General features: G+C 35.8%; 25 protein-coding genes and 2 long non-coding RNA genes across 42 annotated transcripts in view; 13 read left to right on the forward strand and 14 right to left on the reverse strand.

The window, feature by feature from the left end:
* Positions 1–407: 407 nt before the first annotated feature.
* Positions 408–1842, reverse strand: LOC111800668 (E3 ubiquitin-protein ligase PUB22-like). The gene has a single exon (XM_023684471.1). The coding sequence runs from the start codon at positions 1774–1776 to the stop codon at positions 550–552; it is 1227 nt and encodes a 408-aa protein (XP_023540239.1). The 5' UTR covers positions 1777–1842; the 3' UTR covers positions 408–549.
* A 4071-nt stretch (positions 1843–5913) lies between these two features.
* On the reverse strand, positions 5914–9592 carry LOC111800065 (BEL1-like homeodomain protein 1). 2 transcript variants are annotated; one of them, XM_023683645.1, is made up of 6 exons: positions 9410–9592; positions 9228–9278; positions 7760–8659; positions 7259–7632; positions 7122–7182; positions 5914–7032 (listed from the first exon to the last, which is right to left on the reverse strand). In XM_023683645.1, exons 3-6 carry the CDS (start codon positions 8597–8599, stop codon positions 6196–6198), a joined length of 2112 nt encoding a protein of 703 aa, XP_023539413.1. In that variant the 5' UTR covers positions 8600–8659; positions 9228–9278; positions 9410–9592; the 3' UTR covers positions 5914–6195. The 2 variants fall into 2 exon arrangements, with proteins under 2 accessions (XP_023539413.1, XP_023539415.1); XM_023683647.1 differs by having other exon boundaries at positions 9228–9420.
* A 12706-nt stretch (positions 9593–22298) lies between these two features.
* Positions 22299–24791, forward strand: LOC111800606 (aluminum-activated malate transporter 8-like). The gene is made up of 5 exons (XM_023684378.1): positions 22299–22546; positions 22635–22775; positions 22873–23145; positions 23231–23355; positions 23929–24791. Exons 1-5 carry the CDS (start codon positions 22333–22335, stop codon positions 24592–24594), a joined length of 1419 nt encoding a protein of 472 aa, XP_023540146.1. The 5' UTR covers positions 22299–22332; the 3' UTR covers positions 24595–24791.
* Positions 24792–27546: 2755 nt separating this feature from the next.
* Positions 27547–31377, forward strand: LOC111800272 (receptor-like kinase TMK3). Its single transcript, XM_023683887.1, has 2 exons — positions 27547–30334; positions 30432–31377. The coding sequence occupies exons 1-2, from the start codon at positions 27835–27837 to the stop codon at positions 30941–30943; spliced, it is 3012 nt and encodes a 1003-aa protein (XP_023539655.1). The 5' UTR covers positions 27547–27834; the 3' UTR covers positions 30944–31377.
* A 42-nt stretch (positions 31378–31419) lies between these two features.
* Positions 31420–35538, reverse strand: LOC111800273 (mediator of RNA polymerase II transcription subunit 27). 2 transcript variants are annotated; one of them, XR_002815974.1, is made up of 8 exons: positions 35147–35538; positions 34740–34905; positions 33500–33959; positions 32989–33048; positions 32830–32898; positions 32695–32738; positions 32337–32609; positions 31420–31916 (listed from the first exon to the last, which is right to left on the reverse strand). XR_002815974.1 is itself a non-coding variant. In XM_023683888.1 (8 exons), exons 1-7 carry the CDS (start codon positions 35436–35438, stop codon positions 32429–32431), a joined length of 1272 nt encoding a protein of 423 aa, XP_023539656.1. In that variant the 5' UTR covers positions 35439–35538; the 3' UTR covers positions 31420–31916; positions 32411–32428. The 2 variants fall into 2 exon arrangements, 1 of the variants encoding a protein (XP_023539656.1); XM_023683888.1 differs by having other exon boundaries at positions 32411–32609.
* Positions 35539–40459: 4921 nt separating this feature from the next.
* On the forward strand, positions 40460–41871 carry LOC111800503. Of its 2 annotated transcripts, none has more exons than XM_023684222.1 (2): positions 40460–41557; positions 41690–41871. In XM_023684222.1, exon 1 carries the CDS (start codon positions 40690–40692, stop codon positions 41530–41532), a length of 843 nt encoding a protein of 280 aa, XP_023539990.1. In that variant the 5' UTR covers positions 40460–40689; the 3' UTR covers positions 41533–41557; positions 41690–41871. The 2 variants fall into 2 exon arrangements, with proteins under 2 accessions (XP_023539990.1, XP_023539989.1); XM_023684221.1 differs by having other exon boundaries at positions 40460–41553; positions 41686–41871.
* Positions 41872–44629: 2758 nt separating this feature from the next.
* On the forward strand, positions 44630–45644 carry LOC111801013 (NDR1/HIN1-like protein 1). Its single transcript, XM_023684967.1, has 2 exons — positions 44630–45379; positions 45488–45644. The coding sequence occupies exon 1, from the start codon at positions 44742–44744 to the stop codon at positions 45375–45377; it is 636 nt and encodes a 211-aa protein (XP_023540735.1). The 5' UTR covers positions 44630–44741; the 3' UTR covers positions 45378–45379; positions 45488–45644.
* Positions 45645–47559: 1915 nt separating this feature from the next.
* On the reverse strand, positions 47560–48418 carry LOC111800684 (NDR1/HIN1-like protein 10). The gene has a single exon (XM_023684491.1). The coding sequence runs from the start codon at positions 48368–48370 to the stop codon at positions 47702–47704; it is 669 nt and encodes a 222-aa protein (XP_023540259.1). The 5' UTR covers positions 48371–48418; the 3' UTR covers positions 47560–47701.
* Positions 48419–50114: 1696 nt separating this feature from the next.
* Positions 50115–50929, forward strand: LOC111800666 (NDR1/HIN1-like protein 10). Its single transcript, XM_023684470.1, has one exon. It carries the CDS (start codon positions 50169–50171, stop codon positions 50835–50837), a length of 669 nt encoding a protein of 222 aa, XP_023540238.1. The 5' UTR covers positions 50115–50168; the 3' UTR covers positions 50838–50929.
* Positions 50930–54047: 3118 nt separating this feature from the next.
* Positions 54048–54743, forward strand: LOC111800164 (NDR1/HIN1-like protein 10). The gene has a single exon (XM_023683756.1). The coding sequence runs from the start codon at positions 54048–54050 to the stop codon at positions 54741–54743; it is 696 nt and encodes a 231-aa protein (XP_023539524.1).
* A 1448-nt stretch (positions 54744–56191) lies between these two features.
* On the forward strand, positions 56192–56852 carry LOC111800165 (NDR1/HIN1-like protein 3). Its single transcript, XM_023683757.1, has one exon. The coding sequence runs from the start codon at positions 56192–56194 to the stop codon at positions 56846–56848; it is 657 nt and encodes a 218-aa protein (XP_023539525.1). The 3' UTR covers positions 56849–56852.
* Positions 56853–69122: 12270 nt separating this feature from the next.
* On the reverse strand, positions 69123–73048 carry LOC111800318 (protein SMAX1-LIKE 3-like). Of its 3 annotated transcripts, none has more exons than XM_023683955.1 (5): positions 72527–73048; positions 71391–72135; positions 70907–71084; positions 70024–70510; positions 69123–69816 (listed from the first exon to the last, which is right to left on the reverse strand). In XM_023683955.1, exons 1-5 carry the CDS (start codon positions 72984–72986, stop codon positions 69215–69217), a joined length of 2472 nt encoding a protein of 823 aa, XP_023539723.1. In that variant the 5' UTR covers positions 72987–73048; the 3' UTR covers positions 69123–69214. The 3 variants fall into 3 exon arrangements, with proteins under 3 accessions (XP_023539723.1, XP_023539724.1, XP_023539722.1); XM_023683956.1 differs by having other exon boundaries at positions 71391–72048; positions 72422–73048; XM_023683954.1 differs by having other exon boundaries at positions 71391–71935; positions 72327–73048.
* Positions 73049–78511: 5463 nt separating this feature from the next.
* Positions 78512–80403, reverse strand: LOC111800923 (probable aspartyl protease At4g16563). The gene has a single exon (XM_023684843.1). It carries the CDS (start codon positions 80248–80250, stop codon positions 78877–78879), a length of 1374 nt encoding a protein of 457 aa, XP_023540611.1. The 5' UTR covers positions 80251–80403; the 3' UTR covers positions 78512–78876.
* Positions 80404–84350: 3947 nt separating this feature from the next.
* On the forward strand, positions 84351–87003 carry LOC111801117 (cytokinin riboside 5'-monophosphate phosphoribohydrolase LOG7-like). The gene is made up of 7 exons (XM_023685101.1): positions 84351–84506; positions 85025–85122; positions 85343–85373; positions 85469–85568; positions 85651–85721; positions 86447–86590; positions 86804–87003. The coding sequence occupies exons 1-7, from the start codon at positions 84399–84401 to the stop codon at positions 86897–86899; spliced, it is 648 nt and encodes a 215-aa protein (XP_023540869.1). The 5' UTR covers positions 84351–84398; the 3' UTR covers positions 86900–87003.
* Positions 87004–87489: 486 nt separating this feature from the next.
* On the reverse strand, positions 87490–90366 carry LOC111801115 (2-Cys peroxiredoxin BAS1, chloroplastic). Its single transcript, XM_023685099.1, has 7 exons — positions 90028–90366; positions 89379–89453; positions 89138–89219; positions 88966–89045; positions 88462–88587; positions 87953–88066; positions 87490–87869 (listed from the first exon to the last, which is right to left on the reverse strand). Exons 1-7 carry the CDS (start codon positions 90247–90249, stop codon positions 87750–87752), a joined length of 819 nt encoding a protein of 272 aa, XP_023540867.1. The 5' UTR covers positions 90250–90366; the 3' UTR covers positions 87490–87749.
* Positions 90367–91750: 1384 nt separating this feature from the next.
* Positions 91751–92248, forward strand: LOC111800166. The gene has a single exon (XM_023683758.1). The coding sequence runs from the start codon at positions 91751–91753 to the stop codon at positions 92246–92248; it is 498 nt and encodes a 165-aa protein (XP_023539526.1).
* Positions 92249–92304: 56 nt separating this feature from the next.
* On the reverse strand, positions 92305–94914 carry LOC111801116 (putative HVA22-like protein g). Its single transcript, XM_023685100.1, has 7 exons — positions 94642–94914; positions 94438–94514; positions 94241–94339; positions 93833–93889; positions 93663–93726; positions 92987–93193; positions 92305–92814 (listed from the first exon to the last, which is right to left on the reverse strand). The coding sequence occupies exons 2-7, from the start codon at positions 94467–94469 to the stop codon at positions 92515–92517; spliced, it is 759 nt and encodes a 252-aa protein (XP_023540868.1). The 5' UTR covers positions 94470–94514; positions 94642–94914; the 3' UTR covers positions 92305–92514.
* On the forward strand, positions 92735–93277 carry LOC111801119. The gene is made up of 2 exons (XR_002816084.1): positions 92735–92823; positions 92913–93277. It is a non-coding gene; the product is annotated as an uncharacterized LOC111801119 (long non-coding RNA).
* Positions 94915–98209: 3295 nt separating the features above from the next.
* LOC111801118 (transcription repressor OFP6-like) lies at positions 98210–99051 on the forward strand. The gene has a single exon (XM_023685104.1). The coding sequence runs from the start codon at positions 98333–98335 to the stop codon at positions 98855–98857; it is 525 nt and encodes a 174-aa protein (XP_023540872.1). The 5' UTR covers positions 98210–98332; the 3' UTR covers positions 98858–99051.
* A 3806-nt stretch (positions 99052–102857) lies between these two features.
* Positions 102858–103789, reverse strand: LOC111801120 (transcription repressor OFP15-like). The gene has a single exon (XM_023685105.1). It carries the CDS (start codon positions 103642–103644, stop codon positions 102889–102891), a length of 756 nt encoding a protein of 251 aa, XP_023540873.1. The 5' UTR covers positions 103645–103789; the 3' UTR covers positions 102858–102888.
* Positions 103790–105983: 2194 nt separating this feature from the next.
* LOC111801121 (ubiquitin-conjugating enzyme E2 variant 1D) lies at positions 105984–111806 on the reverse strand. The gene is made up of 4 exons (XM_023685106.1): positions 111622–111806; positions 107160–107299; positions 106647–106772; positions 105984–106381 (listed from the first exon to the last, which is right to left on the reverse strand). Exons 1-4 carry the CDS (start codon positions 111653–111655, stop codon positions 106241–106243), a joined length of 441 nt encoding a protein of 146 aa, XP_023540874.1. The 5' UTR covers positions 111656–111806; the 3' UTR covers positions 105984–106240.
* A 2849-nt stretch (positions 111807–114655) lies between these two features.
* Positions 114656–115342, reverse strand: LOC111799770. Its single transcript, XM_023683243.1, has 2 exons — positions 115266–115342; positions 114656–115182 (listed from the first exon to the last, which is right to left on the reverse strand). The coding sequence occupies exon 2, from the start codon at positions 115166–115168 to the stop codon at positions 114806–114808; it is 363 nt and encodes a 120-aa protein (XP_023539011.1). The 5' UTR covers positions 115169–115182; positions 115266–115342; the 3' UTR covers positions 114656–114805.
* A 3181-nt stretch (positions 115343–118523) lies between these two features.
* On the reverse strand, positions 118524–121756 carry LOC111799771. Of its 6 annotated transcripts, none has more exons than XM_023683247.1 (4): positions 121647–121756; positions 121428–121524; positions 120783–120971; positions 118524–118976 (listed from the first exon to the last, which is right to left on the reverse strand). In XM_023683247.1, the coding sequence occupies exons 3-4, from the start codon at positions 120939–120941 to the stop codon at positions 118809–118811; spliced, it is 327 nt and encodes a 108-aa protein (XP_023539015.1). In that variant the 5' UTR covers positions 120942–120971; positions 121428–121524; positions 121647–121756; the 3' UTR covers positions 118524–118808. The 6 variants fall into 6 exon arrangements, with proteins under 6 accessions (XP_023539015.1, XP_023539013.1, XP_023539017.1 ...); XM_023683245.1 differs by having other exon boundaries at positions 121424–121524; XM_023683249.1 differs by having other exon boundaries at positions 118524–118771; positions 118869–118976; positions 121424–121748.
* Positions 121757–121907: 151 nt separating this feature from the next.
* On the forward strand, positions 121908–126494 carry LOC111799773 (TLD domain-containing protein 1). 2 transcript variants are annotated; one of them, XM_023683252.1, is made up of 8 exons: positions 121908–122092; positions 122173–122275; positions 122364–122468; positions 123888–123973; positions 124122–124348; positions 125464–125653; positions 125801–125996; positions 126072–126494. In XM_023683252.1, exons 1-8 carry the CDS (start codon positions 122040–122042, stop codon positions 126381–126383), a joined length of 1272 nt encoding a protein of 423 aa, XP_023539020.1. In that variant the 5' UTR covers positions 121908–122039; the 3' UTR covers positions 126384–126494. The 2 variants fall into 2 exon arrangements, with proteins under 2 accessions (XP_023539020.1, XP_023539021.1); XM_023683253.1 differs by having other exon boundaries at positions 125813–125996.
* A 719-nt stretch (positions 126495–127213) lies between these two features.
* LOC111799775 (40S ribosomal protein S17-like) lies at positions 127214–127955 on the reverse strand. The gene has a single exon (XM_023683255.1). It carries the CDS (start codon positions 127791–127793, stop codon positions 127374–127376), a length of 420 nt encoding a protein of 139 aa, XP_023539023.1. The 5' UTR covers positions 127794–127955; the 3' UTR covers positions 127214–127373.
* A 69-nt stretch (positions 127956–128024) lies between these two features.
* LOC111799777 overlaps positions 128025–136719 on the forward strand; it is a 13228-nt gene continuing 4533 nt past the window's right edge. Inside the window, exons 1-7 of one of the 5 annotated variants that reach the window (XR_002815895.1) lie at positions 128029–128337; positions 130624–131412; positions 131729–131869; positions 132150–132303; positions 133120–133156; positions 133222–133351; positions 134329–134556. This is a non-coding gene — a long non-coding RNA (uncharacterized LOC111799777). Of the gene's footprint in view, positions 128338–130623; positions 131413–131728; positions 131870–132149; positions 132304–133119; positions 133157–133221; positions 134254–134328; positions 134557–136719 lie in introns of those variants that run through there. The other 4 variants (XR_002815892.1, XR_002815893.1, XR_002815891.1 and 1 more) reach the window with 4 other exon arrangements.
* Positions 134463–136266, reverse strand: LOC111799774 (B3 domain-containing protein At2g36080-like). The gene is made up of 2 exons (XM_023683254.1): positions 135545–136266; positions 134463–134754 (listed from the first exon to the last, which is right to left on the reverse strand). Exons 1-2 carry the CDS (start codon positions 136098–136100, stop codon positions 134579–134581), a joined length of 732 nt encoding a protein of 243 aa, XP_023539022.1. The 5' UTR covers positions 136101–136266; the 3' UTR covers positions 134463–134578.

Raw genomic sequence — 136719 nt, forward strand, 5'->3', positions numbered from 1 at the left:
AAGCACCTAGAAGGATCATCAAGACCTTAGTAACCATCCCAATCTCCCGAATTCAGACTAACCCCTCTTCTCACACGCTCCCAACCTCATAAATCTGTCGATAGAATCCTCAAATATCGAATAAAGAATTGTGAGCCCTCAAAGGTAAAGTAAAAAATGACTAAAGTATCAAATAAATGGTGTAATTTGTTCTAGGGCTCCAGAGAATGGAGTCGAGTCTCGATTAAGGGGATGCTATTCGAGAGCTCTATAAGCCTCAGGGGAGGCTTACAGTGTACTTTGTTCGAGCGGAGAATTGTTAAGGATTATTGAAAGTGAGTCCCATATTGATTAATTTAGTGGAAGTGAGTCCCAAACTAAAGTCATAAGAGCTTGTGGACAATACCACACCATTGTGGAGAGTCGTGTTCATCTAACAACCGTATGTATTGTATTGACGTCGAAGAACAATTTGTGGAACCCTTTTAAATTTTGTTCTAAATATCCATAGCTTACAATTTGGAGTGAATTATATACACAAAAAAAATGGGGTTTAAATTGATGTCCGTTTTAATTTGCAGGATAAGAAGAAGCCAATTTGGAAGGAATACAAGCCGAATTCCTCCAAACTCGAGCATGCATCTTCAAAATTTCTTTGGCCTTCTCCTTCGTCTTGCTCCCACTTTCAACTTGCAGAACCAGGCAAAGCTTCGCCACGATCCCCAACTGCGCCATTTCCGTCAACACCGCCGGACTCCCTGAATATTTCGCCACCCAAAACAGAATCCTAACCGCCCTCTCACTCCCCACTTGCGACACTCTCAAGATCTTCTTCGAAACCACTGCCATCCCTCCGCCGTGACCCAGAAGCGCCGCTCGCCCTTCTGCACACCCACATAGCAAATCCATCGCCGTCAACACCATCTCGGACACCCTCCTCTCCGGTCCCGAGAGTAATATCTCGACTAAAGCCACAACCCCACCTGCCTCAACTGCCTTCACTTTGTTCCTCCCCCATGTGCAGGCCGTAATCAAAATCCCCAATGCCGCTTTCAAACTCTGCTGCGATGTCTGATCCTTCAAGATCCCAACAATTTCCACAAACAGTTCGGATTTTAGGAATGTCAGCTCCATTGGGTCCGCCACTTCCAGTAGTGATTTCAAAAGCAACGCCGCGTACGCTCGCGACTCGTACGTCCCCTGTTCCATGACCTTCGTCAACGAATCAAAAAGCTCGGCGTTTACGGTCAAGCTCTTCAACTTGGAATCGGAGAGGCGGAGATTATGGAGAGTAGAAAGCGCTTCATGGCAGGAAATCGAGGCGGTTTCGTTGTCGTTGTCGGAGATGGAATTGATGATAACAGAGGCTAGAAACTCAGGGGCGCCGGCGGATTCGATGCATCGGCGGTTGGATTCGGATTCGGCGGCGAGGGAACGGAGGCGGCGAATGCAGGAGAGAAGGGAGGAGGGAGTAGAGGAAGAGGAGGAGATGAGTTTGTGGATTTGTGGCTTGTTGATGGGGGGCTTGGGAGTGGGGAAGCGTTCGATGCCATGATCGGAGTGGAGAGTGCACCAGGCTTGGATTAAGCGGCGGAGGGTGTGGTTGGGGGTGAGGGAATCGGAGTCGGCGGGGATGGGGAGCTTGGTGATGGGGCATGAGGCGTTTTTGGTGGAGAAGAGCCAGGTTTCGATGGAGGGGCGGTCGTAGGTGATGCCGGAGGGAACGGTGACTGGGTCTTTCATGATTTGGAGGGAGATTGGGCAGAGGAAGTAGTTGGGGACTTCGATTTCTTCCATTTTTGGAGGTTGAAATTGCAGGATTTGCTGAAGAAGAACAGAGGAGTTCGTCGATTTGGACTTGGATTTGGGGGCTGTGGGGAGACGATATATATATATATATATATAGAAGGGGCGCGTTGAAGGGAGAAGGAAGTCAAAAAACGCGAGTTTAATTTGATGAAGAGAGGATTGGGAGTTGAATTTTCAACAAAAACTGGGATGGATTGACCATGTGTTAATAATGTTGGACGGCCTTCAACACGCCCGCCATACGCTTATGATGCTTCCTCTCGGATGCTACACTTACCACTGTTCAATCATCAAATTTTAAGATTTTATAATATTTTCTTTACACACATCTATTTAATCTCATAACTAAATTTGCTTTGTGTATGTGTTTCTCGGGAACATATACTACTCTATTTCATTGCAAAAATCGGGCATAATCAACTAGACCCAGTATTCTTTCGAATCTCGAACATGATACTACCAACAAAATCAATCAGTACTAGTTGAACAAATGAAAATTTCGTTTTTTTTATGAAATGAAGAGATGAATTGATGTATTTTTTTTATTGGATTTGGATCCATCCAGACTCATGAGGCTCAAACACGCACCTTTCACCATGCTAAAGTATTAAACATTATATTACATTTGCACAGACGGACAAAATATGATTAGATTTATTATAATTTTTTTTTTATTAATGTTATTTATTTGAATGAAATATATATTAAAATATGAGAATTTATTCCTATCTCCACACAATATAAGGAATTTTACGGATATGAAAATTAAAATACTAGGGTAGAGACAGACGTTGACAAAAAAAACTTCTCACCATCGTCCTCATCCCATTTGTGGACATCTCTAATCTCGAGAAGTTTACTCTAATAGCTCAATTATAAAGAATTTTACGGATAAAAAAATAATATGAATCATTTTGTCAGCTACAACTAACAAATCAGTGTGACACTTGTATGAACTCAATAGTTCTTTTAATATGTGTGTAAGTTTAAGTAGTTTACAAAAAAATATATATATATATATATATATATATATATTGTTTGGATCTGCCAAGAAAAACGTTTATAAATTTTAAATATAAGACAAAATTGTAATGCATTGATGAATCCATCCATAAACACATGCCATATCAGATAATAAAACAATTGACTTTTATGTTGACTTTCTCTCTCTGGAATCTTCCTCCCTCTCTCCTATTTTCACAATTAACAACTTTGAATCCAAAATTGAAATAAATAAATAAAAACATTACTCATCATTTTTTAATTTTATGTTTGGCTGCTTACCAATTAGGGCGTTATTATTATCACGATTTTATTCTATGAATTGTTCATACAGTATGGGTGTTGAAATATTCACCATATATGCTTACCTGACTTATTCCAAAACTAAACTTTACTTTTATACGTATAAATATATATATTTTAATTTCTTTTACTTGTAACTCTCTAAATAAAATGTTTTTTAAATTTTATTTTTAAATTTCGATTTTTTTTTTTTAAGGAATGAGCTAGATCTAAAATTCAATCAAAGTTTACATATATTATTTATTATATTTAATTAAATTTTGAAACCATTTTTTATAAATTCGAAATAAAGATTTTTTATTTATTTACCTAGTACAATATATATATATATGTGTGTTACAAATTAAGTAAAAATGTAATTAGATATAATATTAAATGTTTTGAAGAATTAGTAGTGGAATTTGAAAATAATAAAATAAAATTCAAGGAATTTTTTTTTTCACTAAAATAATGAAGCATTAAAGTTTTAATTGTTTTAAAAAAAACTTAGGTTTTAGAAAAGTGGATGCATGGGATGAAGAGGGAATTAAAAAAATTATTTGTTAATTAAATATAGGTATTTGCGCACATTATGCATAAACCCATATTATTTTAAGTTTTTTTAGACCAAGTCCATTTATTTAATATAACCTTTCTTGGAAATGGTATGAACCAACAAATTGTATTTAATTATGCTTAATTTTTCCTCGACATACCTAATTAATATTTTATAATATTTGTAACATAACTGTCTTTTAAAGTTACCTAATTCAAATTTAATTACAGATCAGTATGGAATCAATCCAGGTGAAGAAAATGCTGTTCAAATTATCAAACCATATTTTAATTACATTTACATAATGGTCAATTATGACCATAAAGTATGAATGTTACAATTCTTGAAATGTCTTACATAGTTTCATTTTGAGACTATATAAAGCTATGTATATTGTATTTGTAAGTAGACTTGGAAAATACAGTAAAAGAAGTATTTGTTTCATTTTGAGACTATATAAAGCCATGTATATTGTATTTGTAAGCAGACTTGGAAAATATAGTAAAAGAAGTATTTGTGCTTTACTTTAGCCAATGACTAAGTTTCTTTGCAATTTTATGTAGTTTAGGTTGCATGTAGAATCATTCAAGCTCGACATGATCAATCTTACTTGTGGAGTGATTCGAATCCTCAAACAAGTGTTCTTGCCTTGAGATATTTGATCAACAAGAATTATTTAAGCTAGACATTATCGATCTTACTTGTAGAGTGATTTGAATCTCAAACAAGTGTTCTTACATTGAGATATTTAATCAACAACGTAATCCAAATCTTACTCTCCTTGTAGTGATGTCCGTATCAACTTGTTTTAGATATATCTTCGTGACAACATCGATGAAAGAATGGATTTGGTCGAAGTCGGTGTCGGTGTCGGCGTCGGTGATGAATATGGAATCAACTATGATGGTCCGTGCAACTAGTTGGCCCAATTGCCAATTTCGCTATCTCTTGAACTATCATGACTTGTTGAGTATTTTTGTCTTTTTTAGTTTACTCTAAAATTTATTAAAAACTCATTCCAAATCTTCAAAATCAACCCTATTTGACTTTAAAATAATGAGAATTAAATTCAAATTTCAAAAAAATCGAATGGAAAGTATATTCTAAATTATATTTTACGCTAAATATTCTAAATAAGTGTTTGAAACTTTTAATTTTGTGTTTAATGAACCGTTTTTATTAATATTATCAGCTTACTCATACTGTTATTCTCTTTAAACAACATAATTATTATGTCAATAGAGGTTTCATTGTTTCTTTTGCGTCGATTATGAAATTATCTATAGATATTTTGAAGAATTTTAAAAACGTTGAGACGAATTACGTACAACTTTGATGTCTCATACCCATAATAGAATTTAAAATTTGGATTCGGTATTTGATGACCTCAACATTCATTCATGTTATCTACTTGTCTCAAATTGCTACTAAGAGCGAAAATTAATCACACAAATGAACACGAGTCTTTTAGCACATTTGACACTTACATATTTTTTAAAATATTCAAGAGCTCAGGACTTCACCGATCCAAACACACTTAATTTTAGAGTTCTAGTGATTGAGCTACGGACGAAAAAAATCATTAAAAACATTTTTAAAATATTACATATATATCTTTTAAATCTATAATCTATAAATATATGGGCTTTCTGATATTTATAATCTTTAGCCCATGGGCTTTAGATTCTTGGATTTTATCATTTGGGCCTCCAACTTTAGGCTAATTGCCAGACACTATTTTCTAATAATTGAATATATTGCATATAATTTCAATCAAATTACTCCAAACAAAACAAAATACTTCTGATTGATTGGCTGTACCTTTGATAAAAAAAAAATATATATATATATTTATAATAATTTTTTAATAAAAAAGAAAAGAAAAGAAAAATGTTTCAAAATACATATTATTATTTAAATAAAATTGATGGAGATTAAGAGTTCATTAAATAATCTAATTTTGATAATCAGAGTATAAAAAATTATTTTTCTTACTTGATTTTAATGATATTTTGGAAAGAATCATTAAAATGATGTGGCTTAGATTTAGATAAATTACCATTTTAACCCTTAAATATTTCATTAGACCTTTTTAGAATAATTAATCGGGACGTCTCGAGAACCTTATCCTATATGTATATAAATTTGAATGACTTAGACAATTATAGTACGTGAGATTCAGTAAAACTCAGTAGGTTACATTAATTTATCCGAATAATTTATCCGAAAGAATCAAAGAAGAGAGGGAGGAACAATGGAATAAAAAAGATTATGACATAAATAAATGAGAGACCCTTATTCAATCCATTTACATATATTTGAAATCAATGTTCATATAAAAATATTTATATAATGGGTATAATAATAATAACACATACTAATTAGAACAATCCATCTAAACAATATACAGTCCCCAAGATTTATAATTCTATGCCAAGTGTGGAAAAAGAAAATCTATAGTGTTCAAATTTCTTCTTTTTTTTTGTTGTGTTTTTTTGGTGTCTTCTTTACTACTGTACCTTGCACCAAGCTCCACCAATGGCTCTGTGTTTCTGAAATTTTGGTTTTCAGGCCACGAAGTCCGGCAGTAACTGAGCTGCAAACCTTTTGCCATTTTGGATGTTGATGGTTTCAAAAGCAGTGGAGGAGTGAGGTGTTGAGGCGTTAATGGCGGAAAAATCAGTGGGTTTTCCCATTTCTGTTCTTCTTCCTAAATGGATGCTTTGATTTGGGAGAAAGGCTTGGTGGGTGGCTGCGTTTACGGAGAGATTTTCGCCATGGGGAAGGCCTAGACTCAATGAGACGCCATTGTTGCCGGAGAATCTTGGAGTGAACTGATCGGCGTCGAATCGGCCGATTTCTCCGATTGGGTATTGACCGAATCCGGCCATGTTGAAATGGGGTTGGCCTAGAAATGAATACCCATCTCTGTTTTGTCGTTCCTCGTCGAATTTCATTGGAAGATGATGGAGATTTTGATTTTGATTTTGTTGTTCTTCTTCTCGGAGTTTGATGTCCATGTTTATGAACTGGACGTTGTTGTTGTTGTTGTTGTTGTTTGAGGAATAGAGGATTTCGGTGCCTCTCTGTTTCTTGGGGCTTCGTTGAGTGATTCCGTCGAGCTCCGATGAGGTTCCGATGAGGGTAAACCCAGATGGGTTTCGAACATTTCCATCGGAGGACGTTGAGATTGAGACTGAAGGATGAACGTTTTGGTTTGGAGAGTTTTCTTGTTTTGAATTTGGGCTTTTTGAATCTGAATCGTCGTTGCTTTTTTCCGCAGCCGTCGACGGTGCCAATCCGCCACCGCCGTTCTGTTCTTGTTCCTTGACTTCCTCCAAATACATCTCTTCCACCATGGGCTTCCACAGTCGAACTCTCGCATTTATGAACCAATTCGAAACCTGCATTTCGTTGAATCCAAGATGATTACACCACAAGATTGAATTGAGTTTTGGTTTTTGAGTTCATTTGAATTGAATTTCAAACTGACCTGGCCTCTGGTGAGCCCTGTTTGCTTAGCGAGCATGTGTTTGTCTGAATCTTTAGGGTAACTGAAACGAATTTGAATGATTTTCAGGAAAATTTCAAATGGGTTTGTGAGAATTCAAGAGAGAAATGGAAACTTACGGATGGAGAAAGTGTTCGAACAGCCAAGCGCGAAGAATCGAAACGGATCGCTCTGGTAAGCCTCGTTGGGGTCTCCACGCATTGTGTTGGATCATACCCAATTGTTGCAGAGCTCGCTGTTGCCGGAGATGGTTATCGACGAATTTCAACCGGGAACCTTCCATTTTTCTTCCGTTGTATTCTTCTTCTCCTAAACTCTTGTTCGCCGCTTTGATTTGGCCGGTGATTGCGTCTTTTAAGCACCGGAATTGCTTCGAAATTGTCTGAAGTGCCAGCGCGGTGTAGGTTCTTGCCGACCCAGCTCCGGCCGCCTTTTCAAATGTGGATATCACTATCTTCATTTGGTGGTGGTAGTGTCTGTACCTCTGCTCTACCTGAAATTGAGAAGAAGAACAAAACCCAGAAGTGAAATTAAGAACAGAGGAGAAGAAAATTAAGAACAGAACAGAAAAAAAACAATTCAGAACAGAGTAGAAAACAGAGGATTTCAGGGCCGTGTACCTCATCGAGCATACTGATAAGCTTTTCTTTCTTCATCTGAATTTCTTGTCTCTCGGCGGTCGTTAAATCGGCGGCGCGTTTTCGGTCGGCATCCCCTTCGAAAGAACCATCGGCAGTTGTGGCGGCGGCGGATGCATCTCCATTCATCTTGTTTTGATTTCCGGCGGCCTTTTTAGGAGACGATTCGTTCTTAATCCCGTTTTGGGTTACATTAACAACCTCATCTAGAAGTTCTACAGCAGCCTTGAGATACTTAGAACTAATTAAAACGCCCTGAATTCCAGCCGCGCCATTGGTGATACCGGAAGCAGAGGAAGACGATCCACCGGAGATCCGAACGTTCTCCTCGCCGGAAACCGCCTGATGGGTTTGCGATTGAATCTCTCTCGACCCAAAACCCTGCTGTGAAGACAGACTCAAAGACAAACCCTGTTGAGCGCGTGAACTCTCACGCGCCGTCGTGGATGGGTTAATTGGTTTCCAAATATCATACTGAACACGAGGAACAAAGCCATGTAAGGAGGAGATATCATGGTGGGTATTGAAGGAATACAAATTATGGTCTTGAGACGTCGGAGAAGCGGTTGTCGTCGACGGTAGTGGGATGCCGACAAACTGTTGAGCATGAGAAGGCGGGTGAGGCAGAGTCTGTGCAGAGTAGGCATTAGCAGGCGAAGCAGAATTGAAGAAAACAAGATTAGGGTGTGAGGGAGGCGGCGATGAAGGCGGCGGTGGAGTGTCGGAGAATTGAACATAGCCGGGATTCATTAAGACAAGGGTTTGAAGGCCAGCATCAGCAGCAGATTGAAACTCAGAATTGGCATGAAGGTACGTCGCCATCGCCGACCGGGAAGCGTTCGGAGAAAAATATGTTATCCTTTTTGTTGGGAATTCGTTTCACTGAAAAAGAGAGTACGTTAATCAGTTAAGCTTCACATCCACACATCCAAACATCCAAACATCCAATCCCCCATTCATATTTTACTCAAATCTTGCAGCTTTTTCCACTGTCATTTATCAAAAACAAGTGACAGCTTCAACTCTCTCTCTCTCTCTCTTTCACTTTCTCTCTCCTTTTCTCTATGCCGACAGATTATATATATATATATATAATATAAAACTTTAAAAGGGTAGGAGAGAGTGAATCTTAAATACTGTTTGGTGGATGGGAAAACGAGGGAAAAGAAAAGAAAAACAGAGAGAAACAGAGAGAAACAGAGAGAAAAACAGAGGCAATCGGAGAAAGAGGCATGAAAGAGATGGGTTTGAAAAGAAACCTTCAAAACCCATTAAAAAGAAGAGCTTTTTACGAAACCCTTTTGGTTGTTCAAACCGCCATAGATAAGATATCATTTGGTTTGAAGAACACAGAAAGAAAGCAGAAACAGAGGGTTCTTCCCAAATATATATATACAAGTAAGAGAGAGAAGAGAGAAGAGAGAGAATTTATGATAGTATTAGTTAATACCTGAAAGTATAATGGGAAATCTGAGAAAGCACGTGTGATTGGGGGATGAATCTGCAAAATATCAAAGAAAAAGGCGTAATTTTTCGAAAACCCAGAACACAAAAAACCTCTGTTTTTACAGAGAATAGAAAGATATGTTCAAATATAGAGAGAAAATGAGAGTGTCAGATAGAGATACTAACAGCTCGAAAACGAGGAAACGTCTCCTTCCACCAAGCTTTCTTTCTTTCTTTTTTTATTTTATTTTATTTTAAAAATAAAAATTAGAGAGAGAAAAAGAAGAAGAAGAAGAAGATGATGATGATGATGATGATGAAGAGGAAGAAGAAGAAGTTTAGGGCCTTTTGTGTAAAAAGGAAAAAATTGGAGGGCCCTTTTGCTTTCATTTCATTTTTAATATCTTCTTTGTCTTTTTTCGTAATTTCGATTTTTTTTTATTTTTTTTTATTTTTTTAAAAATTTTGTGGTTTTGGGAAATGGTTGAGATTGGAGATAAAAAGCAAATTAAATTTGTAGACAAACAAATGGAGCAACCACCGCAACACCCACTTTTAATGCTCAGTGGACCAACCATGTTTCTAATACTAATACTTACGGGTTCCTATGGGTTCGGTTGGACTTGTGTTACGATCTAATTCGTTTAGGGTTTTGGGTTTAGATACAAAAAATAATCGGTTCAATTTGGATTGAGTCGGTCTCACACACACAATGGAATCACCATCGTTTCTTCCCTTCTCCCACTCGACACTCATCCACTTATCGTACTACTCATAATGTCATGTTTCTTTTTTCCCTCTTTCCCTTTTCTCTTCTTTACGCTCATCATTAAACCAATCACAACCTCACTTCTATTTTTTCGTAGGTGAACTATTTCATGTTCATTGAACCAAATAGTTGTCATCCACCACTAGAATCGTCATTGTTGGATCCAAGGGTTATGTTATAACCCTATTCGATTCATTGTTTAAGTTCAAACGTTTATAGACTCATAGGTAGTCCCAATTTCCGTCATCTATAAAGGTAACAATAATGGACTATTTGACACTACGTGTTGTTTATGCACATTTTTTTGAAAGTGGTAGGTGTTCTTTGACCTTAAGCGAGTAGAATTTCTTCCCCCAAGATATAATTACTTTATCCATTTCTAAGCTCATCCCATCACCTTTAATAAAGTAAACCCTACTAACTCATAATTATAAACATTAAAAACCATATCAAATACCCCTAATGAATGAAATACAACAACAAGATTTGATTAACCATGTAATTAAGTGTGTTAATGATAATGATTCAACTTAATCTTAAACTCTATTGTTCATGGGCTCCTTAATGGTATATACATTATAGTTGAATATTTTAAGTATATAAAAGAAAGCATTACATCAATCTCTCCCCATCTTCAATATGTGGTGTATAAATGAACCCTAGGGTTTGTTTCGATGCTTGTTTGGTAATATTTTCGGTTCTTGTTTTTCTTTGTTGAAAACGAAACGATGGGTATAGCTTCATTTTTAGTCTAAAACATAAAATGCCATGTATTTGGTAATTGCTCGTACTTCTGTTTTGAGAATTTTAGCCAACTTTGCAATCGGTATTGCATTACTCCCATCATTGCAACCATGTTTGGCATTCTTATAGTATTTGGGTTTGCACCCTGATACCTCGGTGGTGAAACTCTTATCACCACAATCAAATTTGCATTGACTGACTACTCGTGTCAAATATGTTCTTAAACTTTCAATTTTATGTTTATTACGTCTTTGAATTTTTAATTATTTTTTTTAATCGTTGAAGCATGAACCATGTTCAATGTCATGAATTGTGTGTCTAGATTCAACACAATCATATGTATGAATTCATATATGAATGTGAACAATATGTTGCTATTTGCATATCATAGCCTAATTATGATGAAAAATAGATGGAATTTTAAATGAAATACACATTTTTGTTCATATAATAACAATAATATATCTAGAATTATAATTTAGAATAGGGGACCTGAATCAAAATTAGTAATAATTTAATGCAAGTTTGGCAATAGTACAGATTCTTATCCATTCAGCTAACACATAGTGCATCCCTTAAATCATGAACATTAGTTTAGGTCAAGATTTGATTATACCTTAATTATTGTCTCCAAATTGTCCCCTATTTACCTACTAATTTCTTTAAATTTATTTCCAAAAACAAAAATAAAAATTCACAAACAAATAAATTATAATTCATAATATTCCCTAAAACTTGTCTATATCCCATTGTTCGTACTTTATATCATATTCTTACACGCTACACAAATAGATGGAAACACATATGATTCTTTAAGAACTTATTCTAATTTTTTTTTATTACTTTAGTTTGTATAATATCGAGTGGCATCGCTATCGTCCACGTCGATATCGAACATTAAGTCTTTAGCAATAGCGACAAAAGGAAGAGAGGAAAGAAAAATGGAAAGGAGTAATAGTGATAGTTTTTTTCTTCACTTAGCATTTAGGAAAAGCTTGAAATTCATAGAAGCAAGTTAAAGACTTGAGAGGGTAAGGGTTGAGTTGCTTTCATAAATTGGACCCCATGCCTTTGATTGCCAACCAAAGTGAGCCTTATCTACTTTTCTCCTCTACTAACTCGTTCTTTTCCCCCTCGAATGCCCGCTCCGATACGCAACTCTTTTAAACCCTAATTCGTTAAATTATAAATTTTGTGAGATCCCATATCGGAGAGGGGAGTGAAATATTCTTTATGAGGGTGTGAGAAATTAACTCTAATAGACGTGTTTTAAAATTATGAGATTGACGGTGATATGTAACGGGACAATGTAGACAATATCTACTAGCGATGAGCTTGAGCTATTATAGTTGGTATCTATAACGACCCAGGCCCACCGCTGGCAGATATTGTCCTCTTTGGGCTTTCCATTTCGGGCTTCCCCTCAAGGCTTTAAAACGCGTCTGATAGGGGAAGGTTTCCACACCCTTATAAATGGTGGTTTGTTCTCTATTGTGATGTCCACATTGGTTGGGGAGGAGAACAAACCACCATTTATAAGGGTGTGGAAACCTTCCCCTAGCAGACGCGTTTTAAAGCCTTGAGGGGAAGCCCGAAATNGGGAAGGTTTCCACACCCTTATAAATGGTGGTTTGTTCTCTATTGTGATGTCCACATTGGTTGGGGAGGAGAACAAACCACCATTTATAAGGGTGTGGAAACCTTCCCCTAGCAGACGCGTTTTAAAGCCTTGAGGGGAAGCTCGAAAGGGAAAGCACAAAGAGGACAATATCTGCTAGCGGTGGATCTGGACCGTTACAGTATCAAAGCCAGACATTGGGTGGTGTGCTAGCAAGGACGTTGGCCCACAAGGAGGGTGAATTGTGAGATCCAACATCGATTGGAAAAGAGAACGAAATATTCCTTATAAGAGCTTGAAAAACTCTCCTTAATAGACGCGTTTTACAATCTTGAGCTGATGGCGATAAGTAATGGGCTAAAGTAGTAATATCTGCTGGAAGTGGGTTTGGGCTATTACAGAGTTGGTCAAGTTTGTATAAAAAAGGTCCGTAAATTTTAAAAACCTTAAGAAAATGTTGAATACATCAATGACCTATACTATTAGATACAAACTTGAATAATTTAGGATTTGCTCAGCCTAATTGAAAGTTTAAAAGCTTATTAGATACTGTTTAAAGTTCAGAAACTTATCTTATAATGTAACCTTCTTTAAAATATTAGGTAATGAATCTCGCATGTGATGAACTTTTGGATGCTAATTTTTGTTTGAAATAGTTGAAGTGACATAACAGCGCGCAACAAGCGTTGAAGAATTAGTCTAAAAAGATTATACCTACCTACCATAGCTAGTTTAGGGTTTAGAGCCTTGTAACGATTGAATGTGATATCGAATATAAGAGGTTAAAACGTTTAAAAATAGATATCTGAATACTCCAACAACTGTTTTACCCTAGTTTAGACAATAATTTAAGTTTTTGAATTAAATATTGATTTTGAAGACACGATACCGTGAATTATTTTGTTCGATAGGTAGGGTTCTTTTGTTCATTGAACTTGTCGAATTATAAAACAATTCAATCATTAAAATTTGCATATGTTGCTTTCTCTATAACTTTATTATTAGAGAATGACAGTTAGTTTAAGGGTTACCTAGCTGCTTTCTTAATACAACATTGTCTCTTCTTTCCCACAAATTCTTTTTTTATTATTTATTTTTTTTAAAAAAAACCTTTAGATCATATTCTACATTCTTAGTTTTTTTTTTTAATGGAAATTACGTATATTTTAAGAATGACGTGGAAGTGTGTGTATAGATTAGTGATGTGGACATGAGTGTCAAAATGAATCATATGATTAATTAATTAACTACTCTAATTAAACTATAATTAATGTCTAATAAACCAAAAAATATTAATGTTTAGCGTAGAACCAATGAAGTTAGGTATATAAAGTAAGTGTACCATACTAAAAATATTAGGCTATTTTCATTAATTTAATATGATTTATAATTTTGTATTATTAAACATTAATGGTTATTTAAAAAGTTCTTTTATAGTCACGACTTCAAATTTTTACGAACAAAAAGGTTATTTAATCTCGAATTTCATTATTATTTTAATTGTTTGTCCGTCATAATTTTAGTTAACTAATTAATGCGTTAAAAAATTAAAATGAAAATGAAATTCGAGATTAAATTAAGAACATAATAACCTAAGAACTAAAAGAATCACGAGCCCGCCACGTCACGCAAACGCCAGAAGAAAAAAATTAGGCAGAGGGAGGGGGGTAGGGGTGGGACCCACGTGGGTTGATCCTACGTGCCAGGTCGAATTGCGTTAAAGGTCCGTCGGGGGCGGGGGGAGGGGGTTTGGACTTTTGCAAGTAATGGACCCCACAGGAACCCAATCACTGTACACGCGTCAACCATACGGGTGGGTTTTAAATGTGCCCCCGAAATTTTTTGCTTTTTACGAAGATTCGTCAAGAGGTGGGGCCCAGAAGGAGTCCAATCAGAAACGGGGCTCATTTTTTTTTTAAAAATTAATTTGTGCTTTGATTGAGGCGTGTAATTCCACGAATAGAAGGGGCCCACGTGTTTTATCTTAAGTGGAAAAGTCAAGAAAGCAACCAATAAGAGAAGAGAGATGGGTGTGTGGGCAACTGAAACTGGCTTTTGTTTAATGCGGGATAATGTCCCTCTTGTCATTGTCGGGTCCCATGATTTGACACGTGTCGCACTCTTGTACCACGTGACCAACTGCCCCGCTCTACCTCCTTTACTTCCTTTTGACCCTTTTCCCCCACTTTTCCCTCTCCAAATTAATTATTACAGAAATGGTGAAATATACCCTAAACTTATATCCAAATAGTTATTATAGTTCGTGTATTAAACCAAACATTCGATTAAATTGTGAAATCTCGTATTGATTGGAGGGAGAAACAAGTGCTAGTATATATTGTCTTTTTTGGACTTCTCCTCAAGATTGTTAAAATGCGCATGCTATAAGAGAGATTCTCATACCCTTAATAAAGAATGTTTCGTTAACATCTTCGATGACACAGTATCTAGTCTCCTCCAACTTTTTTTCTGGTAGTTGAGTGAGACACGAAAATATTCAAATCCACATCCTTATTAAAAACAATCTTTCTCATGGAATAATTCTTCTTTTGCACAACCGATCATGATATAACGTACTGTTTGTTTATTGTTTAAAATCTCACATCGGAAAAATAAAGAGATACATGAATTACAACTCTCGTTATCAATTAACTTTGGAATGGAACCTCATATTTACATAATACACATGCTCTTTTACACTTTAAATCTCTTGACTACATTTATAATGCATCAGCTTTCAAATCCCTAGCTCGATGGCTACAACATCAATAAATCATTTTCGACTTTAGCACATCTACATCGGCCTCTTCGTATGGGACGGGCTGATGGAAATCGAACCCACAGGAACTTTTGGGATCCCTAAATAAGGCTCACGGCAAAGCCTACAAGTTTGTTTGTATATTCACTCGATTGGACTGTAAATAATTGCTTGGGCGGATCTACGTGCATGGCAGCATGGGTACTATGACTTGATGCTGACGTCAGCTAAGGGCAGTTATGTTATAAATTTTTAACCTTTTTGTTAGAATTTAATTCCCGCAGTAAATGTCGGGGAAAATAATAATATTATTATTTTTATTTGGTCAAATTTGTAATAATTATAATTAAAAATAAACAAAAATGGAAAAATAATATCTATATTTAATTAAATATTTGTTTTATTTAATGACGCATTCATAAACATGTGTGGTGTTCAAGGATTCAGATTTGTTCGTTTAATATTTGTATTGTAATTAATGTAAATATATGTGGGCTCATTATTTCTAGATTCTCTATCACTTGTGTACCAAATTCATGTGTTTCAACCTATGGAATTTGTTTTATTAAAGAAATTTAATGATTCCAACCATATATTTTAAATATCGTGATTGGTAGCTATAATAGCCAAACGCTACCGTCGGTAGACATTGTCCATTACGTATTGCTGTCAGCCTCACCATTTTAAAACGCGTCTATTAAGGAGAAATTTCCACACCTTTATAAAGAATATTTTGTTCCTATTTCCACACCGTTGGAGAATTTTTTTATAGAATAATTAAAAGTTAGGTAAAATAAAAACACGATTAGGTTAATTTAATTTCTATAAAATTTGTATCCAATCATATATTAAATAAGATTGACTAATATAAATAATTGGTGATGCATTTAAATAGGGTGTTATTAATTCCAACCATTGGTTATAATTATTTTATTAGGTCAACACTTTTGGATTTTATAGAAGGGTACCGAATTTTGATTTTTTTTTAATTTATAAAATCAAGAAAAATAAATTATCTATCTTATTTAGATTAATAATTAAATTTAAGTTGAGCACGTTAGAATATTTTGAGGAATATTTATATATTTCTAGAAAAACCTTTCGAATTATTCAATTATTTTCGTCATTTCCCTCATTTATTTTTCTAACCATTTTTATTTTAATTTTAGGCTAAACCTGAAAAATATAATACCTTTTTTTTATATAAGAAAAAAAAAAACATAATATTTAAGCGTCAAAACTGGCATTTTTCTCTCTCTAATTAATTAAAATTAGTTAGATTTTGCGCAGAGTCAAGAAGGATTATCTAATTAAGGTAACACGTGTCGGAACATGATTGATTTATTAATTAATATCAAATGCTTGAGTAAGTCGTTGAAATTTGAACCGTTCAATTCAATTTCTCTCTCATTTTAAATTCCAGCTGTCTTGAAAAAAAAAATAATAATATTAATAATTTTATAGTAAAAAAAAAATTTACTCTCAAAATTGAGAGTAAATTAAAAATTTATTAGACACAAAATTGAAAGTTTAAGAGAGGTACGTGAGACAGAAATTTGTTTGAAATAACGGGAGGAGGAAAAGAAGAGGATGAAGGAGTTTGGTAAAAGAAAAAGGGTATTAATTGAGGAAAGGTGGTGTCCCTAAGTTCCACAAATTTGGAATAAAGGGAAAAGGTAGGAATATGAAGAATTGTAGATAGGCATAGTAGAAGATACCAACCCATACAAAACCCATAATTTGGGGATGACTTTATAAAGTCAATAAATGAAAATGAAAATGAAATGTTTAATTATATGTTATGAAAGATTGAAGAAAATAAATATGGTGGGGGTAACTCCAAACGCCAAATCATACCAAACTAGATTATTAATGTTTCAATTAGGGTTGCCTAAATGATTACCAACAAAAAGGAAAGGCATCGCCATCCACAAACTTACAATTTTCTAATACAAAAAAGGTCGGTTTGTATTGGGTTTTGGGTTTTGGGTTTCATTTCATGGCCTTTCGTAATAGATTTGGTACCAACAAATGGATCAAAATCGGAATAGGGTCAGAGTTATAAAGTGTAACAGTTTTACCATGTTAGATGAATACAACTCTCTACAATGGTATGATATTGTCCACTTTGAGCATAAGCTCTCGTGACTTTACTTTGGGCTTCCCTAAATGCCTCATACCAATGGAGAGAGTATTCTTTGATTATAAACCCATTATCATTCCCTAAATTAGTCGATGTGAGATGTGAGACTTTCATCACTCAACAGGGTTATTATTATTATTATTATTATTATTATTATTATTATTATTATTATTATGATATAAAATGTGAAAAAATAAAATAAAATAAAAGTATATAGAATTGGATTTGATATTGGGCCACATTTAACCGAGTGGAGCTAGATTGGGTAAGGCCCAACTATTTTCTAGGATGGCTTCTACTTCCACGGCCCAATGGATAATTGCATGTTCGTAACTTTATCCACTATTTTTATTTTTATTAAATCACCAATTTAATTCCTTCTGGATTTCATGTCTTTTTTAGTCATCAAATTCTCATAATCGGCTCTCATTTAAATGAAATTATGGTTCATTTATCTGAGTGTCACAATTTTCTTGAGACCAGAAGTCCAAATTCTCGATCTCTCGTATTTGTTGTACTAAATAAATAACCAAGAATGTAAATTCTAATTTTAAAATATAGTTTGAATGAGGATTTTAATAAATCATATTATATATATATATGATAATATGCTTAGGGTTTAGGGTTTAATGTGACACATGGAAGGCACATTTGGAAATATGGAATTAAAGCATTTGATAAAAGTAAAAGTTATAAGAATAGAGTGTAGTTATCACTTTATTTCCCTTTTTTTTAAAGTTTGTGGAATATAACTTCCCATTCATATCTCCATTGTGTACTTATCACTTATTTATAATGCATTTTCTATTTATTACATTAATTTTCTTTTAAAACAATGGTGACCAAATCTCATTCACTCAATTCTTTATATAAATATGTATTCTTTTTTAATTTAATATTCCTTTTCCCCCTTTTCCTTTAATATAATATTCATATAAAAAAAATTATATTTCAAAGAAAAATGCAAACTAGTGGCTATCCTATTAATCAATGGAGATCATGCAAAGTGGAGAAAAAAAAAACATGTTTTAAAAGAAAAAAAAAAAAAACATGTCTTCCACTAAAAGAACCCACTATGAAACATAATTAATTTTGTGGGTAACACAAATTTAGAAACTTAAAGTAAAAGGAGTTATGAGCAAATTTGTTTTTTTAGGTATTTCGTACTAAAGGACTACCAACCATTTGTAGATTTTTTCTGTTTATATAAAATTTCATAGTCTTTAATTAGTGTAAGAAGCAAACTAAATCATACCATATAATCATTTGATAACTCTAGGTTTTTGTGAAATTTAATTTAATTAATTGATTGATAATATATGTTTCTGAACGATGAAAGATGTCATGAATTTTCATATTTGTAATTCGTATTTGTTTTAGGTGAGGACGGTTGTACTTTGTCAAGTTTAAAATTCTATATTTCATCTCAGCTTCACGGTTTTATCACGTGTCTATTAGGGAAAGATTTTCAAACCCTTATAAAAAAATGTATTGTGGGATCTCATAATCCACTTACTTTGGGTCCTAGCATCCTCGTTGACACACCACTCAATGTCTGGCTATGATACTATTAGCAGATATTGTCCGTTTTGGCCTATTACATATCGTCGTCAGTCTTACGATTTTAAAATGCATCTACTAGGAAGAGGTTTTCACACCCTTATGAAGAATGTTTTGTTTCCCTTTCCGACTGACTTGAGATCTCACAGAAAATAGGTAAAACAAATTACAAGCTGATTGAGGCCATTGAATGATTTCCACATAGAGTGTTTGCATAATGAGAGGAGGTAAAAGGACAGTGGATAAGCTTAGAATTAGAGCATTGTATCAAAAAATGAAAACACTAACATAGCTAGAGAGATGATCACTTAGAAGCACTATCTACTTTGTTCGGCTACCTAGCTAGCTGTGTATCACCCACTTCTCTCCATCAACTTGCATGCCAACCTACAAAATTGGGTATCAATTCCATCTAAAGTTAATATCCATCTTGGGGTTCAATGTACAAACTTGTACTCATTCTCATACTTCCAACCAACTTCTATATATCATAATTTGTTTCCAATTTTCATTTGGGTTTTTGTAAAGGAAAAGTAAAATGGGGGAAAGTCACTGTATGAACATTGAGTCAGATCCTACTCATTAGTGCTTCATGACAAGGCTTATTATTCCATGAATCAAAATGTTGGATCAGATTGGTTCATATATATATGGTTAATAATAATCAACCATGTAAATCCCTAGTTTAGTGTTAATTAATCATAAACATAACTGAGTTTTTAAACCATTTCTATATTTAATATGCTCCAAATTTAAAGCCTATCTATATCTCTCTCTTTCTCAATGCTGACACTGCATGCGTTCAACAGGAAGTAGTGGTGACAATTTCTGGTGACTTTAAGCGTAGAGATGATGATCTTCCAATATTAGTTTAAGTATTTGACTTCCATAATCCATAATTCTTTTTTTTTTTTTTAGGTTTCATTTTTAGGGTTTGAAAGGGTTGCCTTTTGGAGTTTTGTATATTGATTCTTTTATTGTTAAGCGTGTTTATCTTGAAGCAATGCCTTTACTAAAACGATGCATGTTGGTTTGTTGAGAAATAGGTAATATGGTTATGTTGTAAGGAAATGTCGAGGTCATCAGGTATCGAATCCAAATTCTAAATCTTAAACATGGGACATTGCGTCAACTTTTGTTTGGTTTATCTTTAAACTATTAGGAAGAGTCGTCTTCTAATAATATTTGTAACGATCCTAAGCCAAGAATTTGGAATCGAAAGTTTGGCGATTAGCCCCAAGACATTTAGCTACATCAAACCAACACCCAACTTCCTTTTTAATTTAGAATCTAACACGTTCTTTTTCAATCTCATTCAACCCTTATACTAAAGTGGAGTATTGTTTTGTTTCTTAGGATTATGCCTCACGCCTTAGATTCTTTTTCATCTCTTATTTTCCACAATACATTTCAACTTCCACTTTCCAATTGCTATAAAAGAAACCCACCAAAGAACAAAGATTATCTTATCATATTCTCTTTTGATTCAAAAAGCGAAAAATATCTCGAACAAAATCCTAAGGACAACTTCTCGATCCTATTACATAGTCTCGTAACTCGTTCGTTTAGATCACGTAGATAAATCATATCGTAGTGAAAATACGAAGATAAAAAGTAATATTATTTATGGACCCATTTTAAGCACATAGTTAATGCAAGTTCATTTTGGGAAATCTGGCTGAAATGGTGGATTACAGCTCTCTCTCTCTCTTTCTCAGGTGGGTTTAAAAGAGTGATGAAATTGTAGAGCTGTATCACAATGAACACTAGAATTTGTGGTCTATACATTGTGTGCGTTAGGCTCAACTTGTATAGCCACACACACTTTCCTGCCAATTCAACTAATGCTCTAGCATGCACCTTTCCTACCACCTATCACTTCTTCCTACCCGGTCCCCCTTTTTTATAGCTACTTCTTCCAAATGTAGTTGAGTTTCGCCAATCGATGATGTCCAGATCCAGATTCAAACACGGACCGGAGAACAGAACATTAGTTAGTTACTCCTCTGTGCAACACACATGAGCATGGTGGTCTGTGCGAGATTGCTGTCACCACGAATTAATTTTTTGGATTATAATTTGAAAAACATCTCCAACTGAGATTCCTTGATCTAGAAGCACATGAAGATGTGTTTCGTGGACTATGTTTATAAGCGGGTGGACTTTTAAATCGATCTTAGCTCCAAGTTTTAGGTTATTCGAGGATATTATGTTACTAGATACTTAATAAGTAACGCTATAACTTAATCAAGACTCTTTAAGGTTATAGAATCTTCTATTCTATGATTTTCATGTTCTTATCTTATTTGGGTCTTAATTGTTTTATCAAGTTTAAACTCGTAGTTCTACATCATCTGACTCTATTGAGGTTCGTATCGTTCTTTGGTTCTTATCAAAAATTCATTGTCATTCCTGAGCTAGTTCTTTGAAACTCATCAATTTTCATAATCAAGTAACCTACATATCAAAGGTGCTCGAGGCACGACCTCGTCATGATTCCAACTCATAACCTCATCATATCGTTATAGACACTACAAATGAAGACATACTCTCTAGTAGGGATAAGTTGGTGTCTCTCTAGTAGGCCCCATAACATCGTCCTCATCCAGGAAACAACGTTCATCATGCCTGCCAATCATCATCTAATCATGTTGTCTATTCACAACTAATGAATGGTTGGAGATCCCTTATTCACCAACTATAAGGTTCATACCAACTCAGAGAGAAAGTGATATCTAGTAACTAAGGAACCAGTAATCGTGTGGATCTCTCGTATCTCTAGTTGTGCAATAGCCCCATCATTCAATCATACAAGTGAAAGTGCGTTAATTATTCAATCACATACTCAATAATTAAAACTTCTACCCTCTAATCATTGAACAAAAAAAAAGTATATTCTCGAGAAAGATTTGAAATTAGGTCGTGAACTAAAAAGGGCACCAAAGAACCCTAATCTATGTGTATTGAGTGATGAGAATATACAAAAAGCTCCAAACGCATATCCATGGAGTAGTGCTCTTCATAAAAAATGAATATAACAAATGATAAAGTGACAAACACATACACAATATTTTAGTATGAGGAATCGAATAGGGTTTAACTTTAAAACAAAGAGAAAAAGAGAGAGCTTTTAGTGGCCAACAGTTGATGAGGCTAAATGGACAGAATTCAACTCCCTACTTTATTAGCTTTGAAAATGGGGCTGCCTGTTTTTCAATCATAAAATAAGTATTGCTCAGATCCATACCAAAAAAAACATTCGATCGAGTCAGCAAAAATGTCTTTTTTTTTTTTTTTTTTTTTTTTTTTTTTTTTTTTTTTTTTTTTTTTTTNACAAAATCTTTGTCTATATGACCTACCAAAGACACCAACACATGATGTCCAATCTCACTATTCTTATCAACTTGACCCTTTTTTTTTTCCAACTTTTTCACTTATAAATACCCCAACAATCTTCCCTCCAATCCACATCTTTCATTTCTCTCTCTCTTTCTCTATAATTTTTAAGGTTTTGGCTATGGAGATTGTGAAGAACAAAGCCATGGAGGTAGCCATGAAAGTAAAAAAGCTTGGACAAGATGATCCAAGAAGAATCATTCACTCCATTAAAGTTGGAGTGGCCTTAACTTTGGTGTCCTTGTTTTACTATTGGAGGCCTCTCTACGATGGATTTGGAGCCTCTGGGATTTGGGCTGTCATCACTGTTGTAGTCATCTTTGAATTCACTGTGGGTTAGTATAATTAGTATTATTTGTGTTTTTTTGGGACATGTTTTTTTTTAATGTTGACTGATTTTAATATTATTTTGACTTTTTTCAGGTGCAACTCTTAGTAAAGGTTTTAATAGAGGTTTAGGAACATTGTTAGCTGGTGGTTTAGGAGTGGGAGTTGACTATTTGGCTAATCTCTCTGGTCAAAAAGGAGAGCCCTTTGTTTTGGGTGTCTTTGTTTTTCTTATAGGTAATTGTTTCTTAATTAAAAACATTAATGATTTTAATTATTGGATTAGGGTTTCATTAGGGTTTAACCAAAATTTGATTGGTTTTTTTGGTTGCAGCTACTTCAGCTACATTTTCAAGATTCTTCCCAGGAATCAAAGCAAGATATGATTATGGAGTGCTGATATTTATATTAACTTTTAGTATGGTTTCGGTTTCGGCGTATCGATTTGACGAGTTCTTGACGATGGCGTATCAAAGACTATCTACCATTGTTGCTGGTGGAGCAATTTGTATCATAATTTGCATTGTTGTATGTCCTGTTTGGGCTGGTGAAACGCTTCACAACTTGGTCACTTCGAATTTGGACAAGTTAGGGGATTACCTTGAAGGTTAGAATTCTTTTTCAGTAAAAATTAATTGTAATGAAGTGATGTTCTAAGAGAGTTCTAAGGAAAAAATGTTGAATTTTTTCAGGATTTGGTGGGGAATATTTTTACTGTTGTGATGATGAAGAACAAGTTACTTCCATTGAAAAAGACAAATCATTCCTTCAAGGATACAAAGCTGTACTTAATTCCAAAAGCATGGAAGATTCGATGGTGGGTTCCTTCTCCGGTCTCAATTTGTTTTCTAAGTCATTACTAACCGATATTGTCTTCTTTAGATTTTTTCTTATGGACTTCCCCTCAAGAGTTTTAAAACGAGTCTGCTAGAGAGAGGTTTCCTTCTCCCCAACCGATGTGGGATCTCACAATTCGAGTGGATTGGGGGGTTCCACGTCAATTGAAGAAGGGAACGAGTGCCAACGAGGACACTGAGCCTCGAAAGGGTATGAAACATTCTTTATAAGGGGGTGGATTGTGAGATCCCACGTGGATTGAGAGGAAGAACAAAACATTTTTTATAAGATTATGAAAACTTCTTCATGACATAAGTGTTTTAGAAATGTTAAGAAAAAGTTTAAAGAGGATAATATCGTACAAACGAACAAAATTTAAAACTAAATAAGAATGAGCCTTTTAAATTTTCATTGCCACTAGCTTGTAGGGCTGCATGAAAGGCACTAACTTTAGGAATTGGTGGTTCACTTTTTGTCAGTAAGAGCTGATGGGTTGAGTACAGCTGATCATTGAAGAAAGACCCTTATTTTTGTTTGCCTTATTGTCTGACAGGCAAACTTTGCAAGATGGGAACCAAAACATGGCAACTTTAGCTTTCGTCACCCATGGAAACATTACTTGAAAATTGGATCCTATGCTCGACAGTGTGCCTACCACATCCAAGCTCTCAATACCCACCTCAATTTCCAACCACCAAACCCATCTCAATTTCGAACAATCATCCAACTCCCATGCAACACCCTTAGCTCACAATCAGGGAAAGCCCTCAAGGCCTTAGCCACAGCAATGAAGACAATGAGTGATCCATCCCCCACATCCCAAGTGCATCTAAACGCCGCCAAATCAGCCATCAACGATCTCAAAAACTGCCTTAAATCCGCCACAACACAAACCCCAGATGAGCCTTCAAACCTTCTTGCAATAATTCCGGACGCCACGGTGGCTTCCATTTTGATCGAGATGGTTAAATCAGTGGAGGATTTGTGTGAAGCAGTGAGTGAGCTGTCCGTAAAGGCCCATTTCAAGAGGGTGGAAGGCAGTGTGGCGGTGGAGAAGCCTCAATTGCTTCACAGAGGAGCTATAAAGCCGTTTGTGGAAGCTGAGGGTGAAGATGAAAATGGCCATCATGTTGTTATTACAGTGAGAGAAATTGAGAACGAGGATTCACCACAAAAGAAGGGCTCTTCAGACACCAATGGATTTGTAAATAAAAAGTAGGTTTTTTTTTTTTTTTGGTTATTAATTGAATGTTGTTGGTAGAGGGGGAAAGTAGAAAAGAACCTTTTGGAGGTAAAGTGGGGTTATGTATTAGATTGTGCCTTACACTGTTACCAAGGATGGGGTTTTTTTTTTTTTTTTATATTAATGTAACAATCTTAATTATGTAATGTAATCAACTAACCACCGTTTGCTTATATGTCGCATTCCTCTTAATTAATGTTTCAAAGTCTTGATTTTTTTTTTTTTTTTTAATTTTAAATAAAATAATTGGAATATATATATATATATATATGTATATATTGTGGACCAATCATCTATTTCCAAATGTGATAGTTCATTACAAGTTGGGTCAAATTGTTAGATTACTTATTTGAATTAAATTAGGTTTGGATTAGGTTTGTTTGAATTAATTTGATTTCTTATTTGAATTATCGTTTGAAATTAAGTATATCATAGGATAAATAGGGTAACTTTAAGCATAAGTTCTGCTGGATTTAGTTTGGTAACGCTCCATACTCAAGATTTGATTGAATAGTTGCAATGAAGGCTATCTTCATATTTATCGAATAGTTGGTTAATAATTATAAATACATTAGGATTACGTTTGTTTGAAGACTTGAATTTTTCTAGCATACACCAAATGTGATTTGGAATCTCCTCCGAAATCCCAGTTAGTTTTTGCCAATATCGACTTCAAGTTAACAATCTACATTTGCATATTTGAATTTACCGAGTTCTAGGTAAGCTCTCTGAGTTGACGCTTGATGACTGTGACATTATGAATCTGTCGGCCTTGACTACCAATCTAGTATGGGATGACTTAGATGGACAGATAGAATAGAACATTAGAACATGTCAGTTATGCCTTTAGGGGATGCTAACTGTTCCTCTCTACTTTGACGACGTCTCCTCCTTCTATTGCATCTTCAGTTTCTTTGGAATCGTTTTCCAATTGGAGTTGTCACGAGTACTTGAGAAAAGAGAGATTGCAGTAAATATTTAAGAAAAGAATGAGGGGTAGGTCAAGAAGGTAGAGTGGTTACCTAAAGATGGGTCTTGAGAAATGGCAGAACGAGTTCTCGATCTTTATATTCTAAATAAAAATCATAAGTTACGTTCATGTAAAATATGAGTAAATAAATGAACCAAAACTTCTCGTACATAAAAGTCATCCTAAGAACAAGATGGTTAAGAATGTTTTAAAGAATCAATAGTTATTATCTATACCAACAAATTACACTTTTGTTTCGATAACTTAATTATAAATACTCCATGTGAGAACAAAACTATGCTAAAAGGGTCTGTGGTGATAATGTAGAAATAGTTTCACTCTTAGAAGCACTTTAAAACATAAAGATAACGTAGTTACGTTACAAGAGATGCAGGAAAATAACGAAACCATTAAGGGTCGAATTTAGATTCAAATTCTTATTCGAATTATGAAAAAAAAAGAATGTTATAATATAGTCCACGCTACATATCATTTGGTATATACAAGAAATTTGTAAATAGTGTGGACCCAAGGATCCAGGGTTTGACTAACTGGATTCACTTGGCTCCACAATACAGACAAAAGGGTAACCTTAAGATTTGGACCCCACTTTTGTCTGTGTTCAGCGTGTCATGTAAAACCGTGTTTCGATTATTTTTCTTCCAACGTGTTGTAACGACTCATGTCTAGTATTGGTATCTAGACTCGACACTCTCTTACATTCTCTGTGACATGATCATGTTATCCTAAACGTTAAATCTTAGATTCTAATCCCTAAAATTTAAAGGTAAAAATGAAAATTTTGAAATAGTCATACGTATCATTTGAATCATATCTAAAAGTTGATAGTAATTTATATAATTAACAACTTCAAACACAATAAATAAAAATAAATAAAAAAAAAAAACAACCAATTTAAGACTAAAATAATAATTAATATATATTTGGAGTTGACTATTGAGATTGTCTACTTCCATATGTATTTAATGATATTATTCAAAATACTTTTTAATTGTTTGTGTCAGATTTGTCAAAATAACAATAATAAATTATATTATAACTTTATAAGGAAATAGAAGGAGAAATATCTTAGAAGACCCATGTGGCCACGTTTGGAAGAATGGAAGAAGTCCTTTCAAAATTATATAATTAATAAATAAATAAAGAAATTGGGTAAAAACGTAATAAAAAACCGGCAACCGGCGGGTGACGTGGACATGGGTTAAATTCAACCGGGAATTCCCGTGATTTTCTCCCAAGTCGTAGTCACGTCTTCAGTCCCGGCATTCGAAATTACGGAAATACCATCGACTATCTTTTTCTTTTTCTTTTTCTTTTTGTATTTTTTGATTCAATCCCTTTTCTTTTATTATTATTATTATTTATTTATTTCATGTGTTTAATTATGTAAGTGATTATAACACAAAATAAACGATTAATCAAACCACAATATTAAAGGAAAAATGCATTAAATTGAATTAATCCACTCACATTCCAATACTCAAGTTCAAATAATTTAGGTAGAAAAAAAAAACAATTTCTTTTAACAAAATATATAATAATAAATAACTTAAAAATATTTGAGTGTAAAACAATAAATTTGGTAGTAATCATATAATAATAATTGTAATAATTATTATTTATGAATAGCTAAAAGATTGCAAAAGAGGTAAGCAACATTGAAAGAATTAAAATTAAAAATAGAAAAACAAAAAACAAAAATTGTTATAATAATAATATTAAAACTACTATTTTGGATCATATAATTCGAGTTTCATGCTATTTTAAACAGACACGTTTTATTTAAAGTTTCCGTCGAGAAGTTCCGGTTAGCTCCGTTATATTCCTTCGGCTTTGATGGCGCCGGGTTACCGCCAAAAGTGAAAAGGACAATAATACCCTTCTCTCTTCCTACAGAATGGAAGAAAGAAGAAGAAGGCGCGTGGCGTTCCGAACTTCCAGAAACCATTAACCAAAGCATAAATTCTCTCACAAGCTACACACTCGCCAACATTTTCTCTCTGTTTTTTGTTCTCTTTCAGTTTCCGATCTTGTCCTGTAAGTTTTGTCGTTACGGATCCACCTTTCTCGCTCTCAACTTCCGCCATTGCTTGATTCCTTACCCCGTTATTCCGTTTTGAAGACAGAGTAATTTAGCTTTTCGATTTTCCAACTCTTGATTCATTTTTCGTTTTTGCTTTTCACTTAGTTCTTCGAGTTGGGTGTGTTTTAATGATCCAAATCCCATGATTCTCTTCTCTGTACTGCGGATTTCATGTGGGTATTGTGAGAAATGCGCAATTAATGGCGTTGTGAAGGTTCTTCTCTGCAAGCATTTCTACAGATCTGCTATGGAAGATGTTAAAACAGAGCTCGTTCTGGCACTCCTTCTTGCTCTGTTTTCTGTGGGTTTTGGCGCTACCGACCCCGATGATCTTGCTGTTATCAATGAGTTCAGAAAAGGGTTGCAAAATCCAGAGCTCTTGAAATGGCCACGCAATGATAACGATCCATGCGGCAATAAATGGCCCTCTGTTTTCTGCAAGGATACGAGGGTTTCGCAAATTCAGGTCCAAGGGATGGGGCTGAAAGGCCCTTTGCCACAGAGTTTCAATCGCCTCTCTATGCTCTCCAACATCGGTCTTCAGAAGAATCAATTTTCGGGTCCCTTGCCGTCGTTCAATGGCCTGAAGAATCTACGGTACGCGTATCTTGATTACAACAATTTCACTTCCATTCCGGCTGATTTTTTTACAGGCCTGGATAGTTTAGAAGTTCTTGCTCTAGATGGGAATTATTTCAATGGTAGTTCTGGGTGGATGTTTCCACCGACGTTGAGCAATTCAGCTCAGTTGACGAATCTTACTTGTATGAGTTGTAATTTGGTTGGTCCCTTACCGGACTTTCTTGGGTCTATGTCTTCTTTATCTGTGTTGGCGCTCTCTAACAATAGACTCTCCGGTAGGATTCCGGCGAGTTTTAAGGGTATGTTATTATCGAGGTTTTGGCTTAACAATCAAGATGGAGGTGGAATGTCTGGTTCTATTAATGTGGTGACCACGATGACTTCGTTGAGTACTTTGTGGCTCCATGGGAATCAATTCTCTGGGACTATTCCTGAAAATATTGGGGATTTGATTCTTCTGCAGGATCTGAATCTGAATGGTAATGAATTTGTTGGGATGATTCCAAAGAGCTTGGCTGATATGAGTTTAAGCCATTTGGATTTGAACAATAACAATTTCATGGGTCCAGTCCCGAAGTTTAAAGCATCAAAAGTGACTTTTTCTTCGAACCAATTCTGTCAAGCGGAGCAAGGGGTTGCTTGTGCCCCTCAAGTCATGACCCTGATCGAGTTTCTCGGCGCAATGGGATACCCTTCCAGGCTTGTCACTGCTTGGACTGGGAATGATCCATGTGCAGGGCCATGGCTGGGAGTGAACTGCAGATCTGGGAATGTGTATATCATTAATTTACCTAAGTTGGGTCTTAATGGGACCTTGAGTTCTTCACTAGCTAACTTAATGTTGCTTGCCGAGATTCGACTTCAGAATAACAATTTGAGCGGTCCGATTCCCTCGAAATGGACTACTATGAAGTCTCTTACTTTGTTGGATTTGAGTGACAATAACATATCACCTCCTTTGCCTCAATTCAGAAGCTCTGTGAAACTTGTTACAAGTGGGAACCCTTTGTTAAATGTTAAGCAAGCCCCGTCTTCCCGGTCTTCCCCGTCTTCCCCGTCTTCCCCGTCTTCCCCACCATCAGGAATCGGAGACGTATCAGCTCCCAATAGCCACTCTCCTGGAGACCTATCACCTTCCGACAGCCACTCTTCTCCGACGGCAGGACCGGTTTCTGATTCTGGAAATGGGATGGGACAAACATCTAAACGTCCCAAGGCATCAATTATAGTTTCTACTGTAGTTCCTATTGTGAGTCTAGTAGCTGTTGCTTTTGTGGCTATTCCTCTGTGTATATACTTGATTAAGAAGAGGAGAAGCAAAGACAAGGCTCAAAATTCTCTGGTCGTTCACCCAGGAGATCCATCTGATCCCAGCAATTTGGTTAAGATTGTTGTTGCAAATAACAATAATAATAGTACTTCTACCGCGTCGGGAAGCGGTAAAAATGGACTTGGAGATTCTCATGGCATTGAATCTGGAAATCTTGTCATATCTGTACAAGTTCTACGAAACGTGACGAATAATTTCTCTTCAGAGAACGAGCTCGGTCGTGGTGGGTTCGGAGTAGTTTATAGGGGAGAATTGGATGATGGAACAAAAATAGCAGTGAAAAGAATGGAGGCAGGTGTAATTAGCAGTAAAGGATTGGATGAGTTCCAATCTGAAATTGCAGTTCTTTCAAAGGTACGACACCGCCATTTGGTGTCACTGTTGGGATACTCAATTGCAGGAAATGAGAGACTTCTTGTTTATGAATATATGTCTGAAGGGGCTCTCAGCAAGCATCTTTTTCGTTGGAAAAGATTAAAGCTTGAGCCTCTTTCTTGGAACAGGAGGTTAACCATTGCCTTGGATGTTGCTAGAGGAATGGAGTATCTTCACAGTTTAGCCCGTCAGAGCTTCATCCACCGCGATCTCAAATCTTCGAACATCTTGCTTGACGATGATTTTAGAGCAAAAGTTTCTGATTTCGGATTGGTTAAACTAGCGCCTGAGGGTCAAAAATCTGTAGTAACCAGACTTGCAGGGACATTTGGTTACTTGGCGCCAGAATATGCTGGTAAGCTTTTCTATGTGTTTGTAAAAGATAGGCTGTAGGATAAAGAATTTGCTACTAGTTCCTTCTAACTTCTAGTTTCATGGTTTCATCGATACAGTGACGGGTAAAATTACTACGAAAGCCGACGTGTTTAGTTTTGGGGTGGTTCTAATGGAGCTATTGACTGGACTAACGGCTCTGGACGAAGATAGACCGGAAGAAAGCCAGTATCTTGCTGCGTGGTTCTGGCATATAAAATCGGACAAGCAGAAGCTGATGGATGCTGTGGATCCTACCTTGGATTGTAAAGAAGATATATTTGAAAGCATATGCGTGATTGCTGAATTAGCTGGACATTGCACGACAAGGGATCCATTACAACGACCCGATATGAGTCATGCTGTGAGCGTACTTGCTCCGCTCGTCGGGAAATGGAAGCCATTTGATGAGGAGACCACAGAGGAATATTCAGGAGTGGATTACAGGCTACCCCTAAATCAAATGGTGAAGGGATGGCAAGAATCAGAAGGGAAGGATTTGAGTTATTCTGAGCTGCAAGACAGCAAGGGCAGCATACCATCGAGGCCAACTGGGTTTGCGGAGTCCTTCACTTCGGGCGATGGTCGTTGAAGAACACGAGGTACACCTTGATGCTTCTCTTTGCCTCTTGCTTTTCTGTAGTAGGTGGATAGCTTCTGTTTGGATAGGTAGCTGAATATGTTCCAGTTCTTTTCTGGTTCCACTGCGATTAATTTGGAGATTTCTGGGTATGCCGATGTATATATATAGATAAGATAACATCAATGGTCCTTGAAACTGGACAGTTCGTTCTTCACAAGTGTTCTCGAGTTGCACTTCTTGCATCTCGAGTTTCGGATACGAATTTCCAGATGTGCTTGTTTGTTTGTTTGTTGGATTGAGAAAGTTACAAGAAGGGAGGAATAGAGGCAGAGCAGAGATAACAGAGGAAAAAACAAGGATGGACGGCAGCCAGTGTAAACTGAGAAATCAATCCGAGATTACGTTTTCGTTGTGGCCCTTCAACTTCTAGCTTCTTTTTTTTTTTTTTTNCAACGTTCACTAAATTCTACATTTAGTCATCTTCATACAAATTTTGTCACATATCATTGAAATTATGATGAATTATCATAGTCCCACATCTAATACAAATCATCCCATTTCCAAATTTTGTTGCACACTGAAATAATAAGCAAATATTGACGGCAAAGTTAGGTGGAAGAGGGGAAATTAGTAGAGTACAAGATAATATTAGAATGGGTAAATGATAAAGCACTTACCTAAATGGCCGTGCACCCAACACCGAACTTATTATCATTCAAACATCAATCTGAAGGGACAAGATACAAATGTTTCTGAGATCAAACGTATGAAGGAGCTAGCAACTGCTCAAATCGATGCAAATGAATGACATTTTCTTGCCTTCAAGGTGACAAGCCACTTGAGCCAGCATAAAAATAACCACCTCAGAAATTGGATGGTTCTTTTGACATTATCATTGCCTCCTCTGAATATTCTGGATACCACTCCCTCTAATGTACTTGTTGCAACGCAGTGCAGCAATTTACAAATGAGCGTGTATCACCTGAAATGAAATATAATGCACGGGCTAGTGAATCAACAACAGCAGTACAATATAGCAAGCAGGCTGCGTCCTCTTCTAATTCTGAGCATACTAATTCATGGAAAATACTGATATTGTATGATATGTGAATCAGAGTGCATGAGGTGCTCAAAGGAATTATAACTATTATTGTTAGTAACAAAGTGATAAGTAGAAGTTAAGAAAAACATGGTTCAGTTGGAAGAAAGCAAGGAAAAGGCAAAGGACCAGAACAAAGTAATCAGAGCAGAGGCTGAAAGAAGAGAAAAATCCCTTGCGATGTTTGATATAACACAGACTAAATGTCGTAATATGAGCCATGAAAAAGTGAGCTTAGCAAACTTGAATAGCGGCAATTGTTGATTAAAAGGAACTGGTGTGACTACCGTAATCAACTGTTACCAGATAAAATAATTTCATAGTCAACTAGAGGCTTTTAAAAGGATCGAGCAATTGTGTGGTTTATCCAGCTGTACCTGTAGAGCTAGGTGTGACTACAGTTCTGTGAAGCAACCAATGTGGAAAGCCTGAACAGAATCCAACTTCTGGTCTTTCAATGAGGTTACGGGCACAGCTGATGAGATTTTAGATGTACAAAACTGCTTGTAGGGGCGAATTGCAGGAGGTAGCAGTAAATCTGATTGTTTGTTTACTGATAGTAGCCGTCCGCATTTACTGCAAAAGACCAGATTAACACACCATTAAAATGTCAAATCCATATAGAACCAATTACGGAAGGACTGAAAATTCTTACACGCACCTACAAGCTTTTGAAAATAAATTTTGATAGCTGCAGATCCAAAGCTACAAAAAAAGAATACCACATAAATTTTCGAGGATTTTAAATGGAGTGGAGAAAGAATAAGCATGTCCAAAATTTAATGGACGATGTTACCAATAGAGGATGTAGAGCTGCTTTAGCTTGAATTCCAATAAAGTACTGCAGCACCGTTGCAGCATGCTCCTGCATTGAGAAAAAGGAATTATCGTCATTAAGAGAGTGCAAACTCCAGAAACATGAATTCGTAAACGTAATGAACAAAGCGATAGATACCGTCACATGTCTAAATAAATGATGATTCGAAAAACCCCTGGCATGTACATGGCTGCCTCTCTGTTGCAACACAAAAAAGTTATAAATAAACTGCAATAGTAACCAACTTAAGTCCTTGAGATACAAGGAAAATCAATGGGAAAAAGTGCAATGAATCAAACCAGGTGGAGCTTAGATAATTTAGGAATACAACTAAGAAAGTCTAATTGCATTTGCTATGAAAATCAAGTCTACCTTACTCTCAGTTCTGCTAAAGTACAATGCTACAAATAGAACATAAAAAACATTACAACAAATCACTATTGATCCACGCCAGCTACTTCATAAATCAACTGGTTGCAAATCGTTAGACATGCAACTGGCAGGTAAAGTACCTCATCAGGAGAAAAGAAACTCCCAGAGCATTGACAGACAATAGCACAGCTCATTGAAAGAATTTTCTTGTAGCCAGTACAACAAAATAATGAGTAAGAAAACTTTGCCAATGAATACTTAGCACAAAATAGAGTACCTCATCAGGAGAAAAGAAAGCTACAGCATCTGGTTCAACCGAACCAACTGGATGCAGCGACACTACGGCTCTAAAGACAGAAGGGATTATCAACTCAATCACAGCAGCTTTATCAGTAGAAGTAGCATCAAGTGATCTGGGGCTCATCCTAGGACTATGATAGTTATGTTCTTTCAATGCTCCTATGGAATTCTCATTTGCTTGTGAGGAAAGTGCTGAAGCTTGTTTCAACCAGTCCAATCGCTCATATGTGAAAATCTTAAGGTCTGGCACTTCCTTTTCCAGACATGTTAGAATATCTGAAAGTGAACTAGAATCATTAAGCTCCTCTTGTTTAACATCTGTCACTCCATGAGAAAAACAAGGCTTCTTTTGAGCAGGCTCGATATTTGACCCATTTTCATCATCAAGATGAGGGAAAAACCGTCTTTTCTGGTCAGTGAAGGCCTTTAGAGCTAACCTATAAATGTAGTAAAGCATCAGTTAAGCATTTACCTGAATTAATGATAGTTGGACTTAAATTTACCAGATTTTGTCTATTATATTGAACTTTAGTGGCAACTGAAACTGTCCTACGGTAAAATAGAAGCAAAAACATTTTCAAGCCAATCATTTGTGAACTTCATCTCTCTGAATTAGGGAATTTGTTAAACAATTAAAACCCGGTGAAGGTGAAGAAAACAATGAGGCTGTGTGATCACTTCATTAGATTCAGGGGCCCTTACAATCTGGTTTAGACACAAAAAGGATCAAAAGAAATAAAAATAATTTATATTGTTCAATAACAACCGTAGCCTAACGGTAGCTGTGAATATCATTTTCCATAACGCATCTATTCATCTTACAAATCAGGTTCTTATTGTTGACCATTCAATAAACTTACGTACATGCATATAAGATACTTGATCAAATTCTTCGTATTTTCAAAAATATTGCCCCGGAAAAGTCAAGTTGCTACAAGCAACTCAATATCCAGTCTGTTAGAGGCTTGAATTTCCTTAAATATCAACTACAACTTACTAAAACTATCGAGCCGAGTCTGGAAGCCCAGTTTCCTACTATCTCTATAAAAGGAGTTTGGGAACTTAATTTAGCGAGTTGAGTCTAAATTAACACGCTACCGCCTTAAGCAATATGAAGAAATATTGAGTGAACTTGCAAATTTAAGTAGTTTTTCCCAATCCAAGCCCTTGAGCAGCTATTTTTCCTAGATAGATATGTGCGAAATGTCTCAACCAACCTGGTTCTGTCAACTGCGGATGCACCAGCCTGGCCAGCTAATTGACGTTTCCAAGCATAAGCAACCACTGCGCCATCAGGACACACTAAAGGCATATGTAGACCCCAGGAATTACTTCTCGAAAGAAGAGATTCACTGAGAACACCAGACTCTTCAAGCTGCTTTCCTGACAAAATTTGAAGTAAAATAATTAAAATCTTGCGAACGTTTAACCCTTCTTTCAGTTGTATGATCTCGTCCAGCAGAAATTAAACCCCCTCTTCAATAGGGGCATTTTGAATCTAAAATCGACTAGTCCGGGAAGTAAGCGAATGAGTGATCCCGCTACCGAAATGATTTTAATTAACCCTAAGTAAGCGCATTCAAATCATAGACGTAACCCTAGAAAAATAAGTGATGCAAAATACCAACAGCACGAAGGTCAAGAAGGTGTTGGCGCATAGAAGCGTCTTCTTTTTGGAACAAGTGGAGAGGCTTGGTGCTCTGGTGAGGCTGTGCAGTGACGCAGAGGGCTTCAAGAAGGCGATCAGCGCCGAGCCTGATGTCTGCGATGAGGCGGGCGGCATGGCCGAGTCTGTCCATGGCGAGTGCGACCTGCTTCGGCGGTGCCTCCTCCGCGGATCCGGAAGAGTGACGCAGAACAGTGGTTGGGCTCACCGTCGCAGTCAGGCCCTGCGCTGGCAGCTGCGTCTGTCGCATTTACCCTCCGCCGATGTTTACTACTTTCGATTTCTTTCCCTAAAGCCCTTCGAGGTGTGAGCAAGACGACTGCTAATTGCAGAATTTCCACCGTCCCTTTTATTTTTATTTCTTTATAAAATTTATATTACGCCTTTTAATGGACAAATTATTCTAACATTTTTAAATATTAGAATTAGTTGTTTTATAAAATTCTCATAAATATTTATTTAAATTTTATAATATCAATCGGTCTTGTCTCACACTTAAGCTTACATTTTCCTATTAAAAACTATTTATATATATTCATGTGTACAAGGTTTTGTCATAAATGCAACATTTATTTAACTAATTTAAATAACAATAGCCAAATAGCGAGGAAATAGAAACAAGCTTGCACCATAGGGCGACTTAGAATGTGAGTTAGTCATTATGATTCGGATATGAATCAGTCATCCAATTCCTAGTTCGATAGACCGAACATTTTTTACCTTAATTATATTAATTTGATTGGTTCAATAATTACTAGGAATTGAATTGGAAGCTGTAATAATCGGGTTAGTCAACCGCTAGCAAATATTATCCGTTTTGGCCCATTACTTGTTATGTATTGTCGTCGGTCTCACAATTTTAAACGCATTGTTTTAAAACATGTCTTTTAGGGAATACATCTTTTAGGGAGAGGTTTCTTCGTCGTCACCTCACAATTTTAAACGCAGTGTTTTAAAACGCGTCTCTTAGAGAGAAGTTTTTTTTCGTTTCCCTCTCCAACAAACATGGGATCTCACCATCTCACAATCTCACAATCCACCCTTTTGATATTCTCACTAACACTGATTGATGACTAGGTATTTGCATCAACATAGGTTGGGCTTCACATCTATATTGGTTGACAAAAGCACCTAATACGAGGAAATTGAAAACTTGGAGAGTTGATATTTAGGCTGGAAAAGGAAGATAAACCAACCAGAGGACTTAGTTCATGAAATCATCACTTGAGATTGGACAGCTCTGGATTCATAAAAGTAAAAGGTAGCTTCAATGCACGTGCTTAAGTTTCTTTTTCTTCTTCTTCACAAAGCTACTGAGAGATGATTTGAATTCATTGTGGATACTAAAAAGAACAACTATGTCAATAGATACAGATAGAAAGAATAATTCCAAATTTAAAAGTGAAACCCACGTTCTGATTCCATTCTATGAATCAAAATTCCTTCATACTCATTCTTCCAAACGTAGCCTTAAAGCTAAAAGGAGAAGAGCGTCACGATCACGCTCCTGGAAATCATTTACCATCTCATATTTGCACACTTCAATCCTTTTATAGTTGGACAAATGTGTGAAGGTTCTGATTCCAATATCTTCCCCTCAGATTTCCAGTATGAACATGAATCCATACCTGGTCAAGATTCCAAACAGATCAAACAACGTGCATTAGAAATTTTAGCATTCTTATTCGAACAACGAAAATATAAGAATACAACCCGTGATTCGTATGGTATATAATGATCTTACAATCCATGAATAATATATTAACTTCTTCCCACAGCAGAATTTGAACACTTCAGCTAACTAATTGGGTTTCCCTCTGCTTAAAAGAAATGGCATCTTCCCCATTTCCTTGTATGAAGTTACCAAAATCCTTCATCACTTGTGCATAAGCAGGCTTCCGGGAATTAGCATCCCGTTCAAACGATTATAAAGATTTGAGGTAAATTGTTGCAATGAAAAGAATGAAGCAAGTGGGAGAAATTTACTCACATGGTTTAGTATCTGTTCAAATGACATCCATAACCACTTGCCAAACTCTTTCCTTTCAGTTCCACCCAGAAGATTTATCTTGTCTTTTCCAGTGAACTTCAGAAGAAACCTGTTTGTTTGCTAACGAGCTTTAGGATCAATCAAACCATCATGGAAGCTTGAAGGGGAAAACATAATCTATACACATCGACTGAGTTTTCGGAGCAGATGATAACAGTTACCAAATAAGCTTGCTATAGATTTTTTTTAAGGATAAACAATATAGATAAGCATAAGATTGTACTAAGAAAGCACAAAACTGTGGGGACACTTTTGAAGAAGGAGATCCCTTAACATCACAAGATTAAACGAAGCTAGAATTCGTTTTTCTAAAGTTCATCATATAGTAGAAGACGAGATATAGAGGCTAAATCGTTGTATATCTATCTGGAAGCATCTAAGATTGCGTGCCTCTGCTATAATTCCTGCAGAAGTTACTCCTTGGCTGCAGTTTTGAGATCTTCCCCTTCATTTGCACCACCATGTATGGTGGAGAATCATTTTTAATCAAAGGACGATCAGTTAAATAAGAAAATAAATTTAAGGATCTTCCATGAGCTTCAAGTTATGCAGGAAATAATAAAGATGGTATAAGAAATGCCTGAATTTCTAACTCCAAGAAAATCCACGTGATAATAGAACGCAAAAATCACACACAATTTGTCTGAAGTTTCCATCAGTATGATAAATACCAGCCATTGAATAATCATCAAGTGCAAAACAGTACAATAAACATGTAATACAGATGTTGAATGGAAGCCATGGCAAGAATCCCACTAATACTCTCTCGAATTCGAGAGAGATGAGCAAAAATCCCCTTCTCATTTCACAGGATTCTCGAAATTCAAACTCGAATATGAAAACACCTGATGTGTTCTTCGAAAAGGGAGCACAAAAAGAATTTTCGGATATTCTCACGAGGACATCAGAGATCGAACCTATAATTATATGTTCTAATTCGCACAGAATAAAGCGAGAAGCAGAACAAAAAGCAGAGAGACGTTGGTACTTTTCTCTTTGCCAATGAATAAAGCTCAAAATATGACGGAATAGACGAAACTACCTGAGGCATTTCCAAGATTTCTTGCCTGTTCAGCCACGAAGCAGCAAAAATCTGCTAAGGAATTAATTGGACAGAGAAAAATCCATAATCAACAGAAGAAAACAAAAACAAAAACAAAAAAAAAAAAAAATCAAACAAACAGAGAAGAGAGAAAGATGACGAAGCAAAATTACTTTTCCAGTAAAGTTAAAGCGAGAAATCCCAACGTTTCTTCTGTATCTTTCTGGAGGAAACTCCATGGATGATGACGAAGCTCGGAAGAGGCAAGAACAAAGCGGAATCCCCTTCCAACGAGGCGTTGACGAGAGTTCTATTATTCGAGGGCCAATTTGGTCTAAGCGCCCCCCAATGCGATCGTTACGCTGTCGTTTTGGTTTACTTGATTCCCAAGTCTCTTTCCTTATATAAAAGCCTATTAAAATTTCCTCTCTTATTTTGCTTGGCACCAAGGCCCCAAATATATTTTTTTAATTCCGGAAATACCCTCACCGCCTGTAGTTGTTAGCATAAAAACCCAAGGCCTACTCTTGTAAAAGCCTCCACAGCTTCCTTCAAGATTTCTCTCTAAAACCCTTTGGATGATTGTTTTTTCTTCTTGAAGAAGAATAGGTTAATTTGTAGCGGCGATGGTGGAGACCGCCGGGTGCGTTTCGTTCCCGGTCGTTTTTCACGACGGCGAACGAGATGCCGACGTCGGTACCGTCGCTGTGTCTTCTTCGACGGAGTTCAAGAATTTTCAGTCGATTTTGAGTAAGATGATCGGAATCTCTTCGCACCAGTTCACGGTTTACTTAGCGGAGTATAAGATCTCTATGGATTCCACGGCAAAGATTCGGCGGAGAATCCCTATCACCGGGAAAGTCAACTTCGGCGCAATCGCCCACGAGAAGAACTGTTTCTTTCTCGTGGTTCTGAAACGATCTCGACGCGAGAGAAGGCGAAAGATCCAGGGAAACGAAGACGAATACGATTTCTCATCGGCCACAAAGACAATGACGAAGACGAATCATTCAAAGAAGAAAAATCCACTGGAGAATGTGATGCTGTTGAAACGAAACACTGGCATCGAAAACGAATTACTCCCCGGCTTCATCTCGCCAGTGACGAACCGATTCGAATACGACCAGCGACTTTGGAAGCTACAATTAGAGATGGAGAACTACTTAATCAACATAGGGCAACGCAATCTGGCGCTGGGCGGAGGCGGCGTCCAGAACGGCACTACGAGACTGAAAACGGCAGTCTGCTGGGACTGTCTGAACGCCAAAGAAACAGGCGTGGCGGCCGGATTTCACTGCTGCGCCCACGACGCCGTGACGACGGGATTCCGGTCACACGCCGGTCCAATTGCCCGACCCGTGAAAGAATCCGACCCGAAATAGCTTATTTTCGGTTCATATTGTGCGCACAACTGCGTGTGAATAGCAGAGTAGGTAGATAGAAGGATTGGAATTTTTCTAGTGGAGTCGAGTACACCGAAAGGAAAGTGTACCTAGTCTTCCATTTGCTATAATTGGATCATATGGCGCTTCAATCGAAAAGATCAAGGCCGTTGATCACAGAGGAGTAGGTGGGTCCATCATCCACCTATTATATATTTATTTTTAATTGTGTGACTATTTTGACCAAAAGGCTTTTTTTTTTTTTTTTTTTTCCTTTTTGTGAAACGTAAGGAAAAAAAAAAAAAACGTTTGTGTGCAGTTTGTCCGACCTTAAGAGCCTATCTTTTTAATATATTTGATATAATTAAATTTTTGCTCTTCTATATCATTTTAATTAATGTTCTTTTTTTGCTCAACGATTCTGAATTCTTGTTATTCGTCAATAGAAAAAGACAATTCAATCCTTTTGTCCAGAGTCTTCAGTTGTCATGTTGGGGGGGCTGTATTGGGATTTCCTTTTTATAACTTTTTAACAGAATATAATATTTTTAAATTATAACGACAAAATCTGGTTTAGAGTGCCACTTTTTCGGCAACCGCCCGTAAAAGGAAATTGGATGAAATACCTTCCAATTATTATTTATTTATTAGAATATGACGAAATTAATTTTGTAATATCTGTAGGATATCTCTTTCTTTTTTTTTCTTTTTTTTTTTTAGAAAATAAATAAATGGATTATGAGTGGTGGGTTTGTTCTCAAAATAATATATAATTCAGTCCTAAAGTTTATTATGAAATTATTAAATTATAACATATTTTATTGGGAAATGGTGTTCCCAAACAGAGGTTGAGGTTGAAGAAGACGATGTCCGAACCTTCCGCCGTCTTTTCTAAGAAAAGCGTTAACAAACTCCCTCATAATCCAAGCCTTCTCCACCATCTTCCCCCTTCCATTATTGTTCTTTCTCTCTCTCCCTAAGCCACAGAGAGAGAGAGAGAGAGAGAGAGAGAGAGCAGGAAAAAAGAATGGCCTCTTCATCGGACAATCAACAATCCAAATCCAAATCCACCGACTCTCAACCTCTTCCGCCGCCCTCCGCCGCACATAACCCACCTCCGATCTACCCTCCTCCCACCATGGGGTACCCTCCAGCCCCACATCCGGGGTACCCTCCAGCGCCAGGGGCTTACCCACCTTACAATGGCTACGCCTACGCCCAAGCCCCTCCTGCCGCCTATTACCACAACAGCCCCCAAAATTACGCGGTGGAGCCGTTTCACGCCGCCTTCATCCGCGGCATTGTCACCGCCTTAATAATTCTGGTGGTTCTAATGATGCTCTCCAGCATAATCACCTGGATCATCCTCCGACCAGAAATCCCAACGTTCAGAGTTGATACATTGGGCGTAACCAATTTTAACATCTCCAAATCGAATTACTCCGGAAACTGGAACGCGACCTTGGTGGTCCAGAATCCCAACAAGAAATTGAACCTGACTTTCAAGCGGATCCAGGGGTTCGTGGGGTATAAGGACAACACGCTGGCAATGTCGTTTGCGGACCCATTTTTTCTTGCCGTGGAGAGGACTAACCTAATGCGGGTGAGATGGACATCGAGTAGCCCTGATGATCCGGGGAATTGGGAGGAGACAGAGGAGAAATTGGGGAAGGAGAAGGCGACGAGGAAAGTTGGTTTCAATTTGAGATTCTTCGTATGGACCACTTTCCAATCTGGGTCTTGGTGGACCAGGCACGTTATTTTGAGAGTCTTTTGTGACGATTTGAAGATCGACTTCGGCACTCCCAACTCCGTTAATGGCTCCTTCTCCGCCCATGGCCACCACATGCATTGCGCGGTTCTCATGTAGAACCATCGCCTCTGTTCATGGGTAATCGTTTTTTTTTTTTTTTTTTTTTTTTTTTTTTTTTTTTNATTTTTTCACCCATTAAATTTTGAGAAATAAAAAATAATACTAAATAGATCTGAGGATTTCGTGTCTATTTTGTTTTGTATTTTTCAGGCAAGTAGGGATTGTGAGTGACGTTGAAGGACAAAATGGTAAATTAGATGAAGAGTTGTTTCATATATATTTTAGGAATATAGTTTTCTTTTTGTTTTTTTTAATCTCTTTTGTTCTCTTTAAGTAAGAATTTGGTTCCTTTTTGTAAGGAGATAAATGAAAATTGTAAATTAAACCCTTTTTTTTTTTTTTTTTTTTTTTAAATTATCTACTAAATCTCNTTCCTCATTTCTTTGTAATTTAACGAAGAATTTCATGAAAAAATTTAACTAATAAATGGGCTTGTTAAGAGCACAAAGCCGAATACACAATGGATTGTGGACCAGAATCCAAAAATGATGTGTTTGGGCTTTGATTAGATCAGGCCCAATCCTCCCCAGACTTTCATGAAATTTGAAATTGGAATATAACAAACATAATAATTATTATTTTTTTGGTTGTTTTAGTGATAGTAATAAGGAATCCAAAAAATGAAATTAGAAATATTAGATAATAAGAGTATGATATCTAAATTATGAATTGATATGATTGGGTGTGGATTCCATGAGGCATGTTATGAATCATGCTTATAAAGGACCATCAATCAACACACAACCACCATTCTTCTCGTCTCATTGTCCTTTTTCAAGCCATCACGTAATCACATGAACTATGCTTTATTATTATTATTAGTTTGTATAAAACTATACTATATATCTTTTTTCCAAACATAATATACTAAATTAAAATAAAGGACCTCCCAACCCAAAATGAAATTAGTTTGAAAGCAATGTACCCAATTGATGCATATTTTGCTACTCCCAATAAGCAATTTAGAGCATAGACCACGGTTACAAATGATATCAAAGTCATGCCCTTAACTAGTCAATCCTAAGTGTAAGTTGTGAGTCTCGAATGTGTAGTCAAAAGTGATTCAAGTGTCAAACAAATTGTGTATTTTGTTTTAGGGTTCTAGAGAATGAGTCGAGCCTTGATTTAAAGGGGCATGTTCGAGTACACTATGGGTCTATTTGAATTATTATCATCATTAACTTAATTGGGGCATGTTCGAGTACACTATGGGTCTATTTGAATTATTATCATCATTAACTTAATTTTTAAAATCTTTATTAGTTAATAAAGAAAACGTATGAATCAAGGAACATTTTATTTTATTTTATTTTATTTTATTTTATCTATTTATTTTGTCAATCATTTATGAAAGGAACAATTATTAGGAACCATGTTTGATGCCAACAAAAATCCTATATATATATATATACACATAAACAGTCTGTATAAAATGGTATTTAGCTTCAGGAGCCAAAGCAATCAAAATATTGGAAGAAATTTAATTCTTAAATTGTGGTTGTTTTATTTTACACCGACTTTAAAAACATATATTTAAATTAAAATAACTCACAATTTGAGGAATGAAATTGAATATTCTTAAATTTTAAATACTAAAATAAAAAGATTTAGTTAATAAAATTTTATTTATTCAAGTATGATGCGTCTAGGAATAATTAAAAAGATAAAATAAAGCTAAGCTTTTTTGTTTTTTTTTTTTTTAATTATCACATAATAATATACCCTTTTTGACCTGTTGAAAAGAAAAAACATAGCCGCCATGACTCCACGTCTAAACACGCCATCACCCATCGTTGTACTCTGCACCACAAATTGCTCCGTTCACATTGGATTAAAATATATTTAATTTCATATTGTTTATAAACTATATTACCCTTTGGTTAAAAATAAATATTTACCACATTTTCCATTTTAATAATATATATTAGGTGAAACATATAGGAGAATAAATGAATAATTATGGCTTTTCATTTTAATAATAAATGAGAGAAGAAAAAAATAAAAAGAAATGAAAATGATAGGAAGTAACCAAACAGAACGCCGACACAATGGCCTGTCGGTGCACTGCATTTTGCACAGCGAAGCGAGGGGATTGTTGACGTGTAAGCCTAGTGGGCCCCATCGTACTCCACGTCGCTTTTGACTTTTTCAACATCAATCAATATCCTACGTCGACGGGGATCCATTTCCACGCCCATCCCTTAGAAAATACTCATTTCTTAATTTTTACTAATTATTAAAAATGCTCCTTTGTTGACCGAACAGAACGGGCAGCACTGCGTTTAAATCCATAATTAAATTCTGAGAAGCTAATTAATTGTAATTATTATGTAATTTATCACCCATGTGATGATTTTAAAATAATCGAATAATTCGCGTTTTTCCGGATCGGGTTATGGATCCGAGACCATATTAATTCATTTTCCAGTAAAAAATAAAAATGTATCTTTTTCTCTTTTTGTTAAATTAAATTCTATTTTTAAATTATTTTATTTTTAATTCTTCAACTTCCCCGTTGCCATAAATATCTCCATCCATTTTCAACACTTAAATTGACAATGACACCAATTTTGTTCTTTTTACCTGATGAAAGATGAGTAAGACTACGGTAAAATTTAATTTTAAAATCAAAATAAAATAATAATTGTTAAGGATATTTAGTAATAAATTATAGTTTACCATATATATTATATTTGATATTTTATTATAAAGCAAATATTAGATATTTGCCTTATTGTCATAGGTATCTTTCCATTTATTGTTATTTCCATTTATTACTATTTTCATATCCTTGTAATTTATTTGATTATAAATAAGATAACTTTCACACCATTTAGGTGTGGTGGATTAATCAAACATTCACAATAATATTCAAATTTATTCAAAATTAACCTGCCATCTAATTTTTAAATAATGTAATATGATTTGACGGTAAATATCTTATTATTTTGTTTTTCTTGTTGAGAGGTCAAAATTGTAATTTTCCACGATATTTTCAACCATTTTCTTCAATTTGAAAAAGGATGCTAATGGTGGGACCGGATTGAAAATGAACGGTGTAGATTAAATATAAAAATACCATCCAATCTCTTCACACCCACACTATATTCCTCCTCTTAACCAGTGGTCAGTTCACACAAACGCCATTTCCGCGTTCTTCTTCTTCTTCTTCTTCATCTTCATTTTCCTCGCCGCTCAGAACTGCCATGGCGTACGACTGCGAGAAGCACTGCAAGAATAAGCGCAAAAAACTCGTCAAACTAATCGGCGCTATCATCGGCATCTTCATCGTCCTCGTCCTCTTCACCATCCTCATAATCTGGGCCGTCCTCCGCCCCACAAAGCCCACTTTCGTCCTCCAAGACGTCACTGTCTACGCCTTCAACGCCACCGTCCCCAGTTTCCTCACCTCCAATTTCCTTCTCACTGTCACCTCCCGCAACCCCAACCGCCGCATCGGAATCTACTACGACGACCTCCGCGTCTACGCCGTTTACCGCAACCAACAGATCACTCTCCGGACCATCATCCCTGGTTTCTACCAAGGCCATAAAGACGTCAACGTATGGTCTCCTTTCGTCTCCGGCACCGCCGTACCGGTAGCGCCGTTCATCAGTTCTGCTCTGAATCAAGACCGAAGCGCCGGAGCGCTGCTGCTGCTAGTTAAACTCGAAGGACGGGTCCGATGGAAGGTGGGGAACTTCATTACCGGCCGGTATCATCTCCACGCGAACTGCCCAGCGGCGATTAACTTCGGCGGGTATCCGAGTCCGAGCGATGGGTCGATTGTTCAGTATAACGTCAAGTACCAGGTTGTTCAGCGATGCGACGTCAGTGTTTGATGGTAAGTAAGCTCAAATATAAACGCCGTTACTTAACGGTTGTATTATTATTATTATTATTATTTTTTTTAATTTTATGAGTAAACGTGTTTTTACGATTATATTGGTAGGTTTTATACAAAGTGCACAAGCCGTGTTGGAAAGAAAAAAAAGAAAATATAATTTTCGCAAAAGGATTGGCGAAAATTAAATGTGTTTAAATTTTAATAAATGAAATTAGTGGGAATGTATGGTAATTATTGTCTCCTTCGGTGGCATTTTCGTCAATGCACACTTTATCTTATTTTATTTTATTTTTATAATTTCTCATCCTATTTTTGTGGTATTTTTAGCAAAATAATGAGTTAATAATAATTTAAAAAAAAAAATTAAGGTTATAGTTGAAATTAAAATTTTAATTGAACTAAAAATAGAGGAGTTACGTAAGGGACACGCTATTCACTTTATTTTCCATTTTCCATTTAAACATTAAAATAAATGTGGCTTTAATTAGGTAGCCTATTAAATTTAGGTATAGGAATTTAATAATTTTTTTATTTGAAATTAACAAATTTAAATGTCTAAACACAAACTAAGTTATTAGCAATTATGTTGATGTTAAATTTATAATCATTGAATTAAACCCTAAATTATTAAATTTGTTTGTTCGTATTATTTCAATTTTTAAAGTTAAATCGAATTCAATTGTAATGTAGAATCAAACATGTTTCGAAAAACAAAATTTAAAAGATTCTAAATCTAAAAAGGTCGATTATTGAAATGAAGTGTTATGTAGAAGCTTCATATCCAAAATAATAATAATGGGTATGAAAAGTGGAACTTAAGGGTGTGGGGTTGGTGTTCCACATGGGTAATGGATGGTGCTCAATTTCTATTTTTCCTTTACTTATTTAAATCTTTTCATATCCTATGCTTTATTGTTCTTTCCCAATGTTATTAATTGCAAAGTTTGCCAAACTTTTCAATTATCAATGTACTAAAGTTTCGTGCTTTCTCCATTTCCCAATTTTGTCCCCACTTCCTTTCATTTTGCAAATTAATTTATTCTAATCTACTCGGGTTTAAAGCTTGTGTGGTTTGTCTCATTTAATCATTTCGCCTCTCTTGATGGAGACTCGTTAACTTTAATGTCAATTAATGCTGTGGTTGTTCAAATTGAATTGTATTTATGATTGTATATTAATAAGATAAGGTCTTCTTGTACGGTGTTTATATGAGATCTCACGTCGTCAGAGAAGAAAACAAAACGTTCCTTATAAATAATGTTAAAATTGACGCCAATACATAACATGTCAAAGCAGACAGTATTATGAGCTTAAACTACGTCTGTTTATGGATTAAATATTTAATTCTTTAGTGGTAAGAGTTTTTTTTGTTTTTTTTGTTTTTTTTGTTTTTTTTTTATATAAAAAATGAACTTTCAAATGGTTTGGGCTTTCTCAAGGCCTAGGCCCAAAACGGGATTGAAAATACTAGCCTTGTCCAGTTTGATCCGGGCCGGGTTGTGGCCCATGTTCAATCCATTCACTTCCAATAGAAAGTTGTGTTTTTTCCTATCCGTTGGTTGGTTCACCATATTTTCTTAATTGAATAAATAAACATACCATTAACTAAATATATTTACTTCAAATTTCATAAATATAGATACACAAATATGTCCCATATTTATTATTATTATTGTATTTTTTCTCGAACAAAATAAAAATTTTAAATTTTACTCGAAGTTAACAACTAGCCATAGAATTGGAATTAAAAATTATATTTTCATTAATATTCATAACCTTTAAATAGAATACAAGTTACCAACTAATACTTATAAATAATGAAAATATTAACTAATTAAATAACAAGAATAAAATAAAATATACTATTAATCAAATTTTAAAGGAAATATTAAGATATAATAGTAAGATATATTCCATAATTAATATATTCTCCAAATATTATATCTGAACTCTACTAAAAATAATTCATTTTCGATATAAGTTTACATTTTTCAACTATTTTATTTAAAAAATTTCAAAATAATTCTTTATATATATAAATACAAATAAATAATTTTGCAATATGCTTGTTCTAAATTAAGATTTATTCTCAAATTTTTTTCCTTTTTTCCGTAAGATTTATTAAAAAAAAAAAAGAATATGAATTCTCAGAATAAATACCAAATTTATTATATAAATATACAAAAACTAGAATATTTATTCATATGAACATAAAAAAATGAATATAAAAACAAAAAAACAATAATGGAAATAATTAGAGTTGACTCAGTCAAAACAATCGCCAAAAGTTGACCGAGTCAAAAAACCGGAGGTGGCCAATCAGAAATCGAAATTGCAGCGAGTGGCCTGAAAGAAAGTAAAAGAGGTGGCACTTGATTCCAATGGAACCTTCAATTCGCAGTTGACCTTTGGCTTCAACTTCCCAATCCTAACGGCGCCCAATTTCAACCTCAACCGTGGACGGAACTTGACGTCGATGTTGAACACGCCGGCGAGTTTCTCGGCGTTGAACTCTGTCAGCTCCTGGGCGCCGAGGAGGACGAGCTGCTGGCCGTTGAATTGAGGGGTTACGACGGTGGTGGTCTTGTGGCCTTGGTAGAAGGGCGGCAGCCATTGGGTGTTAAGCCTCTGGTCCTTGTAAAAGGGGGAGGCTTCGATGGCGTCGTAGTACACTCCAATTCGCTTGTTGGGGTTTCTAATGGTGAGGTTTAAAGCGAGATTGTAATGGAGCTGGTTGCCGGTGAAGTTGAATTGGGTGAGTTCGGCGCTGGTGACGTCGAACCTGAGCTTATTGGGACGGAATACGAGCCATAATATCAACACCGCTATGCCAACCACCACCACTATGCCAATGATGAGCTTGATAATGGTGCTGAGGAGGCAGCAGGCGCAGCCTCGGCCGTGGCCGTGGCGGTGGTAGGTCTTTGTGGGTGGAGGGACGGAGGGGCCGTAGAAGGCGCCGTTCAAATGGGGTTGTTTGTCAGCCATGTGGCGGAGAGAGAAGGGTGAGTATTTGGTGTGAAGAGAGAATTGGGAGTGAAATGATGTGGGAATTTGGAGGTGATGATTTTGATATAAATAGTGAAGGAAGATGGCGTTTATACGCGTAGTGGAAGCTTTGTAGGAACTTTCTCAATATGTATTTGAAAACATATTTGAAAATGGAGACAACCGAGAAAGAAGGGAGGTGATGATCTTCCTCTTAATTAGTCAATATAAGACTACTCTTCTCAGTAATCATCAACAGTCTCTCTGCCGTTGATAGAAACAACAAATACATAAGCTCTTATGGTAAAAATGTTTCATACGAATGGAGATAGTATCCTTAACTTATGTACCCATGGTTTATTTTGGACTCCAACATCAAACGCCGAAGTTTGTAGAAATAAAGAAAAAATAATAAAGAAAGATTGAGGTGAGGAAAATAAAGAGAAACAAGAAGGAGGCTAAAAGCTTATCAGTGGATTTGTTCCCACAAGACTCCATGAGGATCAGTGGGAGATGTAAGAAAGGAGTTGCGGACGGTATAACACTGCATGTGAATGAAAACAAAAAAATAGAGATGAATAAGTAATCTAACCAAGGGATGCAAGCGAATGTTGGGCTCATCAAACATCGAATAAAAAAAAACAAAAATACAAACAAAATAATGAATGAAAAGAACGAGTTTTGTATATGTGATAGTTGTCACCTTATTCTCAAAGTCTACAAACCCCATCACCAATAAAATACGAACAATTTTCAATGAATGCATTTTTTTTCCATCCTCCATCTTTTATTTCAATATTGAATCCTCCATAGCCACAATAAATTAAATAATAGTTAGATTAAATAAAATTAGAAAACATTTCGATTATTTGAAGAAAATATACGAATAAAAATACATATTTTTTACATAATCAAATCTGTGTACCAAAATAAAAATGAAAAATTTAAACGATAATTTTTGTTGATCAATTCGGATGTAATTTGTATTATTTACCCTAAATTAACCAAGTCACGGTTGAAAGAATTAAATAAATAGAATTGTCCATTAGGTCTAAATTAACTAAGATATTTTATATTTTCTATCAAAAGAAAATTAAAATTTTAAATTTTCACCAAAAAAAAAAAAAAAAAAATTGTCAAAATGTTGTAGATATAAAAAAAAATAAATAAAAAGTGAAAGGAGTGCAATGGATGCGTTTTGGGTCAGAAAGCGTAGAAGTCAGAAATAACATCAATTGTCAATGCCGCGTCTTCAAAAACGTACCAAAAACTAAATCAATATCTTATTTCCCATAGGACTAATCAATGTAATAACAATAAGATAGCCAACCCCAACCGTGTTGAAACTTTCAAATTTACATCCTTCCCTTCTTCTTTTTTCCCAGAACACAACTAATTTATTTACTTTTGATTAAAAAATTAGAAATTTAAATTTTTTTTGCTACGACCCTTACATAAGATTCGACTATATTTGATCACCTTCAACGTTCACTCACAACATAGTCACGTTAACCACTTTTTGTTTTTCAAGAGTAGAGTTAATACGAATCATCCCCCCATAGAACACATTTAGGTATAAAAGTTAAATATAAGTCTAAATACTCTTACCATTCAAATAGCTTTCTAAGAAAATAAACATCCATAACATTAACCAGAAACTTCCTACGAAGCTTCCACTACGCGTAGAAACGCCGACTTCCTTCTCTATTTATATCAAAATCGTCACCTCTAAATTCCCACATCATTTCACTTCCAATTCTCTCTTCACACCAAATACTCACCCTTCTCTCTCCGCCACATGGCTGACAAACAACCCCATTTGAACGGCGCCTTCTACGGCCCCTCCGTCCCTCCACCCACAAAGACCTACCACCGCCACGGCCACGGCCGAGGCTGCGCCTGCTGCCTCCTCAGCACCATTATCAAGCTCATCATTGGCATAGTGGTGGTGGTTGGCATAGCGGTGTTGATATTATGGCTCGTATTCCGTCCCAATAAGCTCAGGTTCGACGTCACCAGCGCCGAACTCACCCAATTCAACTTCACCGGCAACCAGCTCCATTACAATCTCGCTTTAAACCTCACCATTAGAAACCCCAACAAGCGAATTGGAGTGTACTACGACGCCATCGAAGCCTCCCCCTTTTACAAGGACCAGAGGCTTAACACCCAATGGCTGCCGCCCTTCTACCAAGGCCACAAGACCACCACCGTCGTAACCCCTCAATTCAACGGCCAGCAGCTCGTCCTCCTCGGCGCCCAGGAGCTGACAGAGTTCAACGCCGAGAAACTCGCCGGCGTGTTCAACATCGACGTCAAGTTCCGTCCACGGTTGAGGTTGAAATTGGGCGCCGTTAGGATTGGGAAGTTGAAGCCAAAGGTCAACTGCGAATTGAAGGTTCCATTGGAATCAAGTGCCACCTCTTTTACTTTCTTTCAGGCCACTCGCTGCAATTTCGATTTCTGATTGGCCACCTCCGGTTTTTTGACTCGGTCAACTTTTGGCGATTGTTTTGACTGAGTCAACTCTATGCATATTTTGATTTGTTCTTTTGATTATCATTTTTTTCAATGTTTTTTTCTTTCTATGTTCATATGCTCTTTCCGGTTTTTAGCCGTTTATTTATTTATTATTATTTTGGTATGAATAAATATTCTAGTTTTGTATATATTTTTGATCGATTCATAATGTGACTTTCTATCTAATAGCCCAAAAATAAATAAAGAAATAAACGAATAAAAATAATTATAAAATAGTTATAATAATAATAATAATAATAATAAATTAATTAATTAATTAATTAAAAAAAAAAAAAACATTTCCCCCCTTCTCTCCACTAACTTCTCATCCCTTCCCATAATGATCTCTCCTCAACCTATTCTTATGCCAACAAATAACTGCAAAAAAGAAACAGAAAATCAATAATTGTAAGATTTACTTGAGAAAAAAAAGAATGAGAATGACCTTTAGAGATTCACCAGAGATTTACGTGAAGATAATAACAGTTACTGCAAAAAAGAAACAGAAAATCATTGTAAGATTTACTTGAGAAAAAAAAGAATGAGAATGACCTTTACCAGTTGAGATTCACCAGAGATTTACGTGAAGATAGATCTGATCAACAAGGTATATATTAAATCTTTATTTTCTTTTATCCTATTTTTTTACAAATCACAACTAGATCTTCATTTAATTAAATGATCTAGCTTTGAGTGAAACTAAATGTCAATCATTTATAGGATTCTAGTCTCAGATTAGTAATATTAGATTAAATTTTTATCAGTAGCCAAATGAATAGACTAAAGATAGAATGACAAGAAAACTTTTGAATAGGAAACACTGAGATAAGGAAAGATTTGGAAACAGAGATCACTGTAAAATTGGAAGGCATGACAACAGAATTATAAGAAACAGATAAAAAAAAAATTAGGGAATTAAAAACCACAAACTAAATATAGAGGAAAAAAAAAGTAAAGACAGAGCGTAAATACAGAGAGTAGTAAAGCCGAGAATAACTTGAAAAAGCTGTATCTACTTACTTATACAATAGTATGAAAAGTAAGATTTTTAATAAAAATATAACCATAGATATATAACATTTCATACCTTTAACAATGGACCAATGTAAATTAGAGAAATAATGTTGTAGAGTTCAAACCTGAAACTAATGTCATGGGCTGACTTGGATTTCAAAGAACAAAATCGAACTTTAATTAATGATATATTCGTGACAACGACTTAAGCTGGCCAGGTAAGTGACCTTACTATCAGCATGGTTATATTTGATGTTGACACGTGCCCTTACTATCAGCATGGTTATATTTGATGTTGACACGTGCCCTGTGGTTCTGCACGTGTCATATATATTGATATGTGTGAATTGTCTGTGTATCGATATGCTTCCTATATGTTATAATATGTGGATTGTATGATAATAATTATGGTACGATGTGCTCTAGGAGATGTTTGAGACAGGATACGAGAAGGATGCACAAAACGAAATGTAACGATAGGAGTAAGATAGTTCATGAAACATTAAGGTTAGGATTACACCGTAGGGAAAACGAAACGAAACGAAACGAAAGATAGGTCCCATCATTTCATTGCATGTGATTGTTGCATAACCCCGATAGGGGGTCACTTACTGAGTATTCTAGAAATACTCAAGCCTCGTGCTACTTTACTTTTTCAGGTTAAGGCAAGGAATTTCTGTACGGCTGACAACGACATCTCAACTCGAGATAATGACACATGCATAGGGTAGTAGTATTTGTTTTCTTAGACTTAGGCTAGACTAGGATGTTTTTAACTTAAACTCTTATTCATTTTATTTAGTCTTTTGTTGTGTCGTTTTAAAGATGTTTTCGAAACACGTAAGTCCATGNGCGATCTTAGATTGAGTAGAAAATTTCAGGTCGTTACATTCTACCCCTTAGATCAATCCGAGTTTGTTATAAAAGGCATATTAACGTCATTTGATTATTTGAGGGACGTTAAAATTGGTTAGCTCCCATGATCTTAGATAACTAGTTGCTACAAGTCAAAATCACAAAATAATGGTATAATTCTAGGGGTCACTAATAGGTAATTGTTAGAATGATCCAGAAAACAAAAGGTAAGAACATGGGTTTGGATATTAAGAGCAACCAAAAAACTAAACTCATTCGATGTTAGGGTAATGGCATGATATCAGAATTACACCAACTTGCAGCCTTCATATTCAGTAGCTGACAAGGAAAGCATAAAGGGGAGAGAAACATGAACAGACAGTGTTGTTAGAAGAATGTTTTAGAGCCCTAAAAATGGAGGGAATTAGAAGCAATTATGATGTATTCTATTATAAAGTTTGAAACTTTAAGCCAACCGTGTACGCTTCCACTTTTCTCGACTGTTTCTTTTTTGTGTTTGAATAATCGAATGTATTCTCTTTTCAATTGTCAACTATAATCTTCTTCCAAGTTTGACAACAAAAGTACATATTCCATTCAATTTTGTGATGTTCCACGTTAGTTCGGGAGGAGAACGAAACATTTTTTACAAGGGTGTAGAAACTCTCCTTAGCATACCTGTTTTAAAAACCTTGAGTGAAAGCCTGAAAGAGAAAGCTTAAGGAGGATAATATCTACTAGTAGTGGACTTGATTGAGTCGTTATAAATGATATCAGAGCCAAACACTGGGCGATGTGCCAACGAGGAGGTTGAGTCTCAGAGGGGGTGGACACGAGGCGGTGTGCCAGCAAGGTCACTGGACCCTGAAGAAGGGTGGATTGGGAGGTCCCACATCGATTGAAGAAGGGAACGAGGGCTAGTAAGGACACCAGGTCTCAAAAGGGGTGAATGTGAGATTCCACATCAGTTAGGGAAGAGAACGAAACATTCTTTATAAGACAAAGTCTGAAAGGAAAAGTCAAAAGAGGACAATATCTATTCGTGGGTTTGAGTCGTTACAGCTAACGTCAGGAAATGGTTTGAATGACGTTGAGGAAGGAGATCCATTCCGATGTCTTTGACCCATTATTCCTCCCATTTCAATTCAAACTATACAAATTTTGAAGTTGGCTACGAAATGGGCATTTGAAAATGAATCCGCCATCTTCCTTCACTATATAAACCAAATCAAATCACACATCGTCTTACCAATTCATTGATCGTTCATTTCACCTTCCTTTGCAATTAATGGCCGACAGACAACCCTATTTGAACACCAACTTCTATGGCGCCGCCGTGCCTCCTTCGACAAAAGCCCACCGCAGCCGCCGCATCTTGTGCACCATCCTGAAGGTGGCAATTAGTTTCATCGTGGGGGTTGGTATTCTATTGTTGATATTAGGGTTTGTGTACAGTCCAACAAAGCTGGAGTTCAACGTGAGCAGCGCCGAGCTCACCCAATTCAACTTCACCATCAATCGAAACTTCAGTACCAATGCAAACATGAGAGTTGGCAATCCACTCTCTTACAAATTGGGTCTCAACGTAACCATCAGAAACCCCAACAAGCGGTACCGTGTCTACTACGACATCAACCAAATGGATGTGGTTTATAAGAACCAAAGGCTCGAGACACAGTGGCTGCCAGCGTTCGCCCAAGAGACAAAGAGCACGGTGGTCCTCAACTCCAGGAAGTTCGAGGGTCAGCAGTTGGTGCTTCTTGGCGGCCATGAATTTGCTGAGTTTAACGCTGAGAAAAGCTCCGGCATTTACCCCATTGATGTCAAGTTCTTTTTCCGGTTGAGGATGAAGTCCGGTACGGTGGTCTTGAAATTGAATCCCACGGTGTACTGTGGATTGAAGGTTCCTTTGATTAACGGTAAATCTCGGCGGCCTGGTGTAATGAGGATTCATGCTGCCACGGCTTGCGATTTCAAATTCTGATTCCTCGGGCGAAAGTTAAATTACAAATGATATGGAAAGAACAATAGGTAAGCGGTAATGTAAAGAAAATATCTAGATATTTGCCTTATAATAAACGGTAACTATCCTTAACAATGTGTTTACTAAATCCGAAGAAATGGCCTAATGAAACAAAAATCTTCCTTTCATTATTGCCATGTCACTTGGCCTCATACTCTGTCCTAATAGCTGCTAAATTCGTGGGGGCCAAAACCTTTCTTACCATGCTTCATTGTTGCTCGAATTTGACTTAATTCCCTTGCCTTAAGCTAAAAATGAGTGTTTGCCAGTTTTGAAGTCCAAATCTATCATGAATCGAAGATGGGGTATACTATCTGATGTTGAGGATTGTTGGGAGAGGAGTCACACATCGGCTAATTAAAGGGTTGATCATTGGTTTATGAGTAAGAAACACTATCTCCATTTGTATAAGATCTTTTGGAAAAACTAAAAGCAAAACCAAGAAAGTTTATACTCAAAGTAGATAATATCATATCATTATAAAGAGATGTGGTTCGTAACATAGTATCAGAGTCATGCCCTTAACTTAGCCATGTCAATAGAATTCTTAAATGTCGAACAAAAAAGTTGTGAGTCTCGAAGGTGTAGTCAAAACTGACTCATGTGTTGAGAAAAAAGATATACTTTGTTCGAGGGCTATAAAGAAGAAGTCGAGCCTCGATTAAGGAGAGACTATTCCAGGGCTCCATATGAGTCTTAGGGGAGGCTCTATAATGTATTTTGTTCAAGGGGAGGATTGTCGAGGATTGTTGGGACAGGTGTCCCACATTGGTTAATTTAAAGGTCGATCGATCATGAGTTTATAGGTAAAAAACACTATCTCCATTAGTATGACATCTTTTGGGGAAACAAAAAATAAAGTCACGAGAACTTATGATCAAAGTTTGATCATAAGCTCTTGGGGAATCACGAATCTCAACGCTGATATGATATTGTCCACTTTGATCATAAGCTCTTATGTTTGCTTTTAGTTTCCCAAAAGGTTTCATACCAATAAAGATAATACTCGTTACTTGTAAATTCACGATCTTCCTCGTAATTAACCAATGTAAAACTATTCCTCTCAATAATCCTCAATAGCCGTTGGACCAAACACGGGAACTAGATAAACCAACACATTGAATACCCTAAACTTGATTAAACATCTGATCATATATGGATTAAATTCTTAAATAAAAGTCAACGCCTTAAATTACTGGGTCAGCGACCATAAGAAAAAACAAAATCTTTGTCCTGTTTCCATTGGCCTTGTCGAAGGCCAATGGAAATTAATTCCCACGAACTCCAAACAATGTTTTCTCCCCTAAACGCCAATTTGGCAACTTCCCACTTTCTATGTCTTATAAAAATCCCATCTTTTCTCTCATTTCAACCAATCCTCTGTAATTCAATTTCCTCTCTCTACAAACATGTCCGGCAAGCAACAAACCCCCTCGAACGCCGTCACCTACCACCGCCCAGGCCACCACCACCACAACCGCTGCGGCTCCGGCTGCGGCTGCTTCACCACCTTTCTCAAGGTCCTCATCACCATCATCATCGTAATTGGTCTCGCCGTATTGATTTTATGGCTCATATTCCGTCCCAACAAAGTCAAATTCCACGTCACCGACGCTAAACTCACCCAATTCAACCTCACCGACAATCAGCTTCATTTCAACTTGGCTCTCAACATCACCGCCAGAAACCCCAACAAGCGAATCGGAGTGTACTACGACACCATCGAAGCTGCCGCTGTTTACAAAGACCAACGGCTGCAGACCAAGTGGCTGCCGCCGTTCTACCAAGGCCACAAGACCACCGCCGTCCTCAGCCCCGAATTCTCCGGCCAGCAGCTCCTCCTCCTTTCCGGCCAGGGGCTGGCACAATTCAACTCCGAGAAACTCGCCGGCGTTTACGATATCGACGTCGAGCTTAATCTTCGTATCAGGTTGAAATTCGGCGCCGTAAGGATCGGGAAATTTAAGCCGAAGGTGAATTGTGAGGTAAAAGTTACGTTGAGTTCCGATGGAAGCTCAGCTCCGTCGTTGTTTCAGTCCACCGGCTGTGATATTGATTATTGGTAATTGGTTTTGGTCGTTGACTTGGTCTTTTGTTGGATTCATAAATTCATCTTATTTTTGTTGGTATTATTTTAATGTTTGATTGTATTTAATTTTGTCAATTGGTTATATTATATTGTGTGAAAATAAATTAGTATGGTCACCTTCTTCCGTCGGATTAATCACGACAATAACATAAAGGGGAAGTGATAAACAATGTTATTATCTCAATTTTAAAATTCAATATTGAAACGGTAGTTCTAACAAATAATATTAAATATTAATCTAAATATTTTCTAAAAAATCTTACGGTGCATGATTATACAACTTTCCATAATAGACGTTTTTTAAATTCGTGAGGCTGACAACGATATGTAACGGGTCAAATTGAATAATATTTGTTAGTGGTGAGTTTGGTTATAGTTACAAATGGTATTAGAGACAGACACCAAGTAGTGTACTAGTAAGAATGATGGCATCCAAGGGGGTGAATTGTAAGATCCCACAATGATTGGAGAGAATAACGAATCATTCCTTATAAAGGTGTGGAAACCTCTCCCTAACAGACATGTTTAAAACTGTGAGGCTGATAACGATAAGTAATGAGCCTAAACAGACAATATCTATTAGCGGTGGGCTTGAATCAAGTTACGAATAGTATCAAAGTCAGATACTAGGCTGTATAGCGAGGACGTTGAGCACTTGAGGGGTGGATTGTGAGATCTCGCAATATCTATTAGCGATAGATTTGAACTATTACAAATTGTATTAGAACTAGACATTGAGCGGTGTAGCGAAGACGCTAGGCCTTAAGGGGTGGGTGGATTGTGAGATTTCATATCGATTGAGAGGAGAACGAAACATTTAGACGTGTGGAGATTAACAGGCTAAAGTAAACAATATCTACTAGCAATGGACATAAATTGTTATATAAATCATATGTCAAACGCTTAATATGACCTAATCTTTTAAATTAAAAAAAAAAAAAATCCATAGTCGTGGAAATCATTTCATTATCTAACAAACTACTAATTATCTATTACTTCGCAACCAAATAAGAATCTCTGTTTCAATTCTCTTAAGGGACAAGAAGAAATATAAATGTCCCCCAATTTATCTGTCATACCTAACGTAACTAAGTAAAACATTCATGACACGACGTGTCATAGTTGACTACGGGTTGTCATCTCTATAAATTTCATAATACAAAGAGCCTAGTATCATAACATGGGAATGTCATGGAAACTATTCAAATTAACATCTATAATTAAACATTGACTCACAACATAGTTAATTATTCAACATGCCACTTGATATTAGAATACAAAAATTCCTAGTTTTATAACATACAAAATGATTTAATTAAATCAACAACTAATGTCTAATAATATATGATTTGGTCAACAAAAACAAAAATCTTTGTACAAAACCCTCCAAGGTGACCAATGAACTCCACAACCTTAATCTCTCAACCATGTCAAGAACAAAGAAATGCATGATCATATTCTTGATTATCATTTTAATTTTCGTTCTTCTTTCGTTGTTAATCGTCTGGCTCATTACCATGGCTAACAAGATCAAATTCCACGTGATCGACGCCGACCTAACCCAATTCAACTTCACCGACGACAAGCAACTCCTGTTCGACCTGACTGTGAACATGAAAGTCAAAAACCCTAATCGTGCATTCGGAGTTTTTTTCGACCGCATCGAAGTGACCGTGTTGTATCAAGACATAAAGTTTAGTAACGCGTCGCTGTCGCCTTTCTACCAAGGCCAAGATGGGTCGAAGCTGCTGAAATTGAAGTTTGATGGTCAGCAATTGATGAACCTCAACGCTGAGCAGCTGGCTGTGTTTGGTCTTGAGAAGCTTGTTGAGACCTTCACCCTTAAATTGGAGCTTCGTCTTCAGATAAGAGTGAATATTGATCTCATTAAGATCAAACTCAAGCCCAAGGTGCGTTGTGGCCTTAATCTTCCCTTGATTTCTCGTGGAAGAACGTTTCTACGCTTTCAGATTATCGGCTGCCATGTCGCTTATTGAGTTACTGTCTCTAAGTTTGAAAAGTACGAGGTAAAACTGTCATTTTTAACCACTTCAATTTGTACCAATAATTACTAAGGAGGATGATGATTTTTTTAAAATATATGTTAAGAGTTATTAAAAACTCGATATTGTAGTAGTTTTTTTTTAATAATTTTTCGACTCATCGAATTGGACATAGATAATCTGTTATGAATATTTTATAATTATTACGAAGATATATTAAAAAAATGGCTAAAAATTATTAATGTAGTAGTAATTAGTATTGAGTTGTAATAACGACCGAGTGACGTTACTAATTCAATTATTATTATTTTTTACGATGGCAATGATTTTATTAATAATTGATAATATCTTAAAAGTTTTGTAGGTATGGAATTTCTATTCATGTCCAAAATATTGATCGTGATATTTCAAAGTCAATATTAAAATATTTAATCAATTTTTTTATATTTTTACTTATAGTCCTTTAGACTATACATATTTAGTTACTTTTTTTAATCTAGGAGTTTATCTAATAGTCCCACATTTGATTAAATGCTATAATGGTGTTTAAATAATTTATTGCAATAATGCCAAATAAGATATGTTTAAATAATTTATTTTTATTTTATAATTCAAATGAAAATGTGTAAATTGTCTTGTGCGCATTAAAATAATATTAATATCTTAATATCTAACCATTCATATAAGACAATCTAACATAAAATAATAAATATAACAGAATAAATTTAAAAGTATTCTTTTTTGTGTGTGTTAAAATTACTAATTAAATTACCGTATTTGAATTAAGAATAAAAATTATAGTATTTATTTAAACTAAAAATACAATTTGATAAAATTTAAAATTTATAATATAAATTGATGTAAATAATAGTTGTCTTCAGATAACATCGATTGTAAATGAACGACTAATTCAACCGTTTGTTGTATAGCGGGAGAAATTAAAAGCAAAAAAAACTTAAAAGAATTAAATTATTTAATACATTTCATAGCATATAATAGAAAAAGAGAAGGTTGGTTGTACATGGAATAATAAAAAAAGACTTCAAAAAATTAAACTTTTAATATCTTGTATGATGACATAGATTAGAGATAAAAATAAAAAATAAAAAAAAGAATTTGGCTAATAACCATTTTTTAAATAAATAGTTATATAAAATAGATTCGAACCATATGTTATGGATAAGATGAATCAAATAAAATTTTTAGACTAATGTATAATTAATTACCTTAACAATATATATTAATATTTACCATACGGTAAATCAATGTGTCTAATAAATTATATGAATGTAGATAACGTTAACATGAAGAACCTTAAATTTTAAAATAATAAAACAATAAACTATTTTAAATAGAAAATAAATTATGAATAAACCATAATTCTTTTTCTTTTTTCCTTGACATTAAATATGGAGCAGGCTTGGGTCGGAGTATAATTAGGGGCCCACAATATAGCCGTTTTGATTGTTAACTGCCACGCTGGCATATGAAAAAGGTTCCCTTAGAAAATGTTCATCTACACCTCCCCGCACCAGATTATAATTAATACCAGAAAAGATAAAAAAAGATAACAAAAGAAGACGACACGAGACGTTAAACTTATGGGTCTCGTCATGTGGCCCCCTTCCTATTTAACACGAAACGTAACTGACGTGGCAAAAACGGTCATGGAAATACGAGCCTAGTGGGCTGACACGTCGACCGAGAGTTGACACGTAGTGTCAAACAATAATGACAAGAAATAGTGATACCGTCAAATGCACGTTGCGGATTCTCGTCAGTGGGTAATCTCAATAGCCAAAAACGAGCCGTCGGAAGAATCTTTTTGGACCGGGGAGTCACCGGCGTGACGAGTGGGCGACGGCGAGAAGAAGGGAGGAGAACCGCAGGGCGTATAAAACGGCGTCGTATCGAAATCCGGTTTAGGATCACACTCGCAAGATTCTACTCCTTCTCTCTCTTCTTCCTCTTCAACGATAGTGAAAAGCGCTCTGGACGGTCCGCACAGTACCCGCCACTTCTCCAATTCTTGGTCGACCGCCGCCGTCTCCGGCGACGCGGAATCATCGTGGACCTTGGACGCGATTTCTGTGGGTTCGATCCTGGTTTTGGTCCTCCAGCGGAAAAGGTAGATGCAATTTTGTTTGGGTTGGGTGGGGGTGGCGGAGAGGGGAAGAGAAACGGCGCCGGGGGTGGAGATTTAAAGAAGCTTTGGGCAGGAGGTGGTGGAGAGGGGAAGAGAAATGCCGCCGGGGGTGGAGATTTAAAGAAGCTTCAGACAGGAGGTGGTGGAGAGGGGAAGAGAAACACTGCTCGNAGAGGATTTGGGCGAGGAGGAGTAGGAAAGTGATGGCGAAGAGGGAGATGAGTGCGGTGGCGATCTTGTTCAGGCCGCCGTCCATGTCTTTAAGGGAATTACGGCTTGAGAAGAGAGATTTTGTGAGGGGAAAATGGAAAATGGTGATTTAATTTTTTTGTTTTTAGTCTGTGAATTAATGGTGACGTGGAGTTGGGAGAGTGTGGGGTGGTTCAAATTTTGAAGTTGTTGAGCGGGTTATCAATGATGGTGCCTCCCAACGGGCTTCATTTTCGGAAACAAGTCTATTTTACTTTATAGGACGGGTAAGACCTTGGAAAGGTACACGAGCACATTTGTGTTAGTAATCACGACTCTCCATAATTGTTCGATATTATATTCTAGTCATATAATTAAGTTTAAGACATAGCTCTTATGTCATGTTAGGAATCACGACCCTTAGCTCTGATGTCATGTTAGGAATCACGACCCTCCACATTGGTATGATATTGTCAATTTTGAGTGTAAGATGACTCTACTTTGGGCTTCCCAAAAGGCCTCATCCCAATAAAGATAGTATTTCTCCTCTATGATCTTCTACTAAATTAACCCCAGTGGGACTCACCCTCGATAATCCTCAACAATTTGTGAGATTTGGAGAAAGGAACGAAACATTGCTTACTCACAAGTAAAAATCTCTCTTATAAAACGACAGTGATGTGTAACAAACTAATAATATTAGAGCAAGACACTAAACGGTGTACCAGCGAAGATGCTGGATCTCCAAGGGATGGATTGTGAGATCTCAAGTTGAAACATTTTTTATAAGTGAGTGGAAACCTCTCCTTAGCTTGCTCGGCCTCCAACTGGTAGATTGTGAGATCCCACCTGATTGGATAACATTTCATGAAAACCTCTCCCTATAGCGGAGATTTAAAACTGTGAGGCTGACGGCGATACATAACGAGCTAACATGGAAGGTTACGGTTTATTTATCCTTTTCAAATGCTTATAAAACCCATTTAATCTTGTTAATAAATTTACTTAGGGGCCATTGTCTTCTTCTTAAATAAACTCTGAGTTTGTCTTCTTCACTGGATTGATGGCGTGTTCGAAACCACCACTTTGTCTGCGAGTGTTTGCATGGTTTTTGGTGTGTGAGGAGAGAATGAAGTTAGGTGAATTGTGGGTTTCCAATAACAGCTCTTCCACAAATGGCCTCCATGCCCCAACCTCTCACATTTTTTATGACTGACATGTGATTTTTTGTTGAAGAGAGTTTAGCCAAACTCACGTGTACACTCTTAACAAGTAGTAGAATAGAAGCATTCTATCTTAAGTATTGATTCCACCAAGATTGCTTATAAATTAAAGTGTTTTAAGTGAAGCAATTTATCAAATTGCAATAAGTTGGTAACCACAAAAATGTTCGTTGATCTGAGTGCGTAAGATGTAACGACTCATGTCTAGGATGATACGTGTTGACTCTGACATTCCTCTACATTCTCTGCGACATGGGCACATTTGCATTTTTTCAACATGTTTTGTTCTCACTCACATGCATCACAAGAAAATTCTTAGTATGTCACCCAACATAGGGAAAGTTTTTAAGAGGTCTACTTGACATAGAATTGTTCCAAGTAAAACATGTTTAACTAAAGAAGACCCACCTTGTTGGTATAAGTAGTGATTTATAATTTTTTAAAAGTTTTTTTAATCCTCATATGTTGTGGGCCGAAAGCGGAACAAATGTACTCACAACACCAATGAACGGAATTACACAAAGAGACACTAAGATATTTACGTGGTTCGAAGAGAAGTTCCCCTACATCCACGGGTAGCAACCAATCACTAATAAAACCAAGCGTTACAAGTGAATACTTCACTATCACACTACAAAGACTCTCACCAATATGTCACTCAACAAATACAATGTGACACCCAAAACTCTCCCAAATCGTGATATCAAATCCCGATATATAACTAAACCTGGTATGACTAAATCTAATTCAAATAACCAAATCAAATCAAATTTAATCCAAATAACCAAATCAAATCAAAACTTAGACAATTTACAATATCATATTCTCAAAATCGCTCCTATTTAGACGTGATCTTAATACATTCATGTAAGTCACGGATGCCACAACACATATACCAAGTGATGGAACAAACTTACCTCATCTTCATGGGTATTCACAAAATTAAATCTCAAAAGAAACATAGCTCATAATGGAATTATATATATCAAAATTGAACAAAGATGACATTGTGGTAAATTCTTTTTACAAACCCTAATTATGAGAGAGAGTTATGAGTTAGGTCAAAAACTCAACAAGCAAAGCTCCCAAACATTAAAGGCTAGTTGGGCCATATCTGTTTTAAAAACTTGGTAGACCTGAAAAACATGAATGGACATGTTCTATTATTAAAGTGAAAATGGCCCAAACCAAGGTCACTCTACATAGCCCCACCCTAATCCATGGCTGCTCCAAATATTTCAACCAACATGAATTCAATTGGGATTATAATTCTAACTATATGCATATGAACTCCACTTGCACTCCAAAGTATGTCCAAAACTTTGTCTCAAACAAGTGTATGGTTGAAGATAACGACCTAACAGACATCAAAAGCGTCACAATGTCCTAAAAAAATCCATTCAAAGACAGCATTTCACATGAGGTTGGTTGGGTTATCTCTCTTTTTTGACCAAGCATCTACCATGGCGAAAACAGCAACTCCACATGAAAGAATCTCCTTCTCAATCGATGTTTCTTTCCTTGGATCCTGAGGGGAATGAAGAGAGTGTCAATTCAAATTGTTAAAAAAAANAGAAAGAAACTTGAGGGAATTGTTCATTGATTTTGGATCCCTTACTTTGATGAAGGAATAATATTATGACACTCTTTCTTCACCCACACACATTCGTGAAAAGGGAATGGAGAGAGTGACGGTGTGGAAAACAACCATGGTGTTACTTACCCTTTACCTCTTTTTTTTTTTTTTTTTTTTTTTTATTTTTTNGGATCAATTTGTGTTCAAACTTTGTCTCCATGTTTAAATCTTTTGTCTTTTGTAGATGCCCAACACAAATTTTACTTGCCTCAATTCTTCCTTTGGTGGGTCTCCCAATTTTGCAGCTTTTTCATTATCTACGTCTTTCTAAATCTTTGTACCCTTTTCTTTCTTCTTTTGTTTTCTTTAAGAAATGCTTAGGACAATGCAACTTGGATAACCAAGCCTATATGCACATTGTTTCTCCCATATACCTCTACAAAAAGTTGGTGAGGATTGCATCGCCTTTTAACTTAGGGAGAGGTTTCTACACTCTTATAAGAAATGCACCGATGTGGGATCTCACAATCCACCCCCTTTGGAGACCAACATCCTCACAGCACATTACTATCAGTCTCACGGTTTTTGTGAGATCCCACATTAGTTGGGTAGGAGAACAAAACATTCTTTATATGGGGAATGCTAGCGATGGGCTTGCATTGTTACAGTGTTAAAATGCGTCTACTAGAGAGAGATTTCCACATCCTTATAAGAAATGTTTCGTTCTCCTCTCCAACCAACGAGGAATTCGTTGAGGCAAAGATTCATGCAATAGTGCATGAAGAAGGAAAAGAAAGTTACCATGTGAAAACATTGGTCCCAACTTCTTATTTCTACATTATTGCGGGATAAAGATTCACAATATTTTACCTTTAAACACGACCTATAAGACCTTGTGGATCACAATTGAAGTGTTACATTTGAGGCCAAATTAGATGCTTGCCATAACTGAACCAAACATCAAATGAAACAAGATGAACAAAATGATGAAACATGATCAAAATAATTGGTTGAAGAGAACTTTGGGAGACGCTTTAAGGTACTTTTATGATCTTTTCATTAAGATGAGTGTCTTTCTTGATATATACGACTTAAAAATTAGCGAACAAGAATGGAGTTGTAAGTATTAGAATAGATAGGCTTGTGCACATAGGTGATATGCCTAAGGGTTAGGCCAAATTCCAAATAAATCAATGAAAAGGGGGAAAAGGTAAAAGGAAAAAAGAAAAAAAATGACAAAATTTAAAGAGAAGATGAAGGCCATGTCTTTAGAAAGTGATTAGAGTTCCAAAAAGTTGGCTATGTATATATAAATGCATTGGGATTTAATGGTGGGTTTTAAAAGGTTTCCAAAGTGAAAGAAGCATAATGGTTTATCTTTAATCTCAAACAATTTAGCTTGTTGCTTAAGTTTTCTTTACTTCATAATGTGAAGGATCAAACATAAACCCTTCTTCTCTTACTTTGGTACCCAAAAGGCACACACCTCACTAAGATATACATGTTTTTTTAAGTTCCCATCAAGAAATTAGCTGTGTTTAGTTAAAAGTTGAAAGCTTTTTGAGTTTGTGATGATATTGAATTTTATCATTTTCCCTTACTTTCTTCATGATCTTTAAATATAAGGAGTAAAAAGTTGAGTATACGTGAGATAAACGTATTGAAAATCATATATATCTATAGAATACCTTCTTCACTAAATCAAATATTCGTTCGAATGAAATCTAGATAGCTAGTTTCTGAATCTCACAATCCACTCCTTTGAGAGCCCAGTGTCCTCACTCACACCCTTATAAAAAATGTTTCGTTCCCCTCTCTTATTGATGTAGGATCTCACAATCCAACCCCCTTGGGGGTCCGTCGTCCAACAATTCCCTCTCCAAACGATATGGGATCTCACAATCCACCTTTTGGAGGGCCAGCGTCTTCGCTGGCATACCACCTGATGTTTGATTCTGATACCAATTGTAATAATCAAACTCCACTACTAGTAGATATTGTCTGTTTTAGTCTATTACGTATCGTCATCAATCTCAAGATTTTAAAACACGTTTACTAGGAAAGATCTTCACACCCATATAAAGAACGTTTCGTTCCTCTATTCAATCGATGTGAGATCTCACCGTTTCTTAGTATGAACAAAATCCAACCTGACAAGTTCTTTTTTCTTGCTTATATCTTAAGACTGGATGGTAGCCTAGCCTCTTCTATTTTTCAATGAAAATAATTGTTGTTAGATGTGTGACCTAAATTCTTAGTTTTCAGGTAATGAAATGTATTGATTTTGAGAGCGAGAACCAATGAAGTCTTCTAAACCTCTCCATACCAAAACCCCACATGACTCATTGATGCTCGCATTTATTTGTGTGTGTGTGTGTATGTTATATGGATCATTGAGATATAGCATTGGGCAATGCTGCTTTTGAGAAAAGCTGAAGCGTCCAAAATGTTGAATGAAAAGGTGGTGTGCGCATTTTGATCAAAGTTAATTGTCCCTATGAGCCAACAATTAACACTTCCCACACACCCACTCAAAAGAAGAGAAGCTCTCAGTGTTTGCTTTGCTTTATCCAAAAGGGGAATCCCACTTTCTGCTATTAATTAGGTTTTATTTCATTTCCCTCTTTTACTTAATTCTTTCTTAATTATTCTCCTTTAATTGTTTTGCTCCTTTTGAGGCAAGAACGAATAAAACCCATTAATCACCCAACTAGATAAACTCAAAATTGGAATCGCAAAATGCGTTTTCATATTCTTATAAAGAATGCTTCGTTTTCCATCTTCAATCGAAATGAGATCTCACAAAAATACTTGAACAATGAATGAAAGATTGAAGAAGATGATGAAAACCAGGTATGAGTTGAGTTGAGTTGAATGTGACGTTTGATTCTAAAATTTTAGGGTTCTAACCAATTTGCAATTATAGGTCAAATGAAAAATCATAAACTCGATATTCCTTTTCAGCTTAGTTCATAACTATGATGGCAAAAAGAATCTATAATCTTTCTTTTGTAGATATGTTTGAGCTTGTACCTTATCATGCTCATGGTGTTAGAGCAGAAAGAGAGAGAGACCCACCAATGTGTTCTACATACTGCATTTATTCGACTAACCCTAATCTTTTTCAAAAGTCACAAACGACAAATTCCCTTCTTTAGGCTCTTCTTTTTTTTCTTTCTAAAAGTTGAAAGAGATGATAATCTTTTTGTGATTCTAAAGTCATGGCAACATTTTTAAAGTTTTAAAGAAGGGAGATGCTTATCTATGTGGTCTTTCTTTACATATAAATTTAAAATTTAAAAAAAAAAATCATAATTTTCATTTTAATTATGATTAAATTTTGTAACCCATCTCTCCAAAGATGAGATTAAAAATAAAAAAGTGAATATTTTTTGAAGAACACCATGAAAAGTAGTGCTCTCTTTTGATATTAATTCTTAGGGAAGATTTTGGTTTTCTCTTGTAAAAGTTGTAAAAGTTGGTTCCCCTTTGGACAACCCTTACGTTATGGATCATACCTTAATCTTCTTCACTTTGTGCATTCCCAACGTAACTTTTTCATTATTCAAATTCTGTATTAGCTTTCCATTCAAACCCATTAACCCTAATTAACCCATTTAATTAATATTCTATTACAAATCATATCTACATATATTTTATGTCCACTTGAATTGGATATTCATAATTATATAAACAAAGCCAAATTTTAGCATATAGGGTATAAAGTATAATACTTACCTTTTTCATACCACAAGCATATTTACATCAATTTAAAAAACGAGACTTGAAAAGTCTTATCTTTTTCTTTAATACCCACGTCTACTTTTTGTCAATCAAATGTATTTAGAATCAAATTAAGTTCCTTAAAGTACATGTAATAGCTGTATTGATGCATCCATTACTCCTCATTTCTTTCAACCAATAATTATAATTGGAAAGCTACTGGATTTCACGTTCATTATTATTCCATCACAATTTTTTAGTCTCTTTTCATGGATGACATGAATGAATGCATTTGAAGATATGCATAATGAAAGTAAATTGAGCTATTGACTTTAAAATGCGTCTGCTAGAGAGATTTTCATATCGTAAGAATTTATATTTATATGTTATTATAAACAATAATGGGTGGTTTTAAGAGGAGGGAAATTTAAGAATGAAAGTGAGGTTGGAGTACAAAAAGGGCACAAGAATAAAACACTTTCTAATGCTGAAAAGAAATTCAGACAGAGGCTTGCAGGTGATGCTTGAAATGCTTTTGATTCTTTTGGAAGAAGCGCCATTGATTGAGCACATGAAGCTGTCTTTATTTAAGTGGATATGAAGGAGGTCAGATATATATATACATATATATATATTGGTTGTTGTCCTTCGACCATACAAACCTAGAACTAAAATGTTCCAACCAAATGTAACCCTCTTAAAGGTGTCACTACATCCATATTTTGATGAAATTGGAAGAATCAAGCATATTATTGTCCCCTGGGTTAGTAATGCAATTACCACATAATATGATCGGGACATATTATTTAAAAACATAACATAATAGGGTTGGATATGTGATAATTCCCCTACACACGGTCCATGCATCGTGGGTCCATCAAGCAAGCTCGTATACATACCCGAGTGCAAATTTTCATTTTAAATTGTTGGTAGATTACATTTGTTTATTGAGCATTGAAATTGAAATAATTGCAACACTTTATTACGGATTTCTTAAATATAAATAAGAGAATATGAATTTAAATAGTTTGATAAGGATTGATATATAAATAGAGAGAAAATAAATATTCCATCATCAAATTGTGTTTCCTAAAGAAACCATATCTTACCCATTGAAGTAAAAAGAATCTAACACCAAATTGGTTTCCAACACCCTTTATACATAAATGAAGATTAGAAGTTGAAAAAGATTGATTATCCTTAATTCCATTGTAAACCCTAAATTACAACAAAGATATCACCCATGCTTTACCTCGGATTTTATTCCATTTCATTATCGATTATCAATTACAAATTCAAAAAACGATCCAGACTCGATAACTATTTAATTTTTAACTTGGGTTTGTTTTTTCTACCATTTTTGTATCGTAATCGAAAGAAATGTTAAAAACTTACGAATATATATATATATATATATATAATTAACAAAAACGAAATAACCTACTCCAAATCTTTTTACTCTTGTTTTTATACATATTTGTACTCATAGTTCCTGAATTTGAAAAATAATCCGTCTATCAACTGAATCGAGAAGGCCAACATCATCAATCGATTGATCTGCAGGTGTATGATGATCATCAATTGAAATATTCAAATCCAAAGCCAAACAAGGGCCACCTTCTTCTTCTTCTTGTTCTTCTTCTTGTTCTTGATCAATCTGTTTTTGTTCTTCATTTTGTTCTTTATTTGATCCATTTTTAATGGGAGGAGAGCAAGCTCTAGACCTGGCACTGAAGCTCTCACAACTAAGAATCACAATGGCGTCCGCTAAACAAACTTGGTGCCCACTAGAGTTGGTGATTCTTCCTCCTTCCATGGCCCTTTTAAACCCCACTTTGGAACAGTAATCCGCTTGCTCAACATCTTCCACTAAAAACACTCTATGAGGGTTTATGGTAACTGCTTCTGCAAACCTCTCTATGTAGCTGCAACTTTGTTCATCTCTTGATCTTTTGTTTCTGCAATCCTCCGTTGAATCTGCCCTTGTGGAGGAGAAGCTGCTCAATGTTATGGACACAAAATTTGATCCAAATATTACTCTTCCTAATTCCGCTGCCACCTTCTCTTTCGCTCCTACGTCATTCCCTGTAAACCCACAAGAACTTATACTCAAAATGGACAATATCATATCATTATGGAACGTTGTGATTCTTAACATGGTATCAGATTCATACGTTTAAAAACTAATATCATATCATTATGGAACGTCGTGATTTCTAACATGGTATTAGATTCATACGTTTAAAAACTAATATCATATCATTGTGGAACGTCGTGATTCCTAACACGTACCTTGAAATAGCAACCAAGTTTCTTCCATCTTCCCTTTTCTCCTCCCCATCCCTGACCTGCATTGAAGAACAGCACTAGCAATATCACCCACCACATTCTTTTGCCATGGTACCTTCTTCTCCAAAGCACTACAAAGCCCCTTGAAATTCTCAGAGTTCAACTCCTTGAACCTACTCACATATTCACCCTCCATCACGACGTCGCTTCCCGACGAAGCTGGTGATGGCGTCGAACCATGATTATTATTCAATTTCTTTCCCTCTCCATTGCCCTCAAAAAGGGAATGTCGTAAGAAATTGAACTGATTATTATTATAATGATGATGATCGTACGAAGACCCAGAAGCCGAAGAAGAAGAATTTGGAAGAATACAAGAGAATGATAAACTTTTGTCTGAAGAAATAATGTTGTTGTTATTGGAATTGTTGTGGATTGAATTGCAAATTGAGTTCCACTTTGTGTAAAGGTCCGTGACTGCGACACAGCTCTGTTACAAAATAAGAAACAACAAAGAGATAATGTCAAATTAAACAAAAAAAAAAAAAAAAAAAAAAAAAAAAAAAAAAAAAAAAAAAAAAANAACACATACTTTTAAAAACATGAAATATTGAAAAATCATTTTCCACGTATGATTTCCATTTATTACACGAATAATTCCATGTAATTACAAGAGGGTTTTTATTAGAATTTCTCATATTATTGGAAATGAAAACTTTGGTAGGTTAAAAAGTAGGGTTTCTTTTTAAAAACAAAACTAAAGAAGAGAAAGTGGAATTCCAGTCATGAACATATTTAGAGTATTTCATGTGGGCCTCTTTAAAAATTGGTGTAATTATGAGTTTAAAGAAGCAAAGTGCATAAAGACATAACATAAAAGAAAGACCTGTTCATTTTCTCCCATGGCTTTCTGTTCATTTTTGTATTGTTGAAGCCATGCAGGAAGAGGAGCTGAAGAGGTTGTCGACTCACTATTATTGGAACCTTGTAAGCTTCTAGCTTCTGTCTCCATCTTACCTGAACACTCAGCACAACAACTTAGCTGAGACTGTCTTTGAATGTCACTGCAACACACACACACACACACACAAAAAAAAACAATCAAAACTTGTTTGGGGTTTGGCCCATATCCAAAGATTACTTTTTTTTTTTTAATGGGAATTTGGAATTAGTGCCAAAAAAAAAAAAAAAGAAACTTTATTGTTTTTCACCTTTCTTTTTATTCTATTATTCCTTTTTCATTTTTGTTCCTTTTTTCCTTGAATTCAAAGTAAAGGGGTTTATGAACGCTTTGGAAGAAGAGAAAAAAAAAAAAAAAAAAAAAAAAAAAAAAAAAAAAAAAAAAANCCAACTCAACCATTGATTCTAACCTGTCAGCCATGAGACTCAAGCTTAAGCTGGCGGGTGGAATTGTAAGAGGATGAATGGCCAATAGAGTTTGAATTGATGGATATCCAGATTTGCATCTCATGTATGTTTGGAATGTTGCAATCCCCATTATCCAAACAACTCCTTTCTCATCATTATCTCCCACATAATTCCTATACGCCAATTTCCCAAGCTCCATGATCATATGCTCCACACCACAATAATTGTAAGCCCTTGTTTCATTGCTTGAGTAATCTATACTCCATTTCATATCTCCTATGTACAAAATAACCCCTTTCCCTAAACAGCTTCTTATCAAACTATTGAGCTCCATAACCTTTTGATCCACTTCTTCTCTTGACCTATTCCTAAAAGATGAAATTGAAAGGTTTATGAATTTTACCTCCTTTAAACACTCCGGCACTTCCCTTTTCTCTATTCTTCCAATTGCTGCCTCAACCACACTTTCAAGGTTTGCTACACACTCCCCTACCACCACCACACTCCTCTTCTTCTTCTCCGCTAATTCGTTGATAACCGCCGCGATGTCGTCCTCGCTCACTCGACCGGAGGCGGGTGACCCTGTTGACGATTTCCCGACGACTGTGCCGAGAAGATTGTTGTTGTTGTTGTTGTTGGTATTGTTATTGTCTTTGGAGGGTTTGGTAGTACAAGTTTGAGATGAATTACACATCTCAATTGATACCACTTGTTCTACTTTACTCTTGACTTGTGTGCTTGAGAAACCAGCTTCCCTCATTACACGGCTAACACTAGGATCGTCTANAATTTTGAGGTCCAAAGGGGATTTTGTAGTGGAAAGTGGAATGCATGTGCTGACAATTAGCAGCAAGGAATGCAGCAGTATCAAAGGCAACTCAGCTTTGCTTTGTTTTCTCTCTCTCTCTCTCTCTCTCTCTCTCTCTCTCTCTCTNGATGTCGTCCTCGCTCACTCGACCGGAGGCGGGTGACCCTGTTGACGATTTCCCGACGACTGTGCCGAGAAGATTGTTGTTGTTGTTGTTGTTGGTATTGTTATTGTCTTTGGAGGGTTTGGTAGTACAAGTTTGAGATGAATTACACATCTCAATTGATACCACTTGTTCTACTTTACTCTTGACTTGTGTGCTTGAGAAACCAGCTTCCCTCATTACACGGCTAACACTAGGATCGTCTAAAATGGAAATAATAAGCTGTTCCAGCTCGATTTTGACGGTGAGAAGGGGTTGTTGTTGGTTTTCAATGGAGCCACGGCGTTGGTGGGCTTGAGCTCGTTTGAAAGCTGCAACAAGGGCGTTGGAAATTGAAGGGTGTTGTTGAGATTGAGGGCCTAACATGGGGCTGGAATTTGAAGCTGGAAGACGGTTTAAGGCAACATTAAAACAAAGTTCTAAAGCTTTGCACTGAAGAGGATGAGAATGGGATTGAAGACATGCCGTCCTAAGGAGGCCAGTGGGAGCTGTGAGCATGGTGCTAGCCACATGGAGAGGCGTCACTTGGGCATGGCCACGGCGTTTGGCTAAAATCACTGCTTGCTTTACAACGCTCAAAGCCTCAGAAGTTAGAGCTTGTTGCACTGTGCAACCACTTGTTCTCATACTTGGAAGGAAGGAAGGAAGGAAGGAAGGAAGAACACAAAGAACAAGAAGAAAGGAAGGATTTTTATGTGTTGGGTGTCAAAAATGGNGTAAAATTTTGAGGTCCAAAGGGGATTTTGTAGTGGAAAGTGGAATGCATGTGCTGACAATTAGCAGCAAGGAATGCAGCAGTATCAAAGGCAACTCAGCTTTGCTTTGTTTTCTCTCTCTCTCTCTCTCTCTCTCTCTCTCTCTCTCTCTCTCTCTTCAAATACAAAAAGGATATATTTTCTCTCTCTTTTTTATGCAAGTTTTGTTAAGGTATTATATATATATATATATATATATATANGCTGGAAGACGGTTTAAGGCAACATTAAAACAAAGTTCTAAAGCTTTGCACTGAAGAGGATGAGAATGGGATTGAAGACATGCCGTCCTAAGGAGGCCAGTGGGAGCTGTGAGCATGGTGCTAGCCACATGGAGAGGCGTCACTTGGGCATGGCCACGGCGTTTGGCTAAAATCACTGCTTGCTTTACAACGCTCAAAGCCTCAGAAGTTAGAGCTTGTTGCACTGTGCAACCACTTGTTCTCATACTTGGAAGGAAGGAAGGAAGGAAGGAAGGAAGAACACAAAGAACAAGAAGAAAGGAAGGATTTTTATGTGTTGGGTGTCAAAAATGGAAGATGGGCATGGTGGGATTTGGAGAGAAAATATAAGGGGGGGGGATATATATATATATATATATATTCATAGTAATGGCACTAACATCAAAATCAATACAACAAATCTTATATTTTTATGTATACCAAAGCATTGGGATATTCTGTTTTGGTAAGGGGAAGTGGGATTCACGTATTGAGTAGCAATTTTTGGAGAGACAGCATAACCAAACACAAGTTGAGTTGTGGAGCTAGAAATAGTAAAAGTGATGGATGTTCATGTTCATGTTTATGTTCATGTTCATGTTTATGTGTTTGATGGAATGGTTTAAGGTAGGGTATGGAGAAAAGAGAGAAAATGAATGGGGAAGTGTGTCCAATATTCATTTGGGAATCAAAGATATGTGTTGGAGTGAGGGCTTTGAATTGAACATTTGATGCATTCCCCCAAAATTCCCTTCCTTCATTCTCTATTTTTTTCTTAAAAGTTGTTCACTTTACTCCCTTCTCAAAACCCTTTCTCTTTTCTATTATTAAATCATCCAAACTCATTCCACCTTTTGATTATATCTCTATCATTACTCTATAGCAGGTAGAGTAAAAAAACAGGTATATGAATGAATCATAACCCAGTAGTCTTGAGAATAGGGTGGCTTTGAAAGTTCATTAACCTATCACTCCTGAGCCTAAATTGTTACAATAAGAAGATGGTTACAATATAGAATCAAAACCATATCATACGATGATGGTTACTATACGATAGGATTGACTTTAGAAGTTCATTAACTTATCACTCTTATTTAGATATGATCTCAAACATTATAGATATACATTAGTTGAGCCTTGCATAAGATAAATTGGGTAATATATGACACCAAATACCTCCTAACACACATATGAAAAGATTTCAAAATTGAAATTATAGCTCCTTTCATTATACATGAAGCCATTGAAAAAAGATAAAGTGGCATTGGCTACAAACACTTGGATCCATTAAAAAGAACACATAAACATCGAAATCCTTGAGAAGCCATTCATTTTATTATTTTTCTTTTTGAATTACCAACCCCATCTACATCTAGATCAAGAGAGAAAAAAAAAAAGGGAAAAAGAAAAGAGAAAAGAAAAAAGAAAAAAGAAAAAGAAAAAAGAAAGAATTTTTATAGTAATTTCTCCAACACAACAAACGAGAGAGATCTGTTTTGTCATTCTTCAATCATCTTCATCTTTCTTTTTTTCTTTTTTTCTTCGTTGTTCTTACGGAAAGAGCTATTTGAAAGAAAGAAAAAAGAAAATGGCGAAACAATGATGGAATAAAGATTAAAGATGGTAGCGATCTAAAGAGAGTTCCAGTCACCTATGCATGAAATCGATTTGCTTTCTTTACGACCAACGTTTGCTTCAAACTTGTTCTAATTCTTCATAACATTCATATTTTATTACGAAATCCTTAATTTGACTGAAACTATGATGAACAATAGATGAAATGGGAGAAAGAAATAAATGATTGGAAGTCATTACATACAAACTTGAATCCATTTTGTTTGTAGGGACCTTAAAATAAAAATAGAATTTGTGGGTTTAACTGTACATATAGTTAAGAATGCTTTTGGTCTCGGTCAAAAAGTTAAGTTGTAGTATCCATCTTTGTTGTCCTTAAAAGACATACAAAGAGAGCACCCAATAATTTGAACACAACACAAAGCATTTTATGGCCTAAAATGCTCCAAAAGGAGTGTTTGAATATGGAAAGAAACAATGAAGAAGTAGAAGAAGAACAACAAGAACAAGAGAATAAATGCATTGCTTCATAACCACCCTATCTCTCTTCTCTTTCAACTTTCAAAGAGTAACTATAACAAAAGCCCACTCCTCCCAAAGCTAATATCGGTTTTTCCTTTCAGACTTCCCCTCAACGTTTTTAAAATACGTCTGGTAGGGAAAAGTTTCTACACTCTTATAAAAAATGTTTCGTTCCCCTCTCCAACCGATATGGGATTTCACAATCCACAAGGTCTAGCGTCTTTGCTGGCACACCGTCCGTGTCTTGCTCTGATACCATTTGTAACAGCCCAAACCCACTTGTTCTCTTTGGACTTTTCTCTCAAAATTCTTAAAACGCGTCTACTAAGAAGAGATTTCCACACTTTTATACTAATATTTTGTTCACCTCTCTCCAACTGAGGTGAAATTTGATAGAGAGATTAAGTAAAAGGAAGGTAATTAGAAGTGCATTAAACAAGATAGGGTGCTTTGTTCAAAATTCTGGTTGTTGGGTTTTGTTTTAGGTTTGTTTTAGTAAAAGCAAAGCAAAGAAGTGTGAGGAAAAAAGGTGATATTAAAAGCAAAATATGGCATTATCTACTCAAAAGGGGTGCTCATTTATATGCTTTTGGAGCTTCAAAATAAGCATCTTTGGTCCCTCTACGTGGCCATGTGAGTTAAAGCAGAGCAGTGACCAAAACCATATTGAAATTTATAGAAAGAGAGTGTAAATAGTTACAAAGTTCAAAGAGGAAGGGAGTGAGGCTTAAAGCTTACGATATGAGGAAAAAAAAAGTTGGTACAATTTTGAAATGACAGGCTTAAGTTTATGTAAAGGGTGATACGTACCATCCCCACAAACACCGCCTTTTTCTTAAAGTTCTAATATTCTTTGCTCGAGTCCCTACAATCTTACTTAATTTCCCACAAAACTCTCTTCCTTTTCCATCTAAATTATATCAAATCTCCACTTAAAAGGCGTAAGTCTCCAACATTATTATGATTATCCTCTTTAATCATTCGTGTCTTATCAATCTCTCACTCTCAATCATTTCTCTTCCACCCTCGAAGCATTTTCCCGTTACTTAATCGCTCCGTTCCTTTTACAGTAATCATATATAGTTTGATCGGCTTAGAATTTGAGTGGGATGATTGTTGTAATGATAATAGTCCTTTTTACTTTGAGATTCATTCTATGATTGAAGGGTTTAATCTAGAATGTGTTCTAGATATTGAAAAAAAAAACATAATGTTGTGTCATGTTGTTATATCAGCTCAATCCCACCACTTGTAGATCATTTTGGTACGTTACGTATTGCCGTCAGTCTCATGATTTTAAAATGCATCTATTAGGGAGAAGTTTCCACACCCACACCATTACAAGGAATACTTCGTTTCCCTCTCCAACCGATGTGAGATCTCACAATCCACACCTCTTGAGGGTCTAACGTCCTTACTGGCATATCGCCTCATGACAGGCTCTAATAAAGTATGCTTCATTATCTCTTCAGCTTATATGAGATCTCACAATATATCTATGTTTCTCATTCAAATAGCCAATAGTATAATGAGCTAATGGTGGTCATTTCCCCTCCATTCCTTACCGCAAACCACACATGCCTTCCTAACCCTGAAGTGAAAGCTATTCTATAACAATGGTTCTCCTGTATTTAAATGACTCTTAACTCTATTTAGAATCAAATTCAAGAGTAATGCATCAAAATCAAAATCCCTCGGTTGTCTAACTCTATCAGCAACCACTGAATAATATGCGTCACGGTTGGCCATTTCAAGCACTAGCCTTCTAAACTGAACAAAAGTTGATTAAAATAGAGAATCTTTTATGAGCGGAGCCGTACCATGCGTCGGTCACGAAAAAAATAGGAAGGGCACATCTTGTTTCGACCGGTAATTGTCGAAAGTAAAGGTGAGATGTGAAAGTTGCAGGAGAGCCTCCAATAGCACCAGCAGAGGCGGCAGGTCATCGTTCATTAAAGGTCTCTGTGGAAAGAAAGAGCATTATGTAAATTGATGCCAATGGAATCATTAAAATATCCGAAATTGTTGCAGGGAAAAGAAACCCACATTTTCAGACCAACAAAAATCGTACGGACGTGGAATATATCAGTCGTCGAGATGCCCAAGATAGAAGCCCATCAGGCCCAATTCTCAGCCCAATATTAATCTAATAAAGTTTAGCTTTTGTGGGCCATATACATATGGGCCCATTCATCACGCATCTTATCAAATTATGTTACATTTCCTTCCAACGTAATTAACATTATTTAATTAATATTTTAATTCTACGGGTATCGTGTGAGAATTTAATTAATTGGAGGATTATTTAATTTCTTATTTTATTTTAATACCTATCTTTTTATTTATTTATTTATTTACTAATTCTTTTCCTATGAAATAGAAGAAAAAATAATGAGACTGGCGATTATATGTAACGGACTAAATATCTACTAGCAGTAGATTTTGGTTGTTACAAATGGTACCAAAGTCATTCACAAAGTAGTATGGCACTGTGCCTCCAGGGGGTAGATTGTAAGATCCCGCATTAGTTGGAGAGAAAAACAAAGCATTTATTATGAGGGGTTTGGACCATATTTGATAGCAGTAGGCTTGAATTGTTACAAATGATATCAAAGTCAGTCACCGGAAGGTGCGAGGCTAGACCCTCTCCGATATTTACTAGCAATGGGGTTAGACTGTTACAAATGATATCAAAATTTGACACCGAACGGTGCACGAGTAGACCCTCTCTATAATAAACTCTCCAAACATCCTCAACGTTATATCATTGCGTGATACAATGAATATAAAAAGTCACTAAAAGGTGCTTTTGTTTTTAAATTGAAAAGAATAGCCTTACCCGAAAGAATTGAAATTCTATATGGTTTAACCTAAAGAACCCAATTCCACACGGAAAGAAAAAGAGGGAGAGAATCTAATATCTTTATCAGAATAAATAGTAATATAACATTTTTGTAACTGTCAAGTCTACGAATAGCCGCAACCAAGTATTCTCTACTGTGTACTTTCCTGTTAAACTGATTTGATGTTCAAGACGGGTTTTAAAATCTTGAGAGAAAAAAATAATAATAATAATAAATAGGAGAAAAGTTTCCATTTAGCCACAAGCATGTGGGTGTGACTCAATTTTGGGTGTTGGCACTCAATTTCATAATCACATGTCGTCTTCCCCCAACTAATTTCATTATCAACCACCCCACTCTCTCCTTTTTTATTTAATACACCTTTTCCGACATTTATTTACTCTATTTTCTTCCTTTGATGATCAAATATGACACATTTGATTACAATATCATCCAGTAATTATTACAACAAAGGGGGGAAAAATATGATTTTGAATTGTTAAATTTAAACCAACGTCGTAGCTCCGGTGAATATGCCAGCCGCCGACCACCGAAAGCTACAAACATAACAACAGCATACTATACTGAATCCACGCCGCTTCTAACTGCAAGTCTGTTGCCGAAATCCTAATCTTTCATTCACCAAATCATATTCCACATAGAAATTTTGCTGCTGAAAAGCCCCCAAAATCACGGACGGCCCACTGCCGCCGCCCGCCGCATCCTTGTGCGTTACAACCGTCAAACACGCAACGCCGGAGCTACTAACCAAAGCGAAGTAGTTATTTAATGGCAGTGCCCATTTCGCTCCGCCTTTAAACTGGAATATCAACTCCGGAAACTCCACCGATTTCTCCTTGGAAATGTCAAAACATGGCAGCAATCCGGTGGCGGATTCCACGTCGGTGGCTCTCGTCCGATTCGCTAACTGCTTCTCGAACGCTTCCGCCACGGCTTCGAACACTGGTTTGTCCATAAACGTGAAGGTAGAGCCGGAATCAATGATAGATCCACCGCTGCCGTCGGATCCCGGCACTAGATACTTGTACGGTACCTTCACGTCCTGGTTACCGACGAGGATTTTCCGTATTGATAAGTAATAGTATTCCTTATAAGCATGGTTAGATACAGAGGGATTCTGGCGGAACGGCGTGTAGGTGAGATCGCCGGTCTTTGCCCCGCCGGAATCCAGAATCAGCTCGCCGGAATGCGGCGAGTCGTCGAATTTCCGAGACGCGAGACAGTAGGCAAATTTCTTCAGACCCATTTGCGACGGAAGCGATTCGGATCCTCGGCCGAATCCAGCGATTCCAGAGGGCTGATGAATCGAAAGAAACGAACACCCCACAACGAAATTGGGGATTTTTTGATCGGGAAAATCCAGCGTCTCCGATAGCAAAAGCCCGGCCGTGGAACCAGAGCCATACTGAACAACATAAGCAGGACATGTTTGGGTACAATTCTCTGTTTTCAGGTTACAATTCCGGCACTGAGACTTCACGTCAGGGCCGAAAACCCAAGCACATTTTGGATTCTGGCAGCCGACAAGCTTGGAGGAAGAGGACAATTTGGGGACAAATCTGGGGATTCGGAGAGGATCTATTTTGGGAAACGAACATTGGGAACAGAGATATTTGGAAGTACAAGGAAACCAAACGAGGCTGCTACCTGTATCAAATATCAAATGGAGAGTCTGGGGTGGGGTACCGAAGCTGAGTGGAGCAGAGTAAGCTCCATAGCTATGGGGGGAGAGAGGGGATTTGGAAACGGAGTTGGATTTTGGGGTTTTGATTTGATGGGCTCTGTTCTGGGAAGCAGAGGCGAGGAAATTGAGATTTTGGAGTGGATCTGAGGAAGAAGGGTGGGGGAAGGCGGAGAGAGGGAGAGTGATGGAGTTGGTGTTGGCGTCGACAATGGCGGAAACAGAGAAGAGGAGGAGAATGTATGAGAAACAGAGAGGGGGAGGAGCCGCCATGGAAGAAGCTTGGATTGGGTTCTTCCTTGGAAGTATAAATGGGGGGAGGAAGAACTAAGAAGGGGAAGGGGACAAGAGGGTGAGCTGGAAGCAGCGCACAAGTTTCAGCGTTAAGTAGAGAGTGTACTATGGAATCAACATCAGCCATGTGATCTTGACACGGTATGCATTTCATCGTACTTAAGGATTTAATTAAATTTAATTAAATTGATGGATTTTTAATCTTCGCTGTTCTGTTCTACAAGACATACATTTCATCCTATTCAAGAGTTTAATTAAATTGATGGATTTTTGTACGTTTGTTTTTCTGTTCTACATGACACGGAATGCATTTCATCTGTTCTACATGACACGACATGCATTTCATAGTACTTAATGGTTTAATTAAATTGATGGATTTTTAATCTTTATTGTTCTGTACTACATGACAAGGCATGCATTTCATTGTACTTAAGGGTTTAATTAAATTGATCGGTTTTTAATTTGTTCGATTCTACATGACAGTACATGGATTTCATCCTACTTAGGGTTTAATTAAATTGATTGATTTTTAATCTCGTTTAGTTTTATTCTTAAATCTATTAAAAATTCATGACTTCAAAAAAAAAAAAAAAAAATTAAAATATAAATAATTTACTAATTTTTAATTTCATTTCTGAGTGTTTTCATCCAATGAATCTAAGAGTACATCTAAATTAAAGTAATTCTCAAAAAAGGTTTAAAAGAAAGTCACTATACATCCTTTTTCACTAGCTCAATTATAGAAACTTCAGGATTAAATATGTTTTACTTGGAACAATTCTATATTAAGTGACATCTTATGAATTTTTCAGAGATGCATGTGAGTGAGGACAAAACATGTTAGATAGACTAGTGTAGTCGTGTTGGTCTGTGTGGATAGTCAACCCTTAAAAAACATGTTTTAAGGAGAATGTTGAGCTTTCCGATGTCGAATCTCAATTCTGAACTCTCATATGAATCCTGGGTATGAGATGTTACAAATAGTATCATAATGTTGGGTTTTTCAGGTGTCAAATCCCGATTATGAATTTTCATCTAAATTCTAGGTATGAGAGGTTATAAATGGTATCAGAGCAGAGCAACACCTTTCTCGATAAAACGTGATTCGAAGACGAACGAATGCAAAAATTAGTCAACATGCGATATCCAAATAAATGTGAGTGATACATGAATGAACCAAACTTACACCGTCCTCCCAACATATTCAAGCTATAACAATTTATTCGGTTTCGCACCTCTGCCCATTCTTTGTCCTTCTCTCTCTATATCTTGGTTCCGAAGGAAGGCATCCTTCACTATGAAGGTTCTTCTTTACTCTTATATAAAAGTGGTGTGGCAGAGGAAAAAGAATAACCACTTTGATATTGGACAACATAAAGTGTCACACTTTTTAACTAATACCAACCTTTTGCATTTATGATCAAATAAACATCATTTTTCCATATTTAATTCACATTTCTTTTTTTCTTTCTTCGTTCCATGCTTCGAAATTAAGATAATCTCAACCTTTCTCGGAAAATTAACCTCCAAACAAATTTAGATAGCTTCAAGATTAATTTTTTCGATGTTTATTATTCTACTACTTCAACAATGATAAATGGAGTCATCGAACCGAACATCCATTCAAATAACGGTCTACTACTGTTCCTGGTCGACGTACTAAATTTGTAATTTAACCACGCAACTAGAAATGTAATGGGTCGATCCAATAACCTTTCGAAGTTAAATATGGACTTTGACCTCTAATCCAAAGTTCATTACAGGGTCGGCCCAATAGTTCTTACACACAGCCCAATAACTAAAACTTTGTCTTCACCTTGAAATTTTATAATTATTTAATAATTTTTTATACATGATTTTTTCAATTTATTTATCCAATTTTGTATATAATACATCATTGAATTTCAAAACATATTAGAATAATATTATTAGATATTTACAAAATTGAAAATTTTTGGATTAAATTTATAATTTAACTTTTTTTTTTTTTTTAATATTAGAATTTAAACCTACCATTTTTGTAAAAGAAAATAAAGATAAGCCAATAGCTCAGCGTTTAAAAAATCATCTAAGATTCAGCTAATGAAATACCAAATCCAATTAAAAACACATGTAATATTAGCCACAAAATCTAATCCAAACAAGAAAAAAAAAAACAGTTAACATTAACATAAATAACTAATTTCAAACTGACACCTCTTGATTCCAAAAACAATATACCAAAACTAATTATCTCAAATGTGGAACAAATGTCACTACAACAAGTTTGACTTTTCCAACACTAATAAATTTATTTATTTATTTATTTATTTATTTATTTATTTCTCATANTATGAGATAGCGACATTAACGGCTTTTTGTCACATTTTTACACCAAATTCATTGCTTCTATGGGTTTACTGGGTTGATTTTATGTATTCAAGTTTGCATGAAGACAATATTTCCACCAAACAAAGTTTAAATGGTCCCATTCATTAGATATGTTACATATTTGTTCTCTTTCTCAAAACATCACTTTACAACAAAACTAAAATTTTATATTCATATTCTTATGCTTTACCCGTCTCATAAATAATAATAAAATATTTCAAAATTTAGAATTGCTTCCCCGAATCACTTTTTTAAAGCGCTATAAAGTTAGCCATAAAGTTTTTGTAAAATTTTTTAAAGATGTAAATAATGGCCTATTGCGTATCGTTTCAATCTCATGGTTTTAAAATATGTTTATTATGAACACGGACTCAAGCCCACCGCTAAGAGATATTATTTTCATGAGATTTCACATCAGTTGAAGAGAGGTACAATCCATAGAAATAATTATGAATATTTATGTGTATTATTCTCCGCATAAAAAAGATATGCATCTATTGACAATAACATATGATCATAATATATTGTATTAATTTTTAATATATCCTCTATTTTAGTCAAAGAAAATTACTGGTGGACAGAAGAAAAATACTTAAATGGGAGAGATTGATGGCGATCTGGGATGCATGAATTGGATTGGTCATTTATTTAAATCATAAAAAGTGCAAAACACAACTTCTTTTATAATATTATTTTATTTCATTTACTATTATTATTTTGGGTATTTTTTATTCGAGAGCGTTTAAAAGCAACTTTGTAACGAAATTGTATCCACTGCAGGCAGATATCTCTTATATATCATCTTGAGCCTCAACCACTCTTTTGGAGACCAACATATTCGTTGGTATACTGTCTAGTGTCTAGTTCTGATACCACATATTACAGTCTAACCTCACCACTAACCGATATTATCCATTTTGATTTAGTTACGTATCACTGTTTTCAAACGCGTCTATTAAGGAGAGACTTCTACACCCGTAAAAGAAATGTTTTATTCTCCATCTCCTACCGGAATCTTAGAGCAATTTCATGTCAATTGTCTTATTTTTTTTTAAAAAAAAAATTGATTTCCCCGCCAAATTTTGATTTTTCTTCAATCAATAGGTTAATTTGGATTAAATTCAACAAAAAAAAAAAAAAAAAAAAAAAAAAAAAAAAAAAAAAAAAAANCACTTACACCCTTAAACTAATGCAAACGCAATTAAAAATTATGAGCAAAATTGATTGAATAATAGAGTATTAACGTTGAAAAAGTTGTTATTAATTGGTATTATAATAATAATAATCATAAAATGGTAATTTTTCTCGTGCTAATTATCCTTAAAAATGCGTAAATAAGAATATGTTGACCTACGTGGAACACAACTTATGATAATCTAAACAAAATCGAACCCAATCCACGTGTCAAATTCCTATTCACGCAGATTTAAAGGTCCACGCGTAGTAGATTACGTATACACATTCGTAATCAAAATCCCATATGAAAAACAAATGTAAAATTTTAAATTTTAAAAAACGAGTTTTTCTCCAAATATTCCACTTTCCATATAATATAAAAATTTTGCAACTTTTTTAAATTTCAGAAAAGAACAAAAGCCTTTTCTTTCTACTTTTTTTTTTTTTTTTTAAAATAAAAAATAAAATTAAAAATAAAATTAAAATTAAAAGAGTTTTGGTGTTTATATAAACAAATTCTCAGTTGGGTTTGTTTCTCAAGCTTCCTCCTTGTCTCATTTTAGAGAGAGAAAGAAAGAAGAATGGAAGAGACAAAATCCAAATTCAAGAGGATTTGTGTTTTCTGTGGAAGCAGTTCTGGGAACAAGCCCACCTACCAGTCTGCTGCTGTTGAGCTTGCCAAAGAACTGGTTCGTTCCTCTTCCTTTTTTCTTTCGGGTTTCTCTTCGCACGCTTTTAAAACTCGTCTGCTACAAAGAAATTTTTTAACTTTTATAAAAAATGATTCTTTCTCATCTACGATTGATATCAATGTGAAATCTCATAATTCATCTCTTTCTGAGTCAATATCTTTGCTGGTACACTAATCGGTCTGTAATTTGATACCATGATACCATGAGGGTTGAGCTATAACCTGTCTCATGCATGATCTAAAAAAAAATTCATTTTTAAGGTTTTGTGCATAAATATTTGTCAACTAGGAAACCAAATGTGGTTGCTTGATATGATGACACCTCTAATGATCCCTGGTTTTTTAGCTACACTTGGCTATCTTCTTCACACTCTTCTATGCCTCATTTTCTTCATTATCGTTTAAAAATCAAAATTTTTTTCCATTGTTTTCTTGCGCCACGTGTTTGAATTTTGAATGTTTTTGTTTTTGTTTTTTTTTTTTTTTTTTTTTTTTTTTTTNTTTTTTTGTTGGAAGGTGGAGAGAAGAATTGATCTTGTTTATGGAGGAGGCAGCGTGGGATTGATGGGTCTTGTTTCTCGAGCTGTTCATGATGGCGGCCGTCATGTTCTAGGGTCTATCTCTCTCTCTTTCTTTACATTTCTTCATAATCTCATCTTCTAATTACAAGGCATCATTCATAATTAAGTTGTTTTGGGGTTTTGTTCAAAAAGTTATGATTTTGTTGGAACCCGACAGCTCTATTTGATTATTATTTGTAAATTTTTATGTTTTGGAAGTCAATGAGAACATTCATGGAATGTTGATCTTTGTGTGTTTTTGTTTGTTCTACAGAATAATTCCACGAACCCTAATGCCGGTTGAGGTACATACACTAAAGTTCTAACATTTGTACCATTTTTTTTTTCTCCTTTGCATGAACTAATGGCTACTAAGTTTATGAATTTTGAATATGTTTAGATCACTGGTGGGACTGTTGGAGAAGTCAAACCCGTGTCGGATATGCACCAAAGAAAGGCCGAGATGGCTCGCCAAGCCGATGCTTTCATCGCTTTACCAGGTACTCGTTGATCTCATATGTCGTTCGGTTCAAGTTCGGGTTCAAATTCGGTGAATTTAACAACTTTGAAATTGAATCATAGGAGGATATGGGACCCTTGAAGAGCTTCTTGAAGTTATTACATGGGCACAACTTGGGATCCATCGCAAGCCAGTGAGTATTAAAAAAATCTTCATTTTATGTGAATATACTTTGTCTTAACCACCTAAATTCTCGAATTTTGGCTAACAGGGAGAGACAGTTGAAACTGTTGGATGATGAAAGTCCGTTAATTTAGGGAATGTTCATGGGTTTATAATCAAAGAATATTCTCAGCAAAGTCACGAGAGTTTATATTTAAAGTGGACAATATCATACTATTGTGGAGAGTCGTATTCGTCTAACATAGACATTTGGTCTCATCCATAAATGGCATGTCATGTTTAAGGCATAATGATATAAAATCATAATAGCCATTTCACATGATAAGCATGTTCTAGTTTGGCCCTCCATTTTATAATTATTCCCCATGTCTTTTGGAGAACACACCAAAAAAGATCCCATTTTTCAACACCCTTTTGCTTCATAAACAAGTTATTCGACCGTAATCATAATCAAAAGAGTTCTCGAGTCTATTTAGTCAAATGCTCGATACGGATAACGGTTGGGTCAACCCTCAATCCGAAATCGAGAGAGAATAACAATCCTTGGAATAGAATCAAAATATGTGAATACGAGTCAAGTTGGTAATCATAACGCAATTATTATTATTATTAAGAATATATTTTGATGGAAACAAGGAGAGGAGGAGATGTTAAATTTAAAAGGCACATTAAATTGGTGGTCAAACAAAGTTGTATGATTAATTATGAAAAAAAAATGATATAAAATTTGCACAGGTGGGACTGTTGAATGTGGATGGATACTACAATTCGTTGCTGAGTTTCATCGATAAAACAGTTGATGAAGGCTTTGTTTCGCCAACTGCACGTCGAATTATTGTGTCTGCTCCAACTGCTAAGCTTTTAGTCCAACAACTTGAGGTACTTTCTTTTTTAATCGCACGAAACATTTCTTATAAAGTTGTGAAAATTCTTCCCGACAATTTTAAAATCGTTAGGGTAACAGCTATACTGTAACAAATCAGACAATATCTACTAGTTGTGGTCTTGGACTGTGAGCTAGGGTTCCACGTAATACATGAATACGAACCCGAGTTTGAGTTTTTTTTTTCTTTTCTTTTTTAAATGCGACAGGAATACGAACCTAAGTACGACGAGATAATATCACAGTTGGTGTGGGAAGATGGGGACAGGAGGAGTTACGTGGCCGAATCAGAGATTGCCACGTAATACATGTGGTTTTGGTCAAAGTGCTTGATGGAAAAAAAGCGGGGGTGTTTTGTCTTTACTTGGGTATACAATATTTTATAATAAAATATATAATATTATATAAACTTCAACACAGGAACACAGGAACACAGGAACACAGTGAACTAACCTTTTTTTTTCCCTTTTCTTTTTATTATTTTCTTGTGGGCATTTATGTATAAATGTTGGAAGTGAAAACAAAAAGAAATTGGGAATATAAAGGCTTTGTTTTTATATATATATATATATATATATATATAATTATTATGTATTATTAATTGAAATAAAAATTGTATAGTATAATTTGACTTTTGAAGTAATGAATGGTAAGCGTGGACATGTGAGGCACATGTTTAATGATTAATGTCCCAAGAAAAAGTGTATAATTTTGTATTAATTCCATGATAGATTGTGTGTTAAGCAATCAAATTAAATATCTAAGTTCGGTTCATTGAATCACGAGGATACAAATTCTAGCAGATTTAATCCGAGAACCATTGAAACTCGAAGTTCGATTCGTTTTCGATCGATTGTGAAATTTAAAGTTCATCGACAGAACAAGACACGAGCAGTAGAGGGCGTGAAACCATTGATGCCATTGCAAATCAAGGATAATAATTCTACAAAACAAACCATAGAGCCTGTCTGCTTAATTCATCTAAAGAAGATCAAATTCAACACTCTATATATCTGATGATGAGATGATGAGATGACGAGATGATGAGATGATGAGATGACGAGATGACTCGAGCCTCGTTAACCAATTTGTTCGACAAGCGGATTAACTAAACTGGCAATGGCATTGCACCAGATTCAAACTTCTTACACACAATTAAGCAATAGCAGAAAAGTACTCTTTGCTACCCTTGGGGTCTGGCTTCATCGATTTCTCCCCGGGTTTCCATCCCGCTGGGCAAACTTCGTCGGGGTTCTCTTGCACGTATTGCAACGCCTGCAACATCAAAGACAAGGAAATTATGAACAACAACTCTTGATAAACAATCTTCTTATTGTTAGATGAATGATTGAAATTACTTGGAGAGTTCTCTTCGTCTCGTCTACGCTCCGACCAATACCAAGATTGTTTATTGTGGAGTGTTGGATAACTCCTTCCTTGTCAATTATGAACAGACCCCTTAGTGCAATTCCCTGTTCATTAAATTGTTGTGGATAAAGGTTACCTATTGTAGAGGTAAACTCAAACAATGCCTACAAAATTAATTGTTGATAGAAAGTAATGGCTATGGGTCCACCACCGGCAGATATTGTCCATTTTGGCCCGTTACATATTGCCGTCAGCTTCATGGTTTTAAAACGCTTCTGCTAGAGAGAGGTTTCCACATCCTTACAAGGAATGCTTCGTTCAACACTCCAACCGACGTGGGATCTCATGTTTTTTCTTATTACAATATCAGCAAAAACCGAATTCCAGTTTTCATTCACAACAGCTCATCAGCTGCTTGGTTTCTTAGAACAATGGTTTTATGGTAGAGGTCTAATTTGGAACAAACTTTGTAATACAGTAGGGGATGATATTGACATACCTGATCTGGGATCAGCACACCATAAGATTTTGAAATTGATTTAGTGACATCAGAAACCAGAGGATACTGAAGATCACCAAGCCCACCAGACTTTCTATCAGTTTGAACCCAAGCAAGATGTGAGAACTGCAAAAAGGTTCTATTTAGTATCATCACAATCACAACCAAAACCAAAATTGCACCACCACTAGCAGATATTATTGTTCTCTTTGAACTTTCCCCTTCGAGCTTCCCCTCAAGGTTTTTAAAACGCATCTAATAGGGCGAGGTTTCCACACCTTTAAAAAAAATGTTTCATTCCCTCGCCAACCGATGTGGGATCTCACAATCCACCCCCTTTCGAGACCCAGCGTCTTCGCTGGCACTCGTTCCTCTCTCCAATCGATGTGAAATCTCAAAGAACAAACTACCACATTTTGAGGAATAGAAGCAGAATTTCATCAACACAAAACTTCTTTGCAAAAGTATAACTTTGTTGAACAAGAGAAGCAAGTATCTACTTACAACACTGTCAACTGAAACACCCAAAACTTCTGTGTTTAGCTCCTTAAATTCTTCATACCGATCACTGAAAGCAGTAATCTCTACAAAATAGGAGGTAAAATAAACACAAGTTCAAAGCAGCTCAAGACAATATTTGCTGAGCTTCAATTTGGGATAGTTTAGTGCAACAAACCTGTGGGGCAAACAAACGTAAAATCCAATGGGTAGAAAAAGAGAATCACATATTTCTTCCCAATGTACTCAGAAAGTTTAACCTGAAACCGTAACACTTTAGATCAAATGTGAAGACGATGCAATCCGAACAGTAAACCTTTGAAACTTGCACATAATCTTTAAAAATCATTGCACCAATACAGTCAGATGACAACACAGAGGAATAAGCAGTATCCAAAACCTAAGCCATGGAGAATTACCTTGATAAATTCCTGATCAAAAACTGCCTCAGCCTCAAAATCTGGTGCTACATTTCCAACCAATGGCAACTCACTCTGTAAAAACAAATAATGGAACACAACGTCAGAAGTGGAACCCTCAAAAGAAATAACTCGCATGTTCATATTTTGAGTTACAAGATGCTGATTTCTGCCTTGCACGAACAAATGTCATAAGTTGCATATACAATATACATGAAAATTCTAATAGATACAAACTCTTTAAACTCACCCCTGCATGACTGAATCAATAATCTGAATACTTGAAGAAAAATTCAAAGAACATAACGAAGACAGGAGAAGTTTTCAGAAAAGGGTATTTGAAAAGGCGACATTTAGGGAATAATAAGTTCGATGTCCAAAATTTTGGCATAATGCAGTCGGAGAACAAAAGAAATGGCTAATTGTTGCCGCCAATATCCAAATATATACGAATAAAATGCCCCATTGATCATTACACAATTAACCAAAATTAGGGGAAACAAAACATCCTATTAAATGCATTCGGACTTCAGAAAGAAAAACCAAAGAAGAATCACAAGGAAAACAAAACGAAAATTACGAATTTCAAACTTCACCCAAAGAGTGAAACGCCGCAAAACAAGGGCATAGTGAGAGATGCAACACTTACAGAAGCCCGGACAGCAAAGCTCCGTCTGGACCTAGCTCCACGGGAGGAGGAAATTGAAGGAGGAGGAGAAGGCTGGAAGGACTTGCGAAGGCCGACGAAAGATTTGGGGAGTGCTAGGTTTCGAGAGGAGGGGGCGGAAGCAGTGGGAGCATTGGACTTGACTGGAAAAGCGGAGGGGTTGGAGGAGAAGAGGGCGGTGGCGGTAGCGGCGGAGCAAGCCATAGCGGAGGAGGAAGCTGGAAGCTGCAGCAGAAAGTCAGTCTAAGGCGTAAAAATGGAGACGAGAGGATAAGTAAAGGGAAGCGTTGGATAGCCCCCTGGTTCACCTCCACACACTTGGGGGCAATCCTGGAAATATCCATTTTGGTACAGATTGGAAGATCGAGAAGAAGAAGGGTAATATGGTAGTTTCGCATCAGATTTTGGGCTTGGAAAGCTTGGCCCATAAATAAGTTGTTGAATCTCAGGCCTACGGCCCATTTCTATAATGCCATCCATCCACCTCCCTTCGCCACTATTTTCCATTTTTATACATTTATTTAGTACAATTTTTATAGATTTCGAAGAGTTGATGATATTATGAATGTTTGTAATCAGTAAAAAAATATATATTTTTATGGTGAAAAGTTCAAATATTTATTGTAAAAATATTTTTTATTGCATTTTTTTTGTTGTCGTATCTGCACTTCAAATATTAACATATTAAGGGACAGAGAATAAAGTTGAACAAAAACGATGGATTAAAGGGACAGAATAAAGTTGAAAAAAAAAAAAAAGATTCATTTTTAGTCCAATTTCTATTCTATATATTTCTTTTTTCATCTTTTAATTTTTACTTTTGAACTCCTCGCCTTTTTTTATTATTTTTAACATGGTTAAAACACGTCACTTTTACCAACTTTATCTATGCATATTATTCTTACTAATCTCTTTCTTCCTGCATATTTTGTCTTACTAACTTTTTTTTTTTTTTTTTTTTTTTTTTTTTTTTTTTTTTTTTTTTTTTTTTNGAATTTTTCATTTCAGGTACACTTCTTGACTTTTACCTACCAATCTTACTATATACCTTAGAACATAAGAAGATAAGAAAATTTGATCCATTATATATTAAAAGAAACGTATTAATTATAAAAGGTATCTTTTGATTAACACTCTCGAACAAGGAATGCCTATACATTAAAAAAAAAAATTTTAAAAAAAAGTAAAATCTAAGTTTAATGTGAATCGTAAAAATCAAGAAAAATCTGAATCGTTACATCATNACATATATTTGGGCGTAATGTGCATATGTGGGTTCGTTAGAGGCTCAATTTTATATAATCACAGTACAAATCAAACAAAATTGATGTTGATTACTTTTATGAACTTAAGATCTCTAACAAATTGAATAAAGGAGGTGAGGTAAAGAATATGAAAACGACAAGTGGGGGGAAAATTGGGATTGGATTCATTGGCTATGTTCATGGAAGGAGCATATGTGGCGTTCCTAAACCCACAAACTTGTTCTTAACTTGTTGCGAATTTGGAAAATAGTGGATTAGTTTAAGAATTTCCTTTCCACCTTTTTCACATTTTAAAGAAAAAGTATGGGTTGAAAAGAACAATCAATGATTCTGACCATTTAATTTTAATTGTGTTCTTCCCCTAACGCAAATACGCGCCACCCTTCTTCCTTCTTTCTCTGTCTCTCTCTCCTCTCCACTAAGCCTCTGTTTCTGCCGCCATGGATGACATCTCCGCTCTAAAACCACACCCACCGCCGCCGAATCTCCGCCGAAGAAACTCCATCGCGGTGCCCGTCGTTGTGCCATCAAAACTAAACCTTTTCGCCTTCGCCGCCACCAAGTCATCTGGCGGCTCAGCTGCATCGCCGCCATTGGCTTTCGAGCTCTTCCCGATTAAATCCTCCTCCCACTCCCTTACCTACACTTCTCTCAGAGACATTTTGCCATCTTCGACTTCCATGAGCTCCCCCACCGCCGCCTCTGCAGCGAATTCGGGCTTTGAGATCTCGATCCGCAACCGCCTCGTGAAGCAAGCCGCGTGGGCGTATCTTCAACCCATGTCTTCCTCTCCGGGATCATCAGGACCCCACCTCCTCCGCCGTATCTGGCTCAGATTTTCAGCTTGTCTAGGCTTCCTCAACCTGCACATAATTTCTAGTGTGACAAAGGCTTTGGATCGGATATTTCGCGTTGTGGGGTTCAGTTTTGTCTATTAATGGTGGTCAGGGGGAATACAAATCAGCTCCCCCTTTGACTGAAATAAATCGTCGTCTGTTTCTATTCTGTTCTATGTATTAATGAATATATGCACATACACCCCTGTGAGTACAGTCTAAGAAGAAGAAGAAAAAGAAAAATTGGGATGTAAATGTTTGATGAAAAGTTCCAAAATGAATCTAATCTTTTATCTTCCTTTGGTCGGGGAGAGGGTTTGCAGTGTTGTCTTCTTCTTTTTTATGTACAGTTTTTTGTTTGGTAACTTCTAGTAGGGTTTTTTGGATCCTCGGAATCGAGCTTGGTTGTGGTTTTGATCTTCGTAAAAATAGTTTGTTTGATCATGAAGGGGAAATTGCACATCGAAGTCCTCCGATGTGGCTGTGGAACGCCGATTACTGGAGCCGGGCAGAGGAGGGGCACTTGGAAACCACTTCATGGCATTGCTCTTGCTCGAGTCCTTGGTTTTCCTTGGAGGCTTATGGAAGAACGAGGGCAGATCATTTGGACGCGGCGGAGGTGGTGGTGGCGCTGGCGGCGCACTTGGACGTTGGTGACGTTCGTTCCTCTGCAAAATGTCAATTTTCATCTCTAATTAAATGGATTTCGATGCTCCGGCTGGGTTCTATTCCTAATAAGGTTTTTGTAAATGTCTTAAAAGCACAGGAAAATAAGTTCTTGCTTGCTCTCATTAACTGCTAAAACTAAAAGGGCTTCGAGGAAGAGGATCAGAAGGTTACCCTGTCTTCTGGGGCCGCAGCTGCAGGCCTAGCTATGTAGTTAATAACTTGGACGATTGCAGATTGGCTCAACTCAGTACAGTTTTTCCAGTAGAACAGGGCCAATTCCCAGCCCTTCACTCTCCAATCCCCCATCTTCTGTTCAATATCTGTTTCGTGTTTATCTACCAAGGGCCGCAGCAAAGTGTCGAACACATATTTTGTTCCCTGCATTGTTTTAGCCCAACATTAACAAACAGATCAGCTGTATTCAAATTAGAAATATATGTCCTGTGCTCTTACATCTTGTTCTTAAGCTACTTGTTTGAAATTTTTTAAATAGGACTTCAGATTCCTATAATTTTGGTAGATTTAGACAGTTTCTACTTCAATGAAGTTTCAAAATCAACATTTTAGTTCCAAATAGTTCCTAATTTGCTTTAACAGTTAGATGGCGAGAAACTTAACGGCAATCAAATTAATTCTGAAGCTTCAAATTAACACCAAACCTTGATAATTCACATGGTGTTTTAAGTAGTTTCTGATTCGTGTTGATGGTTATATGAACTAAGTTAGACGTTACGTAATGATTAGAACTTTATCATCGTGTACATAACGTTTCTTGCCTTTTCCTACAGGATCATCAAATAACATATAGAGAATTAGCTTCAATGATTACATCTCCCAGTTTTCTTACCTTGGTCTTTGGATACCACAAATAGATAAAGAGGGCCAGCTTCAATTCTCCGTACATGGGCAACCTTGACAAAGTTTTGGACCATAAATTTTAAGCACAGGCGAAATGATGAGAAATGCAACAAGTTATTAACATTCTTTAGGGAAAGAAATAAAGAAAGCTACACATACCATGCGACTAAAGTGTCAGCAATCCTCTCAACAATTGTTAAAATGGCCACAATGATCCTGCAAATATTGAATAAATAGGCTTTCAATTCAAAAGTAACGTAACCAAAAACAAAGTGGAGTGAAAGCTACTCAAACTCAATGTTCAAAGCAGACAAAGGCAAAGCCATAAAGAGCGTCAACAAAACCCTTTCCACTGTTGTGCCCAAACACAAAAATCTAAGTCGATCGCTCTTCATCAAGGTTGCGCATGTAAATTAGCTATAATCAAAAGGACTAGAATGGAATTCGAGAAATAAATGCTTATTGATTACGAGAGACGATAAAATAATCAGGTCAACAGCTATAGATCAGGGCACAAATCATCAACCGCTCCACTAAATCGAATAGCAAAACCGGATTCGTTCTTACCAAAATTGACACCAGAATTGAAGCTCTCGGATTTCAATCCGACTCTGCACAACCGTTTTGTAGCATTGAAACGCAGGATAAGCATAGCCAAACAGCATCCTACATTGATCAATATTCATCAATCACTAAATCCACCGCCAGAAAGAAAAATAAAAACCAGAGAAACTCTCTTAGAATCGAAGAAACAAAGAACTCACAGAAGGCATCGAACCATAAGCTCTCCCAACATTGTGATTGACTACACAACAACACAATTAACTCCCGCCAAATTCACCTAAAAGAAAGCTCAACAACAGAGGAAAGAAATGGACTCAGCATCCAACATCCAACATCCAAAGTCCCGAATTCCTAACCAATAATCAAAAAACATATAAATAAGGAAACGGCAGAGATAATCTTACCGTGATCGGAGAAGAAATTGAAGTCCGTCAGTTGACTTGGTACAAAACGAGAAACGCCAGAAACCTCTGGAAGAGATAGAAGGAGAGCGGAGTTTGAAGGTTTGGGGGAAAGGATTTTGGAATGGCGTGAAGGAAATGAAGATCGAGAGGAAGAGAAGATATAGTTATGGAGCTTTGTAGAGAGAGAAAATGATAGGAGAGAGAAGATTTCTTGCAGGGGACGTCTTCGTCTTTCTCTTGCACGCGATTCAGTCAGAGTGGAGAAGCGATGATTTTCCTGAGATTCTTCTTCTTCTTATTCAAAACCAGTTTGGTTCTTCTTCAGGCAGTTATGAGGAGGGTAGTTTCGTAATTTCCCTCTTTCCTTTTCTTTTTCCTTTCCTTTTTCGGTATTTTGGGTTGTTTTGTTCTTTGTCATGTCTTATATAATTATTTTTAAATGGAAACTATAATTATTATTTTTTTTATTAGAACTTACAAATAATAATGAAAATATTCATTAATTGCTTAATTCATCAACTATGGTTTTGTAACCTTCACGTTCGCACAAATTAAAATTAAAAAAAAAAAAAAAAGTCAATTCAGATAAAATATTAATCCATTTGAATAAAAATAAATAAATATAAGGTAGAAAAAGATTAATGTGTATTATTTTTAACAATTATAAGGTGTGTTATTTGAATTAGTGATATAGTTAACTTATTTAATATTTGCATATGTGATAACGTAAAGTGGAATGAAATAAAATTTGGGAACACGAAACTTAGGGCCCATAAGAAAATTAAAAAAATATATATTTTAAAACTCAAAATATGTCGTTAATTAAGGAGAATCAAAGCACCTAGGGAGTAACGCTCTTTAATTTATTTTCAAAAAATTGTTGTAGTTGGTTGACCATCTTCCCACTTTCCCTCCAATTATTATTATTATTATTATTATTATTATTATTTATTATTAATCCACACCTTCAATTAAATTTCTGGATTTTGACCCGGCCTTCCCTTTTTCTTATTCAATATTCTTAATTTAATTTCCCATCTCTATCCTATCCTTAATTCATTTTAAATTACATCTTTAAATCTCGAGCTATTATTCAAACATAAAACATAATCAATATTCGATAATTAACGAACATTTTCTTACAATATATCATACTTTTCAATTATTTCTTAGTCATCTTATCCTCAGAATTGCTCTTGTTTAATTGTTGTCTAAATTCAGTGTCTTACAAAACTATATTATTATTATTATTTTAACAAGGAAATTTAATATTTATCTATTCAACTTTTAATTTAAAATTTAGTCAATTTTATTATCTTATTTGTTTTCTTTTTTAATTTATTTAAATGACGACTTATAAAAATAAAAGTAGGGGTGGAAAAACTTAATGTAATGTATGATGTTAGATTTTTTATGACGAAAGCATAACCGAATTGAAATAGTCGTGGTCAATTTTAAATTTAAATGTGATAATTCGTAGTTTGGAAGAAGTTGATTTATTGTTGTATAGTATTTAGAGAAATGGGTCCAAAAAGAAAAGTAAATGAGAATATAAGAAGACTTTTATAATATATACAAAGACTTAAATTACAAAAATAATATATATTCTTTACTAATGTTTTATAATAATAATAATAATAATAATAATAATAAGTCGGGTTTAATAACCATTTAATTTTTTTTTAATTTAGTAAAAATATGGTGAGAAAACAAACAAAATCTATCTGTCAATCTTATCTTCGATTTTCTTTCGTGGATAAACTAAGTTTGTTTAATTTTTAATTATTGTAATAAGATCAAGGAATTTAAAGAAATAAGCTTATTTTTAATGGAATTGGTGAAGAAAAAGTGTTTTTTTTTAAATGATTAATTGAATAATATATTAAAAGGACTAAAATACCTTAGCAGCCACCATCCAACACCAACGCCACACGCGGTCAACGATCATGAAGGATAACTACGGTGAACTCACCACTAGCAACCATCGTGCACTTACCATGAATGACTATTTCCAACGACCACTTCCAGAGATCCAACCATCATCTCATGCAATCATTATTTGCGTCAACTCGACCCCCTCTAACGAAAGTTATTGGTAATCAACCGACTATAGTGATTTAAATACAAATCAAATTAGAATTTGAAACTTTAACACTTGATAGTATATGTAGTTATTATCTATGCCCCATTTCGGAACCGCCCTATAACGCAAGCAAAAACGCGTCGGTTTTGCAAAATTCAGGTCCCAACCATCGAGTTGGAACATTCCCCACTACAATGCCAAAAAATAATTTTTTCGCATGCATCTAGAAAAAACCGCCTCGTTTCGAAACCGACCTAGAACACAAGTAAAAAGGGGCCGTTTTCGCAAGATTTTTAGACAATTATATGGTTAGAATCACTTACAAAATTAAAATAGAAAATGAAAGAGGTCTCCTAGACAGCATCCAAAAAAGTGGAAAGTTTGGTTTACCAGCAAGCTAAGAGACGTGGCGGCATCTATTATTTGCATTTGATTTGGCCTTCCAAAGACTATAGTATTTCCTTCCTTCTCTAATTCCAACTCCTTTATGCCTTAAAAGTAGTTATTAGTTGGAAGTTTGTTTACCCGATCTTGCATCAATCATCGTAACTTCACTTCTCAACAATTACCGGAACTTAGATTAAGGTCAAATCAATTGCTATGTTCTTAGTCCACATTTGTTCTCTCAAGGTCATCACTCAAACACTAACTAAAATTTATCTGGAAGATTCAAACATTCCGATATTCCTCTACATCATTTAAGACATAGTCACATTATTTACTCGTTGCTTTTAAGAGTGATCTCAATTCATTCGTATATTTTCAAGCGAATGTGGGTTTTGGGATTTTGTGTAACGTTGGGAGGCGACCTAGTGACTTGGGTTTAGCAATGATTGAAATCATTCCAACCACTGCCTTCACGGACCCCATTCAACATTGGGCCAATTACTTAATTCTTTTTAACATCCACAAATATTTATTTTATTTATTTTATCAAACATATACATCCAATTTTTCATTATACAATAAAGTTTTTATGTACGCAATCTGCCAAATTTTGACACCCGACATGGGCATATACAATATGAATTCTAAAACCGAACTTATCATATAATTACTAGTTGGCTAATGTGTGACAAAATCATATCATAAATGAAGGTCTCGAGTATTGAAATTCAATTAACTGCTTTGAAAATATAAATAAATTAAATATTAAGGGTCCATGGAAATTTGAAAACGGGAATTAATTCTGATATTCCTTTATAAATCAATTAAATTATCAATTTTGTAAGCGAAGACTTTGTGTTATCCCAATGCCAAATATTAATTGAGATTGCAGGATCTTTAATCACTTTCCTAATTTTTATTATATTTTTAATTGTAATTAAATAAATAAATAAAATTTAAAAATGAGGATTTTTGGTCAAAAGGGCCATCATAATTAATCGAACACGCCAATAATTAATTAAGATGGAAGGGTAAGCAAATTGAAATAATAATTTCTTTTTCATAATTAAAATTTGGATTATTAAAAAAAGGTCAGACAAGGTCATCATACACGTGGGACCAGTCGTAGCTCACGTGCAGGATTTATAGAGCTCTAAACACTTCACTCCCTATTTCCCCTCCGCCATTCCTCTGCTTTCTCCTCCTCCACCTCCACCCATAATGGCCGCCGTCAAAAAAAAGCTCCTCGTCAACTTCACCTCCGTCGACATTGGCTGTGGAAGTTGCCGGAAGTCCAAATCCATTCTCTCACAGATTTTCCGCCCCAAGCCCAAGTCTCCAAACTCCAATTCCGACCGCCGTCTCTTCCGCTCGCCCTCGAGTTTCTCCGACAAGAAGCTGAGCGACATCGACATGTCGTATGGCTCCGAGGTTGTCGGTAACGGGTCGTGGAAAATCGGCGGCGTGAGCGTAGCGGTGGAGAAGGATTCCAACGATCCGTATGTGGATTTCCGACAATCGATGCTGCAAATGATTTTGGAAAACGAAATTTACACTCAAGAAGGGCTTCGAGAGCTTCTTAGCTGTTTTCTTCATCTGAATTCGCCTTGTAACCATGGGATTATAATTCGAGCTTTTGCTGAGATCTGGGACGGCGTATCGTGTGGCAGATCGACGGCCGACATGGCGGTGTCTAAGACGGCGGCTAGAAAACAGAGACGCTCTGTACGGTCACGCGTCTTGTAACCGTCGCCTCATCATGGCTTCGCATTTCTGGATCGGTGTTAGCCGTTTTTTTTTTCTTTCTTTTTTGTTGTTTAATTCTGAAGATAGGATGGTTTTTGGGATCTTGATGGATTGGGAAGATGCAGATGTAATTATTGTTAATTGTTTCTTTCGCTAATTGCCAAATACATGGAAGGTTTTTTTCTTTTTTCTTTTTTTTAAAAATAATATTTTTTTTCTTTTTCTTTTGCGTAAATAAATATTATATATATATATATATAATTTAATTTCGAGGATATGAATGGGAGGCGTGGAGTCAAAGTTGAGTGAAGAAATGAATGAATGCTTATTTATTACATCTTTTTTTTCTTCTAAGATAAGATATTTTGTATTGGATGAAAATTATATTTGATGAAAGTTCCACATCGACTAATTTAGAGTTTATAATAAAACAATATCGATTCCTGGAGAAGCTCAAAACAAAGTCATGAAAGCTTATGTTCAAAGTAGACAATATTGTACCATCGTGTAGGGTCAGGTTCTATAACAAATTTTATGAACTTTAATCCACATTTTTGTAATTTTTTTTTGTTGACACAGAGCACAAGGCAAACACAGTTTAAAGAAGATGATGATAAGTTTGTATGAACAGTGAAGAACAGAGCTGCACAGATTGAGATGCAGAAGAAACATACATATATATATATATATATGAGTAGTAAAGAAAGAGAGAAAGAGATGGCAGTGTGCAGTGAGACATGAATGATGGAGCAGAGAGTTGAAGAAGATCCAGTGATTTCATTGGAAAATGTTGAAATTGAAGACTCTTTCACCACATCCAAATTTGGCAGAGATATCACTGCCTCACTGCTTGCTTGCTTCCTTGTTTTGCCTCATCTCACCTTTTACATCAGCTTCCCCTTTCAAGCCATGACTTCTGTCCACGGTCTTTGTCTGTTGGGTATTTGACATTTGATCCATGTCGATTAGAGAGAGAAACGAGTGTTAGCGAAGATGTTAGGCTTAAAAAAGGGGTTGTTCATGAAAACCCACGTCGGTGGAGAGTGGAACGAAGCATTGTTTGTAATAGTGTAGAAACTTCTCCACAGTAGACGCATTTTAAAATCCTTCAGAGAAAGTCACTAGGTGTTGTACTCAAGAAGATGCTTAGCCCTCAAGGGGATGGACACTGAGTGGTGTGCCAGTGATAATGTTGTGCCGTAGAGGGGAGTAGACACCGAGCGATGTGCCAGCGATAACGTTGTGCTGAGTCTAGAAGGGAGTGAATCGTGGAATCTCACATTGGTTGAAGAGGGGGACTAAGTATTCTCTATAAGAGTGTAAAAATTTATTTAACAGACACGTCCTCTCCTCTCTCTCCATGTGTGGCTAAAACCAAGATATATATAGATTAGGACTTAAATCAATTATACATATTTTAATATTTTGCTGGCTTCTATAATTAATTATGCACGTGACTTCAATCAAGTTATATATATTTATACGAAAGTACTCATACTTGAACTTATACAATCAAATTGTTAAAATGCAATAACCAAAATAATTAATTTCGCATAAAAGTATATAGTTTAAAAATTAAAATATCAAAATGATTATTTTAAAAATTATTTGTGACCCTAAAAATTAAAAAAAAAAAAAAAAAAAAAAAAAAAAACTAAACCATGTGCAAGTATTGAAGACATGTTCCTTTTTAAGACTGTTTATAATTGATATTTAAAAACACTTTTTTAATAAATAAATAAAAAAACATTTTTTTTTAAATTGTTCTGAAAACAAACAAATAGTACAAAATGGTAACAGTATTTTTATTATTTTTATTATTTTTATTATTTATTTTNACCCTTGTCTGGTGTTCTCTTTAAACGCAATACCTCTTGATCATTGATCAGGATTATTGGGAGCGAGTCTTACATTAGTTAATTTAGTGGAAGATCATGGGTTTATAAGTGACGAATACTATCTCCATTGGTATGAGGTCTTTTAGAAAAACCCAAAGCAAAGTCACGAGAGTTTATGCTCATGTGGAGAGTTGTGATTCCTAACGTGGTATTAGAGCCTTTGTTTGAAAGCTCCAGAGAATGGAGTCGAGCCTCCATTAAGGGGAGATTATTCGAGAGCTCCATAAGCCTCAGGGGACTACCTATATTCAAAGTAGACGATTACGAAAATATAAGTCCACCACTGGTAGATATTGTATGCTTTGATCCATTACGTATAGCTGTCAGCTTCACATTCTTCTGCTAAAAAGAAGAGAACGTAACATTTCTTACAAGGGTGTGGAAACATGTAAGGTTTTGATGCAAAGAGAAGGGCTAGAGGACACAAAACATGGAGGAAAGACAAGAGGAGCCCGAGGAGGATGAGATGATTCGGTCTCATCGACCAAAAAGAAGCATTAAATGCACAACAAAGAACACAAAATTGGTTGGAAAATGTAAAAACACACAGACACACACATAACACAGCCTTCTCCAAACCATATAATAACAATAATAATAATACCAAAACGAAAAATGACAACTATATAGCATCAAAATCCACATTAATAACCTTATTTTAATGAACATTGTCTCACAACATTTTAAAATAATATAATTAAAAAGCGTTACATGGATTAAATAAAATCTGTAAAAGAGGAAAACATGGACATAAGTTTCTGGACTCATTTTTTTAATATAATATAACTTCGTTACCAACCTCCAACAACTACTCTCTAAGTAAGCCATTAATTACAATTACCTGTTGGATGATGAAAGTCCCACGTCAGCTAATTTAAAAATACTCTCTCCATTGGTTTGAGGTCTTTCGGAGAAATTCAAAGCAAAACCATAAGAGCTTATACTCAAAGTGAAAATATCATACCATTGTGGAGAGTCGTGTTCGTCTAACATTACCATATTTTAAAACAATGTCACAAAGCTATTAAATGGAGCGTTAATTTGATGGTTAGTTAATAAAATGTTGCACATGGGGAAGTGCAGGAACCTAGAAATGAAGAACAGAGCTTATGATTATTTAAAATTAACATATTCATTATAAATAATTAATACTTCGTATAAATTATAGTGCCAAATATCAAATTTATTAGAAGCTTCGCCGCTCAACCCTACACTCTCCCATGTTACAACCTCCATTTTTATTTTTATTTTTCACCATTCAAATTAATTTAATCAAATTTATAAAATATCTCTTTAAAATATATATATATATATATATATATATATATATATATATATATATAAAAGATGGGGACTTTCTTATCATACATTAAGAATAATTCCCGCATTTTTTGTTTTTTCTTTCGACATGTAGTTTATTTGCTCACCTCCCAATATTCCTTTTTTTTTTAAAAAAAAATTAATATTTTTATTTTCATTTCAAATTTATTATTTATAGCCATTTACAAAAAATCTGAAATCTGAATGCATGGCCCAAATTAAAACTATGGATTTTTGTTCTATCCTATTAATATATATAATTATATTTATATGAAAAAAAAAACTTTAATTTATCCTTTTTCAATATCCTATTTAAATCTTTTTAATACCATAAATACTTGAATAATAATTTAATTTTATCTGATAAAAAAATTCATTTTTTAAAATATTATAATAAATGGGAGATTGTGCCAAGGAGTCTGCTAAAACTGCAAAATAGACAACGACCTACCAATTTCAAAAATCAACGGCTACGATTATATTTATAGGTCCATGACTTAAAAACTCCTCTCCTTGGATTCTCCACGTGTAAGATATTAATTACTCCGAATTTATTATACGGTGAGACGTGTTGTAGAGGATCAAGTACTTCATCTAAAATAAATGGAGTTTAATAATGAACAAGAGTTGGTCGTTTTTATAGATTTGATGATATCGTATGCATTAATTACTCAAAATTCCGTTAAAGCAAAATATCAATTTTATGAAAAATGAAATAAAAATAATTTACAAACTAAAATCATTTAAAATTATTTTATGAAAAAGAAAACTAAAATTGTATATTCTTCAAATTTGAAAATAGTATTAAAAAAATCAGGAAAAAACATGATGGTGATGTTGATCTAATGAAGGTATCTCCTCGATCTCCATGGATGAGGATATACAAGGTAATAAATTTGAAGAAGAAGATGAAGAAGAACACAAGGAGGAACAACACGAACCCACCAATGGAGAAATTACAAATTTGTCGGAGGAGGAAGAAGACGGCGCCGCCGTCATTGCAAGACTGACTAATAAATCCACAAAAGCTGTAAGAATAAATCCATGGTTGTTTCTTCCATTAACTCTCAAATACCAACTCAAAAGCTCCTCTAACCTCTCCCAATCCTTCATCCCATGCGCCTCCACCATCTCCTCCATCGATTTCCTAAAATCCAAAAATGGGTCATCGGAATCCATGGATATAACCGTCGTCCCCTCCTTCAACTCCGGTGACACGTCGCCGTTTTCGTTCTCTTTCAGAATCGAGCTTGATTTTCCTGCGGGCTCGAAGAGGAGTCTGTCTGACCTGAGCCCTCGGATCATTCTCTCTATAGGGTCGCCGCCGGAGCAATCCGACGCCGTTGAGAGGCTGCCGGAGGACTCGGAGGAGAGTGTAAAGAAGGAGTCGGAGGAATCTGTTGCGGCGGTGGCGGGGGCGGCGACGGCGGCGGAAGTGTTGGTTCGGAAAGAAAGGGTTCTTGGCTGGCGACATGACGGCCAGGGCCAGGTGGAGTTGTCGTCTGCGGAGGATTTGAAGAGAGAGGGGAGCTTCATAATCTTCTTCTTCTTGTTGTTGTTCATTAACATGTCTGTGAAAGTGATTTTGGGTGTTGGGTTTGGTTTCAAATTTGTTTTGGAGGTTCAAAATTTGAGCTTTCTGTGTGGGACATTAATGGCGGGTCAGAGAGAGAGGGAGAGAGAGAGAGAGAGAGAGAGATATTGAGGAGGCAGATGGAAAGTGAAGGAGGAAGGTGGAATATAAATGAGGCCTATTTAAGGTTCTTTATTGAGTAAAAAAGTAAATATAATAAAACAAACAAATTTTACTTTTTTTTTTTTTTTACAGGAAAAAATAAATTAAAATAATATTAAATTTTGTATTTAATGTCTTTAAATTTTAAAAGGCTACAACATTTATTTATCATTTGTGAATAACGTTTTAAATTTAAAAAGTCTTTCAAAAACAAAAATATTAATAAAATGTTTTTATCTTTTTTTTTTTTTTTTATAAGTTAAACGAGTATTAATAAAAAAAATTTAAAGTGCAATTCATCGAAGTTGGATCAATCGAACTCACTTCTTAACATTTGTTCTACTTTTGGAAGACCCTCCATTATATCACTAGATTGTGTAGGGAGGGTTTTTGAGTTTGAGCAACTAGAGACTTTAGTTAGCATAGAGCCGGAAAAAATAGGAAAGAAAAGAATTCCCATATTGAAACACATTATTGGATAAGGTTAGTTTTTGTCGTTTGGTTTTGAGAGCCTCCCTCTCCCCGTCCCTTACTCGTCTTTTGACAGCTGTCATCCTAGATTTTTTTTCGTATGTTGGAAAAGTCTCACCTTTCTACATTCATTCTTAGATAAATTTTATCGGGTCTTTATACGTCAGACTACCTTTATCCTTGCCATGGTTCAAGTGTGTCTATACAAAGAGACAGATTCACTCGAGTAGAAAGATTTTGCCTTTTATCTATCTTGATTCACACCTAGATTCCTTTACTCAGGATGTAATAGTTTTATTACTATTTCATTTAATGAATGAAGTAAAAATCCTTCCACTCCATTCTTTTTTTTTTAAAGGACAATCTTGTTCACCAAATCAATTATTTGATTTGATGCATATGACAACTCCCATCAACTTTTCAAACATTTTCTATGATCTACAAAGATCATAGTATTGATGTAACTTTTGGTCAATCCTAGGCTCAATGTCCACACTACTTGACCACATTTCTAAATGCAATGCATGAAAGTGTTCCTGTTTCCCAATATGTCCAAACATTCATAATACCTAATGTAAATCAAAAGGGAATGTTCTATTGCCACTTCCTACCTATACCAGAAAACCATTATTCATTTTTGGGGGACCATGGCCATGGCTCTGCTAACCTTTCATGGTGGTCCAGATTACACCATATCCAAACAAAAGATAGGGTATATATTTCCTTATCATCCTAACAAACCATTCAAAAGATTGTATAAAAGATCCTAATAACAAGATTGAGTGAGCATTTGAAACCATAAGGGTAGAAAACAAATTACAGCTTGGTGGGGTGCCCTTATCTGCATCAGTTTGCAGTATTCTACGGTCCAATGGCTCTTTCCTTTGAACTCTCTTTTGATTGACATGAGAACTTAACTTGTAGCTTAATAGCTTCTTGTCAAATATGCTACTGCTTTTGGGAGTTTATGTATTGCAGATTTCTCATCATCTGATGCATACAATAAAAGAAGAGAGATAACTAAAAAGGCTATATCCAATGCATGTCGAAGAAAGTACCATCGTGCCATCCCGACATTAGCGTCAAGTCAAAATAACTTCTATCATCAACCTATCTCCTACTTTTATTGTAAATCAATGAAAGACGTTAAAGTTTAAAGAGTTGAACAAAACAATAACATTTCATTCGAGTCAGCTTCTCTACAGATCATTGACAAAGATAATAGGCTAACAACAGAATAGCTATGATACCTTAGTTAAAAATGCTTAACAATGATAGAATTGAAAAAATATTTTCATGTATCGAAAGTATAATCATAAATGTGAAGTTAGAAATCATACCAGATTCAAAGCGACTCTTCTCATCACCATAGGCCGAGCACTTCAAGAAACATAGGCCGAGCACTTCAAGAAACATCGTCCCTGTTATGTGATCTTAAATTTGTTACTTTCAAGTCTAACTCCTAAAGAGAATAAAGCATCGACTCCAATGAAGCTAGGAACATGAAGTAAAATTGAATACTTGATGAAAGCATTCCACAATGACTTGAAGAACAGAATTATATTGTCAACTGAAAATGCTATTCGACATTTTCTTTTTTTGAGACACCTTTCCTGACTTTCATGCTTGATTAGACCTGGTACCTTCGGAAATTGATTACCATCATCACTCTCCCGTGTGCGTGACAGAGATAGAGAGAGTATTGCAGCAAACAACCAACGCGCAAATTAGATAATACTATTATGTAAATTTGTATTCAATACACTTCCATCAGTAAAAGACCATCATCCCTTTAACACAGACCGACAAGAAAAGACTACTGATCAACAATGAAGCAATGCAAATCATCAAGATTTTGGTTCTATCCTGGAATGTGCTCAACTTCCACAGGATTACACAGCATTGCAAACTATATTGGAATATTGCACACCATATGATCATGTGTACATGATCTCAAGGCTAGAAGTAGGTGCCTTCCGGAGGTTGGACCAGCTTTCGGTTATGTGGGGCTGCCATTTCCTTTTTCAGCTGTGTGAGTATGTCCTCCATGGAGTAATCTCGCTGCCAATTTGCAAGAAGTCCAAATTTCTTTGGCTCAACCTGTTGGAAACCAGTCACAACGTAACAAAACATAATAAGCTCCTTGGAGAAGGGCAAGATCAGTTTATAAAATCATCTAGATAGGCAGACGATAAGATGTTGGTGAACTTACTGCTATCAAAGCTACAATTCTGAAAGCACTAGTTTAATATACAATTAAACATATATACTACTATTATCTTTTGTTCTTTCTTTCAACCATCAAATTTTAGTTAAAAAAAATAAGTACTAAGAAATTCAAATTGTCGAAGGAAATCAGAGATACCACTCCAGTTTCGTGGTTCACACATGTCATGTTGACTCTTGAATGAAAACGAACACTTGGTGGCTTCTCAGGGTAATCTTTGTCGCAGAACAGCTTCAACTGATAAATTCTACCTTCATGTACCGTCTGCAAGAAAAAAGACTCATGATGAATGTTTACTGCATTGTATGTGGGCATAAAATAGGAACTGTATAATAAGGTAGGCTGCTAATTTTCTGCAGAAGACTCGCAACAGCACTTATTATTTCAACCATTCACAAAACCTGCCCCTTCAAGTTTTTCATACACAAATTTTCAAAATGAGAGCTCTTCTCCAAACTTCAAGTAGAAAAACAATGCTATTTACATTCGGGAAAGAGCAGGAATGGGGGTTTCATTATGAGTTATAGATAAAGATTTTTTCTTTTTTGGAAAGTTCTTTTATTGGGTAAGAATGAATTATAAAAGTTCACATTTTCTTCACGAGCAAGCCATTAAATTACAAGTCCTGAAAAGAAGAGCAGAAGCCATTACATTGTGTGGACCAATAATGGTGCCAGTCCATGAACGCATATAAATGTCATCTCCATCATCCATTCCATAGCTCACAGTGCCATCGCCAATGCCTTTTTCTCCACGTTCAAGTTCCTCAAGCAACCTGAAGTTCCTAGGAACTGTGATGGAAAGCAAACACTTAAAAGATGCTTAAGTGCCATTGGCGAGACATCAACGTCATTCAAATCTACAATCTGCAACGTACAAATCATTTAATTGACTTGCACTCTCAAAGAGCAACAACATAGAAAAAGAGTGGAACCTACCGACTGCTTTAAAATCACTCCACATAATTTAAATTTATTCAGCGAGAAGTACAATCATATTGATATCTGTACTAAAATATTCAAGAATGTCCCTTCAGACATTTCTCCTACTTTCAACAGGGTGCTCTCAAAACCATCTCCTGTATCAAAAGCTTCAAATGCTATCACTTCGATGAATCAAATAAATATTTGACCTAACATGAAGAAAAGATAAGACAAGAAATTTGAGAGTTCTCCCCTTATTCTACCAATTCCAAGCTACTTGGGGTACTTGATCATTATCAGCTCTGCCCATCCTGCTTCATTTCCATTTATTTTTATAACCCCTTGCTATTAACTAATCTCTCTAACCATTCTTATAAACTCCAACTATTCCGTATGTCCCCTAACTCACCAACATAACATTTAGTATTACTTGCCGCCCTAGAAATCTCCTTGGAGAACAATATGCAAATATTCCCATTTGACTACCCTCATCCTATAAGTGCTTGGCATTTGTGCATACGCCAAAACTTAACAGCCCTATAAAATAAGCCCCAAAAAAAGGAAGCAAATGCTCTTTAAGTAGCTTACTGCGTGGTATCAAAAGATAAGGGCCATTTCCAATTTCCACCAAATAATTCTATACAGAGCATATCAATCATAAAATTTGACGATCAACACCCCCTGAATTGTGCCCATCTTGGGATACATTATCCCCAGCATATCAAACTTAACTTCTCCAAAAGCGGTCCCCAATTTGTCAAGTTTAGTTACCATTGACCTACCTTCTTGAGAATCTCCTTGGCATAGATGTAAACTCACATAATCAAGTCCCATATTGCACAAATTTTCAAACTACGACCATACTTCATAAGCATCAGGTTACATATTTAGTTTCTAAACAGATTCAACTCCCTTCAAACACCCGATTCCAATTTGTGTTTAACCACCTCATGTTGTACCATTTCACATTTCCGTGCATACTAATGCAGAGAAAGTATACATCTTCCCAGATGATTCCACTTCCACTTCGGGGCTTATTGAATCTTGGGTCCCTGTCTGGCACAAGTCCCACCTTTGCATCAATAAGTCTATATAGTCAACCAAATTCTATCCTTAGACATCGTGATTTGACCAAGATACACATCTTTCTTTGAATTTGTCAATCTTATCAATCAGATATCGGAATTTTCAGAGACAATGGTATCCATCATTTGACCAATAATTTACACCAACTCATTTAAGAGATATCAATCGTCTCCAAAATCTCCATTTGCACCTCAAGGTTATTTCATCTATAGCGAGAACTGTCCCTTTGATACCATTTGATTGAAACCATGTTGATATTTGTGTTAAATAAAATAAACACGGCAAAGCAAGAGAAATTTGAGATCCCACCCCTTACTCTCTCCATTCTCAAACCTCCTGGACTACTCAATATTTGCCAACCTCATTCTCTTCCCACTCCCTTTGTTAAGTACTACTTGCAACAGAAAAAATTACCTAATCAATCTAACAAACTCTATAGCACAAACCCACTAACTAACATGAACTTTTAGAACTAACATAAGTATCCTTTGATCGAAAGAATATATATATATATATATATATATATATATATATATATATATTGCCTTTTTTTTTACAGCTTTCTTTGAGAGAAATGAAAGAACAACAAGGGCATAACAAGCCCAACAAAAAAGTGGATTCCATGAACTCCACATATTAATGCACATCTAGCGTTACACAAGGAATAAAATATTGGTCAAGTATGTCTACCAAATTAGGATAAACAAGACATTCTTCAGCAGTATTATCACAGTGCAAGATGCACCCTAAGACAAAAACTTAAGATTATCGTGAGGTAGAAGGCACACTGATGGCGCCAAAAGCACATCCCCAGTAAAGTAAGGTATGCATAAAATTAATTGGTTAATTAATTGATATCTATAGCAATAATTTGTAAAAGAAATTAAGACAGAGAATACTAGAGCATTAAATATCAACCTTTTTTAATAACCATGGTAATTACGACTAATACTGGGAAACAAAATGGTGCGCTAAGGCTCAGTGGTTAAAACATTACATAGACCAAGAATTTTACAATATCTAACGTTATAGGATAGACAGATGTCCTGTAGACTTGTTGCAGTATAGTTGACTAGGCCAGATAAAGAGAAAAAATTCAATCAGTTGCTGACAGTTTGAGAGGAAGTGAGGCTGTAAATAGAAAGAAAATCAAAGGAAGAAGGAAAGGAGATATCATCCTATTAAGAGACAGTTAACCCACTAGAAATAAATAATGAAAATAAAGAAAGAAGTAAATAAGAAGGAAGAAGAAGCATTGAAGTAGAAAGGAGAAGGAAATATTATAAAGATAAAAACGTGGGAAAATAAAAGGAAAGAGATGTAGTATTAGGAAATTGTGGGGTGTGGGGGACCCCATAGCTTTAGGAATACAGATGAGCTCAGTATGACACGGAGAACAATAGACAAAGGCTGAAGTCAAAATATAGGGAAAGCAAGTGACTTGCTTGCTATCAAAGAGGGGCAATGAGGGCTGAGTGTGAAGTCTCTTGAGTAAAGCATTCACACAGGTTGCCACAAATTCACATTGATGAGTAGCAAATGTCAACCAAAATGTGCAACTTATCGTGTGCACCCAATGATCACTCAAGCCATGAAGCTCTAGGCATCTTGCCTCTTACTGAAGCCGAATGCCTAGGAGACAGTTGAGGAAACCATTGAAAACATCATTCTCCAAAATATTTAATGAACAAGGACAAAAGGAAGCTGGCAGGATAATCTCCCAACCACATAACGGCCTATTAAGTGATCAGAAGGGAAAAAAAAATTACCATCTAATTGTGTTAAGTAAATTTCTGTCGACATTTGTAAACTATTTTAATTTTAAGAAAAAAAGTGCACAATTCTCATTAAACACTTATATAGCAGAACAGAAGCTTTCTTCTTCTTCTTCTTTTTTTTTTTTTTTTTTTTTTTTTTTTTNTGTTCAACATCGGAGGAAAACGAGCTAGAGTTAAATTTTCACGTCTAATGCTTAGACAATAACCAAACAATGTTATGATTGTAAAAAAAAAACACCCTCGAGGCTTTTTCTCCTGAAGAACGCACAAACCTCGAAGTAATGAGGGAAAGAAATCAGCCTCAATCTAAAAACGAAAGCATTGATAAAAACAATAAAAGTTCGTTATCAAGCATTACTGAACATAATAATAATTATCATTATAAAAATTAAAAAATTATTTTTTTCAACAAAAGAAAGAAAAAAAAAAAAATCTTGCACCGTCAGTTCGTCTTTCTTAAATATATATTCTAAAAGATTATTCTTAACATCACCATTGTTATCACAGAAAGTTCTACTGATTCTTTGTATCGTTGTTTTCAGAGTTTATTTGAAGATCGCTCAAAGCAAGTGTCCAGCCCAAGGCTCAAAAATGTTAAAGTTGAGTATGCATGTAACAAAAAAGTCAAATATCTGGAACACTGAAAAGTAGAATGTGTTCTTCCTTGTTTGGATTTTTTAGATGATTAATAAAACCAATTCACCTTGAATTCTGACTAAATTTTGAATGCAGAACCTAGCCAGAATATAAGAAGATATAGCACAAAGACCCTACAGGCTTGAAACACAAATCGCATCATTAGATTACCCCTAAGAATACATATGCGTATAACAAAGAAAACTCTGATTCGTCAGTCTGGAACATGTACAGAGTTGCTATTCATAAAAAAACAAGTGAATCTAGTAGCCAGCAGTCAAACCCTCCCCCAAACAAAAACGATGAAGCAGATATCTATCCAAAATAAGCCACGGAGTTCATGCAAAGAAAAGTGAGCGGAGTTCAATCATGAAGCTCCAAAAAATTATTTTCACATCAAAGTTAATCTGACCTACAAAATCAAGTATAGCATTTAGATTTTAGAGCAAACAAAATCTCATAGAACACACAAAGAAAATCAAGAGTATCAGAAGAAACTAAATCAACGGCGTAAATGTAACGCACAGATATATACAAAGAGGTCAAACAAAAAACAAAATTAGTGAACAATTAACACAAGCCCATCGACGATTACCGAAACTACCGATGAAATACTCAAATCAGCATAAAATCTGAAGGATGTGAAAGAGAAAACAAGAGATCAAATCAAAATTTGATTAACAGACTGACCAACAACACTCGAGCCTCCTGAACCAAGCGTCATAGATGAATCAAGAATGGTTATATACGATCAGCTAGCAAGGATCTGATCGAAGAGTGAACGAAGATGAACACTTGACGAAGAAGAAGAAGAATCTAAGAAAATGAAGGGCAGAACGAGGGGAATAAAGTGGAATCAATAGGGTAGTAAAAGGGGCAAAAGAAAAAAAATATATTATTATTTTGGAATAACTGACGATGAACTAGTTTTCTAATGGGCCTTAACCTTCCGACATTTGGGCCTCCATATTTTTAAAAACTAAGCCCATAATATATCCTATCTTCTCTCTGTCCCGATTATTCATGTACTCCTATTTTACATGGTTATCGCATACCCACAAAGCTTTTGCTTTGGTTCATCCCCGAACCACATTTTATTATGAACGGTGTTGTTGTGATATCATTTATAACATTCCATGTCGTATGGGATCCATGAGAATGATTAGATGAACACGACTCTCCACAATAGTATGATAATGTCCTAAAACTCTCATGGCTTTGCTTTGGATTTCCCCAAGATGCCTCACACGAATGGAGAGAGTATTCTTTAATTATAAATCCATGATCATTCTGTAAATTAGTCGATGTGAGACTTTCATCATCCAACAAAAATAATATCAGTCCAAATTCAAATAATAATTTAGAAGGGGTGAATTATAAATGGAGTAAAAAGTAAAAAAAAAAAAAAAAAAAAAAAAAAAAAAAAAAAAAAAAAAAAAAAAAAAAAAAAANAAAAAAAAAAAAAAAAAAAAAAAAGATATGAAATAGTGTTAGTTAAATATAGCATATACATAGAAGGCATCCAATTAATTGATGCATTATTTTTGCACAAGTTTATTGATAGAGAAATAAAAATAAAAATAAATGCAAAATGAATGCGGCTTCGCCAACGAAAATAATACATGAAATATAAAAATGAATTAATTTGAAGGTCGAGAATTTTAATTCGTATTTAATCTCCATCTGACGCCATCGTATCCCAATTGTCCTCAACTGCCTTCCCTCAATTACTCTTGCATTTATGCCTTCCTAATTTTACACTCTTTTTGTTACATAAATACTTTTCCCCTTTTCAATCATCCAACTACTTAAATAAATTTGCTCCGACTCACGACTAACACTCCAAAAGAAAAACGAGTCGAGTCTCAATTAAGGGAAGGTATACGAACAAAGGGAGGTGTTGAATGAAAGTCCCACGTCGGTTAATTTAAGGAATGATCATGGGTTTATAGTCAATAAATACTATCTCTAGACGTTTTGCGAAACCCAAAACAAAGTCATGAGAGCTTATACTCAAAGTGAACAATGTCATACTATTGTGGAGATCGTTAATTCCTAACACCCCTAAGCCAATCGGGCACCCAAAACCAAAGGTTGGGGAAGACCGATCCAGTTGGAACGGTCGACTCGATCCAATTGAACCTACTTTATATATTTTCATTTAATATAGGACTTATTTAACAAGTTTTGTGAGAATTTGGAGCAGTTCATGACTTGAACTATCGAGTTAGAGTTACGGAGCTCTATAGATGAATATCTTGACTTTTCATATATTATAATTTTAATTATCGTGTGTTATCTTGTAAACTGCGTCTAATTGTATTTTGAATGATTTGATGTACTATTTTAAATTGATTTAAATTAAATAAATACACGTTTTAAAGAAGTTCAAAACTCTAAAACCACGAGAACAAGAATGATAGTAAAGGAGAAGAATAGATGAGTCGGTGAATTTCTTATAAAAAAAAATAAAAAATAAAAATAAAATTCATGAGATGGGACCATAGCATTTAATTGTAATTTTCCTAGTAATAAAAATATTTAATCTGTTATAAATTTGAAGGTACAACAATTAAACTATTATAAATAAAATGTGACCAAGCTTTAGAAGATTTGACCAAAGTATACTTAATTATTTTTAATATGTTTAATAACACCGTCCACTAGAACACCCAGAAAGCTTTTGACTTTCTATTTAATTGATTTAATTATTTCTTTTTTAAGTAAATTACACTCATATTTTTTCAGCATTAAACACACACGATGACAAAAAGTCAACGAAAATTCCCCATTGGTTGGCAAGCTAGTAAATATTTTCTAATTCAAAAATATTAATTTAACCCATAAAATTCAACTCTTTTAACCATCATTTATTTTGTTATATACTTACCCATATTTTCAAAAATCTAAAAAATACTTTTTCGCTCTTAAAAAAAATTAAAAAAATTAAAAAAAATACTCTTGTCGTCTGCAGTGATCCATTTTTGTCTCGGGTGAGATGGACCAAAGTCTCAGAGGTCGGTTAATATTTTTGAGTTTCTAAAGGTTTTACTAATACCCGTAATTTTTTTTTAAAAAAAAATCATAAAATATCTCTACCATTAGATATTTAAAAAATATTCATTAACTTTACAAAGTAACATTAAAATATTTGTAGATAAATTATGAGGTGCTAATAGACTATTTTCGTCCATATATTGATAATAATATATATATATATATATATATATATATATATTTTTTTTTTTATAAAGATAAAAGTATTAACGTTACTTTTAAAATTTTATGAATATTTTTTTTAAATATAATATTAATCCTAAAAATATTTTTTAAATTGCTTAAATGAAGGGTTAATATATATTTTTGAAAGTTGGTTAAAAGGTATGCTCGAAACCAAGTATTAACAATTTCTAATTTTTTTTAATCTTTTAAAAATTTATGGGTATTTTTTTATAATAAATTAAAGGGAAAATGAAGAAAGGCATAAAATATTTATCAATTATTCTAATTAGCCTTTAAAATTAAGTATAAAAATGAATCCAATTAATTTAGGATATATTTAATTTAAATTTGGAAATAATTTTAAATGAAGAACTAGCATGAACAAGTGCAAGTACAATTTAAACTCTGGTTCATGTCGTCTGCAGAAGATAGAACCAGAAGGGAAAAAGAGATAAAAGGGACTCTTTGGCTCAGCTCAAAATCTGAACAAATTAGTATTAATTCTTCCTCTCGGTTCCATGTTATATAACAACACGGCCTTCAATTTTCTCCCAACAACAGCCTACACCTCTTTCTTTTCAATTTCACATCTAAAAATAAAAAATAAAAACACTTAACATGCATATGGAAGTTGAACATAGTTTAGTTGTCTCTAGATCTTCCGGGCGACGGCCGTGGACGGCGGAGGTGCGGTGGCGCCGCCATCATGGAGAAAATCCAGCAAAACAGAGCTTTTGCATTTCGGGCATTTGGGGTCATTCTCCGACAGCATTACGTACATAAGACAGCGAGGGCACCCCACCAGCACCATTGAGGTGGCTTCCGGACTGCTTGAGTATCTTAGTGCGGTACCATCGTCTTGGTTTAGCTCCAACGACACGCAAGAGCTTGGTGGCGATGTGGGTGACACTGTCGCCGATCGGCTTGGTGATGACATCAGTGAATGTGACCGTGGTGGTGACAGGTTCAGCTTCAATTCAAGCTTTGGAACACTTCCATTGCTTCTTCTGCTCATTGTCTCTCCCTTTTCTGTTATCATAAATCAAAATTCATCAAAATTCAAAATTAAAAAAAAAAAAAAAAACAGAACTTGAACATTATTGTATTTGTACCTTGAGAATTGGAAAATCAGACGGCGGCGACGACGGCGGAGGAAGGCGGAGGAGAGTGAGAATGTATGAGTGAGTTTGTGGGGAACATCTGACTCCGGGGAATGATTTATATAAGAAAACGAAGGTGGGGAAGTGGGAGGCAGAGAGAGATTAAAAAAATAAAAATAAAAATAAAAATAAATAAATAATTGATTATTATTTTTTTGGTGGGTTTATTTATTTTCATTAATTTAGAGGGAGGGAATTGAATTTTGAGGAAATATGTGGCAGAGAGTGTAAATTTGAAAGAAGGAGGGGTGGGGTAGGGAAATGAATTAAAAATTGCAGGTAAAATAATTTAAGGAATTTAAAAAGAAAAGCCAAAGGGTATTTGCTTTTTCATTAATGAGAAATTTAATTGTTATGTAATTTTTACGTCGGCGAAACATAAATGACAAATTTTATTATATTAAAATAAAGAAACCAACAAAATTCTTTTACTCCCGAATTTAATGACAGCCGCCAACTAAGATTGATTGGATCGCGATATCCGATGAATTTATGTTTTTTTCTTGCCATTTAATTCCAAAACCTTTTTAATTACTTTTAAATTAAGTCAATATTTTGTTCATTAATTGGACATTATATATTTCTACGACATTAATGATTAATAATTCAACTTTTTTATTTATTTATTGTAAGTCAAGAATTAATGAAATAAATGTGGAATTTATAAAACATAAAAAGTTCTAAAAATAAACTTGGATTTACATTCACAACCCCTCAATTTTTTTTATTTCATGTTTTGACCTTTTATTTTCTTTCTTTTGACAATTTTGGCAAGGAGTTGGAATTAAACATTCTTGCATGTAAAAACTTTCTTTATTTACTAATTTCACAGTTTTTTAATAAATAATTTACTTTTTTTAGTCACTTTTACCCTATGTAAAACGGTTGACATGGATTGATATTAATAATTTCTTCAAAATATAGCTATTAATGGACCCAAGTGTGAAATTTTACCTATCATATTCATTTCAAAATTAAATTATTTCTTTTTAAGTATAATTACTTTAAAATATATATTTTTTAAAATAAAAGTTAAAAAATACTTATATTTTCATAACGCGTCCAAATTTAGCTCTTGTCCAGTTTCTATGGGTGAGTTTATAGTTTACTTTAGTCGATACATCATTCAATTTTGGGCCTAACTGAGACCAAAATCGAATCGGACTTGATCAATTTCGTTCTGCTAGGTTGAGTTCGTTTTGGTTAAGTTTGTTCGATTGTGAGTGATATGAACCTAGAGACATTAATCATACTATATATTTCAATGAAGATGCGAAAAAAATAATTTAAAATTATCAAAAGGTATTTTAATTCATGACACGTTGAAAAAGAATGAAGTTCATTATTATAAATTTTGAGTGGATTACAATTTAAAGTAATTTAGAGTTATTTCATTAATGTATTTTAAGACATTTTATTTACTATAGGTTACATTTACATCAGGTTAATTATGACCATAAAGTATGAATGTTACAACTCTTGGAATGTCTTTAGTAGTTTCATTTTGAGGCTATATAAAGTCATGTGTGTTGTTTCTGTAAGTAGACGTAGTAAAAAGGAGCATATGTGTTTTCTTTAGTCAATGACTAAGTTTATTTGCAATTTTATGTAGTTTAGGTTGCATGTAGAATCATTCAAGCTCGACATGATCAATGTTACTTGTGAAGTGATTCGAATCTCAAACAAGTGTTCTTGCGTTGAGATATTTGATCAACAAGGATCATTCAAACTAAACATGATCAATCTTATTTGTGGAGTGATTCGAATCCCAAACAATGTTCTTGCCTTAAGATATTCGATCAACAAGGTAATCTGAATCTTGCTCCTGTTGTACGGATTTCTACTAAATTTTGACTCATTTTTTCATCTTCAATTATAAAAGGTACTTTTTAAAAGCGAAAATTAATTCTCCTTATTTATTTTTCACTTTTAACCGGCCGTAAAAATGATAAAAGAATTAAATATACATATAAACAAAGTTTCAAGAACATCCCTCTTGATGCAATGTTGAACAATGGTTGCACTACTTTAGTGTCGAAACGGAGTGCTGCGTGACATGATGTGTCACAGTCGATTGTTCTCTAATATTAATTAATTTATTTAATAATTAGAATTTGAACCTAAAATTTCATTAGGAGAAAATGAAAGGAAAGAACTTAGTACAGGTTAATTATGTATTAGTGAGCTAATTCAAGTCGGATTAATTAAATAGGTTTGAATTGTTTGATATTTATTTGTAAATTTTAAAGAATCTTAAAATGGGAGTAAATGAATTTCCCAGTTTAGAATAATGACAAAGAAGCCATGGAAGTTGCCAATATTAACTATGGCTGTTTTTTTATTACCACGACCCTAAAATTAAATAAGAAATCAGAATATTGAAAGAGTTACAGCTTGAATGTATAAATAAATAAATAAATATAATGGAGAAAAATAAAAATGAATAAGAATATTAAATACATGCACATCAAATTAGTGCATGAAATTAATATTCAATAAATGTGCATACTCACTTCCTATGCCACTTTGCATCTGATAGGTCGTTACCAATGCTCCAATGATGTTATTTTCTAACCTTTTATTTTTATTATATAGTAAATCTGCCGCCAACCGATATTAAACATATGTAAACTTGAATTGTTACAAATGATATTAGAGCAAAACAAGAAACAGTGTACTAACAAGGACGCTTGGCCCCAAATGGGTGGATTGTGAGATCTCATATCGATTAGAGAGGGGAACGAAACATTCCTTATAAATCTGTGAAAACCTCTCCCTAATAGACACGTTTAAAAATCACGAGACTGAAGACGATACGTAACGAGCCAAAACTGACAATATATATTTGCAGTAGGCTTGAGCTGTTACAGTATAAAAAAAATCATTCAAATATGGTATCGGTTCATTCATGTTTTTCTCCTTCCATTCAGACATCAAACAAAAATTTTGATAATCATTTCAATGTTTTGGAGATTGAAATGCAAAGAAAAGTAAATGCATAGAATTCATAAAAGTGATTGAATGCTAGAAATTCAAAGCCCCATCAACTCTGAAACTTGGAATTTCATTATTGAGGCCAATCCCCATTGAATGTATGTAAAGTGCATTTAGTACCACACTCATAGACCAGGCATAATATCAAAAGAAATTATTGTACCACATTTCTATTGATGTGTGTATATATATATATATGATTCGTACTCGTAATAGTTAGTTTGTAGTACTAAGAAAGCATTGAATATAAGAATGGTCTAAGTTTTAGTGATGTCAAGGTGTGAAAGAGGGCAATGGATGTTTCAAGATAGCGGCACCAGTTCTAAAGCCACAGCATGAACTAGATGAATCAAACCCAGGAATCACAGATAAGAAACTAGAATAGGGAAGGAATTCACACAGTAGCATCTACAATGACTTGTAATAGAGCTTGTATTTGATATATAATATCAGTGAAATAGAACCTGCAAACATCAAGTATGGTGGTTAGTACCGTGGGATCTAATCGTCTAACAATGGCTGCTGGTCGAGCACTGTGAGAAGCTCAGTCATGGGCGTCACCATGCTATTCTCTGCCTCGTGTTCGCCCCTGCACTGGAGTAACTGTGTTCTAAGACTCTGCACCAGCTCATTCAATCTCCGGATATTTCTCTCCTGGGAAAGGATAATCTACAGTAGCATTCAAAGAATTTTAGCATTATATTAACAGATCATAATAGAAACCAGGAACAACATTGTATATCAGTCAAAGATGCGCAGCAGTATAAGGATGAACAAGAGCTCTAAAAGAAGCAGAAACAACAAATAATCTTGTGTGTTTCAGATGTAGTGGTGTGGAGAGGTTACAGGTTAGATATAGTTCTACTTCCTTGGTAACGAAATGTGTGAGGGATCGAGTGAACTGCTAAGGACAACGGAATCTTCACCCATCTCTATAATGGTATGATATTGTCCGATGAAGATATTATTTCTAACTGATATACCCATGATGTTCCTCTTCTTTGTTGCAACTACCATCCTGTTCCCTGCACTACCGACGCCCTTTGCCATGTCGACGCTCCACCACTTCTCTCTGCCACTGTTGCTACTTTTCTCCGCCCACTGTAAGTGTTTTTCTCTCTAGTTTGGCTTTTCTTTGAAGCCTACTTCAAAGAAAGGAAGGGAAAGCTCATCCTTGTTTCCAACAACGTTTACATCTTCTCTGATTTCTCTGTTCATTGAGTTCTTACGCAATCATCAAAGCAAGATAATGGTAATCGCTTGATTAATTTGCTTTGATTTTAGCTTCCCAAGTTTTTGATTGCATAATCTGTTTGGTTATTGGGGGATTAAGGAAATTCTGTGGATTTGGCTTTTTTTTTTATTTCCTTTCAGTTTCTCGAGAGATTATAACAGTATACGATTCTGAATTTCTATCATTAGCATTGCTAGCTTGCAGATTTCAGAAGCCAGATTAGTGTTCGTTATAAGCGGGATGAGATAAGAAACGATTGGAAACCAAGGTAGCTAGGTAGTAACTTTCATTTCCTTTAAGCCTTTCTTAGTCATCCTATCCTCAGGATCACTCTCATTCGGATGTGGTCTCGGTTCATTCATGCACCCCTCCTTTACTCGAGTGTCACAACAATGGAACCTTCACCTATTACTTTTGGTTTCACACAAAATATCTCATACCAATGGAGATATTATCTCTTACTTGTATATCTACGATCTTCTTGAGCTAACGTGGGACTTTGGTTTCATTTCCATGGTGAACTAGGCATATCATTTTAGGGAAACACACATGTAAAATACTAGAATGTTCACATGTCCATGCAATTGTGCTCCCCACAGAAGATTTTCTGGGGAACAAATACTACGTACTCACACATCCTGTAATAGCCCAAGCACACCGCTAGCAGATATTGTCCTCTTTGGATTTTCCCTTCGGGGCTTTCCGTCAAGGTTTTAAAATGCGTCTGTTACGAAGAGATTTTCACACCCTTATAAGGAATGATTCGTTCTCCTCTCCAACCGATTGTGGGATCTCACAATCCACCCTTCTTGGGGCCTAGTGTCCTTGTTGGCACATTGCTCAGTGTCTGGCTATGATATCATTTCCAACAGCCCAAGCCTACCGCTAGTAGACATTGTCCGCTTTAGTCCGTTACGTATCACTGTCTCTCTAGTAGACGCGTTTTAAAACCGTGAGGTTAATGACAATACGTAACTGGCTAAAGTGGACAATATCTACTAGCGGTAGGTTTGGGCTATTGCATACCCTAACTAACCCTCAAAATTTTCCTACCTTTTCGATGCATCTCAAGTGTAGGAGTTCTATAAATCCAGAGGATTCGATAAATACTTCTAATGTTTCGTACATAAACTACTGAACATCTAATCATTTCGGGCATCAACAAAATGTAAACAGCTGAACACATACGAGTGATTTGGCAAACTTATGGGAAAAAAAGAGATAGATAACTGGAATTTCACCTTTTCTTTTACAGCTTCCTCTCTATCAGACACATGTGGTTCACTCTGTGAGGCGTTTGGACCTGCTTCAAGCTCGTTCTCATACTGTTGCCTCCACTCAAGTTGCGATGAGAACACGATCAATAACAGCAGACAGACAAGAACCCAAGGTCTTGACATTATCACAACAAAGTTTTATGTAGTGCTATCCTGCATTCCATAAGGCAATCACAATCAAATTTTCAGTCCTAACCCAATATCTACATATATGTGACTGTTCATCAATATAACTTGATGATCATCAGTAAATTAATGAACTGAACTTGATATATTCTAAAACAATTGACTAAGAAACAACAGTTGAAAATAGACTTGAGATAAACAGAATCAAGTAACTAAGAACATAACCAAGTTCAATCACGTTCCTAGTAGCTCTAATCAGATTAACTTCCGCAATGTTCTTCATTATTTTTTCCCCAAATTCAAGACTTAGATTCTACAGAAACACAAAAATTGAAAGCTCCATATGAAAAATCTGCAGATTATTTGAATGGTTTCAAGTGTTCGAAGGAATTGCATTTCCCCCTTCGCTTCTCCCTCTCTTTCAGCCAATTATAATTCAATAAAACGCAAAATAAAGACGAATAGTTTAATTTTCTCACCTACCAAACACAGCCTGAGAATCGACCGAAACCCAGGAATACGAGAAGAAATCTTCTCGAAATTACCATCTACTATAGCGTCCAGACCAGATTATGAACAACTGAGAAAAGCTCAAAACGCCAATCCCTCAAAAACATCGAAAAGCCAAAAATGGGAAAGAATCGATATGCAAAAGAAATTTAGAAAAAATATTGAAGAGTTAGAAGCAAAAAAGAAACCCACTGATCGAACAGCGCATCTAAGTTTAGTTGGAATCGGATTTCTTCGAGCTGAAGGTGTGAACCGCGTCGCATTCACCTCCACCATAATCAACGAATCTCATTTTGTATGTAAATGGTTAAATAATAATCACTCATTTAATCTGAAAATTACACGCTGTGGTTTTTTTTTTTTTTTTTTTTTTTTTTTTTTTTTTTTTTTTTTTTTTTTNAAATAAATAAATATATTTTCTTTAAGAAGAAGTTTTGGGTCAAAGTTCCAAATTTTATTATTTGGGTTACATTTTGTTGTGGTACGAAATGCCTAATTTCACGCCTGAAAGCAGAGATATAAATCTCTGAGAGAATCAAGGAGAAAGAATCAAAGAAACGTAGCAATCTTCTGACCTTTTTGTAAATGGGCAACGCTCAATCGCCTCAAACGAATTCCCGCTTCATTACAGCTGCCAGGTTTTTCTCTCTTTACTCTCTCCACCCGTTCATAGATTCTAATGCGTCGAGTTTTTGATCGGATTCAATGATCACTGCAGAGCTTTTACTCAGAATGAGCTCGAAGATCTCAAGTCGCTGTTCTTCTCCCTCGCCGCTCAATCAAATAGCAGTGGGAAATTCGTATCGCCTTCTGTTTTCGAAGTCAGTTAGTTTGTGTTTTCTCCATTGCCGATATGGTTGATTTCTGATTTTGCTCTTCACTGATTGTCTTGGGTTTTGTTGTTTGCAGTCGTTTTTTGGACTGCGTGGTCCTCTTGGAGAAAGATTGTTCGATTTAGTGACACAGAAGCGCAAGGATCAGAAGCTTACTTATGAAGACCTCGTTGTAGCTAAAGTAAGCCATTTTGGGGTTTCCCTGTTCTTCAAATTCAGTGTGTATTCTGAACACTATGTCTCGTCAATATCGTAGTTCTGGTTTGTTTGTTATTATTGTTTTGATGGGATAGTTTAGTTCTCTAAGCTCATAGCTTGGTAGGCGATTCCTGAATTTCATGACTGACTTTGGAGTTATTTCATTCTTCATTTCATCGGATTTTCCTTTCTTTGTTTGTTCGTTGCCATGGTCTTGCTTGTGAGGAGACATTATTCTTGATTTCTTTGTTTGTTCGTATGCTAGGGAGAGGTTTCCACACGCTTATAAAGAGTCCCACTGCTAGTAGATATTGTTCTCTTTGAGGTTTCCCCTTATAAAAAGTCCAACTTCTAGTCGATATTGTCCTCTTTGGGGTTTTCCCTTATAAAGAGTCCACTACTTGTTAGCTGATATTGTCCTCTTTTGAGTTTTTCCTTATAAAGAATCCACTGCTAGCCGATATTGTCTTCTTTGGGATTTCCCCTTATAAAGAGTCCCACTGCTAGCCGATATTGTCCTCTTTGGGGATTCACCTTATAAGAGTCCACTTCTAGAAGATATTGTCCTCTTTGGGGTTTCACCTTATAAGAGTCCACTTCTAGAAGATATTGTCCTCCTTGGGGTTTCACCTTATAAGAGTCCACTTCTGGAAGATATTGTCCTCTTTGGGGTTTCCCCTTATAAAGAGTCCCACGGCATATATTGTCCTCTTTGGACTTTCCCTTTCGGGATTTCACTCAAAGTTTTAATACGCCTTAATACGCGTCTTCTAAGGAGATACACGTCCTCTAAGGAGAGGTTTCCATATGCTTACAAAGAGTGCTTTGTTCCACTCTCTAACTGATGTGGGATCTCATTATCCTCCCCCTTCAAGGCCCAGCGTCCTCGCTGGCACACTACCCGGTGTTCAACCCCCTTTGGGGCTCAGCCTCCTCGCTGGCACATCGCCCAGCCCAAGCCCCAAGCTCACTGCTAGCAGATAACAACCCAAGCCCGAAAAGTGTTTTGTTCCTCTCTTCAACCGACATGGGATCTCACATTTTTTGTTTTTTATTTATTTAATTTTTTAGTTTTTTTTTTAGTTTTTTGTAACTCAACAACACGTGGAGTGGGAAGATTCAAAACTTTGACCTCTTGATCTAAAGTATATGCCTCAACTAGTAGAGTTATGCTGGAACGCCTGGAATTCAAAATTTTTTGTGTTTGATTTATTTAAAACCAACATCAAACGTCTGGAACGCCTGGGAAAGATATGAGCACAAACCTTTTCTGGTGCTGTTACCCAACGTTTGGAGAACCTGGTGTTTGGTCATTCATCATCATTTATCTTTTGAAACCCATCAAATATTCTTAATTCTAGTTGTGATGATTGTTATTATTATTTCATCATTTGCATTGAAGGGCACTTATGAGAAGGGAACAAATGAAGAAATTAAAGAGTTCATTTATCAGTTATTAGATGTGTCAGGTGATGGTGCCCTTGGGAGGTAATATCTTCTTCTTTCGATGATCAACTTCTAATAACAAAGGCTACTGGTTCTATGACCCACCAAATCCCAACAATTAGCTTTCTGTTTCAAAATCTGATTGGACATGAACTATCATGTGCCTACTTTGCTTTCATGCCAATGCCAGGTCTGATCTGGAGTCGGTTCTAGTACAAATTTTAACTCATGTATTCTCCTCAACAAATAATGAAACTGGATTCGATTCGCATCAGGACGCTGTACAAATATTTATTCGTGCAGCAACTTTCTCAGAGAACGATGAACGATTTACTTATGAAGATTTCAAACACTGGTGTACTCTGCTTCCATCTGTTAGGAAGTTTCTTGGAAGCTTGTTGATGCCACCAGAAGTAGGTATTTGATTATCTTTCCATCAATCTCAGTCCAGTACAACTTAGATTTAAGTTTTTTAGTACAATAAGTTCGTTGGAGTTTGATTATGATTTTCTCGAACTTCTTAACTGATCCTGTGTTTTACTTCATGCATGATTTTGCTTGATTCTGGTTTGGTCTTAATACATTCATTCCAAATTCTGTTCATTCTCTACAATATATAGCATTTTTACATTTGAGTTCCTTTTGTTCATGGGAAATCTACAAATCTCAAAATGAACAGTCATGTGCAATTTTGATTCCATTCAATGTAAATTTTTCCATCACTGTCATTGTATTAGATTTATAGTTGTTTGTCTTTAAATATAGTTGTAACATCACAAGCTTCGTTCCCACACCGTCCGGTGATGTGGGGGGCCCAGCATCCTCGCTGGCACACCACCCGGTGACTGGCTCTTATACCATTTATAACGGCCCAAGCCCACCGCTAGCAGATACTGTCCTCTCTAGGCTTTTCCTTTCGGGCTTCCCTTTTTAAAATGTGTTTGTTAGAGAGAGGTTTCCACACTCTTATAAGAAATGCTTCATTCTCCTCTCCAATCGATGTGGGATCTCACAATCCACCCCCTTGGGGGCCAGTGTCTTTACTAGCACACCGCTCGGTGTCTGGCTCTAGTATCATTTGTAACAGCACAAGCTTCGTTCTCACACGTTCGGTGATGTGGGGGGCCAGCGTCCTCTGTGGCACACCATTCGGTGACTGGCTCTAATACCATTTGTAACGGCCCAAGCCCACTGCTAGTAGATATTGTCCTTTTTGGGCTTTCCCTTTCGGGCTTCCCCTCGAGGTTGGTTTTTAAAACATGTCTGTTAGGGAGAGGTTTCCACACTCTCATGAGGAATGTTTCGTTCTTCTCACCAATCGATGTGGGATCTCACAATAGTATTCTTCCCTTAGTTTTCTAGGTCTAGAACTAACCATTCCATTATCTTATTATCTTTGCTTTAAATACTTCACCATGCTTTAAATACTTCACCATTCGACCTAAGTCGTAAGCCACATCAATGGCGGACTAGGTATTGAAACTTTAAAGAAAGGTTATATAATCTTTTGCATTTTTATGGTGGCTGTGTAGGGAGACCTGGTTGTCAAGTTCCAAGGCTAGTCTATGGGGAAAACATAGATTCTCATCTTGTGTTATTGAAGAAGGAATATGCTTGGCACATAGGAGGAGCTCTTCCTCAGCATGAACTGGAGGAGTGGAGACTACTTTACCATAGTTCGATAAATGGGCTGAGTTTCACTACATTTTTGGGTAACATAACGTAAGTTCATTCACTTAATTTGTTTGTTTGTTTCTCCTCTGGAATCACTTAAGAAAGAAAGAACACCATCAAGCTTCTCTTATGGGTTTAGTGAAGCTCGAGTCAAATACATGCTCGTAGAGCGGGTCTTAACTTCCTTGTTTTAAGGAGAACGTGCAGTAACGACGGAGGACCAACGGTGCTGATAGTGAAGGATAAAGAAGGTTATATATATGGAGGATATGCTTCTCAGGCATGGGAGAGGCATGGTGATTTCTATGGAGATCTGAAATCATTTCTATTTCAGCTGTATCCAAAGGCATCCATATACAAACCAACTGGAGCTAACAATAACTTACAATGGGTAACTTCTCCACTTGCCCTCTAATTTTCTTCATCTCTCTCGATCAGAGTTCTCACTAGTCTAGTTTTTTGGCAGTGCGCTGTAAATTTCAGTTCAGATAGTATACCGAACGGCATTGGGTTCGGAGGACGAGCGAACCACTTCGGTCTGTTCGTGTCGGCAAGCTTCGATCAGGGTCACACGTTCACATGTACAACATTTGGGAGCCCGTGTCTGTCGAAGACGAACCGAGTAGAGCTGGAAGTGATAGAATGCTGGGGAGTAGGAGGAGAAGAAAAGGGGAGTGGTAGCCATAACAATAATGGAGTGAAGGGTAGTGTGTTGGAGAGGTTTAAAGAGGATCGCAATATGCTCAAAATGGTTGGGCTTGCCAATTCCAGTGAATGATCATGCATTTTGATGTTTATTGTGGAGTGTTTGGTATATAGTACAGATGTTGCTGTTTTTACTTTTTATGTAATTTATTATACATGAAATGGAATTATTTGATTTCTTTTAGGAAAATAACAAATAGAAAGATTTTCTATTTGTTAGAATGTTTGTTGTCACGGTCATGCTTGTACATTGTTTGTAGCCACATGTCGAACATTTTGGTCATGTGGACGCATGTCCAATGTTCCACGTGTTGTACATGGCTGCATATCCCCGTTCCAAGTACGATCATATGGACGCATGTCCAATGTTCCACGTGTTGTACATGGCTGCATATCCCCGTTCCAAGTACGATCATGTGGACACATGTCCAATGTTCCACGTGTTGTACATGGCTGCATATCCCCGTTCCAAGTACGATCATGTGGACGCATGTCCAATGTTCCACGTGTTGTACATGGCTGCATATCCCCGTTCCAAGTACGATCATGTGGACGCATGTCCAATGTTCCACGTGTTGTACATGGCTGCATATCCCCGTTCCAAGTACGATCATGTGGACGCATGTCCAATGTTCCACGTGTTGTACATGGCTGCATATCCCCGTTCCAAGTACGATCATGTGGACGCATGTCCAATGTTCCACGTGTTGTACATGGCTGCATATCCCCGTTCCAAGTACGATCGAGTAGTTGTCAATTATTTCAATTTGAAGTATATGCTATCAAAGTTGTTGTTTATTCAAGTTGATTTATTTTCTAAAATTATTCTCTCAAAGTGACTCGAGTTCATAAACTCCAACAAACAAAGATTTAAACAATGTACGAATCAACCGAGCCAGACCCAGAAGAAACAAAATCTCTCTATTGAATTTGATAATTCGAAATTAATATGTAAATTCCATAACCTTTAGCATACCAGAAACTAACAATCCTCATAAACAAAACTGAGCCTCAACCGAAAATGAGATTAAAAAATTAAAAATCAAAACCCTAGCCAATAATCTCAGTACCTCCTACCACGACCGCCCAATCCAAATGCAACCTGCTGCGGCACAGTCGGATCGACCTGAACTAGCCCCGGAATATCGGTCATTCCAAGAGCAGAAAGCATATCGAGAGTCTCCCTGTCGACCTCGATTTGATCGGTTTTAATGGCGGAGACATCAGGGACGAAGTCCATTCGGCGCTCGCGCTCTTCCTCTTGAAGCTTCAGAGAAATGCCGCGAACAGGTCCCTTTTGGATCCGCTTCATGAGGTGAGTGGAGAATCCGGCTATCTTGTTTCGGAGTCTCTTGGAGGGGATAATGGCGACCTCTTCCAGAATTTTCTTGTTCGTATGGAAGTCAAGAGTCATGCGCGAGTAGTAGCGCTCGATGACTTGACGGGAAGATTTCTTGACTGTTTTTGTGCGAACGCGTCCCATGTTGCTGCCGGGGAAATCGTCCGCAGGGGACGGTGAGTGGAGGCGCCGGGGAAAAAAATACGGCGGAACGGAGTGCAGAACTTTACCTAGAAATCCGCAGAATAGGTTTTGGGGATTTATATAGGATTTCTTAAGGAAGGTCTTGGGCTTGAGGATTTAAATTTCGCGGGCCGAATGGATTCTTATGGGCCCAGAATTCAAACGTAAAATAAAATTTATCCACTTTTTAATTCCAGATGAATGCATTTCAGTAATTTGGCCATACGCAAATAGATACCTTCCAAGTAACCATGGATCATCTTCCTGATGCTTATGAATTTCCATCTTCCTCTTTAATGAGGTTTCTTACCAATTTATCGATTGAACACAAATTTGCAGAAGCAAATGCTTGGAATGGTATAATATAAGTGAGCAATTCTCTTGCAGGAATGAAGGCGAGGATCGTTTTGCGGAAGGTTTATGATTACATTCGGTAATTGTATTTCCTTCGTCGTTGCCGGATCCTCCGCAGCTTCAAAAGCTTACAAAGCATGAACGATTATTGGTAGATTCTTATTCTTTGATGCTCTCGTCTTCTTTTGTTGGATTTGCTGCTGTTTTTATTTTCTTTTGCATTTCTTTGGTTAAGGATGGATAAGTTGCAATCAGTGATTGAAAGTTAGAGTTAATTGCTAGGAGATTGACTTACGCATAGTTAACACGATTGCTCATTCAAAATTTGATTCTGCAACAAAAAGTCTAAGGATAATAAACATTCAACACTGGAAGACCTTGGTAACCGACCTTTGTGTTATAGTTTGATTCGAATGCTCTAGATTGAGGTGAAATATTCGCCAATTCTTGTTATCAGATATTCGGATGCTCTAATTGATTCTTACTTGAACATGATTTTCAGTGCAATTGTGATTGGTGTATTTTGTCTACTGATTTCTGGTTCCTGATCAAACAAATCTGTTGATGCGTAAGATAAAATTGCTTCAAGTTCAAATGCTCAATATTGATAAAATTTCCCTAATATCTAATGCTTGTGAAAAAAAATAGTGATAGGTATTCCCGGTTTTGTAACTCTTGTCAAGCCTTCCTTGCTACCAATGGAAAAAGTTGAAGATATGAACAGAATGGTCATAGATAGCAATGTTCTAGGAGAAGGTTCTAGTCATTGTTTTGTGGTTAATCTTTGCTCCCCGTCTTAAAGTTCGAAACGAGAGAGATTTTCTTGCAACTAGATTATGATATCTATAAATTTATTTCTGTATCCTATTTTAATTAGATTTAACACTCATCTTACGGCTGATGATGTTAATAAGATATCCAACTATAAATTCTCAGGATAGAAATAGCTGCCAATAACATCACTGATCGAACTTAGAAATAGCTGCCAATAACATCACTGATCGAACTATGTTGTGTGGTATTAGTTCATTCATTTGACTAAATTCTACTCTTCAGATTAAGCTTGTGGGATTATAACTTACGCTTGTCTCAAATGCTACCTCTGTGTTTTGAAGCGCACATTCACTCTTTGATTTAACTTTACAATATAAGACATGCTTATATTGGGTAATTGGAAATCTTACCATGGTCTCCTATCAGAAGGGGGAAAAGTTCTAGAATTCTTGATTATGGGATATCGTTATTTTCGACTAGGAGTTCTAGATGATTCCTACTTGTCAATGCTCTTGTCAAACAAACAAAGGAACAAAAAGGAGACAAAGTTCAAGTGGAAAATAGAATAGCAAAGGAGACTAGAAGTAATATCACCCGTTTATCAGAAATTAAACAGGGGTGTATCTCATAAAAGAAAAGACTAGAAGTCTAAAGTGAGGTGCACAAGTATGCAACATTCAAAACCTTCTCCTACAGAATGATTCTTTCCTCGTAGATCCTCTTATTCTTCTCGTGCCAAATACTTGCGCATGTTATACAAGCAACTATCATGCCAAAGAAATATTCCCTTTACCACAAACAGAGGATTCAGAATAACCTGCAACAATCTCTATAGTCTTGATTAGGCGTAAGGCTTAACCTAAAGTTTTCTAGAATTGATTTTATGATTGTGTCAAAAACAAATAATGCCAAAAAATATGAATCCAATTCGCAATTGTACACCATTGAGGTGAAAGGTGAAAGGTGAAAGGAAACAGACCATTAGATAACGTCAATTTCAGTGGTGTCAATTCTCTCCAGAGTCACTCATTAAGCAAAAATCCTTATCTCTTACATAATGTCTACATTTAAAGCTTAGTATAGAAATAAGAGTTTGGTTTTAAAAAAAGAGTTTCTCAGAACAACTTTCAGCACAATTATTATGCATAATCATTTGAAAAGTTCAACGTGAGAATATGGTTTAGTGTATAACTTGAACGCAAGATGGGAAAATTGAGTTTCAATTTTGAGAATTAGACCTGTAATGAAGATTGAAAGTTTGAAACTGAAAACCAATGGTTATCCCTCGGATTGGTTTAGTTGAGTGGAGATGCATTGGTGGTTAACCTCGATGATGTGTCCTTTTTTTTTCTTCTTTTCTTTTTAGACTATATTGTGTGTGGTCCGTGATGTATTAAAGTTGAGTTTGTGCATAAAAATTGAGGTCTTATCATGGTCCACCACCCTAATAGGAGAACCGTCGGTTTCTTTAAGTTAATCATGAACTTTAAGTTCCCTTATTCTGTTATCTTTTCTTTATCTCCCAGTAAATTGATTTGGGTGCATCTTCTGTTGCAATGAAAGTTTCTTTACATTCTCTTCTACTTTCAACCTGGTATTTATTGAATTCAATATTCCTTATAAGATTGCCCATTTTTCCTTTGTTGCAAAAACAAAAATCCAGCTGTGGCTGCAAGAAGAGGAATGGAGACATTAAAACCAACTTTGCAGCGGGTTTATATGACTAGAGCTTCTGCATATAGAGAAGCAATTTTATAGATGGGTATCAAGAAGGTATTCAGCAAGTCATGGAGAAGAAGAAAGTTTCTGATTCTCAATCGGGAAGCGATAAATTCAAATATAAATCTCTGATCCTATTTATGCTTCATGTTTAGAGGATTGGGCAGTTCAGTTTGCAGTTGTAAAAATTGTTTGAGTTGAGATTTTTAGTTTTATCTCCGGAGGTGCTATTTGATATATGTACAGTTTTGAGAATCTCATAATATAAACTACAAACACACAGTCATTAGAAGGATGGCAATTGTCAGTTATTTTAATTTGTAAGGTCTGGTTTACAATTGATCTCAAGTTGGATAAGTTTTCCTCAACGCTTCAGGTGTGAATTGTTAATTGCAGCCGGCCCCTACATTCACATTATGACCACTCAAGCTTTTTAATCATGTCATGAGGTATCTGCATGGTGGATTGAATGTCCGATACAACCATAACTCTATGATTTGACAAGAAAGCGTTGGACCCTGATTTTGCAAATTGAGAAAGAAATGTAGTGGCATAGTTAGGTCATAAGATGCTGTGAAGATGCTCAAGTACACTTTATTGTGGTTAGATGGAAGGCTGAAAATGACTGGCGTTACAGGGATTGAAGGGCCCATTTAGAATAGGGTCGAGCTTCCAATGTTCGAGCTACCATCTGACTTTTCCAGCAGAGCCGGAATTGTTGAAAACTAATGAGGTACCAATTGCTCCATCTTTTTATGCTCTTCGATTGTAGAAAGAAAGTAATAGTGAGGTTGCTCAATATCGTGTCTACTGTCTAGGTTCATGCTTGGCATTGCTTCTAATATTTTCAAGCACATGGTTCTTGCTTTCAAGTCTTATTTTTATAATAGGTTAAAAGTCCTTTTTTGGATAGAATAACCAGGTGATTTGCCTAAAGATAAATTGACTTCATTTATATGAATTTTTTTTTTTTCCTCGAGTCATTTCTGTTAAGAGAATTGATTATGGTAGCAAGAGCTTAACACCCTTATTGTCTTGGCTCATCTCAGTGTATAATTTGAAGAGTTTGTTCAAGTAGTATGATAGATCCTGATAAAGAATCGAGCGACTCTTATCTTTATCAACTAATGATTGTTTGGGATCGTAGTTTCACAGAAACTTATGCAGGCATTGAAACCAATTACCGTCGGGTGAGTACCGATATCGACTAATTTTGGTGTTGTTGACTTGAGTCACGAAAGTATTTTTAATTCACTATTGGGTGAAATTTGCTGGGTCAGAAATGTTCAAAAGCAAATGAACTGATTGATGAAAAGATAAGTGGAATGAACCGTGGACGAATTATCTCTTGCTGTTACTATATATGTACTGTACTTAGTCATGCATAACTGAATTATGCTTGCCAAACATATCCCTTAGTAGGAGTCCTTTCATTCCTTTCATTAGCCATTTCTTCAATGCCAATGATAGCTTGCACACATATCTGGGGACCCCCCACTTTGAAAGCCACTGATGAAGATTGGAAAATCATCAACCAGGGAGGTCAATGGTTATCTCTCTTGTCTGCACATTTATGGGCCCCGCAAGCAAGATTTCCTCACTCACCTTTTCATCATTCCCACAGGTAATAATATGCTGATTTTCTGTTTAATTCAGCCACTAGTTGATGATATATTTCTTATAATAATTCTGCAAGTTGTACTGAACATTTGCACCACATTTTCGATGTCTGTAGACAGGACACGATACCATGCTAATCATCAATGCACTATCTCATTACTTACTTTTCCCAAAAAAGTAAATGATTTTAAATAAAGAAAAGGGCTTATATATACGTTTTGTCTAACCAATTCGTAGACACATCACCTTTTACTGTGCTGTGTTTTCATTTGTCCTATAGGCTACACCACAAATATAGAGATGAAATGTAACAAACAATATGTCAGCATACTATACATTTTATAATCCTGATTGGTACCGTGTTGATTGCTAATGGACTAGTTGGTTTCTTTGAAGTTATATGGATAGCATGTTGAAAAGAAACATATTCTCTGTTTGAAAATATGATAATAAGAACTCCACAATGAAGGTTAAACCAATTACAGTAGAGTGAGATGCAGTGGAACTAAAGTTTTCTCCTTTTTTTAAGTTGCTGGTACGTACTTGACCTGAAATCTGATAGGTTTCTTCCTGAAATCAATGGCTGGGACACTGCATACTTTATCGAAATATAGCCATGGAATAGATAGCCAGGGGAATTTGGACGCTCATTCCGGGTGACTTTGGTCTAGTATTTCAGTGTGTAGTATTTTCAATTGAACAATACTTCTAAATCATATAACCAAACATAATAGTATTTTAACCTTTTGTTTTCAATACTTCATCTGTAGCTTCATAAATATGTATGTAGATTTTATCAGTGATTTCTTTTTTGTCGCAGAAAAGGCATGTTCATCAAACAAAGTTCAATTTGTAGGGTAAGAAAGCATGGATTTTCTTTTTGATGTCCTTTCATCCAAAACTAATCTCAATTTCATTTCAGAATTGAATACAGGAATAGGCATGGCATGAAATTAACAACCTCTTGAGCAGCAGTTCAGATCAGGCGGATTCACAGAAAAAACTGGTTGAAAGGACACGACAATTGAGAGGCAAATCTTAACATAAATGAGGTAAGAAACAAAGGTTAGATTTTGCTAGAACTTGTAAAAGAGTAATAGTAGCAGTAATAGTAGCTGTTTCCGATCCATCCAATCCCACCTACTCAAATAAAGTGGCACTGGCACTGGCACAGCTTCTTCCCCCCTTTTCCTCCGCTCATATTTTGAGTCTCTCTAAAAAAATCTTGAGCCAGAATGTCAAATAGATTCTTCATTCCTGGCCTTCAACGACCCTAGTTTCCAATTTACATGTATGACGTAAGCCCTAGGTAGCTTTCTTGTTCCTGGACCCCACTTTTCCTCTCCCCTCATCCCCCCCACCCCACCCCACCCCTGACCTTGGAAAGTCGGCCAGAAAACCTGGGATTTATTTCCCTATCTATTTTCCCATATATTTTATTTAGTGTGAATGCTCTTCTCAAGTGTAGTGGGAAAAAGTGTGTTTTGCATTACAGGGACGTCACATCCACACATCTCTATCCTTCATATTTCGCCTGCTTGTTGACATCTAGTGGAATCCTGTTACAACCTCATCTTAGAACTCCCATAAAATGACACACCTGTTACAGTAAAATACAAATATGTGTGTGTTTGTGTAGATAATCAAGCAGATTTTCCTGTGATTTGTTAGGCTTGAGAGAGAGAGAGAGAGAGAGAGAGGTGTTGTAGAAATAAAAACTGAAAGGGGTTGGTTGGTCCATAGTGTGCAATGCTCTGCTAATAAGAAGAGTTGGCTTTGAACTTTTTGTGCGTATGATTCCTGAAAAGTGAAGAAAGGAAGAGTGTGATATCATTTGTGCAGAGTTTTTGGTCCAATATCATTTCTCTGATGCTGCTGTCCATGTACGATGTTCCCCTTACAATCTGCAAACCTACCATTTCCTTTCTCCTTTCCTTCTTCAACTCTCTCTCTCTCTCTCCAAAAAAAAAAAAAAAAANGGTAAGCATATGACATTGAATCATATCATTAAAATGAGCAATCTTTGCAGGTACATTTCTAAATTAATTCGCAGATTTTTGTTGCCCAAAGAGGAGACCATTCCATTTAATAAATGCAACAATAACCCATGGCACTCCCTATTTTTCTTACTTTTTTATTTATTTATTTTTTTTATATATATTCTTTTTCTTCCTTTCCTATCTCACTTGACTCTAATCTGTCTGATTAGATGAAACAAATTCCAAGGAAAAAGTAATAATAATGAGTTGAGTTGTCATACCATGTGATGAGAAATAGTGTCAGTGTGTGTAGAAGCTATGAAGGGTTGGATCTTGACCCGATAGACCCGACCCGCCACCGAGCGTGGAGGGCTGTTCAGGTTCCGACACGTCGGTTTGGCACTCCAAGTCCACCCCGAACAGACGCAGTATCTTTGAATTCCCAACCGACACTGTTTGACTCTGAACAGAGGACTCTGAAAACAATGCACATACATCAAGCTTTCATTTTTTAAATCCTTTTTTTTTTTTTTTTTTTATCTANCTGAAAGGGGTTGGTTGGTCCATAGTGTGCAATGCTCTGCTAATAAGAAGAGTTGGCTTTGAACTTTTTGTGCGTATGATTCCTGAAAAGTGAAGAAAGGAAGAGTGTGATATCATTTGTGCAGAGTTTTTGGTCCAATATCATTTCTCTGATGCTGCTGTCCATGTACGATGTTCCCCTTACAATCTGCAAACCTACCATTTCCTTTCTCCTTTCCTTCTTCAACTCTCTCTCTCTCTCTCCAAAAAAAAAAAAAAAAACNCTTATTCATTGATCTGGAAACCAACAATGTTTGAAGCCTAAATCATCTTTTGTGAGTTTATATTCATTTTATTTTAGCCAATATGTGACTCACATGTTATTTCTTTTCATTTAATTATAGTTTTGTCCTTAAAATGGGTAAGCATATGACATTGAATCATATCATTAAAATGAGCAATCTTTGCAGGTACATTTCTAAATTAATTCGCAGATTTTTGTTGCCCAAAGAGGAGACCATTCCATTTAATAAATGCAACAATAACCCATGGCACTCCCTATTTTTCTTACTTTTTTATTTATTTATTTTTTTTATATATATTCTTTTTCTTCCTTTCCTATCTCACTTGACTCTAATCTGTCTGANTAACATTAATTTCTGGGTAATTAATGGAAAAATTATAAATCATTAGCATTCTTCATGTTTTGTAATAAATAAAAGGGTGAAAATTTGACAAAAATACCTGCATGAGGACAATCAGAAGATTGGTATGGCGGTGAAGGAAGATGATTATGATTATGATGATGAGAAGGATATGGGTTTGAAGAACAGAAGACTCTAGTCGCCGCCGCCGTCTCCGCCGTGGACACCGGCGAGCGCCGCTTCCACCCAATGAACAACCTATCCCCATCACGGCGGTGGCGTTCAAAGACGACGACATCACCGGCGTCAAGGCGCTTCTCTTTGACAAAGCGGGTCCACCCTTTAGTGAGCACATAGCTCTGGCTACTATTCCAATACGAGTAACGGAAGCGCCACATCTTACCGGACTCATCTTCGAAGCTAAGAAGCAAGCCCTTGTCCGCCGTGTCGCCGCCGGGGGAAAGTGGAAAATACTTTTCAGCATATTGCTTGGGGATGACGAGGCGGTTGAGCTTGCCAACGTCGCTCGGAGTCAAGGGCTTTTCGAACATGGGGTGCTTGTGGTGGTGGTGGTGGATGAGGTGGTGGTCGACGGCGGAGGCGGATGATTTGGGGTGGTGGAGATGGCAGTCCGAAGAGAAGTGGTTTAAGGACATTTTGGAAGACAGAGAACTTGTGGGAGTTCTTGATGTGGAGAGAGTGTTTATTTAGATGATGTTTGGATTCAAAAGCCATAACTTGACAGTGAAAGAGAGAGAATGAGAAAAATATGTGGAGAGAAGCATTGAGGCTTTCGCCTGATCGAATGCACCAATCATTAATTTCAGTGAACAATATTAAATTTATTATCTCACTCCCGCTTGTACCGTTACCAATGGTGTTAGAATTAGACACTTGACAGTGAGCTTTGAAGGTGCCTTGAGAGATCCACATCGGTTGGAGAGGGAAACGAAATATTTCTTTTTAGTTGGCTGGACCTCGAGGGGGTGGATTATGAAATCTCACACTAGTTGGAGAGAGAAACGAAACACTTGTAAGAGTGTAGAAACATCTCTTTAGTGGATGCATTTTAAAATTTTGAGAGATACCCAGAATGAAAAGTTAAAAGACGACGTCTCTCGTGGACGAATTTTAAAACTACATGGGATATAAGGAAGGAAAACTCCAAAAGAAGACAAGGCTTGAGCTATTACAGTAACACGTAAAGATGACATGTGAAGGGCATTTACCAAACATTACAAATTTAATGAACACTTACTTAAAAGAGAGAATAGT

This window comes from Cucurbita pepo, chromosome LG08, assembly GCF_002806865.2.
Source record: "Cucurbita pepo subsp. pepo cultivar mu-cu-16 chromosome LG08, ASM280686v2, whole genome shotgun sequence".
Lineage (NCBI taxonomy): Eukaryota > Viridiplantae > Streptophyta > Magnoliopsida > Cucurbitales > Cucurbitaceae > Cucurbita > Cucurbita pepo.

Bases quoted from the DNA above. Each gene is read 5' to 3' on its own strand.
- LOC111799770 (XM_023683243.1), bottom strand. From the start codon at position 115,168: ATGAGCAGAAGAAGCAATGGAAGTGTTCCAAAGCTTGAATTGAAGCTG.
- LOC111800272 (XM_023683887.1), top strand. From the start codon at position 27,835: ATGATTCTCTTCTCTGTACTGCGGATTTCATGTGGGTATTGTGAGAAA. The intron at 30,335-30,431 runs GTAAGCTTTTCT...TCATCGATACAG, and splicing joins CTTGGCGCCAGAATATGCTG to TGACGGGTAAAATTACTACG.
- LOC111801120 (XM_023685105.1), bottom strand. From the start codon at position 103,644: ATGTTAATGAACAACAACAAGAAGAAGAAGATTATGAAGCTCCCCTCT.
- LOC111801115 (XM_023685099.1), bottom strand. From the start codon at position 90,249: ATGGCTTGCTCCGCCGCTACCGCCACCGCCCTCTTCTCCTCCAACCCC. The intron at 88,588-88,965 runs GTAAGTAGATAC...ACCTTTTTGCAG, and splicing joins GTGTTTCAGTTGACAGTGTT to TTCTCACATCTTGCTTGGGT. The intron at 88,067-88,461 runs GTATGTCAATAT...TTTAATGAACAG, and splicing joins GTGTGCTGATCCCAGATCAG to GGAATTGCACTAAGGGGTCT.
- LOC111799773 (XM_023683252.1), top strand. From the start codon at position 122,040: ATGGGCAACGCTCAATCGCCTCAAACGAATTCCCGCTTCATTACAGCT. The intron at 122,469-123,887 runs GTAAGCCATTTT...TTTGCATTGAAG, and splicing joins AAGACCTCGTTGTAGCTAAA to GGCACTTATGAGAAGGGAAC. The intron at 125,654-125,800 runs GTAAGTTCATTC...CCTTGTTTTAAG, and splicing joins ACATTTTTGGGTAACATAAC to GAGAACGTGCAGTAACGACG.
- LOC111800684 (XM_023684491.1), bottom strand. From the start codon at position 48,370: ATGGCTGACAAACAACCCCATTTGAACGGCGCCTTCTACGGCCCCTCC.
- LOC111800065 (XM_023683645.1), bottom strand. From the start codon at position 8,599: ATGGCGACGTACCTTCATGCCAATTCTGAGTTTCAATCTGCTGCTGAT. The intron at 7,633-7,759 runs GTACACGGCCCT...TCTCAATTTCAG, and splicing joins TTATCAGTATGCTCGATGAG to GTAGAGCAGAGGTACAGACA. The intron at 7,033-7,121 runs GTCAGTTTGAAA...AACGAAATGCAG, and splicing joins CAGGGCTCACCAGAGGCCAG to GTTTCGAATTGGTTCATAAA.
- LOC111800606 (XM_023684378.1), top strand. From the start codon at position 22,333: ATGGAGATTGTGAAGAACAAAGCCATGGAGGTAGCCATGAAAGTAAAA. The intron at 22,547-22,634 runs GTTAGTATAATT...GACTTTTTTCAG, and splicing joins CATCTTTGAATTCACTGTGG to GTGCAACTCTTAGTAAAGGT. The intron at 22,776-22,872 runs GTAATTGTTTCT...TTTTGGTTGCAG, and splicing joins TGTCTTTGTTTTTCTTATAG to CTACTTCAGCTACATTTTCA.
- LOC111799771 (XM_023683247.1), bottom strand. From the start codon at position 120,941: ATGTCAAGACCTTGGGTTCTTGTCTGTCTGCTGTTATTGATCGTGTTC. The intron at 118,977-120,782 runs GTGAAATTCCAG...ATGCTACTGTAG, and splicing joins AGGAAGCTGTAAAAGAAAAG to ATTATCCTTTCCCAGGAGAG.
- LOC111801121 (XM_023685106.1), bottom strand. From the start codon at position 111,655: ATGACGCTTGGTTCAGGAGGCTCGAGTGTTGTTG. The intron at 107,300-111,621 runs GTCAGTCTGTTA...TTTCCATCACAG, and splicing joins AGGAGGCTCGAGTGTTGTTG to TTCCTAGGAACTTCAGGTTG. The intron at 106,773-107,159 runs GTAATGGCTTCT...TTTTTCTTGCAG, and splicing joins CCATTATTGGTCCACACAAT to ACGGTACATGAAGGTAGAAT.
- LOC111800273 (XM_023683888.1), bottom strand. From the start codon at position 35,438: ATGCGACAGACGCAGCTGCCAGCGCAGGGCCTGACTGCGACGGTGAGC. The intron at 34,906-35,146 runs GTATTTTGCATC...AAATTTTGTCAG, and splicing joins TCTTGACCTTCGTGCTGTTG to GAAAGCAGCTTGAAGAGTCT. The intron at 32,899-32,988 runs GTATCTATCGCT...TTCTCAATGCAG, and splicing joins ATTTATTTAGACATGTGACG to GAGCATGCTGCAACGGTGCT.
- LOC111799775 (XM_023683255.1), bottom strand. From the start codon at position 127,793: ATGGGACGCGTTCGCACAAAAACAGTCAAGAAATCTTCCCGTCAAGTC.
- LOC111799774 (XM_023683254.1), bottom strand. From the start codon at position 136,100: ATGTCCTTAAACCACTTCTCTTCGGACTGCCATCTCCACCACCCCAAA. The intron at 134,755-135,544 runs GTATTTTTGTCA...CATTGTTTTCAG, and splicing joins TTCTGATTGTCCTCATGCAG to AGTCCTCTGTTCAGAGTCAA.
- LOC111801013 (XM_023684967.1), top strand. From the start codon at position 44,742: ATGGCGTACGACTGCGAGAAGCACTGCAAGAATAAGCGCAAAAAACTC.
- LOC111800503 (XM_023684222.1), top strand. From the start codon at position 40,690: ATGGCCTCTTCATCGGACAATCAACAATCCAAATCCAAATCCACCGAC.
- LOC111800165 (XM_023683757.1), top strand. From the start codon at position 56,192: ATGTCCGGCAAGCAACAAACCCCCTCGAACGCCGTCACCTACCACCGC.
- LOC111800164 (XM_023683756.1), top strand. From the start codon at position 54,048: ATGGCCGACAGACAACCCTATTTGAACACCAACTTCTATGGCGCCGCC.
- LOC111800923 (XM_023684843.1), bottom strand. From the start codon at position 80,250: ATGGCGGCTCCTCCCCCTCTCTGTTTCTCATACATTCTCCTCCTCTTC.
- LOC111800668 (XM_023684471.1), bottom strand. From the start codon at position 1,776: ATGGAAGAAATCGAAGTCCCCAACTACTTCCTCTGCCCAATCTCCCTC.
- LOC111800318 (XM_023683956.1), bottom strand. From the start codon at position 72,986: ATGAGAACAAGTGGTTGCACAGTGCAACAAGCTCTAACTTCTGAGGCT. The intron at 72,049-72,421 runs ATACCAACAACA...GTACTACCAAAC, and splicing joins ACCCTCCAAAGACAATAACA to CCTCCAAAGACAATAACAAT. The intron at 70,511-70,906 runs GTCTTTCTTTTA...ATTTTGTAACAG, and splicing joins CCATGGGAGAAAATGAACAG to AGCTGTGTCGCAGTCACGGA.
- LOC111800666 (XM_023684470.1), top strand. From the start codon at position 50,169: ATGGCTGACAAACAACCCCATTTGAACGGCGCCTTCTACGGCCCCTCC.
- LOC111801117 (XM_023685101.1), top strand. From the start codon at position 84,399: ATGGAAGAGACAAAATCCAAATTCAAGAGGATTTGTGTTTTCTGTGGA. The intron at 85,569-85,650 runs GTACTCGTTGAT...ATTGAATCATAG, and splicing joins TGCTTTCATCGCTTTACCAG to GAGGATATGGGACCCTTGAA. The intron at 86,591-86,803 runs GTACTTTCTTTT...TAAATGCGACAG, and splicing joins TTTTAGTCCAACAACTTGAG to GAATACGAACCTAAGTACGA.
- LOC111800166 (XM_023683758.1), top strand. From the start codon at position 91,751: ATGGATGACATCTCCGCTCTAAAACCACACCCACCGCCGCCGAATCTC.
- LOC111801116 (XM_023685100.1), bottom strand. From the start codon at position 94,469: ATGTTGGGAGAGCTTATGGTTCGATGCCTTCT. The intron at 93,727-93,832 runs GTATGTGTAGCT...AACTTTGTCAAG, and splicing joins GCTGACACTTTAGTCGCATG to GTTGCCCATGTACGGAGAAT. The intron at 93,194-93,662 runs GTAAGAAAACTG...AAAACAATGCAG, and splicing joins TGTGGTATCCAAAGACCAAG to GGAACAAAATATGTGTTCGA.
- LOC111801118 (XM_023685104.1), top strand. From the start codon at position 98,333: ATGGCCGCCGTCAAAAAAAAGCTCCTCGTCAACTTCACCTCCGTCGAC.